At 44.6% G+C, this 121,896-nt stretch overlaps 13 protein-coding genes, 1 long non-coding RNA gene and 1 pseudogene across 17 annotated transcripts in view; 7 read left to right on the top strand and 8 right to left on the bottom strand.

Annotated features, from left to right (window-relative positions):
• Positions 1–1,352: 1,352 nt before the first annotated feature.
• erap1b (endoplasmic reticulum aminopeptidase 1b) lies at positions 1,353–12,156 on the top strand. The gene is made up of 18 exons (XM_027019877.2): positions 1,353–1,545; positions 2,071–2,594; positions 2,829–2,967; positions 3,702–3,836; positions 4,413–4,533; positions 4,693–4,847; positions 6,597–6,710; positions 7,101–7,232; positions 7,532–7,663; positions 8,112–8,269; positions 8,590–8,669; positions 8,862–9,045; positions 9,502–9,658; positions 10,060–10,244; positions 10,563–10,724; positions 10,919–11,059; positions 11,154–11,235; positions 11,450–12,156. The coding sequence occupies exons 2-18, from the start codon at positions 2,098–2,100 to the stop codon at positions 11,639–11,641; spliced, it is 2,766 nt and encodes a 921-aa protein (XP_026875678.2). The 5' UTR covers positions 1,353–1,545; positions 2,071–2,097; the 3' UTR covers positions 11,642–12,156.
• Positions 12,157–12,818: 662 nt separating this feature from the next.
• On the bottom strand, positions 12,819–17,491 carry gtf2h2 (general transcription factor IIH, polypeptide 2). Of its 2 annotated transcripts, XM_027019878.2 has the most exons (15): positions 17,091–17,491; positions 16,739–16,816; positions 16,601–16,637; positions 16,410–16,496; positions 16,273–16,323; positions 16,077–16,131; positions 15,611–15,716; positions 15,272–15,362; positions 15,059–15,146; positions 14,569–14,676; positions 14,303–14,366; positions 13,939–14,045; positions 13,625–13,727; positions 13,073–13,112; positions 12,819–12,981 (listed from the first exon to the last, which is right to left on the bottom strand). In XM_027019878.2, exons 1-15 carry the CDS (start codon positions 17,144–17,146, stop codon positions 12,871–12,873), a joined length of 1,182 nt encoding a protein of 393 aa, XP_026875679.2. In that variant the 5' UTR covers positions 17,147–17,491; the 3' UTR covers positions 12,819–12,870. The 2 variants fall into 2 exon arrangements, with proteins under 2 accessions (XP_026875679.2, XP_035382191.1); XM_035526298.1 differs by having other exon boundaries at positions 12,865–13,112.
• A 173-nt stretch (positions 17,492–17,664) lies between these two features.
• oclnb (occludin b) lies at positions 17,665–26,672 on the bottom strand. The gene is made up of 8 exons (XM_027019885.2): positions 26,584–26,672; positions 25,583–26,261; positions 25,136–25,300; positions 24,242–24,357; positions 23,282–23,386; positions 21,832–22,003; positions 21,660–21,701; positions 17,665–18,784 (listed from the first exon to the last, which is right to left on the bottom strand). Exons 1-8 carry the CDS (start codon positions 26,604–26,606, stop codon positions 18,686–18,688), a joined length of 1,401 nt encoding a protein of 466 aa, XP_026875686.2. The 5' UTR covers positions 26,607–26,672; the 3' UTR covers positions 17,665–18,685.
• A 2,101-nt stretch (positions 26,673–28,773) lies between these two features.
• Positions 28,774–33,654, bottom strand: marveld2b (MARVEL domain containing 2b). The gene is made up of 7 exons (XM_027019870.2): positions 33,581–33,654; positions 31,761–32,966; positions 31,148–31,180; positions 30,883–31,058; positions 30,470–30,641; positions 29,869–29,919; positions 28,774–29,489 (listed from the first exon to the last, which is right to left on the bottom strand). The coding sequence occupies exons 2-7, from the start codon at positions 32,928–32,930 to the stop codon at positions 29,370–29,372; spliced, it is 1,722 nt and encodes a 573-aa protein (XP_026875671.2). The 5' UTR covers positions 32,931–32,966; positions 33,581–33,654; the 3' UTR covers positions 28,774–29,369.
• A 52-nt stretch (positions 33,655–33,706) lies between these two features.
• On the bottom strand, positions 33,707–36,223 carry ak6 (adenylate kinase 6). The gene is made up of 5 exons (XM_027019872.2): positions 36,137–36,223; positions 35,870–35,962; positions 35,728–35,786; positions 35,334–35,479; positions 33,707–34,545 (listed from the first exon to the last, which is right to left on the bottom strand). The coding sequence occupies exons 1-5, from the start codon at positions 36,171–36,173 to the stop codon at positions 34,356–34,358; spliced, it is 525 nt and encodes a 174-aa protein (XP_026875673.2). The 5' UTR covers positions 36,174–36,223; the 3' UTR covers positions 33,707–34,355.
• A 185-nt stretch (positions 36,224–36,408) lies between these two features.
• rad17 (RAD17 checkpoint clamp loader component) lies at positions 36,409–42,458 on the top strand. 3 transcript variants are annotated; one of them, XR_003411295.2, is made up of 18 exons: positions 36,409–36,501; positions 36,866–37,003; positions 37,177–37,434; positions 37,653–37,736; positions 38,003–38,165; positions 38,491–38,627; positions 38,733–38,785; positions 38,914–39,039; positions 39,414–39,483; positions 39,602–39,713; positions 39,907–40,104; positions 40,345–40,430; positions 40,554–40,700; positions 40,891–41,037; positions 41,163–41,283; positions 41,657–41,714; positions 41,857–42,130; positions 42,233–42,458. XR_003411295.2 is itself a non-coding variant. In XM_027019867.2 (17 exons), exons 2-17 carry the CDS (start codon positions 36,962–36,964, stop codon positions 42,077–42,079), a joined length of 2,025 nt encoding a protein of 674 aa, XP_026875668.2. In that variant the 5' UTR covers positions 36,409–36,501; positions 36,866–36,961; the 3' UTR covers positions 42,080–42,458. The 3 variants fall into 3 exon arrangements, 2 of the variants coding, with proteins under 2 accessions (XP_026875668.2, XP_026875669.2); XM_027019867.2 differs by having other exon boundaries at positions 41,857–42,458; XM_027019868.2 differs by lacking the exons at positions 41,657–41,714; positions 42,233–42,458 and having other exon boundaries at positions 41,857–41,943.
• Position 42,459: 1 nt separating this feature from the next.
• ccdc125 (coiled-coil domain containing 125) lies at positions 42,460–52,058 on the top strand. Its single transcript, XM_027019873.2, has 17 exons — positions 42,460–43,113; positions 43,719–43,777; positions 44,134–44,220; positions 44,429–44,506; positions 44,700–44,785; positions 44,954–45,036; positions 45,288–45,400; positions 45,723–45,830; positions 45,935–46,088; positions 46,232–46,344; positions 46,596–46,867; positions 47,780–47,808; positions 48,007–48,132; positions 48,553–48,712; positions 49,820–50,037; positions 50,271–50,406; positions 51,471–52,058. Exons 1-17 carry the CDS (start codon positions 42,822–42,824, stop codon positions 51,619–51,621), a joined length of 2,265 nt encoding a protein of 754 aa, XP_026875674.2. The 5' UTR covers positions 42,460–42,821; the 3' UTR covers positions 51,622–52,058.
• A 105-nt stretch (positions 52,059–52,163) lies between these two features.
• Positions 52,164–57,410, bottom strand: ankrd34bb (ankyrin repeat domain 34Bb). Its single transcript, XM_027019869.2, has 3 exons — positions 57,247–57,410; positions 54,461–54,669; positions 52,164–53,842 (listed from the first exon to the last, which is right to left on the bottom strand). Exons 2-3 carry the CDS (start codon positions 54,661–54,663, stop codon positions 52,318–52,320), a joined length of 1,728 nt encoding a protein of 575 aa, XP_026875670.2. The 5' UTR covers positions 54,664–54,669; positions 57,247–57,410; the 3' UTR covers positions 52,164–52,317.
• A 3,591-nt stretch (positions 57,411–61,001) lies between these two features.
• dhfr (dihydrofolate reductase) lies at positions 61,002–70,816 on the bottom strand. The gene is made up of 6 exons (XM_027019889.2): positions 70,657–70,816; positions 70,074–70,123; positions 69,678–69,783; positions 69,266–69,392; positions 63,423–63,538; positions 61,002–61,218 (listed from the first exon to the last, which is right to left on the bottom strand). The coding sequence occupies exons 1-6, from the start codon at positions 70,746–70,748 to the stop codon at positions 61,137–61,139; spliced, it is 573 nt and encodes a 190-aa protein (XP_026875690.2). The 5' UTR covers positions 70,749–70,816; the 3' UTR covers positions 61,002–61,136.
• Positions 70,817–77,488: 6,672 nt separating this feature from the next.
• On the bottom strand, positions 77,489–81,513 carry si:ch211-214j8.12 (uncharacterized protein LOC100000539 homolog). Its single transcript, XM_035525959.1, has 5 exons — positions 81,285–81,513; positions 80,791–81,125; positions 80,330–80,496; positions 78,669–79,765; positions 77,489–78,481 (listed from the first exon to the last, which is right to left on the bottom strand). The coding sequence occupies exons 2-5, from the start codon at positions 81,017–81,019 to the stop codon at positions 78,103–78,105; spliced, it is 1,872 nt and encodes a 623-aa protein (XP_035381852.1). The 5' UTR covers positions 81,020–81,125; positions 81,285–81,513; the 3' UTR covers positions 77,489–78,102.
• Positions 81,514–91,809: 10,296 nt separating this feature from the next.
• LOC113583511 lies at positions 91,810–95,039 on the top strand (annotated as a pseudogene).
• Positions 95,040–97,040: 2,001 nt separating this feature from the next.
• Positions 97,041–100,132, top strand: ela3l (elastase 3 like). Its single transcript, XM_035526397.1, has 8 exons — positions 97,041–97,089; positions 97,355–97,443; positions 97,766–97,863; positions 98,230–98,358; positions 98,732–98,868; positions 99,087–99,232; positions 99,578–99,730; positions 100,071–100,132. The coding sequence occupies exons 1-8, from the start codon at positions 97,050–97,052 to the stop codon at positions 100,086–100,088; spliced, it is 810 nt and encodes a 269-aa protein (XP_035382290.1). The 5' UTR covers positions 97,041–97,049; the 3' UTR covers positions 100,089–100,132.
• Positions 100,133–105,492: 5,360 nt separating this feature from the next.
• On the top strand, positions 105,493–106,888 carry LOC113583512. Its single transcript, XR_003411296.2, has 2 exons — positions 105,493–105,986; positions 106,189–106,888. It is a non-coding gene; the product is annotated as an uncharacterized LOC113583512 (long non-coding RNA).
• A 5,881-nt stretch (positions 106,889–112,769) lies between these two features.
• Positions 112,770–117,542, top strand: fam219ab (family with sequence similarity 219 member Ab). The gene is given in 10 exon segments (XM_027019884.2): positions 112,770–113,063; positions 114,712–114,741; positions 114,743–114,812; positions 115,790–115,892; positions 116,078–116,158; positions 116,502–116,556; positions 117,299–117,310; positions 117,312–117,356; positions 117,358–117,393; positions 117,395–117,542. Coding segments are annotated over 10 exon segments (555 nt in total). The 5' UTR covers positions 112,770–113,006; the 3' UTR covers positions 117,461–117,542.
• A 2,571-nt stretch (positions 117,543–120,113) lies between these two features.
• klf9 (Kruppel-like factor 9) overlaps positions 120,114–121,896 on the bottom strand; it is a 3,277-nt gene continuing 1,494 nt past the window's right edge. Inside the window, exon 2 of the mRNA XM_027019887.2 lies at positions 120,114–121,798. Within this exon, the coding sequence (XP_026875688.1) occupies positions 121,527–121,798 (272 nt within the window). The 3' untranslated portion in view covers positions 120,114–121,526. The remainder of the gene's footprint in view (positions 121,799–121,896) is intronic.

Here is a 121,896-nt window from a genome sequence, read left to right as displayed (position 1 = left end):
GGAAGGTCAATAACCCTTTTTCTTTTCCTTTTTTCTGGTCAAAACTGCAGTCCTGTGGAATAAAAACAGAAAAAATAATAGATTTTACTAATCAAATTTTACCAGATTTCTTGCACCTTCACTTCACCCAGACAAGTCTTGGCATGAGGATCAGTGACTGTCGTCGTCACAGGATGTGACCCCACTATAACTCCAAGAAAGCAAACAGGGCAACACGACCTGGATATTTTTAGGTCACCTCTTCCTGTTTTTATCCAGAAAAGCATACATGGTTGTCCAAATCTTGGCACAAAAGTCTCTTCTCCTGACAGCTACTGTCATTATTTGTGACCCCACAAACTTATTTTAAAATATTTTTCTTCTTTTTAAATATTACTTTTAAGATATTTAAAAATAGAACCCAAGTTGTATCACAGTCTTTATCACAGTCTTCTCCTTAACTCACTGCAGGGTCAAATATTCTGACAAGGTCTAGCTTTTCCAAGACTTGTCTGTATATCAGAGTCCTGTATGCTCTTTTTACTGAGCATAAGGGGTGGTAAGACCTCTGAAAAGCTTTGGTAAGGCCATGGTAATTTGCTGGCAAAGGATTGACTGCCTCTCCTCTGTTGTCTCTTGTCTCAGTCTTCTTGGGGATCACATATTCTGAGTGTGGCTGTCTAAAGAAATAAGACTCCTGAAAACACAGTGAAGCAAGTAACACATTATTCAGCTGACGTCAATTTACATTTACAGCCAATATAACATTCTTGGCTTGGATAAGGCTTGACACGGGCAATTCTGTCTGCTAACGCAATTCTGTCAGCTAACATGATTCTGTCTGCTAACACAATTCTGTCCGCTAACAAAATTGTCAGCTAACAAAATTCTGTCTGCCACTTTACTGTGACAAAAACCCCCCCAAAAAACTAACTTGCCCAGATGACTTGCCATTATTTTACATTTTATCCAAAAATCTGCAGTGACTGAGGTCTACAAACAAGCTTTGGTACAGAAGATGGCCCCTCTGAGACTGCATGTGTTGTTTTTTCTTTAGACTGATACTTTTGTGATGTGGAGCTTAAATTCCACAACACCACCAACACAACGAATAAACAACAAAACAATAATCAAACACAATAAACTGTTAAAGTATGCAGTAAAAATGCACTTTGTCTAATGAAAGGACGAATACAGTTGCGGACGCACGATTCCACGGTCACAGATTTCGGGGCAACATTTACCGCGGATTCGCGCTGGTGTTTTTATGGCCATTTCACTTACTACGTTTTATGATTTGCCACATGAGTGTTCTGAGAAGGCTACTGCTCTGAGTACGTGACTTTTATTTTGAAAGCTGAGCTGCGTTTGCTTTTGTATGTCCACTTCTAATATACCGCGCTACCGTTTTTCATACATTGTCATATTTTGTTGACATGTCTTTAATTGCGTGTGTCAGTTCTGTGTGCCTTTGCGTTTTCCCATCATGCAAATGTTTCGTGTTACATTTTCACTTTCATTATCCTGGATTCACTGCGTGCACTGTCAGCGCACAGTCGAAAAACCGTGAGTAATTGAGATTGGATCACTAAGTTACAAATGATTATTTTTGTAACGTTTGACTGCAGCGACAGAGGCTTTTATCGTGAGGTAGTATTTGTGATATTAAAGGAGAGGAGGAACGCTCACTCTGAACGTGCTCACGTTACGCACTCGCTGCTAGTGCAAAATGGAGTTTAGTTTTGTAGGTCGAATCGAACGTCTGCTTTCATATTTTATATAAATTAACCAATGGAGCAGACGAGTCAGACACGTTCATTGGACTTCCCTCTCTTAAATATTTTTTAAAAAATGCTGAATCATTGTTGAGCCAGAGCATCCGTATTGCTTAAATGTGAAAGTAAAAATAAAAAATATATATATATATATATAACAAATGCCCAGTGATGGTTCAGGAAGCCACTGGTGTAAGCCAGTCGCAAACACAAAGCATTTAAGTTTGTATTACTCTAGTTGTTAAAGTCTGCAAGTATGTATGTATGGAGGAAGGTACATTCTCATTTGTTTTCATCCCTCTCTTCCTGGTCCCAGGAGTTCCTGATAGTCTCCCAGTAGGCCATGTCACTCTCTATCCTCCTGGTGGGTTTATGCGTGCCGCTCTCCTGGGCCGCGGTAACACACGTCAGCGGAGAGGATGAGCCTCCGTTCCCTGTAGCGACCAACGGACAGCCGTTCCCCTGGAACAAGATGCGGCTTCCTCAAGCTGCTTCCCCCCGCCACTACGACCTCCTCCTCCACCCCAACCTCACCACTCTGGACTTCACTGGAAGAGTAAAGATTCAAGTGGAGGTTCTCCAAGACACGCACACGCTCGTACTTCACAGCAAAGATCTCACCATCTCCAAGGCGGCTCTGCTGGGCCCCGCCCCAGGTCAAAGTCACGCCCTGAGGGTGCTGGAGTATCCCCCGTACCAGCAGGTCGCTGTCGTCAGCGAACGTGAGGAGCTGAAGAGGGGTGGTGTGTACGTCGTCGAGCTGGACTTCGCGGCCAACCTCTCGGAGAGTTTCCGTGGGTTTTATAAAAGCACGTACCGCACTACTGCTGGAGAACAGAGGTGAGAGGTCGTAACGCGTTTGTATGACGCGGCAAAGCAGAAAAAAATGTGCCCTGTGATGATCAGATTGATTATTATTGACAGATAATCGATTGATGACAGGGTCTGACATAGACGAGCAAAGTAAGGAGAGTAAACGCGTTTCCTAGGAAACGAGAGCACATCCTAAATGTGTCTGTCCCAACAAAGTCATGGTTTCCTAACTCCGCATGTACTGTACTGATCTGCTTGTAGGGTTCTGGCCTCCACTCATTTCGAGCCCACCAGCGCCCGTGCGGCCTTTCCCTGTTTCGACGAGCCCGCCTTCAAAGCCAACTTCTCTGTTCGCATTCGCCGGGAAGGCCGGCACATGGCCATCTCCAACATGCCCAAGGTGGTGGCCTCCTCAGGCACGCATGGAAGGGTTCAGGGCCTGACTGTCGGTAGCGGTTTAGCTCTGCACTCAGGACTTTAAATTAAAACTATGAACAGTAGCAAACAGAGAGATCACAGTAGTGGATGATGAGCCCTTGAAATGAAAAACCAGTTAAGTCCATTTACTGGTTTTCCACATTCTACAAAACAAAAACAATAATCTAAATCAGAATTCCAGTTTTTTCCCCCCCATATGAATTAAGGCAAGTCTAAATAAAGCATATTTAGCATTTTAATGTAATTTTAATATAGAGGCTGTATAAAATCAAAACCTAAAATAACTGATTACACAAACTGATGTACTAAAGGGTAAATGGGCTCATATATGGTTTTTCATTGTGAGGGTTCATAGCGATCTTCTCTAACAACCTCATCTGTGAAACTTGGTGGGGCGAGAGAAGTCACTTTTGCGCACTAGCCATGGTCAGTCCTGGCTGCTGCTTGGTCTCGTGAACTCTTGAAGGCCTTCAAGATTAAAGTTAAAACAGAGGAGGGAAATATGAATTAGCATATTTGGGAGATATTAATGTGGCGCAGTATTCTCCAGAATGGGTGCAAGGGATCAGAGTTATATGTCGGATAATTCGTAAATGTATGCTAACATAAATAATCTAGATAATATATTTATTCAATATGTCAGATGAAGGGTTTAAACCTGACTGTGCGTGAGGCATGTAATCTGTCATCCACCAGCTGAGGACAGTCGTGCTTCCTGGTGGCTTGTTTGAGGACCAGTTTGACGTGACAGTGAAGATGAGCACATACCTGGTGGCCTTCATCGTGTGCGACTTCCTGTCCATCAGCAAGAAGACTCAGCATGGTGTCCAGGTGGGACCTGCCTCAGCAAGTGTTTCGTCTCAGACACGCTGTAGCCTGGTTTCTCTAACACAGAATCGATGTTTAAACTACTGTTAAACTACCGATAAACCACCAGTAGAGAATCAAGACTGGTTTCTTTTTATCTTGATTTTTTTTTTTTTTAATTTAAGATTACGATTTCTTTGTGTCTGCAAAAACCAGACTAATCTCAAATTACCCTGTTGGTCAGTTTTATAAAGCCTAAGGCTGTTTTACAAAAACATTTTCACCATTACCAGAATTATTCAGTCTATAACTAGAATTAAACTACTAAGAGTGAGGTATAGATTAATTTAGGCCTTGAACAAATTCCAAGGCCATATAGAGTAATTTACTGAAAATCCTTTTTAGTTGAGAATGAATCCAGAAAATCTGGATAACATGCTATTGAAAGTAAACAAAATAACTGCCATGTTTCTTTCCTCTTTCACTCTGTCCCAGCATCCTTTGCTTTCAACGCTGTGTGCACAGATACGTGTATTAAATATGAAGTACTCCATCATTCTTTTCTACTTCTTCTCCTTCTGTCAATGCGACTGCGGCCAGATGTCCGTGTACGCTATACCTGAGAAGATAAGCCAGGCCGAGTTTGCGCTGGACGCCGCGGTGAGGCTGCTGGACTTCTACGACGATTACTTTGACATCCCCTACCCTCTGCCTAAACAAGGTGAGCATCTGTCACGCTCCTTCAAGCTGCTGGATGTCTGAAAGTGCTCCTCCCCCAGCCTCCTCCTCTTCCTCTCTCTCTTGAACGCGTATTCGGCCTGCTGCGTTTGGAGCCGCCTGCCCTGTGGCTGCTTCAGTGTGTGCCTTCTCTCCACTGCAGACCTGGCAGCCATCCCTGACTTCCAGTCTGGTGCCATGGAGAACTGGGGGCTGACCACGTACCGCGAGTCTGCCCTGCTTTTTGACCCCCACAAGTCCTCGGCCTCCGACAAGCTGGGCATCACCATGATCATAGCGCACGAGCTCGCCCACCAGGTTCAAGCCAATCAGAGCACCTTATTCCACAAAGATCTGCCTACATTCATTTCATATGAAGCTGTATACCTTTCACATTAGTTTCAATGTAGAGTTATGTGCAAAATAATAGCAGTCTAACATCACTAATGTATTTAATTACTGATTTTGGCAGAAAAGATAATACAACATGGGGGGGAAAAATTCATGACTAGGTGTAGCCGAGTCATGGGCAACCAACAGAATCAACAGTCATGACATGCATGCTGCTAATTGGGCGTAATTGACTCATTTAATGAAAGGGGCGTGTTCAAATTAATAGCAGTGTGGAGTTCAATTAGTGAGGTCATTCATTCTATGAAGAAACCGGAGTCAATTATGGCTCTTATTTAAAGAAGGAGAGCAGCAAATGTACCTGCTGGTTGTAGCCCTTGCTCAGTGAGTAAAATGGGTCGTCCCAGACATTGTATCGAGAGAAAAAAAAAAAAAGACTTTGATTGAGAAGTTGTTTGGAGAGGGGAAAACATATAAAGAAGTGCAGAAAATAATTGGCTGCTCAGCTAAAAGGATCTTGAATGTTTTAAAATGGCAAACAAAATACTACCATCCTCGTAGATCATAGAATAACAAGAAAAAAGCATCCAATGATCAGCTCCAGGGAAATCAAAGATGATCTTCACTTATCTGTGAGTACTGCAAGAATCAGAAGATGACTACATGAAGCCAAACTATTTGCAAGAAACCCTTGTAAAGTACCATTGCTGAAAAAAGACATGTTGAAAAGGTTACAGTCTGCTAAAGAACACATTGACTAGCCTAAAGAGAAGTGGTGCAACATTTTATAGACAAATGAGAGCAAGATTGTTCTTATTGGGTCTAAAGGCCACAGACAATTTGTGAGATGACCCATAAACACTGAATTCAAACCTCAGTACACTGTGAAGACTGTAAAACATGGAGGTGCAAGCATAATGGTTTGGGGACGTTTCTCATACTTTGGAGTCGGACCCATTTTTCGCATACCAGGCACCATGGACCAATTTGAACGTATCAAAATACTGGAAGAGGTCATGTTGCCTTATGCTGAAGAAGAAACATCTTGAAATGGGTGTTGAAACACCTGCTGAAGCAGGACAACGACCCCAAACACACCAGCAAGCGGGTAACATCCTGGTTCCAGACCAACAAAATTGTTGTTATGAAGTGGCCAGCCCAATCCCCAGATTAAGAATTCTCAATCCGATTGAGAATTTGTGGAGTGACATCAAAAATGCTGTTTTTGATGCAAAACCCAAGAATGCAGAAGAGCTGTGGGATGTAGTCCAGTCATCTTGGGCTGGAATATCTGTTTGCAGGTGTCAGATGTTAGTTGACTCCACACAAATGTAAAGCGGTTATCAGAAATAAAGGTTATGCAACTAAATATTAGTTCAGTGATCAACAGAAAAACAAAGTTGTTTACAGATTTAGCTTATACTGTAAATAATTGAGTTTGTAAATGAAAATGAAGACCCTGCTATTTTCTTTTAACAGCCCTTTTTTTCCCATTTTCAGTTTAAAAATTGATATCTCGTTCATGTTTTCATTTGGAATTGAATGTGCAGTGCTCCCAGTGCCTTATATGGAAATAAATGCTATTATGAGGATTGAGCTTTTTCTCAGTTGTTTTAAACACATGTCAAATATGAGTATATGCAATAATTAATTTGTGTCTCAGGACCAGACATTTTACGTCCAATATCAAGATTTCTTGTCTCATGTCTTCTGTAGTGGTTTGGTAACCTGGTGACAATGCAATGGTGGAATGACCTCTGGCTGAATGAGGGCTTTGCAAAGTTCATGGAGTTTGTGTCTGTGAACATCACCAACCCTGAACTGCAAGTGGTGAGGCCTTTTTTTAAACTATAACCCACGTGGGCTTATTGTTGTTTTTACTTTTTGTTTGTTTGTTGCTTTCTTAAAAGACATTAACGAGGTGTTCATCAGATAGCCACAGTCTATAGTGAAGGCTTCCCCTGGTCTTAAAATACCAGAATCAGATGATTTGTTGAGTATCAACCAATGGATGAGAAGCAGGAGATACTGGAAGTCTTCAGGGCTGGACGTGATTAAATGAGCTTAGAGTTGTACACGGTAGGATTCAAAAGCGTTCGAACCCTAATGACAAGAGGACAGTCGTCAGACAGTTGCTCCAGCCATGATCCAGCAGTGTGAGGGCTGTGGGTTCTGAATCAATGCCTATTTTGTCCATCTGTTTGTCTCTGTGTGATCCAGGAGGACTATTTCCTGGAGAAGTGCTTTGAGGCAATGGAGGTGGACTCTTTAAGCTCCTCCCACCCTGTGTCCACCCCTGTGGAGAACCCTGCGCAGATACAGGAAATGTTTGATGACGTGTCTTATGACAAGGTGTGGCAACAGACAAAAGCGATAGTGTTAAAGGCTATGGAAACATCTTCAGTATTCTTATTGTATTCTTTAATGCAGGTCAAATGACTCTGGTCACTTGAGTTTGATCACGTGGCATGCAGCACATAACTGACCTCTTTCCATTATAATTTCACATGCGCACAGTCCTTAGCTGAAGTCTCAGTGTCTCACCCGAGTCACTGTGGAGCTCAGGCAGTTCACCTAACCTCTGGAGATGGGTATCATTCCTGTAGGTAGTAGTGGTCTAACTGGGTTTAATTAATACTTGTTTGTTTCAGGGTGCCTGTATCCTTCACATGCTGAGGGAGTTCCTCAGCCCCGAGGTCTTCAAGATGGGCATTGTTCAATACCTAAAACGCTACAGCTACCAGAACACAATCAACACACACCTGTGGGAAAGTCTGACCACTGTGAGTACATGTTTGGGGAAATATGCAACACTGAATGTACTACACAGCAAGTAGCATGAGGTTTGTGTCAACTCTGAAAAATAAGGTCAGGAGAGATCAATGGAGGTCAGGAGAGATCAATGGAGGTCATGGGAGATCAATGGATATCAGGGTCATTTTAACAAAGTTAGATGTTGCAGGATCTCTTTGAAACTCATGCAAGTTAAATATTTAAGCTGCTCCCACCCCTTAAACACGTAAGCATAATGAAGTTTAGATTTGCTCATCCCTAAGGGCATAATAAACTTGCCCAGACCTAAAGGTGTAATCAATAGACTGCTATTATTAGACTGCCATTCAGAAATGTGACATTTATATGGTGTGTAAAGTCAATGGGATATCTGAAATATCTCTGCTAAAATATAATTGAAAGTGTGTGTGTGTGTGTGTGTTTGTGTGTTTCTCACAGAAGCGGCGCTCAGAGGATGAGCTGGACGTTAAGGTCATGATGGAGACATGGACGCTGCAGGAGGGCTTCCCGCTCATCACAGTGGAGGTAAAAGGTCGAGAGGTTCGCCTGAGTCAAGAGCGATACCTGAAGAGCGATGACCCCTCCCAAACCTCTGGGTAAATATACCAGAGCTACCATATAGTCCTCTGAACTCATTATTCATTTATTTCTTAGGATTAGATTCATAAAGAAGCACTTTTCAGTTAGCTGTGTAAGTCAAGATCAAGAACAGTCCAATAAGACTGCTACTGGACAATACAAGATTTATTGGGCAACTGAAAAAAAAAAAATTTTCACTCTGTTTTGTCATGCCTTTAACTCAGATGGATATCTGTTTAGTCCCTGATTCTGCTTAAAGGTTTCTGTGTGCTATATAGTGGGTATTTGGGAACGGTGGGGGGATGTTGTACAGTAATTGGTCCTCTTGTGGAAGCAGGTTTCTATGGCATGTTCCGCTGACATATGTCACCAGCATCTCGAGGACTGTGCATCGCTTCCTGCTGAAGAGCAAGACAGGTGTGCACACGAGTTCCTACCCTCTCAACAGACTAGCATCAGGCCTATACATGATCGACTGGTTGATGGGGGCAAACGAAAAAGAATTTATAATCACCTTCAAGTTTGCTGTTGTAATCTTTTAGCTTTAAAGTGTCTTATTATGAATGTTAAGGTTTTTTGTTTTTTTTTAATCTCATATGCTGGTTTCAGATGTGCTGTATCTGCTGAAAGAGGTGGACTGGATTAAGTTCAACGTGGACATGAGTGGATACTACATCGTCCACTACGAGGGGTCAGGCTGGGATGACCTCACTTCTCTGCTCAGACACAATCACACGGCCCTCAGCAGTAACGACCGGGCCAGCCTAATCAACAACGCCTTCCAGTTGGTCAGGTTAGCCGTCTGTCACACAAGTGGGGTCTGATTGGGCAGTTGCTTGTAAAAGTGAATTTAGTTCCTGTTGCTACAGAAAATAAAAAGAAGTAAAATATACTTTGTCAGATACACTTTTACTAAATGCACCTACAAAATGAGTCCTGACCTACGATCTACTCCTTTCTGATCAAATCTGCACAGTGAAAAGCAAAACTTGTTCCTAGATCAACACTTACTCTGAGAAATCTGACACACAAGGCCCATATTCTGGACACAATATAAGATTACTCTTGAATCAGATTGCACTTTGCACTTTGAACATTTTTTTTCCATGGAAAATCCTTTTTGTTTTTTGTCTCATCTGAACTTGTCAATGATTAAACATCCAAAGTTGTTTTAGGATAACCCCAGATTACGTGCTTTGGGCTAACCCCAGATTACGTGCTTTGGGCTGACGCTTGCTCTTTTGGCCAGTGTGGGGAAGCTGGCCCTGGATAAAGCCCTGGACCTGTCGCTCTACCTGAGCCGCGAGACTGAGATCATGCCCGTGACGCAGGGCCTCCGGGAACTTGTGCCACTCTACAAACTGATGGAGAAGAGGGACATGGAGGCTCTGGAGAACCAGATGAAGGTCAGTTATGAGAGTTGTGTGTTTTTGTCATTTTTGTAATTATTTTCATGTTGTAGGTTTATATGGAAACACCCATTAGGATATTGGTGAAGGCTTATGGCACATGATGATTACTTTCAAATACAGGACACGGGAGACAATTTAAAGATGCAATATAAGACAACAATCTATCATTCACCACACAACATTTTCTAGACACCTACTAAGTCTTGAATTGTCTGAAAAAGCATGTTCGTGTAAGTTCTCTAACAATGCGATTTTGTCCCAGGCTTTGACCACGGCTAGGAAAGTGAGCCAAAAGTGCGACAAATTGAAAGAAAGCGATCTGAGTCATGTATTTTTCATCGACTTTAGGAAAAAAAAAAAGCAGTATATCGTGACCTGGCTGTGACCCTGTGCAGAGCTACATCGTGCACCTGTTCCGGGAGCTGATCGAGCGTCAGGAATGGAGCGATGCCGGCTCCGTGTCTGAGAGGATGCTGCGTAGCTACCTGCTCCTCTTCGCGTGCGTGAGGGGTCACCCTCCTTGCGTCGCCACCGCCACAGAGCTCTTCAACAAGTGGAGGGAGTCCGATGGCAGCATGAGGTCAGAGGTCACCTCTCCCTGGTTTCTCACTGATCGTCATTTTCTGTTGATGATTTGCTGGTAATGAAGACTCTTTGGGAATTGGCTGTTACTGGCCATGGCAGTGAAATGAGGCAGTGGCTTCATCCTCATAACTACCTCATTACTGTTGCTTGAGAGCATTGGGAGGTAACGTAACCTGATGTTTACTTGTCGGTCAAAACACACTGTTCAGCTTGTATATTGTGAAATAAAAATGTATTTTCTCCCCAACAGAAATAGTAGTCGTTGTGTTGCTGTATCAATGCGTTGTTCTGTGCATTTTTTCCCTGACTCCAGTCTTCCTAACGATGTCAGCCTGGCAGTGTTTGCGGTTGGTGCTCGCACCCAGGAGGGGTGGGACTTCCTGTTTGAGAAGTACCGGGAGTCCATGTATACGTCGATAAAAAGCCGCATCAAGTCTGCGCTCTCAATCTCCCCCCTCGCTCACAAACTCAAATGGTAAGCCATTCCAATAAGGAGATAGAAACTCCTGAGTAAGAGAGAGAGAAATCTTTTCATTTTCCTGTTTTCTATATACAGTCACAAGATAACTATATCTGGAACAATTTTGAGAGATCATGGAATATGGATATAAGGCAAGGAATCCTCTCCTTTTTCATCACGTCTCATTTTGTCTCGTCTTTTCTCACTAGGATGATGGAGCAGAATTTGGAGGGTTCGGTGATGAAGACGCAGGACCTGCCCTATGTCGTGGTGTCTGTCAGTAACAACCCCAAAGGCCATAAGCATGCTTGGGACTTCCTGCAGACCTACTGGAACTTGCTGGTCAAGAAGTGAGTGAAGGCACCCACAGCTGAGTCTCAGTGTGGAAATTAGACAAGTTATGTTTTTATCGTGAGTTCTGACAACCTTGACCCTTGGCTTTAGGTTTGACCTCGGTTCCCACTCCATTGCACACATGGTCATTGGTGTGACCAGCCAGTATTCCACCAGAGAGATGCTGGAAGAGGTGGGTATAAAGTTATAAAAGATGCTTGCTCCTGGGAAAACTTTCCCAAGTAAGTCATGGAGTACTTGGGATTTCAGATTAGTACATTCTGTAATACTGCATATCTGCTAATATTCTAAACTGTGCAGTGCTGTGGAAGCTTGTGCTCTACAGTCAGGGGAACGTAAGGGGCAAGCAGGATGAACTCTGCATTTCTGTCCATTTCGTCTGCCAGATTCGGGAGTTTTTTGGATCCCTGAGTGCTGAGACAGGTGCTGATCAGAGATGCATCCAGCAGGCACTGGAGAACGTGGAGGAGAACATCCGCTGGACAGACAAGAACCTGCCGCTGCTCCAGGCCTGGTTGAACAAGAACCACGCAGAGCTGGTGACTCGCCATGACCTGTATGAGCACGCAGAGCTGTGAGGCGTACAGAGAGGCCAGGCTAAGACGAGGTCGCACGTGACTGGGGGGCTTCAGCGCTGGCTGAGAAGATGCACCCCAATCCCTGGTGTGCGTGCTACACGTTTCTGAAACGCTGCTCAGAAAAATGGTGACTTTACTGAAACGTGCGGTCGGTTTGAGGCACACCTCATTGGGCTTTAATTTATCTGAGGGGCAGCGTTTAAAATGGGTTTTCAGTAAACATACAGCATGAGTGGGACAGTCACCAGCGTAGAGATGTTTTTTTACCCCATTAACCCATCCTCTCCTTACCTTTCCTACATTAAATAGGGGGAAAGTGACAGTGGTTTATCTCTCGTGCTGTACCCGGTGTGTGTGTGTTAATGTCTAATTTTGGGATAATTTTTCTTGGTTCAAAGAGGAGACACTGATGTCAACTACCGATTTTGCTTGGGTGCGGTTTAGTCTTTTGTATACTGGTCTCCAGCACCTTCAGGAACTAGAAGGAAAAAATTGAAATAAAATTTACAATTAAATACTGAGTTCAGTTCTGATTTCCCAGTTCTAACTAGACTACAGGGAAGACCATCCAAGTTAAGAAACAACTTGGCTTGTATTAAGCCATTTTTCTTTAAATAAATGAGTGGTAGGATGAAGGCCCAGAGCTAGAACTTGCACCTTTTAAAAAACAAAAATCTTGGTACAGTATATTATGGATATGGCAGTAGGGGGTGGTGTTTGGCAGTCAGACATTGCTCTGCTGTTGAGGAAGCACACCTTAATCCGGCTGAGCGGCACACTGGTATGGGATTTGTATGACTTCTTATTCTTAGAAATAGGTGTGATTCATAGGTGTGCTCCGAGAACTCGGAGAAACTACTTGTACTGCTTCATGTCCTCAAGGAAAAGGGCTAGGTACCCTGAAATAAAACCATCCACTTGCTTTCTTTTCAAACATATTTATTGCATTCTAAAAACACAAGTATACAAAGTTAACATCTTTTGTCCTGTGGAGACGATTCCTTTTCCTGTGGTGGAAAACGGGGTGTGGGGCGACACTCGGACGCAACGCCCAAGCGACGCGGGACCCAGCCTCGAACACACGGGCCCGGGATTGTCCGACAGACGCTGTCACGTCGGCGGCTGGCTTTAGCACTTCGAAAGACGCAACTGTCGAGTCCGCGCGGGGCCGGAGGAGTGTCGGCGGGACTCCCCCCGCCCAAGTGCTTGGTCTTGCCGGGCTAGGGCGGTTAGGATGCTCCCTGAGCGTGGATGCACGACGGACAGCTGTGCAGCGTATCGTGAATGAATATGTCACACTCCACGCAGAACACACTGCTACACGTTGGACACACGTAGACCTGCGCGCGGACAGGAGTCCAAATCGGTATATAAAAAAACCCAAAAAAAAACAGCAGCAGCGATGCAAAAATAAGAGAACACGACACTCACGCTTTTGTCTTTCAGCTCTCCTTGGCAAGCTTGGCAAAACCTGAGAGAGGGAGGGAGGGGAGTGTCTTTATAACGCACACACTAGCACGCTGCATACCTGCCTATGTGCCTATTCTGGGGATAATTTGAAGGGTTCTGTAATATTAGCAAAATGGCAGGCAATCTGACCAATGAAATGAATGTTTTTCACTAAAGGGGCGGCCTACAGCAGCCTGGCCCTTCTCAGTCTTTGTTGGTCACCTTACGTGTGCACGGTACAATAGCCAGCCCATTTCAAACGGCAACCACACCGCAGAGACGGTGTGACGTAGCTAACAAATTTTTTTTTTCCCCTTCAAGTCTACCCTTCCCTGACAAGCTCACCCTGATTCAGCAGTACTGGCTACATAGTTTCTGTAAGGTGAACTATGAGAGGAATGTCTGGTTGAAACCTAGCCTGCACCACACAGGCAACTTTGGTTTCTTCAACTTTAGTCGCATTTTGAGGCCTGCCAAGCTGCGTTTTGGAATCCAAACAATAATTTTAGTGTCAGGTGAATTTTAGGCACATGCCTGTCTCCCGTGTGCTCCTCCAGGGGGCGCTCCTCAAAGGCACTCAGGGGAAAGAGGTGATGGAAGGAGCGAGCCAGGTGGGGAGCAGAGACCAGTGTCAGCCCTGGGGACCACACACACACCCACGTACATATAATACACACAATACACACACACACACCCACGTACATATAATACACACACCCCTACACACACACACCCACACCCACGTACATATAATACACACACCCCTACACACACACACCCACACCCACGTACATATAATACACACACACCTTCAGAACCAACACATCAGACCACACCCACAAACATACCGCAGACTTTACATTCGACAGGCAGCTCCGTGTACTTGGCCCTGCACTGGGGGCAGTAGTATCCACCCAGAGTGAGTCCCGCATCTTCGCTTGAGCTGTCCAGGTGCCTAAGGACACACCGGTCAGCATTAAATGCGGCAATCTGCCCGGCCGTGCCATTTCTGCTCCTCCGCTATGCGTTCCCCCGAGCTCAGCTCTAGAGGGCAGGTCAAGCCGAATCACTCAAATACTCAGACAGACAAACAAACGGGTCTTTCTTCCCAGAAGCAGAGTGTTGAAAACAGCTGCTTGGACACCTACGGCCACCCACTATCCGCTAGAAGCCACTAGTGGCTCTGACCCAGCGTGACCCTGTGGTACTTACGACATGCTGAAGGAGGGCTTAGCATCCCGGTCGGTCACCGAGGTGATGACGTGCTGAGGGAAGCCTAGGAAAGAGGACATGCCTTAGTCTCCTGCCCACAGCCGCTTCACCAACCAGAAACCGGTCCCCTGCCCTTGGACAAGAATGTGCCACCGCTGCCGTCTCCGGAGCTGCGGAGCGCCGGGCAGCTTTATGTGAGAACGGCGCTTCGGTGGCGCCCCCCTGGGATTTCAGCAGCCCCTCGCTGGACGTTAAACTGCCGTTACCCATGCGGATCAGGGAGCACTCGGAGGAGGAGCTGGCAGGAGGCGGCCGGACGTGCAACATCAACAGCTCCTTGTAGTGGCTCTCGTCCAGGATCACGCTGTAGCTCCCTGCGAGGGAGCACAATAGGTCACAATAGGTCAGCCTGCAGCTCATCTGCATAATGCCATCTGCCTCCTTCTGAACACTGAGTATTAACAAGGTCAGCATTTTGGGGTAGCGGGTTGCTTTAACGCGCGGCTACCCAACCCTGCTCCTGGAGATCCAGCAGCCTGCGGCACTTGGTTTCGATTTGAGCCAACACGCCTCCCTCCAGTGTTCACCTGTTCCTGTACAGACCCAAGTAGCTCGATCGGGCGTGTTCGAGTAGTAGCCAGCTAGACTTGAGTATGTGGCACAGTTCCAGTATCAAGGCTAGGCACCGTTCCTTTGGAACGCTGCACGACAGTAAGCCTTCCTCATTCATTAAGATGATGATGAGGGATCACCTACCTCCTGTTTCTCTGGTGAGAACGGTACACACCCGCACCTCTGCAGACAGCCCAATCACTGACACTCGGATTTTCAATGCTTTCAGTGTCTGTTGACAACACAGAGAATCAGCCTAAAAACCATCCCGCGTTACATTAGGCAAACATTGGCTGATACGACTTGTAGCCAAAATATATTCATGTGTCCTGTTGTGCAAGCAGTCCTGTGGTCTACCTTGATGAGGTCGTAGATGTTGGCTGGATCGCAGGTGGTTAAACTGCTGAAGATGACCAAGATCTCTCTGCTAGTGTGTCCTGGCATGTGTCTACACCCAGCCAGAGAGAGACAGAGGCACAGAGAGACAGAGAAGATGAAGAATCATTACTGTTATAGCACATATGCACCTGTTCTGCATACAAAGTCATCTCCAGGTGCTGATTATAGTAAACAAATTAAGTGCCCTCAGATCAGGGTCAGTAATACAGCGAGGCTAAACACTGAGCATCCAACTTAAGTGCACATTAGCCCAGAGGAACGCCATAACCCACCCCCCTCCTCCTGTGCAACACCCACTTAAGTGTCTGCATGGCGATGCTGAGAGCGTTGTAAAGGGACGGCTCGCCCATACACGCCGAGTCCACGGTTTTTTTCAAGGCTGCCGTGTGCTTCTTAGGGTTGCCTGGCATGACACACAGACGCACAAAACCAGCAGGTTTGAGACATGTTGCATGTGCTGACCAGTGATAAACTAGGTAGAGTGTGGGGGGACAAATCGTGCCTTGTGACAGAAGGGGTACAACCTGCCATGTGCACCTGTAACAAGCCCAGACAGGTGCACCTAATAAAGCTGTCGGTGAGTGAAGGAGAAACTTCGATGCTTCTTGTAAGGCGGGTAACGAATGCACATAACGAAACTAAAATGGGCTGTTAAGCAAATAAGACACCCTGTACACATTTTTAATGACCAGCTGGTTACCAGCATGTTATCTAAGGGAACTGGTGAATGTGAAGGACGTCTTAGCCATGTGCTGTCGTTTACCCGCCAGGTCAGTCAGTCTCTCGGCCCTCTTGTTCTTCGTAGTGATGATTCCAATCTGCAGAGAGAGAGAGAGAGAGAGAGAGAGAGAGAGAGAGAGAGAGAGAGAATGAAATGAACACACAGGCACCCAAACCGTTTGGTGGACCAAGGTCACATCAAACCAAAAAGGTTTGCACAAATTGATCCAATACACTACCTGACTAATGGGGTTCTGGTCGAAGTACTCATCCACGAAATACTCCATCAACTGGGGGACAAGGGAGAGAGGGCACAGCTCAGCAGAGGACCTCCACGCACTGAAAAGCATGCAAAAACCCAGCAGGCGAAACCCACCTTTAGGGTGGATGTGAGCCTGTTGGGCTTCAGGTCCTGATCCTCCATAGATCGGGACAAATCAATCACCACATACAGGTGACGCATCTACCCGAAACCACACACAGTGGGCCTTCACCAAAAGGTTGCAACAAAGCAAAGGAGAGTAGCTACAGGACCTCAAGGAAGACAAGGATGACGTCAGGACTCACCATTCCCAGCCGAACCTGTCCGTGACTTTCGAACACCCTGAGAGGCAGCGGACAGGGAGCAGGAACACAGGCATTAGCAGTAGTATTCGCATGCTGTCCTCCATTACACAGACTCTCCTCCATACAGCTTGGTCTCACCTTTTCCTTTTGGCCTGGAAAAGAATGTCTTCCACAGTGGCTCTGAGGGACCCAGACTCATCCTCCTTCAGTACTTCCCTGGAAACAAGAAGGGGGGAGTTATTTCTCATACTCGCATCATTCTACCATTGCATCCATAACTAATGAACAAATGAATTTGGTCACACACCACAACACTGCCTTAAGCACTAAGCTCTTCTGAGTCCTATTTGTCCCTATAAATAAAACCGACAGTTACACCTCTTAGGTGGTCTCTCCAGTCGACCCTTTATATGTGCAACTAACTAACTTATCTGTGTTGACTACACGTTTAACCTACCAGCCAGCTTAGTTACCCTTCTCTGTAACTCACCATGTCCTCTCGTAACCCCCTTCCCACCGTTTCGATCTCTCTGGTTCGTCGTCCATCACTGAGAGTCGACACTCCCGAGTCGTTACCAAGCAAACGGACGTGAACTGAGGGGAGGACAGACCTACAGCTCGACAGTTAGCTACAGAACTATCTATCTAGTTATCTCCAGACAGGAAACCTAAAAGCTACCCAAGTTAGCCTTGCAGCTAATGTTAGCCAACTAGCTATCTAACGTTAACCGAAAAGTTAATGTGCTCACGCTTACTCTCAATATAATTCGCAATAGTCACGTTTTAATCATGAATTAATTTTATCTTTTTACAGAAAAATGAAAGAACGGCTGCTAATAAAACACAAACAGTTTGATAGCTAGGTAGTCGCAACCCTAACCGCCAATGAAATCTGAGGAGAAAATAATTGTGTGCAACGTCGTAACCGTCCCCTCCTTAAACTACACATAAAACATCGTTCCGACCCCTGTCTGCCACCTGTCGTGTTCTACAAAGAATTCCGCTTATTGAAGTCACTTTCCACCCTTTATTAAAGAAATTATAAACACAAAACAATATCACTTCGTACTTTCAACACTCTCATAAAAATAAAAAAACAAAAAATATAATAAATTGTTCATTTCGATAATAACAGTTAAGACTTTTTAGAGTATCTGTGCATGTAAATATACAAATAAGCATTCAGAGCAGAGCAAGAAAAATTAATTTATGAACCAAAAAATGCAATGTCAAGTTTGCATTAAATAAAATAATAACAGGTGATATAAAAACTTGATCACTCAAAAACTAGTGAACTGTGTTGAAGGAAAACCTTTTACTACTCAAAAGAATCAGTAACACAGTTTTTTTAAAAAAGATGTTTAATTTTCTCTCATAAACTCAAAAGCCATACTCCCATTCCACAAGGAAAAGTTGATACTTTTGTGATCCAGCCTTATGATCACTAGTATTAAAGTGCTGCTTCTAGCTCCTTGGAGGGCAGTCAGGTTCTAAGTGAAGTGACCTCGGCAGGCTCAGTAATTGCAGTAAATGGGCATTTCCTACACTCTGCAAAAGCTACAGTCAGTGTTCCCGCTCTAGGCCTGAGAGACAATACATTTATCAAAAGTGTGTTGATATCGGAGTCGGATCAATGCAGATATTTGGATGAGGCAAGGAGTACTGTTCTCAGATCAGCACTTCCTTTTGGAAATATGCAAATAGGAGCCGGACATGAAGGAGTGCTTCTTTGCAGCTTTGTCAACACGGAATAAGCATACATGTCCAATAAGCACATGTTTCCAAAGATCATGAACAAAAACAAGCAAACCAAAACAAGAGTGTCCATAGACAGGAGGGTCTGCATCTTATTTTAGAATAACAAACATGTCAGAATAACACTGCGTAACTTTGATCCCACCCCAGCACTGGCTAGCTCAGCACGGCAAAACCAAAACACAAAACAAAAACAAACAAAAAAAAGCATTGTAAAACACAAACGAAAAGTGGCAAAGATAAAACCCTCATCATGTTTGTATTGGCTCAGAAGGAAACCAGCAGAGAACTAAAACAGTGTCCAAACAGGGATGGCGGGAGAGGAGGCGTTCATGGCCTCTGGTCGTACTCGTTAACCCTCTTCTTGATGTAGGAAAGTCTGGATTTGAGCTGCTTACACTTCTTCTTCTTCACTTGGTAATCTGCAGACTACAGAGAGAGAGAGAGAGAGAGAGAGAGAGAGAGAGAGAGAGAGAGAGAGAGAGAGAGAGAGATATTATGCCCCACCTTCCCATCCCCCAAGTTTCACGATTCAATGCCAAGACTTTGTTTGATACTGACGTCTTGATTGATTACAATGCCAAATAAAGTTGTACTGCGTAAGCAGCATTGTACATCGCATATGTAGTTAGTGGGCGATTTGCAAAGAAAACCTGTGTGAAATGACCACATGACAAATGTAAACGAGGCTTTTACATATACTAAATCTTCTCGATAGTCAGTTTGTAAAACCACCTGTAAGTAAACTGAAACTGACCTGAAATTTGAGAGTGCAGAATTAGAGGTATTAGTTGAACAGGTAAAAAAATAAAAGAACATTTATAAGCTTCAGGGCTAATGAATGAATGAATAAATAAATAGTGTAAGGTGTGTTAAGACACAATGATATAGATGATGAACTGCACAGAAAAAAGAAAGAAAAAATAATTCCAAAATAATGTCCTAGATAAGCACAAAGCGTATTATTTTGGCCTGCTGACAAAGTTTATAATACCCCAGCCTTGAGCTTTATACATTCTCCTTTCTTGTGGTCTTTTCATCCCCACGGCAACAGCCATGCCATGCAAAGATAGTGACTACCTGCCCTTCAGTACCTGACTGATTCACACACACTCCGACTCCATTCCCAAAAAGACGTTTAGGCTTAGTAAATTACCTTCGTGGGAGTCGCATTAACCTATTTACACGGAAACCGCCCTCTACTTCGCCTGTCATCTGTCGATCCCGTTAGCAGATCAGCTTGGACAGGAATGTACGAAACAACGTATTATACCACGTCTTGGACCGCTAGCTGATCGACTGCACACCGACATACCGAGCAGTGCTGCGGTCCCTGACAAAGCCGCATGCGTGTCACAGATCATTTTTAAACCCATGTTTGACTGAAAGGCTACAGATTAAAGGTCATATGACAAACCAATCTAGGGTTTTTGAAAAGCCTTATAAAACTGTCATTTGTGGAACCCTGTCACACAAAGCATTAGACAGTTGCAACAGCATTTCCTGTCTACGTTTTGAACCCAAAATGTGATTGAGCTTTTTAGGTGTTATAGCCCCACATTCGCTAAAATGCATCAAAATCGGCAGGCTACCTCAAAAGTAAAACTGAGTGAACAGACATACATTTTCATCTTAAAAGGAGCTGTTCTAGTGGCCCACTCGGTTCGGACTGTGAGGTGCGATAAATCTTAGCAACGGCGAATGCCCAATTTAATCATTTGAAAATGATTTATAAAACTGTTTGGATGAATCAAACCATCACCCACAGGTGGGAAGTAAAAGTTTAAAAATATAATACATTTGCTTTGTTAAATGTAAACTACTTCCTTATAAACCAATTCTCCTGGCTAAACATTAACTAGCCTACATTAAATTAACATGTAACATTTGTTTACTACAGGCTAGCGTGGTTTTTTAGGTGTTTGTGTGACCGTGTAAACTATAAATTTATCTTAAATCTATGCACTAAAGTAGCCCTACATGTTATGTCCTACTTTATACACTAATGTGTTAACATTACCTATCTACATTGTACAGTGTGTTCCCATTTTATTAGGCATCCATATAGGAACACTGGGAAACATTAGGTGTATAGTTACAGAATCCACCCTGTGTGTTCCTCACAATCTTATCAGCTGTCCTCTACCTTATCAATCAGTGGAACAGGACCACCGCTGTCTAAGTGAACACTGGGTACAAATCAATACTGTTGTGCCCCATACACTTGTATCAGCATTTGCCACTGCTGTGTTGACAGAGGTCCACCACAAATATGGTGGTCTGTACGGATTAATGGGTAATCCGGACACACCGCATTGATAAATCGTGAGCAACATATTGGCTGTAATTTTTATCTGCAAAAAGCACCCATGGTAAGGGTTTCTGATAAAATGGCCAATGCATGTATCTATAAAATAGGCGGATGTAATAAACTAGACACTCACTGAATGTTGAATGTTTTTCCTATATGATAGGTATTTGACAAACACCTAAAATAAATAAATAAATACGGTAGCTAATATAAAGTTCATTAGCTCCATACTAACTATAATTAAATGCCAAATAACCAGTAGAATTAATTAAAGAATCTAGTTAATATTTTGATAAAGAAGACATAAGTATTTAAACTTTTAATAAGCATGTTGGTAAAGTTTTGATTTATCCATATTCTCTCCATATTTTCAAAACTGCCGTTAACTCTTCCGACCTTCACTGTCCTTTTGTAACTGCCACAGCGTGCAGTGGTCATGACTGAGCTGACAAAAATCGGCGGACCAACAGAGATTTGACGTGAATGTCTCGTTCTGAGACCCACTCCCTAAACTATACTAAAAGACAGAAGAAAAAGAAAGATGGCAGATGGAGAAGAGATTCCAGAAGCTTCAGCAAAATACTCCAGCAGAAAATCACGAATGTGGCAAAATGTGTGGGAATTATTAGAAATCTTTTTGAAAAAGTTTAAGTCTCATCATTTGTATTTACTGTATACTTCTAACATTTTGATACAATTTGGCATGTGAATTTTATAATTTTATCTGAAGCATTTGGCACAAAATTAATTCTGTAATTCTCCCTGACAAACAATCTACGTCTCAACTGCTCAAAAGCCACTTTAACCGATCTCTGAAAAAGCCCGACGTTAACTGATCCCCTGTTTATCTCTGCTGTTTAAAACGGATTAAACGAGTCAATGAAATAGGGATCACAACCTCAATTTCAATTCACCTGAAGTCATCCATGTATCTCAAGAAAGGATTCTATACACCGTGTCTACATATTTCCGAAAGTGTAACGTTGACATTACCTGCTTCAACTCCTTCAGTCGGGTGTACACCTGCATGGCATCCTGTTAAGAACGAAGAGCACAAAAACACAATTAACAGACAAATCAAACCGATTCCAGCTTGACTTGGACTCGTGTCAAAACACCACGACTATCTGGCCACGGCTCTTCTGGTGCGGAAAGGCCCCCCCACCTGGAAGTGGGGGCTCCCCTCCTCAAAGCAGTCCAGCTCTCGGTCCACCTCGGCCAGGCCCAGGTTGATGTCGTCCAGCTCGGCCTGCAGTCGCTTGTACTCCATGTGGTCCCTGTCGAACTGCCGCTTGTACCTGAGCCTCTCGTCATCGTTAGTGATGCGCGGGAAATCGCTAAGAGTGAGCGAGTGAGGGGGATAGAGAGAGAGTGGGATAGAGAGGTTACCTAATGCCATTAAATAATCTTTTTTATTTTATTACTTATGGCCTTTGATGGGGGCAGTAAAAGGGAATATAAACTAGACAACATCCTTGTACATTTATGTACCATGAGCACTACACAGTAACTATATGCAGTACACAATATGTCCGATACATAAGACACAGATTAAAGTGCAAGTGTTGGGTAGGTGTTGGGTTAAGTTATGAGAATACTGCTGGTGTTACTTATACTCATTTTTCTTCATCCGCACGTGCGCTTAAAAATGCATATCTAAAGTGGTGTTTAAAGAACAGGATCAATTTTTCCTTCTTTAGCCAAGTAGCTTTAACAAGGAATCACTGTATATATGACTGCATGTGTGTTAATAAAGTATAAATGACTGCATGTGTGCTGATACTGTATAAATGACTGCATGTGTGCTAATATTGTATAAATGACTGCATGTGTGCTGATGCTGTATATATGACTGCATGTGTGCTGATACTGTATAAATGACTGCATGTGTGCTGATACTGTATAGATGATTGCATGTGTGTTAATACTGTATATATGACTGCATGTGTGCTGATACTGTATAAATGACTGCATGTGTGCTGATACTGTATATATGACTGCATGTGTGTTAATACTGTATAAATGACTGCATTTGCATATGAAGGGTGCACAGATCAGCATAGGATAAGCGATCACAAAGTGAGAATTCATTTAGGAAAAACTGTCCAGGAGGGAAGACTATTGGAAAGTTTGGCTGAAGAATATTAAGGAATATTTAGATACGATTATATTTTCTTAGAAAACAGTCAGAATAGCCAGAATATCTCTGGATTGATGACAAACCCTTAATGGCCATGTGGGTCCCTGCATTGTTTTGATTTTAATTCTAGATGTACATGCAACCACTAGCATCACAAAACCACAGCAACACCCAAGTGGCCACAAGTTGCTTGAGCTGAGCCAGAAGACCAGGAAAGCTCCTCCACTGCGCTACTGTACAGAAATGACAAGACTGGAATGACGTTCGGCTCCCCGAACACTCCCTGCGTTAGACATGTGGGCAGAGAGAGAGCACAGCACACACGGGACATAGGGGCATGGAGGCACGGTGGCTTTTACCCTCCAAGATTCACTCTCAGCCCAGTTTCAACTGAAAAAAAAAGCCCACAACACCCAACAAGCTACAGCCGAGTCCCCAGCTGGGGACTGTTGTTAATGTTGTGAAAGCATCTTACGTGTCATAGTCAGTTTCCTCGAGGTCGTCGGCCGATTCCGTCCCTGTGTCTAAGTCTCTTAGTTTACTCTTCGTATCACTCAGTGTGCTGTTCAAGTCAGAGCTACTATGAAAGGGATAGACAAGTTACAATCACTACACATGTCCAAAACGCACACATCCAAAACAGTGACACCCTAAACAAACAGGCGCGTTAGGAACAAGACACCTGAAACGAAAGGAGAGGTGAACGCAACAACAGAGACACTGTAAACATAGGGCAAAAATACACAAGCCCAAAGCTTTAAAGCTTCAACAAGCAACATATTTATGCTTTGTGAGTGATATTACTGGATGGCTGCTAGACAGGAAGAAGTAAAGTGTCATTGGTTACTGCAGAAACCTTTCAGTCACTGCACAACATTCCATCATTACTACCTAATGGCAGTATGAGAATGTGCATAATTTCACATAATGTGATGCAAAATTATATATATATATATATATATATATATATATATATATATATATATAGTCTTAATCGTGGTTTTATATGGTTTTACAAGTAAATTCTATGTAACAGACTAATTTTAAACTGAATTTGCAATGTATAAATTAATTCAATCTGTAATCATGTTGTGGCTACATGAAGATACGCAAGACACCCAACACCTGACAGCCTGCGGCTCATTTGTTCATTAAATGTTTAATTTATTAAACATCAGTTTCACCTCTTTCACTGAGTGGGCCTGATTTGAATTCTCGTGGAACAGGCTAGTCAAGCTCGACCAATAAACAAAAGAAAGTCTTCCAAAGATCCTGTACAGCAAACATTCTCAAAATGCTTCTTTCACTTCTTTGATCTTCTACCCACTAGCTTTAAGCTTTAAGTTAATATTTGACAATGAACAAGAAAAGTATTTCTGTTTTATTTTCAAGCTGTTCTAAGGCATTTTCCTTTTTTTCTCTCAGAGAAACTCACCCAGGGAGATAGAGTGGTTTCTCCACATCCGGGGTTTGACTGAGATTCCATGATGTGCCAATCTGGTCGTTGTGGTCTTTCACCAAAGACTCGGGCTCACCAGACACATCAGTCACCTGTCAGGTCAGAAGTTAGATAGGTCACAGTTCACACCAGCCTTAGAGTACAAAGTGACCTAACTTTGTGTTCAGGTATTTAATGAACAAGCTCTGTTTCCCAACGTTGTCATAACAGCAAGAAAATGGAACGAAAAAATGGTGTACTGTAGCTTTAAGGCAAAGACTAACATTGGTGCTGTTGGGAAAGTGGGCTGTGGTCGCGTTACCAAAATATTTTTAAAAACCTCAGTGATTTCAAACTGGAGAAAGCATATTAATTATGGTCATTTGAAGTGTTGGGACAATTCTGAAGTTTTTTTGACATCATCAGCAAACAGAGGACATGTAGCCTGTTCCATCTTCATATGGTAAACAGCATGTGGACACATTAAGCGCAAGCAGAACCGGTTCCCCTAGTTCCTAAGCAGATAGTATCAACAGATATCAGCACACAAACACAACAAAAACTACCACAGCTTACACCATTCACCTGTCTGACCCACAGGCGGTATATTCCTCCTGACCAGCTAAAACTGGATCAAAAAGATGTTGAGATAACGTGAGAAATTCAAAAATTTCTGAGAGCATTTAGACAAGAGTCATACTTATAATTCCCCGTGTGCCATGTTATTTACATAACCGTATTTTATGACTTTTGACCTCATGTGATTTCACCGCAAACCAGTGAAAGTGCCTTTCAAGGCCTCTGGATGTGCACAGAAATAATTAGAAGCTGGACATGGTTCACTTGATAGCCCATACTATAAATAACTGGCCTCCATGAAGGCATACGCACCCATTTCTCGACACCATGAGAAAAGCCGTCGTTGAAAGTTTTGGGTTCCTCCCAGAGCACACGGTGCCTGCTGTACCGGTTGATCTGCTGGCGGGTCTTTGCAGCGAACACCAGCAGAATGATCAGTGCCACCACCACCAGGAAACCTAAAACGATGGCAACAGCCTGGGAGGGAAGAGGGAAAGATTAGACTGTTACACCACAAAAACATTAGTGGTCCTGCCCCATGTTGAAAAAATAAAAAAAAAATAAAAAAGAGCATAGTTCCACAGTGGAATCATGATGTGGAAAGCGGCAAATCCAGATGTTAATCCAGAGGAACGGTGGGCGTATTTCCTACATCCCATGGCAAGGAAGCATGAAGGAAAGATGGAAGACAATTTTACAAAATGATTTCCAAATCCGGGGTTGGACCTAGATGTACGGGGTTCTGCAGGACTCACTCACCTCTTGAGGTTCCACCACACAGTAGTGATACATGTACTGGTTGATGAAGATGCCCGACGCTTGCGGCTGGTTCTGATACTGGGCACACAGCTGCCAGATCATATTGTACATCATGGAGCCCGAGGACTGGGCTGTGGGGTTGATGGCCACCAGGTACACGATGGTGGCGACGAGCATGAGGAAGGCCAAGATGACGGTGATGATGATGGACGCCAAGTAGAACTTGGGGGACTTGGAGGCGCTCTGCCTCGACACCGCCAGGATGAAGATGACCAGCATGGCTATGAAGATGATGGCCGAGATGCCGATGATGAAGCCCTTGCCGGTCACGGGGTCGACGTATCCACCGTATCCGTATCCGCCGTATCCGCCGTATCCGCCGACCCCGCTGCCGTACATGCTGCCCCCGTATCCGTACCCTCCTCCGTAGGAGCCGCTCCCGTAGCTGCCGTAGCCCATGTTCCCAATCCCGCCCATTCCCAGGCCTCCCATGCCCATGGCCTCCATGTCGTAGTCCCACGCCAGCGTGGACGCCACGCAGACGAACACGCCCACGCACATGATGATGATGATGATGGACATGATCTTCATCACGCCCGGAGGCGACTTCCAGCGGTAGTAGTGCAACAGCTGCTCATCGGGGTAGTGGGAAAAGGTGTGTTGAGAAGATCGATGGGGACTAAAGGAAGACAGAAGTAAACAAACAAACAAATAAACACACACGTCCTAATGTTGCTATAGTGATGTCCTAAGACGGGGGTTGCCAAGTTCTGTCTACCGTTCTGCACAGTGTTGTTCCATCCCTAATTTAGCACATCTGGCTCTAATATTAAGATGTTGCTGAAGGACCTCATTAACTGAGTTTGGTGTGTTAGATTAGCATAGGAAGTGCACTCCAGAAGTGGAGTAGGAGTTGGGCAGCTATATCCTAAAATATATTTTCATAGTTTTATTTATTTGCACCTATAGTGTAATAGGTTATGAAGTATATGAATACTTACGATCTATACTTGTTTGATGCCATTCCGTTTTCTGGTGGACCTCTAAGAATTCTTTACTGAACCGGTTTTACTTTTTGCGATGAAAAAACTTCCTGGGGGAGAAAATAAGCACGAAAATCACATTTTACTCCATGTTACACAATATTTTACACTATTACTACGTTGCTGTCCATAGGCGTACAAGTCTTCCCAGATAGCGGGGGACAATATGAAGGGGCTCGCCGTGTGTGCTAAATTCCACAAGTGTAAATTAAAATGTAAATGTGTGGGGCTGTTCCCAAGTACAAGAATTCCCGGCGTCACACTTTACGCAGAAAGCGCGTCAGTAACCACCTTGCGACCGCGGCATATTCTCCAGGTCAGATACACACATTACAGCATAATGGCGTGATTTAACGAACCTGATTAAAATTCCAGATTTATTTAAAGACAGATAGCTAATAATAAAGAAACAACTTTGGCGCGGCCATCTGTGAAGTATAAATATTCTATAGGTTACTATACTGTCATTTAAATATCAGCACTCAGAATGTTTTCAAAGAGAATATGTAGCATACAACGTATGTACTAAGATTAAAAAAAGGTTATTTTTAATACAAATTGGAAATGGAAGGATCGAGTATAAAATAGCAGATATAGAAACGCGCCAAATTACCCAAATTAAGCAAAAGTAACCGCTAACGAAAAAATACGAAATTTTTGTCTTATCTCTAATTTATCGTCATAATGTATTTGTTAAAGATAAATAAATATTCAGCGTATTTTCTATTAACGGCAGCCAAACAGGCGAAAGAGCGCAACACGTTCAGGACTCACCTGTATGTCTCCACTACGAGCGCCGTCTGGTACTTTACGCTTTCCCTCCACCAAGGTGTTTTGGATTACGAGCAATGGTGAACGCCCCGAGGGCTCTACAACTGGTAGATCGCTGGAAAGTGCCCCGCCTCAGCCCTGACAGTCCTCTACTGCATGCAGTCTATATGAGCAAGGAAGGAGATTGTGGGAGTTGGTGGCTGGAAATGCAGTTTGCGCGAAACTCCCACTGTGAAGAAGCAGCACGATCGGAGTGTGACCTAAAAGGAGCTTTGATTTATGTTTGCGCACGGAATCAAGCGACGGGGGAAGTGGAAAATGCGTTTTTGTCTGTTTCGCCTAATCGGTGTTCCAGGCCAGAACTTTTTTTTGTAATCTGTCCAAAACTCTGGACTCCTGCCGAGTTTTTTGGGCCTGTTTAACCCCCAAATCGTAATTGTGGAGGCTATTGAGAAGTGGAATGCCAACGAAAGTTACATGGACTTCTTTATTTTAAGGCCCAGATTACAAGTACACAAATCAGAATTTAGCAGTGGTTTAGGGTTCAAATCTGCGTGTACATCGCTCACCCAACCCAGCCTAACACTTTATATGGGTAATGTGAGCAGGAATTATTGGGGGCACATCCCCACCCCAAAAACTATGGAATTTAGTAACATGATTTAACGCAACCGTCTCCAACACAAACGTACAGAGCCTATCTAATTACATACATAAAGCGGATGAAACCAGTTACATCCCGTAAGGCGAAACTCGCATCGAAAACCTGGCAAACCAGTTGCCGTGTGTTGAATTACGCATGCGCCACTGCGGCATCACCTCACTAAACCTCTACTAGATCCTCAAATAGCAGAGCCCCGGTGGGTGACACAGTGGGGTAAGTAGAAGGAGGACGTACCAGAGAAGATACAAAAAAGAACAAAACTCGAAACCCATCCCAAAGAATGCATGGATGTTTCTGCTCCAATTTTCACATCCTTAAGTCAGTGCTTTGGTGCTGATGTGACAGTCGGCAACTCTTGGCACCCGGAGCTGGACAAGTGTTTCTGGTGTACTTGATATAGCTGTAAACAGTGTGATGCTTTTTGTTCAGAGCAAATGGTTTAAAACATTGGAAGCTTGAAGGAAGAAAAATTAATGGAAGATCTTTGTAACCCCTGATAAAAGTCAGAATGGCCCATCTATCTATCTATCTATCTATCTATCTATCTATCTATCTATATACACACACACACACACACACACACACACACACACACACACACACACACACACACACACACACAAAAAAAAAATTAAGATGCCATAGCAACACATTTCTGTTTTTACTAGAATGATGGCAATATAAAAGTGCAGGGAGGAAAAAAAAATTTAACGATTAGGTATAAAATTAACAAAATTACAAATCTCAGTTAAAATACACTTGTAAAAAAAAGGTTACACATTTTTAAGTCACACATAAAGGGCTTAGCAAAAAACCAAACAAAAAACAAAACATGAATTGTCTAAATTATCTAGGCCCAAGATACACCAAATTCAGAAACCACTCATCATGTCATCTTCCTTTCATGCATACAATTTGTCAGATACATCGAAGTAAAATTACACCCTTCAGAAAATTCACATTAAAAGATTTCATATTATAGAATGACAATTAACCACTGTTTAGTAGTTTTTCCTTAAAAAGAAAGTGTTCTTTCGGCTTCATTACCCTTCATAAAGGAGGACCCGGGGGGGGGGGTCACAAAACCTTCAGTCGCAACATCTCATCTTGTAATAAGCAGTCTAAAAGTTCTGTGGCTCAGAATGTTGATGTAGGAAAACTGAAAATGCCAGCATTAGAGCCAAAGCTGGACAGACATACTAAAATTACAGCAGGGCGCCAACATCTGCAGGCGGTTCCAGTGATGGCCCAGAGCCAAGGCCGTGGTCACTGTCGGAGAACAGACTGACGCGGAGCTGCACCACCCATCTTAACTGTAGCCATCATTCCAATCCATCACTTTGTCGTACTCTTGTATCTTCTGCTTGATGTGAGAGAGCTTGTTTTTCAGATATTCACACCGTTCCACCTTCTCCAAGTAAGTGGGGTCCTGCACACACAATTAGTGAGGAAATGTAGGTTAAAATTACACCTGAACATCCTTCTTTCTTACTTTACAGAGCCAATTTTCCAGCACAAATTAAAATCAAACCTCTTAGGATTACACCAGTCTTTCACCAAGTGTGAAATTTAACGTATAAATAGCTGTCGTGCGCACACGGAAACCAAAACAATAACACTTAGTCATGAAACTCACATGAATGCAATGAAACACGAACACTGACCCTGACAGGATACAGAGTGGTGAGTATAAGGGCAATAAATACTGCATTAACGTGTCAATGACTGCAGTTGAAAGACTTCCGCCTGGTGAACAGTCTTTACGGCAAAGGAAGTGACTGCGGTGTTTAAGACCCCCAACTACTTACAGCTTTTTTTCTGTGGTATTCCTGCATGATGGTATTGATCCGCTCTTGCTCCTGGAACGAAATAAACGAAACGTGAACATCGCCATAAATTCATGCCCAACACAGCTAGCCGACCACATCAAAATTAAGTCTGACCCGACTAACCTGAATGTTCCCAAGGCAAAAATCTCTCACACGGATTTAAGAATGCACGCAGTTTATGAAAACAGTAGCCCATATTTATCAGACTCGTCACAGTAACAGTGATCATCTGGGATTTTTTTTTCCTGCCATTTTCCCAATTAATGGAATACAGTTATAAGAACATTGCTCACACCAGGTCCTAGATCAGTGGTCTTACTTTGAGATGACTGATAAATATGGGCCAGAAGGATAAAGAACATCCATGTCCATGAGAGCGAGAGTGAAAGGATGAAAGGGAAAGAGAACTATAGTACAACAATAACAGAGAACACCGAGATACCGAGATACTCTCATATACGCAGGTACTTTGAACAGAGCATCTACGGCATTAACTCAGCAGCGCTACCTGTAATAGAAGAAGATTTCAGAGCATAAAGCTTTAAAGGACCCTAAGCTACTGCGTCGGCGGCGACCCTACCATCTGACTGGCCGGTTGGGACGGCAGCTTCTTCACGATGACGTCCAGATCGTCGAACTTCTTGGCCAGCACCTGCACCTCTGCGTGGAGCTCTTTGTACTCCGCGTACTGGTCGTTAAACACAGCTCTGTACTGGTCCCTCTCCTCATCAGTGTGGATGCTGGGGTACTTCCTGCAGGGGCCAAGCAGTAAACATGCAAACCCGGAACATTTATCAGGTACACGTTTAAATAATTAACCTGCATTGGGTTTGTTTTTTTTGTTTTTTTGGTGACACCTATATTACAATTTAGCATGAAATAAACTTCATCTGTCAGGTAGCTTTTATGGAATATTGTTTAAAGTGTTTTCCTTTGGAATTAAAAATATAACTCCAAAATAAAGCGTTTGCAAATGCAAATGCCTGAACTCACGCCACATAATCCGCGATGACGACAGGCTTGGGTATGTGTCCGGCTGGTATGTGACCCCTCAGGAACTCTGGCTCCATCGTAAGGGGCGGCGCGATCATTCCACTGTCCGTGGACTCGGGGGGCGCACCCAACAGGGGTTTGTAGATCAGGCCCGAGGCAGTAGACTCTCCGCCAATCTGGGGATGGAGGCAGAGCATCATTCAGACTGGGCAGGGCAAAAGGGTACTGGGATTCCAAGGGACTTTGAGGTCAAGCAAATATTTACCATGGTCAGCGGAACCGAAGCAACTGTCTTCATCTAAACAGAACAATTAGGGAAGCAATTACCGAAAGGTTATTGAATATCACTGAACAGGCAGCAATACATACAATTTCCCCCACCCCAGACAAATTTGTCAGTTATGATTGTAGTGGCTGTGGTCAATGTTACATGATGCTACAGTCCTCCTATAGTAGATGTTGTTTTAAGGGTCCCCTCAGCCTTGCTGATCCGCTGCCCTGTAGTCTCATGGTTACACCACTTAACCCCCCTGATTAATCTAACCAAGGCCCACAACTAAAACCGACCTATGCATTTCCTTAAATGCATATTTCCTTTAAAAAAAACAAAAGATCACAGAGAGACAAACATCTTAAACGGTGTTTTTTTCTTAAAATTGGCCTGGGATGACAAACTAAACCTTGAATCTTTGCCCAAATTACACCTTGTTTAGAAGGAGACCACTGATTAGTTATGGGCAGATATGTAAATTGCTGGCCAAAACCAATTTGATCACATAGACAAAAGCTGTGATTTTTTTTTCTTTCAATTTCATCACCTGATACCAGTTGTTGGCCGATATATCATCACGTCCCTCACCTCGTTCCTAAAGTCTTACCTCCTGCTCCAGTGCCTCCCTGCGCAGACGTGCTGCCTCATGCCTCCACAGCACGAGGCACACGGCGGCACTGACCAGGTACAGCAGCGTGTTGAGGAAGAGGAAGATGATGGCCGCCGTCTGGCCGGCCTCCGTGCGGCAGAAGGCGGCGTTGGGCCCCTGGTTGAACTGCGGGTAGTAGCACAGGCCGCCTCGCAGAGTGTCCCGCACATACACGACGGCCGCCGCCAGGTAGAGGAAGGCCAGCACGGCGTTGAACACGCACTCTGTGATGGGCCACCAGCCTGAATCCAGGAGGATGGTGCGATAGTACATGGTCATGCCCAGCACGAGCAAGATGACCGTGGCGATCCACGCCAGGCCGGCCACCACCAGGATGAAGGGCGTGCGCGGGCCGTTGTAGTCAACCCCATAGCCGCCATACATGCTGCCCATCGCTCCGAACGAGCCGCCGTAGACGGAATGCTGTGTGTAGCCGAACATGTTGTACCACTCGTTGTCCTTGTGCACATAGGCGCACACGCAGGCGAACACGGCGGCACCCAGGAGCAGCTCGGCACACCCAAGGATGCGCAGGAGCCCAGCCCATGACTTCATGTAGGCGTAGCGCTGGTGGTACTCCTCCACCCGCTCGCTGTAGGTCATGGCCGTGCGCGCCGACTGGCCCGACGCCGACTCTGCCGGCTCGCCAAGCAGGGCAGCGTGCTCCCGCCGCGAGGCATAGCTGCCCCCTGAGCCGCCGTACGGGTCCAAGTAGGAGCTGGGAGCGCCGGAAGAGGGCGCGCGGGAGTGCGGAGGAGAGCAGCGCACGCCTGCCGTGGAGGAGTTGACGGGGTCGGGCGCAGGCAGCACAGAGCTGGGCTTGCTGCTCCGAAAGCTGGCGCCCCGGAAGAAGTTCTTCACCGAGTCGGGAATGAAACGCCGCACCGGTTTGATGTCCATGGCATCGTCGGGCTGGTCCTCAACATCGCTGGGGTAGAATTCCGTGCCCACAGGTGGGAAGTCTGGGAGAGGAGGCGGCGGGAAGGGCTCATCGCTGAAGGGTGAGTCTGCCCTGCTGGGATACGGGATGTCCTGGTCCCGAGCCAGGGACCCGATTGGTACCTCATCATAGTGTGGAGGCGCTTTGATCTGATCGAAATAGGCTGCGGACCCGTTTCCTGCTGACATGGGTTTGGATCTTAGTGCTTGAACCCTGAATGAAAACTGAAGGGAAAACACGTGATTTAACTGGATAATGCAGCAGACAGAACAGTTTTTCTATGCCTCGCTGTAATTAGCATCTATCTGTCTTTATCTTTTGGGGGAAAAAAAACATTCAAAATTAAAGAAACGAGGGTCCGCGTTTTTTGTAAGACTACGAAAGCGTTTAATCCGAAAACGCCTCTGGGAATAAAAGCAAACCACAGCGTTGCAACCACTGACTGCTGTAAGTAATATTGGCATAATTCAAATGTAAAAAAGTGATCCGGTACAACCCAAACGTGTTCAAGACGTGTAGCACTTTAGGGATCGAGTTTCAGCAACCAGACGCGAGCGGTCGAGATCGCCAAAAAGGACGTTAAACCACATTTCATATCAACATACCGCCAACGATCGGTTCTAGAGAGATGAACTATTGCCTGCGTTTCCTGGCAAATGAAAAACGGCAAGTAGACCAGCGAAACAACAGCGTGGCTAACGTCCAAAATCTTCTGAGAACTATTTGGCATTTACGCACTAATCAGGCCATTTTTTTTGTAACGATATCAGGAGTAACCTCAATATTATTGAACCAAGCGCTTACGCCTGCTGCTGTTTATTCCAGAAATATTACTTACCTGTTATCGGCAAATACACCTGTCTTCGGCAGCTGGACCACGTGACTTGCCTCGCCCTAATGCAGGTGGCGTCATTGTTTCGGTCATTCAGACGGAAATAAACTAAAGTCCCGAAACCCGACAAACTCGTCTGCCATGTTTTATTGCTTCTTTAGCTGAAACGTAATATTTCCATCAAAACAGCCCAGGAGTTCTACTACACACAGAGTTCCCACCTGCCAGCAAATTATATGAGAACTTTACTCTTTAAGACACTTACATGGAACTCGTTTTACGACATTAAAAATTATTCCTGCCAAATATATATATATGTATATGTGAAACTGGCTCAAGCAATTCTCATCCCATCATTTATCAGTCACTCAAAACACCCACTGCCTCTTCTTATTTATCCAATTTTTAAAAAAAGCAACTTTCAAAATGCAAATCTTAGTGATTAATGTTCCAAAAAAAGCCAAGGAGATAAAACTAACATAGTTGCCCTTCGAAGGATGAAACTAGAAATGTGCGACTTACATAAGAAAAAGGTTACTGACCACAGTACAAAACAGCTTATATTCTCCACACGTTATTATAATGATACTCATCTATTTGACCTCACATTTGTCCACCTGCTTCAACTTGTATTAATTAGTAGTTGAATGAGCTTTTCTTGCGCTGCACAGACCTTATGAAGAAAGTTGGAGTGGTAATTCAGCATCTCATTGTCAAGGTGCATGTATGTGAGGTGCGATATTTCTACAGTGTCTTTCAGAGTCTGCCACACAGAGCACTTTCAGTTGTTCTCATTGCTCCACTGCTCAATCCACTGCATGATCTGCTCCAGGTTCCTCTCCAGGTCCTCGGGGTCGTTACTGGGGAGCTGGTGCACGATCTCGCCTTTGTATGCCTCCATGGCTTCTTCGTAGATGGTCTGGAAGATCTCACACTGGACGTTGTCCTGCAGCTTCTTGCCCGTGTAACCCCTACACAAGACAGACCAGGGGCTGGGTCTATGTATACCGCCTCGGCAGAATGGCGGTCATCTAGAATTAGGCTCACCTGACTCAGTTATGTTTATCAAAATATAAATGACAAACTAAAAAAAAAAAAAAAAAAAAAAAGTGTTTTTTTTTATTCTAGTCCAGCATGTGTTACAATAGGAATTCGGATCAATATAGTAACGGTTCACAGTTATGATTGGTGTTCTGCATCAGTTTTTCCAGCTAAAAAGTACATGCCCCAGTACCAGAGCATGCCAGATGCTGTTTTGACTACTCTGGTATTCCCACGTGTGTATGCAAATTCCTAACTGACCTATAAACAGATTTGTCAATGCATTTATAGTTCACCATGGCAACAGTGTGCAACCCATGATTCACAGGTTTGATGAGAAATTAGCAGAAGTACAAAAAGTAACAGTAGTAACTACAGAATCATATGGGAATTAGTCACAGATCACTTACTCAGAGAACCTTTTAACTGAAAACCAGAGAATTTACATTTACGGCATTTAGCTGATGCTTTTATCTAAAGCAACTTAATTATGACCAGGTACAACTTGAGCAATTGAGGGTTAAGGGTCTTGGTCAGGGACCAAGTGGCAAGTTGGCAGTGTTGAGGCTTGAACCAGCAACCTTTTGTTTACAAGTTAAGTACCTTAACCAGTGAACTGCCACTGCCCCCTGAGGATTATGTCAGTTATGTGAGAGAAACCAACACTCTTGCAAGTGTTTGTTGACACAATTCATTTTTATGCCATCGTACCACTAACCTGTTTTCAAGTCGGTTATAAAGGTTAGTGTTGTCCGTGCGAAGGACAAACACAATGTGAAACCAGCGCTCGGGGAAGAAGTCACACCCATGGTAGTCCACGATAACGCCTCCATCAGCCATTTTGTCCTCTAGCTCATCAACAACCTGAGGGGGGAAAATTAGAGTAAGCAAAATCAATCAATCAATCAATCAATCATTCACCTGATAATCAACTTCCTCTTCCTCTTAAATTACTGTTGTTAAAACAAACAATTCTTCATATTAAAACAAACTGGTAATAAAAACTAAAATACCCAAACAACCTGAAACTATATTTCACTATTAATAATAATAATAATAATAATAATAATAATAATAAGTTTTGATTTATTCTGCCCTGGATCCACGCTCACCCTGTCTTCATCCAGAATTGGACACTGGTACTCGTCATCATAGCCATCGAACAGCTGACCTGAGTTTACAAAGACACAAAACCAAAAGATTACCTGGCCTGGCCTCAATTTAGCATGAATGTTCAAACGAGGAGCTACTTACCTTCCTGTGCCAGTTCTCCGACATTGACATAAACTAGCCCGGTCCTCTCAGCAAGCTCTTTGCCAAGGGTGGTCTTCCCGACCCCTGGGGTTCCTTGAAACACAAGCTGTGGTTACGTTTGAGTGGCAACACCGTAGATAAACAGAAAACTCCGCTATACTGGTTAACAGAACATTTACATGTCATTTAAGACATGTTAAATGCTCTCTACATTTAAGACAGCCAACGCAACTTCATCGACAGCTAACTCCTCGACCGACTGCCCACCTGTGAGGAGGATGTTTGGCCTCCTCATAATCCTCATCGCCAGAAGCTGGGCTGCCAGAACTGAACGCGAATAAACAGAAACGCTTGTGCAAGCTCAGGTCTCTGTTCGCCAATACTACCCGAGTTCAGTTAGTTTTTCAGACTTTAAGGTCTTATTTGAGGAGTGGGTCGGTGCGAAACAGAAACGTGCCCAACAGCGTGTGCTGCTCGCTGACGTCATCAACAGGCGCCAAGCCGAGAGGCGGACCGTTTTAACTTTAAAGGGATATCTAGCAGAAAAACATCGCTTTGCCACATATAACAGAAAAAGACTTACATCTGTTCACTTTTACTTTCTGTCAAATTCGCCGTCATAAATTACTAAGGTAAGCTGTTGAAATTGCTGCAAGTACAATTAAAAGCTAGCTAGTTAGCGCACCGTGTCAGTTAACGTTCCCTTCACCAAGCTAGCAAACCGCTACTAGAAATGTTTACCTTTAGCTATAAACAGATAAACGCATCCAATAATTACACAACTCCGGTAATCAAAAACTATTTTTTGAGCAATGAAACTGTAGTGGAACCGATGTGGCGTCCAAATTCCTAGTGTTTTTCCCTGCTCCCGAGCAACCAGCTAGCCAGTTAGCCAGTACCATAACAAAGCCGTGGTGATATGGTTAGATGTGTCAGTCTCCGCGATGTGCTGTCACTAAGAGCTGTGCCTCTGTCTTTGTGCGTGAACGTCTTCAGTGGAAAATCTGGATCTGTGGTCCATCAGGAAACGCTGTAATCCTCTTCGCAGCGCTGCACTGAGTAGTCTCGCCGTGTGAATGGGAAGAGCTGATAATGTCCCAACTTTTTCTGGGAGGAAAAGCGTCCTCCGGTAAAGTAAGTTTCACAGGTTCACGCTTGTGGGTGAAGTGGCTTTGGATAAATGCGGTTCACCCATCATTTTTGAATGGGTTTCCAGGCCGCACAGACAGATCATGGTTATTGCCAGTCTTACTCCATCAACTGAGTCTGACTTTATGCTGGCGTTGTTTCTCTCTTGTTTGGTTTAGTTAAACAGCTGGGTAGAACCATCCTTCGGTGATCTCTTTGGAAGCTCGGGACTGAACAGCCTCCCCTTGGCAAAGGCACCGCTTTCGGGAGGAAACAAGTCCAGAGCACAGCCCTCTGGTGTGGACGTCGGCGGGAAGAAACCCAGGAAGAGAAAGGGAGCGCTCCAGGCCGCCAAGCCTGTGTTCCCTCCCAGGAGGCAAGATTCTCAGGAGCCCCAAGATGAACCCTGGGTGCAGGTGTATGCCCCTCAGTTACAAGTATGTATGATATTGATAATAATAATAATAATAATAATAATGGGCTAGATTTATATAGTGCCTTTCACAAAAACCCAAGGTCACTTAAGATATGTAATGATATGAAATTCCAGAAAATAATACACAACATATGTAATATAGATATTGCGCATATGGCTCATCATCATTGCCACTAATCCTGTCCACAGCCAACAGTATGCCTGTCCTCTCTAATTTAGGCTGAGCTGGCGGTCCACAAAAAGAAAGTTGAGGAAGTTGAGAAATGGTTGAGGGTTCATTTGGACTTGAATCATGCAAACAAGGTGTGTATGATGATGGTTTAACAAATAGAAACAGATGTTTTTCTTTCTGAGAAGAAATACATTTTAATGCAGGGATCTCTATCCACCTCCTGGAGTGTTACGTTTTTGTGAAGATTAACTCTGACCCTGATTTGACCAGTTTTGAATAAGCGCTACGAAGACTCTGAACAGTGCGTTAGGTCTGGCTTGTAATTGCACTCTGCCAGATGGTAGCACACCAGGAGGTGGGTGGGTCTGTTAAAGGAGTTGCCGAAATGTCACCACAGGGTGGTGCTGTCCTACTGCTGACGGGTCCGTCTGGCTGTGGAAAGACTGCCACAGTTCACGTCCTGGCCAGGGATTTGGGTTGCCAGATCCAGGAGTGGTCCAACCCTGTCACCACTTCCGAATACAGGACGGATGATTCCTTCAGACAGACCTTCGATCCAGGTGCTCTGACTCTAGTTCCAGTGAAATGGACCCAGAAGTGTCCATGGGCTTTGCTGAGTACCTTATTTTTCCTCATTTCATTTTGTTTGTGTGTTTATTACATGTTCAGCATGCTTAACCAACTGTTAATTAAATGTCCCAGTCACATTTATGTCTTAGTTTTAAACAAATTCTAATAATTTGGGTCACAAATTACAACTGTCTGTTATCCTCTGTGATCCCCAGGAGCAAAAAACACAAAAAGACAAAAAGAAAAGATTGCTTGTTAAGTTTTGTGTAAACCACTAGAGTATGTAGTTACAGGTTGTTGTTTTCCTTTTTCCAGACTCCAGGTTTAACAGTTTCCACTGGACCTCACAGACAGGAGCCTTCCAGGAGTTCCTGCTCAGAGCGAACAAATACGACCGACTCCCGATGAGAGGAGACGGCCAGGCTCAAGACAGAAAGCTCATCCTTGTAGAGGTGCAGCGCGTGACGTATTTCCAGTGAAATCTTGCACAGCAGCATGGCTTTCATCACGCATAATAGCTTGATAGAGCAACGTCTAATCCATTTGTGTCCCCACAGGATTTTCCAAACCAGTTCTACAGACAGCCGGGATGCTTGCATGACACGCTGAGGTAATGACATTCCGGCATGTGGAATGACGGCGTTGTCCGCACGAGCTGCGTGGACAGGAGTGACAGACGCTGGATTCCCGAGCGTTGCGGAATGAGGCCCAGCGCTTCAGCTTCTCTTCTCTGTGCAGGCGCTTCGCGAGAACGGGCAGGCGGCCACTGGTCTTCGTGGTGTCGGACAGCCTGAGCGGTGACAGCAGTTCCAGACTCCTCTTCCCGAAGGAGGTGCAGGAGGAGCTGGGCATCCGTACCATCAGGTGAATGTGCCACAACTTTGGCAGAAAGACGAAGCTGAGGAAACCCCCTTTAGGGTTTCGGGTGTCGTGTCGCTCGTTGTGAAGCAGCTCTCGCAATTTCAAATGTCCCTGCAATTCAAATCAATCAACAGACATCTCATGTAATTCACAAGGAGTGTGTCTGATGCTATGTGGGATGACAGTGTGGTTAATACAGCTCATCAATGTCTACTTTAAAGGAGTGCTAAAATATTATTATTGGTAATAAGGCAGTAGGAGGATCTAGTATGCATATTCAAATATGCATATTCAGTTATACTAATTAGTTTCTACTGGTTGGTTTTCAATGGGTTTCCTTTATGCTCAGCCTCCTCATCCTTTTGCTTCTTGTCCAGTTTTAACCCCATAGCTCCCACCAGTATGATGAAGGTGCTGAGTCGCATTGCTGCTATCGAAGCTAACAAGGTAAATGCTAACGAGTTCTCCATCGCACGGTGCTTCATGGTATGCCACCTTGTCTGCTTCCTGTGAAATGACACGTTGTTGTCGTGCGGTGGTGGTTGTTTGCTTGCTTGCTTCGTAGAGTGCCGGTCGAGTCTCCGATCCGGAGAAGGCGGTATTGGAGCAGCTGTGTGCCGGAAGCTCGGGAGACATCCGCAGTGCCATCAACAGCCTGCAGTTCTCCTCATTTGCTGGTGTGTGCACGCTCTCGCCTTGGAAATCACACAGGCCCCCACGGCCAGCCCACGGATATAAGCCCCGGGCAATAAAGTCCAAGTGTCGGGTTGCTGATTTAGTGCTCACTGACTAGATATGCAACAATTACTGAGTCGCTTCCTTATGTGGTAATGTCGCTTGTGTGTTGTTGTTGTTGTTGTTTTTCTTCAGAACACTCTCTGGAAAAGGGTGCGTGGGCTTCTAAAAAGGGCAAATCAGCTGCGTCTGCGGCAAGAGTCCCCGCTAGGCCCAAGGGGGGCAATCGTTCTACCAGATCCGCAGAGGTGCTAGACGACAGCCCTGCCATCGGAGGAAAAGACACCTCCCTCTTCCTCTTCAGGGCCCTGGGGAAGATCCTTTATTGCAAACGTCAGTCGTAGCTGTCTCTCTTTTTATTGTCAGTCTTTTTGATGAAGAGGAACGATGATGGTAACATTGTTTTAAGATATAAAAGCTGCTGTAATCTGATTACCTCCTGCCATACATAGTCCCTGCTCCTCCTCAGAACAACTGTTTTTAGGACGTAAAGACGGATTTTAAAGTTGTTGTTGTTGTTTTGTTTTTTTTAAATGCTCAGAACAACTTTGGTGATGATGATTGCAATTTTAGGTGAAGCCTATGAGGGTTGTGAAGTTCCTAAGTTACCATCACATCTTTCAGTTCATCAGAGAGACAGAATGATTGTTGACCCAGAGGTAATAACACACAAACAAACATGTGCGTGCCCTGACTTTTCTTGCCCTGCTAGCTGTAATGCCCCTAATCTTCTCTCTCTCTCTCTCTCTCTCCTCTCTCTCCTCTCTCTCTCTCTCTCTCAGCTTGTTGTAGAGCGGTCTCACATGTCAGGTGAGTTCTTCAGCCTCTACCTGCACCAGAACTACCCGGACTTCTTCTCAGATATGGACGATGTCGCACGCGCCAGCGAGTACCTCTCAGACGCTGACTTCCTGACGGCTGAGTGGAGCGTGAGTTTATATAAGTTCATGCAAGTTTATACGAGTTAATACAACAATGATCCACTCTGGGTTACATGTTGGATCTGATGCCAACAGCCACACCAGGACTGAATATGATGTAAAAACTGTCCCAGTACACTTAATTCTACTATTTATTTGGTCATTAAGAGCTGTTGTAGTGGTGCTATTCTCCTTGTAGTCTAGGCCCACCATGTCAGAGTATGGATCATCCGTGGCCACTAGGGGGCTCATCTACTCAAATTCAGCCCGAGCACAGGCTACCAGCCAATCACACGTAGGCTTCAAGCCCCTTCACAAACCCCACTGGCTGCATATTAACAAGACGGTAAAAAAAAAAAAAAGTTTTTCAGGCTTTAGGCCCATTAAACCATTCATTAATTAAAGGAATAAGTGAGATTCAGTGATTTATGGTCTCTGACTAATGTTTTTGTTTGTTTGTTTTGGCTGCAGTACCGGGAGAACTACCTGGCAGCTCAGTCCCTGTTCATTAGTTTCTGCCTGACACCAGTGAGCCTCATGACGGAGCTCGTGCCCTACCTTGCCCAGCTGAGCAACCCAATGAGGAATCAAGGTCTCACACACACACGCTCACACACACACACACTCACACAGTCAGTTTCTATAAAGCAGATTTTACTGCTATAGCCTCAGATTTGCTACCCAATGTTTCAGTGAGCAAAATGTTTGTTTGTAATCGTGTATGAAACAATATTCAAACTTTTCATTGCAGTAATTGTTTTGGATACTGTGTGGTACAATGCAGAAATGTTCTTCTGACCTATGACTTAAGAAAGAGAAAAACTGCTCTCTCGTTTGAGTTGGTTTTCATGAACATGGACAACACATTCAGACTGAGGATTTGGTGAAACCCTCCTCACAGGATTACTGTAATCCACACGAATTCATAAATGTATCGTGTGAAAATTGTCACCTCCGCCTTACAGCTCAGATAGCCTTCATTCAAGACGTTGGCCACCTCTCTCTTAGACGATTCCCAGGCAGGTAAGTCCAAGTTTAAAGAGTAAGGAGAGAAACATTCACCAAAGCAAGTCCGCCATTTTGCTTTTTCAGCGCTGAATGCTTTAAGCGTGCGCTCGCACGGCCTGAACCGAGCCGAACCTGAAAGTTGTTCGAACTCTTTCAGGTTAAAACTCGAAGCACTTGGCGACAAAGAACCTGGCGGCCTGGACCTGGATGGCGAAAGTGACGACGCGGGAACCCAAACCACCGGGCAGGGAACCCGCACTTTGCCCTCCAGCAGCCAGGAGCCGGGGGCAGATTTCCCCAGCAGCCAACCACAGCCGACCACCGCAGATGCCTTATTGGACGAGGAGGACATTTTAATCGAGGAGTATGACAGTGACTGACCAATCACATGCTGTGGTTTTCCAGACATAATTCACCATCACTGCCTTGAGGTGTTGATGCTCCCTCCATGTTTCTAAAGCACTGGGGTTTATGTTAAGTCTTTTTAGAATGTGAATTAGTAGGAAGTTTCTAATATTTATTTTTTTTTCCAGGCTAAACAGAAGCCTGTTGCGTCACGTTTGTCCCGCTCCTGTGTAACAGTGTACGTATTGTACTTATGTCATAAGGACATAAGTGATTGTTACACTGAAATGGGTGTTTGCATACAACCATTTCCTGTTCACTGTAGTACAGTTCTGACATTGATCTGTTTATTATTTGCCACACCTTGGCCGCAGCACAACTTTACAACAATAAACAATTTTTTTTTGCAATGTACTTGCCCGTTGTTTGTGACTCTAAACATTATTCACTTCACGTATGCTGAGTACTAAAGATCACACCTGTATAGACTGAGCTATACTGCTCGAAGCAGCCATTAGATCCAGCCTGCAGATATTTAAACTTCGCCTGGAAGTGACACACCCGTTGTTAGTGTGTACTCTTGACAGGTCAGTTCCGCGCTTTCGTCCAACCTTTTTGCTCTGCGTTTTTAAAGCGAAGACACACGTCCTGCGTCGACTTCAACCTTAACGCTAATTTACGAACCGACTCGATACTTCGGATCTCAGCAGCGCTTTGCTTCTGGACGTCGTTGTCGTCGTCGTCTTCTTCTTATTATTATTTGCGCTTTTGGAGTCGATGCAAGGAGCCAGAGAACCGGCGACAAAACTCCCCGCTCCCCCGTCGGAAGATGACATGACGGAGGGGGACCTAGGGGACGGCATGAGTTCCCGGCCCATACCGCACCCGGACGGTTGCCACCAGACCAGGACCGGGAAGAAACGCGACCTCCCGGATGTGTTGCCCCAGACGAGGCTCTCAAAAAGGTGCAGTGAGGGGAGCAGTGAGCCTTTCTCCTGGACGTCCTGCAGTGCAGCGTACACGGCTTCCAAACAGGAGTTGGAAACAGGAGCTGGAAACAGAGACGCAGGTAAATCATCTGGGAAATCGGAGCGTTTGCCGTCGTGTTTAGTTTTGGACTTCATGTCAGTTTGGCCAGCTTTTCGTTAGTGTCAAAGGTTTCTTAGGATTAATTGATATTTTTCTCCTGGTACAGTCAGACAAGTTCAAGTGTATTACTACAGATCTACAAAGTGAAATTCCTAGCGGTCAAAGTGAAAGAGAGAAAAGGAAATAATCACTTCTTGGTCCGGTCCTGTTCTAAGCACACCTGTTTGCTTGCCCTGTTGACTTTGGTGTGTTCTGTCAGCACTGACACCTGCGTCATATTTCTGCTCACATGAAGCTTTTCGGATTATTCGAGCCAGCACTGAAACACATTTGGGGTTACAGTCTTAAACATGAGTTAATTTTAAAACTTTTTTCACCTGTGTAGAACCTTCTGCAGTGTCCATTACTTTGGCACACCACTGACCTGGGGTCAGGTCACACCTGTCTGCGATACTACATCAGGGTCAAACACTTGTCCTATAAATAAATGGGAAATGTCTGCAGTGGGAATCAGTTTTATTTGTGTACAGCAGAACAGCTGTTACCATGAGGCAGCTTTACACACGGCAGTTTTTTCTCTCCTAGAAAGCGATGCTGGGGACTCCAGTGAGGTGTTACAGAGGAGACTGCATGAGGTCATGGAGGTAGGACAGCCGAGTCACACTTCACAACCACAGATGTACAGAAAGTGCTTGTACCATGATAAGCGCTTAGATTTGATTTGCTAGGATTCGCTATGCTTAGTCAGCTGATATGTTCAATTGATATTTTAAAATAGAATTTTGTGTGTGCAATAAAAGCCTATTTGAATATAGACAGACAAATGTTACAGGCATATTCAAGAGGCAAATGAACTGCTTAAAAACGCTGGGGCTGGGACCAGTGATGAAATGAAAAGTTCATCAGCGCGGTGGGTTTTCATACGGGGGGAGTCTGATGAGATAGTGAGGATACCGCTTAAATTATGGAATGTTGTATACTGAGCTGTGCTGCCTTGCAGGAAGTTGAACTGTTGCGGACAGAACTGGAGGTCACCCATCGACATCTGGAAGGCAAGCACGAAGCTCTGAGGATCTTGCAAGGCCAAGTAATGCCCATAAATTTCCTCCCTTCAAGCTGATGCTCGTGACCCCACGCAGTTCAGTGTATTGCAGTTACATCACAATGCATTTCCATTCACTACACTTCTGATATAGTAGTGTTTGTAAAATTCTCATTGGATGGCTCATTGGCCATTTGAACGATTTGATTTGATTCAAGTTGACAGGCGTAACGTTATTCTGTCCACCCTGAAGGCTATATTAGACAAAGCGACCAGTCACACCAAGATCTTGCTTCAGAAGAGTGAGGAGCGGACCAAAGCTCTGGAAAAGGTGACGTCTTTATGCCAGGACCTGCTCTGATGAACCAGGAGTGCTGATCTAGGATCAGCACTCGCCTTTTACGCTCTTATAAAATGGATGAATCGCATACTGACGGGCCTGATCGGTGCTATTGATGTGAGATGCTCCACAGACCAGGCAGTCTGCTGATGTGTTTTCAGACTTTGAACCCTCTGCCCTGCAGGAAGTGAATGCTTTGCAGTGGGAGATCACCTTCAACCAGGTGCAGTTTAAGAACATAGAGCATGCCTGGACCCTAAAGTGTGAGAGGTGCGTTAACATTTCCTCCGCGGTGGCTAGCTGCGGCCACTTGCAGAAGCCACTTGCACCCGTGCGTCGTCGTCACTCTCTGCGAAGTCTTGAGGAGTTGTCGCAGTTTTGCAGACTTTACATTTCTTTCTAAATCTATCGACATTGGGCATTATCTGTCTGAATCAGGATGTGCGCAGAGAGTAAGGCCTTGGGTCAAGCCCTCGAAAAGAGACTCCAACAGCTGCATGAGCTACAGATGGAGAACACCTGTAAGTCTAACCGATGTCTATTCCCAAACAATGTGGCTTCGTGTTTTGCACACAGTTTAAAGGAATACACATAAAAGCTAATGTCTCCGTTAATGAGTACAATCTGGTTGGCGGTGGCGAGCATTATGCAAGTGAGATGGTGCAGCTGTCACTCATTAGCAGCTAGTCACTGCTTAGTGGAACCTTCTGGGCAAAGTGTGCATCAACTCCATGGTGTGGTGGACATTTTCTTCCCATGTGTCTGTGTGCAGCACTGAGTCAGCAGTGTCTGGAGCTGCTGGGGTTATTGAGTCCTCAGGAGAGAAGAGACTTCCAGAAGACCCAGCCTCCATGCAGCAAAGGGAGAGAGGGATCTTCACTGGAGGTGCCTTGGAAGAATGGATGGATGGATAGATGGATGGATGGAAACATGAATGAGTTAATAAATGGATAGACAGTGTAATGGATGGATGAATGGAAAATAAATGGATGGATGGGAAGGATGTCAAGATGGAAAGAAGAATAGATAGAAACTTGGACTAATAGATAGAAATAGATAGTTTGATGGATGGAGGTACAGATAGAAAGCTTGAAGGACAGAAGAGTTTCAAGATGAACAAATGGCTGGCCAGGTTGTTTGATAGACAGCCAGACTGACAGGCAGAGAAACATTAAAAAAAAGGAATGGTGCATGTTTTGTGTCCCAGCTGGCTGTGTATGGGGCATGCCAGTGTGTCCCCGGCGCGGGCAATCCGTGTCCCTGTGCCAAGAGCGCTGCAGCAAGCCGCAGACAGGTGCACCAGCTCCAACAAGAGGTACCTTCCACCCACGCCACCGTTGTACCTGTTGCTTTGCCGGGCTTTTCGGTGTGTTTGAGTGTTTGTGTGCGTGTGTACGCACCCCTGGGTTTCCCCTTCAGCTGGAGGAGCAGACGAGAAGGAAGGAGGAGGCGTATGTGATGGTCGACGCGTTCCGCGTCGCCTTTGAGCAGCAGCTGCGGAGGGGCAGCGAGGAGGTGCTACGGATGGCTGCGCGTGACGGACGCTTGCCACGCCAGCGGCTGCCACAGGGAGGTGCAGTGCTCGCCCGCCCGATGCCGAACCTTTCCATTAGTCCAGCCGCTCGGCTTCGCGGTCTTGCCCTGCTAAGACGGCCACAGATGGGGGGAGGCTCATGACGGGCCATTACTGACCGCACGCTGCTCCCTTCGTTGCAGGGAAGCTGGGAGCGGTCAGCGTGGCTCAGAGGCTGAGAAGATTTCTGCCGTCAGCCAGGGAGGGGAAGGTCCAGAGTAACCCCATGGAAACCCTCCACCTGCTGCTCGATCTGGTCTGTCCACATTTCCTGCTTCTGCACTCCATCATGGTTCACCCATCGTAGTTCAGAAACTGGATGATGTTATAAGTATAACTTTTTTAACGATTCAGCAGCTCACCATTAGCTCAGTACTATGACTATCGTTCACCAAAACGACGCAGCCACCCGTAAGGCGTCTGTCGTTCAGCACAGCTCTTTTTCGTGGGTCAATTTCATGACCCGCGCGAAGCAGAAGTGTTTACCCGGCTGTGCGTCTGTTTCAGCTGCATGACAAGGAGGAGGCCCTGGCGCACCAAAGGAAGGTGAGCTACATGCTGGCACGCAGCTCCGAGGACCGGGAGAAGCGCACGCGGGAGCCGAGCCAGAGAGAAGCCCGCGTGCGCCAGCAGCCCAAAGAGGACGGAGCGGACGCCTGCGTCTGCTCGGAGGACGGCACCGCTGGCTGTCTAGCTCTCCCGGCCTCCGACGGGCATGGCTCCGTCACCACGGATATACACCTCAAGGAAGAGAAGCTGTTCGGCCGCGGGGAAGCCAGGTGATGCACGCATGAGGACGAAGGTTGAAGGAGGGGATTGTAGGCACCTGCTTTTTTGGGATAAACCATTGTTAGAACTCTATAGGTGCATAAATTAAGAAGCCATTTTAAAGACGCAGAAAATGTACATCAGAAATCAAAGTTTATTTCTTTGTAACCAGGCTTAAACCAGAAGTGGAATTGTCCTACATGTGGCATGTCTATCCTTTTAGTTAGTGTAAGCTGGCCTGTTGCAGTATATTTCAGACACTGCATATTCAAAGCAAGTTTGCTTTGTACATTTAAATTTCGTTGGTCTGTTTATATTTTAATATTGACTTAATGATATTTAGGCCTAAAATCGTTTGAATAAAGGTACATTTTTGCACCACATATCACCCATTGATCGTTATGTATACATTTACATTTGTATTTATAGCACTTGGCAGACGCTGTTATCCAGAGCGACTTACTAAAGTGCTTTGTCATTTACATTGAATGTATCTTAACCGGCATCTTGGGTTACAGATCAAGATACCATTGAACTAGAATATAAGGATCAATGCTGATGCCTTTGTATTCTGTTTTATGTAATGCACACACAGAATATATATATATATATATATATATATATATATATATATATATATATATATATATATATATATATATATATATATATATATAGCTTTTAAAAGAGTTTAGTAAAAAAAAGTTAGAATGAACTTCACATCCCAACGTGCAACCTAACGGAAGTCCTTCCTTAAATGTTGTCCGTGCGGAAAAGAAATGTGTAAAGAACGCGAAACTCCGCTGGAAGCAGAGCTGGTCCTTATCAAAGCACATGGGCGTAAATAAGCGCAGTTTGCGCCTTTATTTGATCTGTGCCGTGATTCTGATTGCAACCTTTATATCTGTCGCCTCTTATCTTAGATACGAGTCGTCGTCGTCAAGCGCCACAGGTTGGTTTGTTTTTTTAAGCTGAGCTGCCTATGCTAACTGTGTATATAACTAGGTCAGCTAATTCACAGGGACAGACACACTTTTTTTTTGTTTTATAAGTTTAGCTAGCTTGGTTATTTTTGGCATGTTGAGAGACTGACAGACTCCAATGAATTATGTTTCTCCAATGTTTTATCGCTGCGATGCTACATCTGTAGGCTCTATGAGGGACCAAACGTTGGACTACTTCCTCAGGAAAGGTGCAATTCACGACAGGGATGCTGCAGATATTAACTGGTATCATGCGGCGAACAGCAGGGACAAAATCAACGAAGCGATTAAAGGTGAGGAACAACCGTTCAGATTGAGAATGACTTTATATTTACCCGATTTATTCCTTTGTCGAGAGGTGGGTTGTAGAACTATGAGCTCTAGTACGATTTTCCTTGCATATAACAGACATGCAGAGACTTAAGATGTTGGTAAATTCACTGTTGATTGTGAAAAGGAATTTTGGTCCAGGCAGGCAGGTTAGGTTCAGAGTTATTTACTGATGGTCATGCTCAGAACTTCACTAATTCAATTTTAACCAGCTTGGAACTGCTACAGTCCTCTCCAAACACTTTTGACTTTTGACAGCACCCCAATATCATTTAGTGTGGACCATAATGCTTTGGCAGCGAATGTGCTGCACTTTGCGGTCTTCTGGAGCTGCTATTCATTCGGTCTCAGTTTTGATGGTTCTTGCCTCATTTGTACACAAGGTCCTGCTCAGATGATAGAAGCCGATGTTCTTCTCAGGGGTCGTGACCCGGAGGAACCCATTATGGCACACCCTCCTCACACAGACAGTGACATCATGCTGAAGGAGTGGTTAAGAGTAGTGGAGGACTCACACAAGGGAATCAAACTGGACTTCAAAAGGTTGGTCAGTGCGACTGCATCAGTGATGTGCACGTTTCATTGTTTCAGATTGGGTATTTGGCACAGTATTCTGTGTTGAAAGGACTGGAGACTTATTAAGTCCCGCAGACTGGCCCATACAGAGTAGTGTTTTCCCTGTACTAATACACCTGACCATAAGGAGGGAACTGAATCAGATTTGCCACAGTGGCAGAAACACTTGAGTGAACAGTGAAGGGCACGTCCAGGTTCACTAAGCAGTGGACTAAATAATTGCTTTATGTTAACTGAGTGCATAATCCGATTGAGTCCCCTTAGACTGCTTACAATTTGGGATGCAGTCCAGAAACAGTTCATCCCTCTGTCATTTTCCTCACGTACTTGAGAAAGTCCAGAAACGGAATCAGAACCTTATAAATGTACGAGGAGCTTCTCTTGGTTACAGTGTCATACAATTGAAGCAAATTCATGAGCTAGCTTCCTTCTAGGACTGTGACATGGATAACGTTATAGCCTCTGTAAACATTTATACAGCAAACATTAAAGCCTCTGTAAACATTTAAGTCTATGAGAAAATGACAGGAAATCTGACCGATGAAATGAATTTTTTTCACTGCAGAGTTGGGCCAATAGCAGCCTGGTCCTTCTCGGCATTCTGAAGAATGGTCTACAGCTTTATTAGTAAAACATCACTGTGCGTGTGCATGCTGTACAGTGGCCAACTCATTTCAAATGCCGACAACATGTGCGACAGACATTGTGGCATACCTAATTTAAAAAACCTTTTTCAAGGCTACCCTTCAGTGCAGATCTCACAATAGTTCATCAAGGTTGGCCAACTCCATCTTTAATTCTTAGCCAGAAAGGGAAAAAGCTGTGTCATTTCTGTAGGATGAACTGAGAGAGGTTGTGCGTAAATGTGAGGGGGAAGGGCATTGGTTGGTTAATGCAGAATGGGTACTTTGTGCACTGTACACCACCTCATTTACGAGAGTTAATGGATGCGGCAGCATTTCAATGCTCTGCACTGCTGCGGTGTAGACGTCCTTGAGCTCAAGTGGTTGGGACACATTGTGGGACGGCTGAACGTGGGACCGGGTTTCACCAGTGACCCTTTGTTCTGCACAGTCTGGCGGCAGTGGCCCCATCCATGGTTCTACTGGAGGAGGCTCGTGCTCAGCTTAAAGGGCCCGTGTGGATCAACGCGGATGTTCTTCCGGGGCCTGGGGGTAGGGCCACACCTTTGGATGCCCAGACCTTCCTACAGGCAGTGGCTCAGGTAGCACAGGAGGATGTGCTGTCCTTGGGCTGGACCACTGGTTGGTCCCAGGATACAGACAACCCAGGTAACGTGTCTTTGAACTGTGTAACTTTGCGGATGCACAAGATTAATTTATTTAATGTCTGATGAGCCAGAACATTGCAAGGTTGGACCTTTCCACCACCTTGACACATATGATCTGATCTTGATTAAGTTTTCTTTATTAAGATTACTGTAAGATTACTTACAGTGCTCTGGAAGTGCTCTGGGAGTTGGCTTTGACTGCCCTTGGATCTCAGTTATACTGTGGGTTTCTAGGTTACAACTGGGAGATGGTTCAGCAGATGGAGACGGTGTGCAGGCCTCTGGAGCGGCCGGTGACGTTCCCAGTGCGAGCAGCTCTCCTGCCCCAGTCCTTCCCCCAATTCCAGTGGCTCTTGCAACAGTCCGACAGGTGGGACTCTGTTTTGGGCTGGCCGGTCCCGTTCGTGTATTACTGTTGGGTGCCCTGGACGGTGATGAGGCTTGGGTGTGTGCGCTGAGGCCCGTTTGTATCTTGAGTGGCTGTAAGCGGCAGACCCCCGACGGGCAGGTTGATTGGTTTTGTGTTGCGCAACAAAAGCAGCTCATTAAAATGCCTTTGAAGTGCTAGCGGTATAATTCAGGGCCTGGCCCTTCTTGTTTGAGGAGGGAACAGACGCGCTCCATTAAGCCGAAAGATGCGCTGAGTGCAGAGGAGGCGTCAGGCTGCTATCAACCCACCCCCCTTCTCCCGCCTCCCCCGAGACCCAGGGCACTCCAGCAGCCCGCCCTCCCTGAGTCGTGCTGTAGCAGTGAGCGCATAATTTAACACTCGCAGCATGGCCAATCGGAGAGCAGCATGTCGCACCCGTCCTGTGAATCGCCGTGGAGGAGTGCAGCGTTTGACGCATTTGACACGCTCGTGTTTTTGTTGTGAAATGATGATGCGCTCATCACACACACGCGCACTCTACAGCACATGCAGTCAAACATGCAAGCATGAATCCTCTGGATGTGGAAAACGGTGCAGTCTCTCTCCAGGGCAGGTATGCAGTTTAGAAACTGCAGTAAGCCGCTGTCACAACCTCCTGGACAGAAGAGTTAGAATGTTGGAATTATGGAATGTTAGTAGCGTTTTATTTGTAATGCCCAAAACCATTAAATGCTTAGAGCTATTAAAGGATCAAATAACCAAATTTTTAAAAATGTAATCAATGTAAAAATACTATAGAGAATTGATAATGGTTCCGGTAATACAGAAATCAAAACAAATAAATGAAAATGCCTAGAAATTGAGACATCTGAACATGTATTTGAATCAGTAATAACATTTTAGGGACATTTATTATTGCAAAGTGCTGTCATGCATGCAAAGCGTAGTGTCCGGTAATGTGGCGTGTTTGTGTTGCTGATTCTATTGTGCACTTCCTCTCTCCTTGTGGAATACTGATCTTCAGTGTGCTTATATTCGGTCCACTCTCTCCGCCTGTCTCTCAGGTACACTCTGACCATATGGACAGGCCAGGATGACGTGCTAAATGTGGAGGATCTCTTACCCTACAGGCAGCACTTCCACAAGTCCAGGATTTACTATGATCTACTGGATTCCCAGCTTTCCAAGTTTAAAACACTACCAGGGTACATGTGATTGAGGCTTAAGAAGAACGGGAGTTCTGAACGGACGGCCCGCTGTTCTTTTGGGTACAGAGAGTGACGTGTTGGAGGCAGTGCTGAAACAACACACAAAACTGGTTTAATGACCAGACACATGACTGCAGTTCAGTGGCTAATTGTAAAGCACATTTGAGAGTCACAGTGAAATTCAGTTTTTATACAATTAGAGTGTGCATAACAATTAGAAACCACAAAATATGTGGTTTGCACTACTGGAAGGTTTGTAATGATTATGCATCTTGCCTAAGCTCACTATTTTGTACTATGCATTGACAGTAGATTGACATGAGGGTTGTTGTTTTTTTTTTAACCATGACAATTTTGTTGTAGAATTTTTTTATTTCAATGCAGGCACAAATCTACAACATGTAACTGAGCTGTAAGGTGCAATAAAACGTTTGTTACAGAATATCAGTGCTTTTGATTTTGAAATTGTTTCAAATGTAATTAAGTGTCAAGAAACTTGGTTTCTTGTTTTCTGTTCTCAAGACACTTAAAAATGAACGTTTATCTTGAATCGTGCATTTTAAACAGCCAGTGCATTTTCACACCCAAATAAGCAGAATGAACACAATGTTTGACTACTATGAATCACAATCATGCATTCATCACTTCGGGATGGTTTGCGCCCACCTGTAGCTGTCATACTGCCCAAAACGTGCACAAGCATTTACTGTCCAAAGATCTCCTCAAAGTTAACCAGGTGCTTGATCTGCTCCGTCTGCATGGAATGCCTTCTCAGTAGAGTCTTCTTGGCCTTCGGGTCTCTGGGAAAGCTTGGGGCACAGGGGACAAAATGTCTCGGGCCAGATGCAATGGATACGTTCCCAGGCACAGCGCAAGGGGCGGGCCCAGGCTTGGTTCCACCGGTGGGTCTATTGGAGGTGCTGGCTTTGATATCAGGGATGGGCGGGTGGGGGTTTAGCGGCGGCAGATAGCCTGGCCGCGTCTGAGCTATATGGTCCAGCAGGAGAGCTGTGGAACCCCGACGCTCTGCCAACGCTGGACTCCTCCGCTGGACGATGCTCTCCAGGGACTCCCTTGAACCAGACAGGGTGGAGGATCGGCTGGAGATCAACTTGCGCTTCTCCGTCACCCCTGCGCCACCCTCCGCCCCTGCCCTGGCCTTGCCGGAGTCGTCCGAGTGCTGGCTCCCAAACTGGGGAAGCTGGGAGTCTGAGCTGTAATGGTCCATGCCAATGTTGCGGCGATGGACCACGTTGCGCAGACTGGACACGACTAGGTTGGGCGGGCAGTATGGGTCTTCGCCCACAGGGACGGGCTCTGTGACCGAGGCAGCTTTGAGGAGGTTCTGGTGTGAGGTGGAGTGTGGCAGCAAAATGCCATCGTAGGACATTTTGCGGTTCAGCCATTTCGCTTCCTTCGCTTGCTCGTTCTCAGCTGCAGCCGCTTGGTCCAAGGCACGGAGCAGACCAGTGGCATCTTTGGCATCAATGCTTTGATGCCGAGTGACCAAAGGCACTTTTTGAGGCAAGGGCTGGTGGCAGTTGAAGCCAAAGGAGAGCTCCTCTTCTGGGGTGATATCCAGGAGCTCCTCGGTCAGTGAGGAGGCCTTGCTCTGCTGGAGCAACAGGGACGGAGGGATCTTTAGCCACGGCTCCGAGTGGAGCCTCTGTAAGTGCAGAAGCTTGGCCACACCCACTGCTCGCATTGTGCTTGGATCCTGCATGGGCGACGCCTGCTTCGGACAAACGCTTGTCACCATGTCTGAGGTGTGACCCTTTCCCTGGTTTTCCCTCAGGTTTACAAGAGCAGTCTCTGACTGGCTTGACTGTGGAGAGACATGAGGAGCGCAGAGCTGAATTTCGGAGGGTGACATGCAGGCAGTGGGAGCACAGTGCAAATGGTCCTCCGAGTCTGGCGAAGGAGGGATATTTAGGTACCGTTTGGTCATTTGCCTCCCAGAAAGGAGTTTGTCTGTGGTGATGATGATGACCTCCTTGCCTTTGGCCTTGCAGGCATCCAGTAACACTCGCAAAGCTTTCTTGTCCCCAGCATTGACGGCGTACACCAGTGCAGAGGAACCGGAGTGGTCCTCTAAACTTGGATCTGCTCCGCTGGACAGCAGCTGGGACAGAACCTCCTCCCCAGCCCGTTCCACACAGGCATGCATCAGTGCTGTCTTGCCAGATTTATCCTGGATATTCGGGTCTGCGCCATTCTCCAGGAGATACCTGCGGAATGCATGGAGCAATTACCCCTTGCTCAAGCGAGACACCAAACCTTAGAGCAGAGATCTTCAGTTGTGGACCTTTTATCCAAACTGCAGTCCTAGATTTTGTATTCACTGGTAGTTACTTTATGCCTTTATTAATTGAAATCATAGCTCTTAAGGACCAGGTATCCCTTTTTCACCCCCACCCCCCTTTACCCAGGAGCGAGGTGTAATGACAAAGTGACCAATCGATTACATCAACTGTTCAAATAAATACCAGGGATTTCAAAGTTTCAAGGTCCTGAGTTGAGAACATTTGTTTCAGTGACTACTGAAACTTTCAGTGTGTAGTCCTGAAAGACCCTTTATGAACTAAACCAGCAGGAAAGCTATGAAAGGCTTGCTCTGGGACTTAAGTTGGTATGGTGGAGCATTAAAATCTGAGTCACTGCAAAAGGCAGTTAAGGACTGCATCACATCTTAAGTTAGCAATGCTGCAATGCTGCACAACAAAATTGACACGTACCGAAACTATCATCCCTGTTAGACAATAAACAGTGGCTGAGGCAGGCAGGCTGACAGTCTCTGAGAATAACAATGCAACAGTTGTCCATTCAAAGATTTGAGCATGATGTACCTGACCATCTTGGGTTTTGGCACACTCTGAGTGTCATTGTGGTGAGTCTTGCAGGCTACCATCAGTGGCGTCTCTCCACGCTCGTTACTTTCATTAATGTAAGCCCCGCCCTCCAGCAGCAATCGGGTCAGTCGCAAGCGGCAGAGGTAAACGGCCTTTAGGAGGGAGTTGCCATCGGTCCGCACCTCCGTAGAGTCCTCCATGAGTGCCTTTTTAGAAAGGCAGAATTATATGTGGCTTAAGGGATTGTGGGTAATTGAAGGGCATCTAAGCTTAGGTCAGCTGTCTGTGGGGCATAAAGAGTTGAGTTCAGGAATTTACACAGTTGAGTTCACCAATGCAAAAAAATGTAATAACATGATGGTTAGTAGGGTTCAGATGCCATTATGGTAATGAGTCATGCAAATTTGCTTCTTTCTTGTTGGCTCCATTAGCATTCTGGGTGGGTGTATTCCTTAAATCAGTATGCTAACAGTTTGTTCACATCTTGCCCCTCATGGACAGACACGGAATAATGGGAAGACACTGGTTGTAATGACTGTTGGGGGAAGATCAGAATGGTACTTGACAGGAAAGACCCGAGAGACCTGCCTCGGTTATCCAAACCCATGACATAACCCTCTTGATTAGATTCTGTCACTGTACGGTGTTTTTTTCCCCTCTTTTTCTTCTAAGCTGGAATTGTCCTCTCATTTGTGTGCAGTTTTTTGACTGTGCCAGAGGTAAAAAAAAAAAAAAGTCATGCTGAGTTTCTGAAAATCTTACTTTTACATGTATGCCATTTGGCAGGCACTCTTCTCCAGGGCTACTTTATCAGTCTGAAAGTACATCCCTAGTAATTGAACACATGACCTTGGTGTTTCTAGCATCATGCTCTATCTATCTTAATGTGTGAGCTACAGAAGCCTGAAAAACTCTTTTAGCCTGCTGAATGATGGCATTCCTCTGTAGATTCAACTGGGTGTGTAGCCTTGTCTCCTCATTTGTACAGAAGTCCAGAATCTGTTTTGCACATTCTAGCTGCAAAAAATGAGTATGTGACTTTGAGGGAGGAGGGGGCACAAAGAACTATAGCCTAACGTGCAGATAGCCAGATAAATTGGTGCCCCTTTAACAGGCACTAAACTGTTCAGTGAATTGCTGGAGTTCTTTAAAATAACTTTTTTTTTTCTTATTTATTTCATTATTTATATGCAATAGCAAAGATTTCTAAACGGGAACAGTGTGAGCTGATGTTATTTTGGCCAGTCCTTGAGGAGAGATGTTTAAATATGCAGTGATTTCTGGATTTCACTATATATATATATATATATATATATATATATATATATATATATATATATATATATATATATATATATATTTATTTTAAAAGGCTTTTAAAATAATTTTCATCGTGTATTCTTGCATGCCCAGCTAAATATAGCACATAGCTAATATAATTGGTAAATGTATAATATTGTTTCCTTAATATATTCATGCTATTAGTGTGAATAGAAGGAATAACACACACACACACACACACACACACAAAAGAAAAAGCACATTGAATGTAAGGCTTTGTGAGGAACATTAATTAGCGACTGTTTGCAACTCCATTGTTTTATTCAATTTGATCTTCCTATTCCAGCAGGTTTTTCAGATAAAAATGTGTAGGTAGGTAATGGGGCCCGCACGCGGCCTCTTGATTGATGGAGTACACGCGCTCTACCGGCAGGACGTCTAGGATCAGGCTAATAATGCCCCCCCACCCCACCCCAACCCGCACCGCACCCCCCCCCCACCCCCGGGCTGGCATTTATAGCCACGGCGCGCTTTTCTCCGAGCCTTCAATCGGCCCCCGAACAGAGAGAATGCTTAATGGGCTTTCGCTCGCGCTCAGTCTCGCGCCCTCGCTCTCCCTGGCTCGCGCCGGAGCGGGTGGAACAGCTCGCATTAACACGCAGATCTTGCAGGGCTTGCGATTGTTTGCGAGAACGCGCTCAATTGGAACACCAAACAGGCCACTCGACTCACCTGCGCGGAGTGGTGATTCATGCCACATATCGCAATACGCTTAATTATATTCGCTGTTTTCCCCTGCTCGGTCTCATCACCTGCTAGGGCGAGTGCCCTCTCGCACATTATCCGATGTGCCTAATTATTTTAGATTTATTTATCAGGATGATTAAAGCTTCATAAATTAAAAGCATCCATTTTGATCTTTAAGTTTGAAATGACATAAGCTATAATGAAGCACGGTTTTTTTTTTAAATTTATAAATAACAGAAGGAGACACTGAAATTAGTTTAGACGAAGGGAAGATATAGCCTAAATATTTCCTTGCATACGTATAAAATAAGTTTCCACCACTTGAAAGTTTTTGTGGTTACCGCAGCAACCGTGACAACAGAAAATACTGCATCTGTGTTGTATGGTGCAGTCTATAGTTTGCAGATCACGTAACAGGCGTTTAAGGGTGATCTGAAGGCAAGGTCAACAACTTGAATCAACACTTCAGCCGCTAGACACACACATGCCCGAATCAAAGGCGACAAGAAAACGCTCTGCATTCAAAGCTCAGAACGGTATATCTGATTATTATTAAACTGCATACATCTAAACTTCAATTTTCACAACTGGAAATGCAAACTTCAACACTATCTTTTTAAAGCAATAATAATAAAAAATGTTCGACGCTCCTAAATGCAGTTTTAAACATCCAAAAGCCAAGACATAAAAGACATAAAGGAAGTGTGCAAGAAAACAGACGTTAAACGCAGCTCGTTTGGAGCACTGATGCTCACCTCTCGCGCTCTGCAGACCTCGGTCCCTCTCGGTTTTGGTTCAAGTTTCTCACTCCAAAAAAAAAAAAAAAAGGCCGCGTGTTACCCGACGCGCCAGATCAGAAGATCTGAAGAGTCAACAAGTGCACACTATAAATGAGAGCGAGCGTGAGTGTGTGTGTGTGTGTGTGCGCGCATGAACGAGGGACGAGCACGAGACGGAACAGGTGCGCGAGCTCTCAGGTCTCGATACAGTCGGCCCCTTAAAGTCGAGTGGGTGCGAGACACGCGGGGAGGAGGGAGAGGCTGGCTTAACACGGCCGTGCTGCCTTCGCACATCGCGCGCGTATGCGCAATCGGGCCATTATTCGACCCTTTGTGAACGAGGTTACTGAGCTCGTGGATGGAGTGTGCAAGCATTCTGCCCCCGCAGCTCCGTGACTGTGACGTCATGGCGTCCCTGAACCGTGACGTAGGTCCGCCCGCGCGCCTCCTTCCTTTCTCCTACAATGACGCGGGGCGGCAGAGGTGTAGGGGTCGTCTTGAGTGAAGCAGGTGGTCAGGACCAAGAAACAAGGGCAGATTTAATGTGCTCAAAAGAATGAATGCTTTTTTTTTATTTTTTAAAAAGAAAACAAAAAAAAGTGAAAAGTATTTATTTTTTTCATCATTTAAAGCCCCAGTACAGAACTAGTGGAACAGAGTAGCAAACTCCCAGCAGACCAGTTTTGGTTTTTTGCCACCCAGAGGGGGATTGCAACCTCGATTGGTTCTCAGCTCCTCTCAAAGCTTCTGGGGATGTTTTCACGGTCACTTTTACCTTTCACTTGTTCACTGCTGGTCTGTAATCTGTTTTGTGATGACATGCACTTTCAAGAGGCACCACGCAAGCAAAATCCAATGTTTGTTCGTTGGTTTTGAAACACAATGCATCCATTTCTCCACCCTGTAGGTTTACAATGCCCTGCAATTATGCATATCAAGATTAAACAGCAAGATCTCAATGCTATAAGGCTACAATGGGTAATACTGTCTAAAACAGGTAATAGCCCCAGGAAAATTGCACATCCAGTTCTCAACGAGCACATTCATGGCTACCTAGACATTCCTACAGTTTTCCTAGACTTTCCACTCTCTACTGCTTTCCTTATACTTCATAAGAAAATTGGATGCTGAAGAAAGTCACTGAAAGAATACTGAGTGGATGTCACTACACACAAGCCTGTTGGTGAACTAGAAGTGTTCAATTTGACCCAAGGCGGTGCTCCATGTAGCCACGTTAACTCCCAGCAGCAAAATGGCAAGTTAAAAAAGAGGAAGACGGCTATTTAGGATCGAACGGTTGCATATGCAATTAGGTGCAAGAGTCACTTCAGGAACACCGAAGAGGCAGGCTGCTGGCCTGTCAATCAAACTAATGTCCCACTTAGTACAAGGCAATGTAGCCTCCTGGCAGGCCTGAAACCAATCAGCCTCAAAAGGGCAGACCTGACTACAGGGATGTTTAAAAAAAAAAAAAAAGAGGGCTGTGTTAGTGCAGGCAAGTTGGGAAAGGTGGCAGGGTGTGGAGGGAGCAGGCGTGATGCTCGGCAATATTGTCATCCAACCTGAAAACCACACAAGAACCTTTTTGGCAGTAATTAGTTCTCCAAGACACAAGATAAAAATGCAAATTCATGAGCGGAGTAAAGTGGGAGAGTCAAATTTGAGCTGGGCTACACAGCCACTTCTGTCTCTCAATCACTCACACACACACACACACACACACACACACACACACACACACACACACACACACTCCGTTATGTGCAAAATAATAGCAGTGTGTTTAAAACAACTGAGAAAAAGCTCAATCCTCATAATAGCATTTATTTCCATATACACAAAGGCACTGGGAGCACTGCACATTCAATTCTAAATGAAAACATGAACGAAATAATTTTTAAACTGAAAATAAAGAAAAAGAATAATGGGCTGTTAAAAGAAAATAGCAGCATCTTCATTTTCATTTACAAACTTAAATATTTACAGTATAAACAAAGTTACAGATTTAGTTTTTCTTTTGATCACTGAACTAATATTTAGTATATCTTTTATTTCTGATAACTGCTTTACATCTCTGTGGCAAGGAGTCAACTAACATCTGACACCTGCAAACAGATATTCCAGCCCAAGCTGACTGGACGACATTCCACAGCTCTTCTGCATTCTTGGGTTTTGCATCAAAAACAGCATTTTTGATGTCACTCCACAAATTCTCAATCGGATTGAGGTCTGGGGATTGGGCTGGCCACTTCATAACTTCAATCTTGTTGGTCTGGAACAAGGATGTTGCCCGCCTGCTGTGGTGTTTGGGGTCGTTGTCCTGCTGAAACACCTATTTCAAGATGTTTCTTCTTCAGCATAAGGCAACATGACCTCTTCCGTTATTCTGATATATTCAAACTGGTCCATGGTGCCTGGTATGCGATAAATGGGTCTGACTTCAAAGTATGAGAAACATCCCCAAACTATTATGCTTGCACCTCCATGATTTACAGTCTTCACAGTGTACTGTGGCTTGAATTCAGTGTTTATGGGTCATCTCACAAACTGTTCTTATTGGGTCTAAAGGACAATCTTGCTCTCATCTGTCTATAGAATGTTGCGCCATTCTCTTTAGGCCAGTCAGTGTGTTCTTTGGCAAACTGTAACCTTTTCAACACGTCTTTTTTTCAGCAATGGTACTTTACGAGGGTTTCTTGCAGATAGTTTGGCTTCACGTAGTCATCTTCTGATTGTTGAAGTACTCACAGGTAACTGAAGATTTACTTTGACTTCCCTGGAGCTGATCATTGGAGGCTTCTTTGCCATTCTTGTTATTCTATGATCTATGCGGATGGTAGTATTCATTTTCCTACCATGTATTTTGGGTTTTGTTTGCAATTTTAAAGCATTTGAGATGATTTTAGCAGAATTATTTAATGAATTAATATATTATTAGCAGCCAATTATTTTATGCACTCCTTTATGTTTTCCTCTCTTCAATCAACTTCTTGATTAAAGTTCTTTCTCCTTCGGTACAATGTCTGGAACGGCCCATTTTACTCACTGAGCAAGGGCTATAACCAGCAGGTACATTTGCTGCTCTCCTTTAAATAAGGGCCATAATTCACACCTGTTTCCTCAGAGAATGAATGACCTCAGATCATCTTTGATTTCCCTGGAGCTGATCATTGGATGCTTTTTTGCCATTCTTGTTATTCTATGATCTACGAGGATGGTAGTTTTTTTTTTTTGCCATTTTAAAACATTCAAGATCCTTTTAGCTGAGCAGCCAATTATTTTCTGCACTTCTTTATGTTTTCCCCTCTCCAAACAACTTCTCGATCAAAGTTTTTTTCTCTCAATACAATGTCTGGAACGACCCATTTTACTCACTGAGCAAGGGCTACAACCAGCAGGTACAACATTTGTTGCTCTCCTTCTTTAAATAAGGGCCATAATTGACTCCTGTTTACTCATAGAATGAATGACCTCACTAATTGAACTCCAGAATGCTATTAATTTGAACACGCCCCTTTCATTAAATGAATCAATTACACCCAATTAGCAGCATGCATGTCATGACTGTTGATTCTGTTGGTTGCCCATGACTCGGTTACACCTAGCCCTGAATTTTTTTCCCCCATGTTGTATTATTTTTTCTGCCAAAATCAGTAATTAAATACATTAGTGATGTTAGACTGCTATTATTTTCAACATAACTGTACATACAAACAGACACACAGAAGATATGGAGATGAACACTTTTAATAGCAGAGGCACAAACTCGCCTATATATATTGTCCTTTTCACACCAATGACATGAGCCATGAGATGTGGAGGATGGATAGCAGCGATGTGTGCCTGCATGCTTGCGAAGTTCCTCATCAGTGGTCCGTGCTCTCGTACACTTCGAAGACGTACTGCAGGCCGTTTTCTTCCTGTATCCCGCCCGGGACACCGGAGAACCTGGATCCAAAACCAGAGACGTAGGGGAATCCGTGGTATTTAGCCAAAATTCCACACTTGTGATGGATGTATTATATGCAGCGATTCATTTAGTTTTTTATGTGGGTGGTGGTGGTGTGTGGAAGTTATAAGTGACAACATACAGCAGTGATTTTATAATGGAGCGCTACCTTTAGACAGTTCTCCAACCACAATTTAACCCACGTGATCCAACTTACAAAGCGTCTCCTTCGGAAGACCTCAAGTCGGAACTGAACTGTTCGGTTCAGGAAGAGAACAGATTTGCCACACAGCAAATTTGAAATTCATGTACATGCTTTTGTAAAAACAGCACTGTACTGTAATGAAGTCTCCATGTTACGCAAGCACCCTAAAGCTTTCCTGACAGTCAAGTGTCCTTTCAGCACGAACTGTTCAAATGGGGGCCCATTCCACAAACACGGACAAGCTATTTGGCACTAAGTCGGGAGTGGTGCAACCGCTGACTGAGCTGGGTGTGATGCCTCCATTTACCCTATATGGGCTGTCCAGAGGACTAATCAAAGTCAAATTTATTTATATGACGCTTTTTACGACAGATGTTGTCACAAAGCAGCTTTACACATGTCCAAGTCCAAGCCCCCAGTGAGCAGCCAAGGGTGACAGTGGCAAGGAAAAACTCCCTAGGGAAGAAACCTTGAGCGAAACCAAGACTCAAAGCCCACCCTCCACTGGCCAACAATGGACACTACAATAGCAACAATAAAGAGCAGCCTGAAGGGAACAGCCTGATATCTGCAGACATGCCAACACTGAAACTGCTATGAGCACAACTTGAGCAGGTGGGGCTGTTGTTGTCTAGGGTTAGGGAAATAGTTTCACCGGTATCCGTGTGTATGGGGCCAAAACGTTCCCACTTCAGCAGCAGAAATGGGGACAAGTTCCTGGTTTTCTTGAAGGGATGGTAATGAAATGCATGTTAGCACTGCAGTAACATTATCACAAAAGCACAGTATGAAATAACTATGTTCAAAGGCAAAGCACAGTCTGAAATGACTTCAAAGGGCAAAAATGCCGCATGGACCCTTAAAATATCTGTGCAGAGATGCGTTTTTTTATATCTCAAAAGCTTTTGAGTAGAAAAGGTGCTACTTTTTGTGATGATATGAAAAGAAAGCGGGTTATGTGATGTGCTCATTGAAACCTTAACAGGCCACTCAGCTAACTAGCTGGATGGTACGACTGAATACAGATCAGAACCGAGCTGTTACCAGGCACTGCGCAAGCTGTTATTTCTGTTTGTCTTTCAATCTCAACCTGACTGCGCTGATGCACTCATCCGTGTGCGTGTGCACGCACGCACGCACATGCACACGCACACATACACGCAATTATTAATGGATGATTTGATGAGCCACGATGTTTGGGCAGAATTGGGGTGAGACTTCTGTGAGAACAGGATCTGGACAATGACATCAGCAAGTTTAGTCCCTAGGTGTAAAAAAAAAAAAAAAAGTATTTTTGTCGGTGATGGATGTCTCTGGAAGAGGGTGTCTGCTTAAATCTAACCCCGTTAGTAAGCGTGAGGTTATCCAGTCAGGTGGCTATGATCAGCAATGAAACTGGAAACAAAACCTTTGATGTTTTTTTTCCTCCTCCATGTAGCAGTGCTTTAACTGTTATGAAGTAGTGTTATCCATGGTTAAGCTTTGGTCTATTTTTAAAGCCAAGCTGAATACTAAACTGTCAGTTTTTGCTTTGTTGGTTCATGTTGCTGGTTGCACATGCAGGATTCCTGGTCATACGTCTGCTCCAGCCATGGCTTTAGTCTGAGGATGAGGATATGTAGTTTATAGAAACTACAAAGCAGTTCTGTAAGCTACTCTAGTCAAGGGCATCTACCAAATGCTGTGAATGTAATCGATTCCTCAGCATCATCATTTGAAGACAAAATTCTTCAAATATCTTTCATCAAAATGCAGCAACCTCAAAATGTCTTCTGGTTTTTGGCTATGTCACCGAGGGCAAGCAGGCAGGGAAAAAAAATCGGATTAACCAATTAAATGTTGTATATTCATGAGCCAATCAAATCGTGATGAGTAAATTCTCACCACTCCACAAATATCTCGCTTCGGTGGGAAAGATGTCAGAGAAAGGAAAATTATTTTTATGATTTCCATTTGACATGATCTCAACTGTGATAGGAGCGGTTGCAGGACACTTACTTGGGCAGCAGCTTGTACTTATCCAGGTCGATGTTAGGAATGAAAGTGTCACAGTCAAACTGCTTCTGAATCCTTGTTACAAACAGACGCTTGTGTCCAGCGCTCTCCATCGCCTCCTGTGGGCATCAGAGAGAAATTCACCCATTAGAACTACAACACTACAGAAGCTGATTTTAAGTTATTCACCAGCTATACTTCCTCTGTTCTCTCTCTCTCTCTCTCTCTAAATATATTAAGAGCAAGCATTGCCTCCACATTTAAATTTCATATTATTGTTATTATTATCTTTGCTGTTGTACATATTACCACTGACCAAGCCATTCTTTATTCTCGTTCTTGAAGGGCAGGTGATAAAAACACAAATATAGCATACTCAGAAAACCAAGCAACCAAGAAAAGTGAAAGTACGAGCTTAACAGGTCACCCAGAACACACATTTCATAACTAAACTGTGACTTCCGAGACAGTTGTCCACTAAATCGAACCGCTCCAAGTACCATGATGGAAATCAAAAACTAAATTCACCGAAACGAACCTCATAAAAAAAAGACGTTCAACGACAGAGCAAGAAGAAGATGAAAAGAAAAGGAAGGTGAGAGAGTGAGAGAGAAAGGGACTGGTGAGGAGTGTGATGGAGAAGCGGCCTTTATGAAAGCGTCCTTGAGCAGCACCGTTCCCATGACTACTGACTACAAGGAAGAGGAGGGGCTACGTGGAGGGACTGCGGGAAGACAGCCTGGTGTGTGTGTGTGTGTGTGTGTGTGTGTGTGTGTGTGTGTGTGTGTGTGCGCGCGCGTTTGAACACTGCGTTTACGGTCCTGACAGTAAAAACTTCAGAAATTAAACAGTATTGTTCAGACCACTACAACCACAAAGACACTGGAAATAACAGTAGTAGGACTCACAGTTACTAGAGCTAAAACAGGAATGAAAAAAACAAAGCAATGCTTTGTTTTTCCCTTTTCAAAGTGGAATAAGGAGAATTCAGCACATGGAACTGACATACCATGAACCTCAAACTCTTCTACATTCTCTTTCAAATGCAAATCTCGCATAAGCAAATCAGGAAGCTAAAACAGGCCTACACCCAAATGCCTAGGACTTGTAGCAATAGTCTCGACTGATTAAAATCATTCTGCCCCAGGCACTACATCAGGCACTACATCAGGCACTACATCAGGCACTATATCAGGCACTATATCAGGTTCTGCAAGTATAGTGACGAACAAAATGACGACAATTGAGAAATGGGCAGGACACCAGACAAGTTGTTCATTTGCTTCACTGTGGACAATTTCTCGAAAATGACAATATCTAGGAGGAGTTGCTCAGCGTTTGATGTCGAAAAGATCACATCACAACCGGACCACAACTTGTAAGTAGATAGCTAGCTATGAGATTTTATCTACTTTTTGTTGGTTGAATCCAGACCATCTTACATTACATCTAACAACTATTGCCAGTTTATTTTGTGGTGATGGTGAGATCGAAAACAGGTAGCTAGGTAAAATTAAGTAACTAGGCAATGTTACATACATAACATTAGCTAGCTACTAGGAAGTTCCAAGTAACTAAGTAGCTAGCTATTGAAATAGTTTGGTGAACTAGATATCTTATTTACACGGAGGGTGATTTAGTTTCGCTACCTGTGTCCCATTCAGAGAAATAGTGCGTCATATAAATCTACGAACTGTATTTATCCTTCCCTTTGGTAGCTATTTTTTAATTTATAGTCAACAAGAAATAATTCAGAAGTTAACTAGTTCAGTTGCTTAGAGATACCCGCTCTATAGCTAGCTTTTTAGTTAACGTTAGCTTTTCCACCACTTAAGTGGTACATTTACATTTACGGCATTTCGCTGACACTTTTATCCAAAGTGTCTCACAATTATGACTGAATACTTGAGTGAATACTTGCTCAACTTGAGCAACTGAGGATTAAGTGTTTGGTGCAGGGGCTCAACAGTGGTAACTTCGGAGTGGTGGGGAATGAACTGGCAACCTTGTGATTACTAGTGGAGTACCACTGAGCTACCACTGCCCTGGATATATAACTCAAGTCAGTCTATTGACTGAGTTAATCAGTCAAGACATCTAGTAAATCTGTTAAAATCAGTTTTGTATGAGAACTGAAATATCCGCCGATGTAAGCTCAAACATATACGGTTGTTTTCCTAAATGCTCCGTGGTTTTTACTTACTTTGGGTATGTCCCAATTGTGTACCAATTACTAACAATAACTAGTTTTTAATTATGTAATTTGTAGTATTGTTAAAAGTGTCAAAGTTGAGTGTACTCAAAACTTCACAATGCATACTTAGAAAGGGTCAGTTTTTGAGTATGGGGTGGATGGACACTACTGTCCCACAATGCAAAGCACAAAAGTAGGAAAATTCTGGGGGAATAAAGGTGGACAATGGCAAGTTTAGCAGCAACAGTGGCAGCAAAACTGGTGTATAAATGTGAGTACACCTTGTATATATATTTTTTTAAGTAAAATTAATAGTTACTATTTTACAAAAAAAGTGTAAGTAAGCTAGCTGCAGTAGTCACCGAGCTTAGTGTTTGGCCTTTGTAAATTAGCAGGGAAAATATATACATTTTAATGAATATATTAACAGTTCAGTCTCATCTCATAGAAGTCATCAATTCGATACACAATTAATTCTTGTCTACTAAACATTTGAATATCACTCTCGACTCAGATATAATAAACAAGCTACATAATATATAACAAGGTTTATTGAATAAGCGTAGCTAGGAAAAACATGCCCAGTAATCATCGACTAGAATTTTATTAATGTTCACTAGAACATTAATATTACGTTCACTAGAATAACAGGCAACTACGCGACATTTAAGGCACATTGTGAAAGGTGGCTGAAAATACCTGGATAATAAAGGTATAAAGGAATAAAGGGGAAACGGCACAAAACAAAAAGGAAAGGGAGACTGCTTAAGCCACCTCTAGGAATTACTGTTGCTCTTCCTCTGATGGAGAGAGGAATTTCTCTAGGACACGGGAATGCATAGGAATGCTGAGTGAACCTGTACACAGTTGGCTATTTGTAGTGATAAATCTTATATGGCTCATATTTTTTTTGTTTGTGATCTGTCAATTTTAGACTGCAAAACTGGATAAATACATTTTGATGTTATACGGTCACAAACTGTGCTATTCCTTTAATGGCTAAGTGCTTGTGTAGAGACAGACAGGGTTCCCTCATTCTCTGTAGAAAGAAGTGAGGGTGATGTAGTTTGCGTTTTTTTCTGGTTGGTGATTACCCAGAGGACCCGAGTCTTCGGTGCCGGATTCCACATTTAGCGTAGTTAGCAAGGTTGCCTCCCAGGTGGTGACAAAGATTGGAATTTGTGTTTTTAAGGTCGTGGAGGGGAATCAGTGTCCTAGTAAGAAGCCCCAAGTCCTGGACCCTAACCCTAATATTCCTTTGTTTATTTTTGATTGCTTGTATAGGGTTAATAATATCAACAGAACATGTGGAAGAGCAGATCAGGACCTTAACTGAGCAACTGAATCAGCTACAGGTAGATAACCCACAGTTACATCAGCGTTCATCTGCACAGGTAGGAACTGCAAAGTTAGGAGCTGCACAGTCAACAGAACCTGCTACCCAATGAATTTCCAGTAGGTAGGGCCTTCCTGGTACATCAGTGAGTAAATTGACTCCCATCAGACTTGTTTATATTCCTCAAAAAATTAAAATGCCCAGAGTTTTCAGGAATCCCGCCCATTAATGGTTGAAGAATAGATAGAAGAGGCTTTTCACCGTTTAAATTCCCATATGCATTTTCCCATGCTCTAATGTCACTGATGGAAGTGGTAGATCCTAGGGGTATGCTAAATTCAGATATGGGATCAGTTTATTAAGCAAGTTAGGGAATCGTATGTTTAGGAGGGAACTGAAACAATTAGTAAGATCAAAGTCAGGTAACACTTTCCTGTCCATACGTAGTGAAGCTTTGCAACAGGTGGCAGAGGGGGTACACCCGTCTCAGTTTCGGGTTGGGTCCTATTCTTGCCACTCTCAGGTACAAGCTGATAGCGGGAGGTAAGCAGACACAAATAATATTCTAACTAGACCAGATGATGTGGCTAACCTAAGGGAGTGTCTGCGTAAACAGCAGGCCCAGTTACATGCCATATTGAAGCAGTTGAACATGGCAGCAACACCAGTAGCTTTAAGGGAGCGTCATTTTTGCTCTGGGCAATATCGTTTTGGCAAGCCTATTTGCTTGTGTTGTAATGGCATATGTCATATTGCTAGGTCATGTTCTTTAGGTGCAGAGTCCGGGTTGCAGGGACTGGCGGAGCAGAATTTGAACCAAGGACCAACTACTGCATCAGGTAATGAGTCAACTTTAACTAGCACCTCCTGGTGTAAGGAGCCAACAATCAGGAGGAAAACAAGGCTCTAGTCAATATAAGGCCTCCTCAAACCTTATAGGGCAGTGCTTTGTGGTTGAAGTAGTAATGGCAGGAGCGAAAGGTTTGTTCATTGTTCGACACTGGCTCTATGGTAACAACAATTACCGAGTTTTTCTAGACAATATTTTCAGCCCTAGGTCCAGGACAAGTTACAGCTTAAGGCAGCCAATGGACTTGAGAGACCCTACCAGGGCAACTTGCAGCTTGATGTATAAGTACTTGGGAAAGTTTTACCTGCCACGGGTGTTCTTGTAATAAAAGATTATTTGGATGTAGCTACTCAGTCAAAGAGGGCTTCACTGCCAGGGCTGTTGGGTATGAATGTTTTAACTTATTACCAAGAGTTATTTAGCCAGTAATGTGCTATGTTGTCTAAGTCACCTAGATTGCAGGCTGTAGAGAGAGTGCCAGACTTTTGATTGCTTGGTAAAGTCTGGTAGCTTGGGTAAAGTAACTGTTCCTAGAGGCGCAGAAACATGTATTCCCTATGAGTCTATGGTGATGGCGACTGCTGTCTGCTGTCAGAAATTCACTCCACAGCTGACCTCTGTGCTGTCAGAGTCAGTAGCTTTGTTGAGTATAGCTTTACCTCCATGGGTCCTGGTGGCTAGTACTTTACTGCCAATAACAAGAGGTGCTGTTGATGTGCCTGTTGATAACCCTTGGTGGTTGATGAATGTGCTGGCGTGTTTTTTTTTGTTTTGGGTTTTTTTTGGGAGGGGGGAGGGGGGGATGTTTCACTATGTTTTCATTAATATGTTTGCAATAACATAGAAATATGGTTCAAATATTTCCAGAATCTGTGCAACTTACCTTTTAAAGTTTGTGGACAGTAAGAATAAAGAGCCTATGAGAGGTTAGATATAGAGGTTAAGTTATAGGTTAAGATACAAGTCACCTGCCTCTCACCGTGTGATTCATCGGTTAGTGTGTCACTCAGGTCTTATCCATCTCGCCACGTGTCATTGATGAATGTCTGTGTCAATCTTTTGAGAAACTAACCAATAAACCATCAAGATCTTTACACAAGCCAATCCCACTACAGACCAGACAGCAAGCACTGCAGCCTCAGTTTTTTTTTATATATCCTTTTGTCAGATGTTTATATGGTATAGTGAAATAGTTATAAGCATTTCATTTCAGTCTTTTAACTTTTTATTGACAAATACATACAGTTTAACCCTCAACTGGTCAAACTGTGCTCAGTCATAATTGTAAGTCCCTTTGGATAAAAGTGTCAGCTAAATTTAAATGAATGAACAGAACTGACTATGGCTTTCTGTCAAACAAACCTGATAAAGTTTCTAAATAAATGTTTATTATATATGGCCTTCTACTCCACCCCCTTTTCCCTGCCTAGTTACTGAGCACTTACTTTGGTTTTAATTACACTTGCCTTATACACCGAGCTCCCACCGATGATCCACACCTGGTCAGCCACTTCTGCCAACTCTGGGGTATCCAGCAAGCGGAGCGCTGAGCTGAAGTCTGAGGCCAGGTAATGCACCCCCTCAGGGGGCTCCCTAAAGAAAGAGACAGCCACCGTTACCCAAACCCATCAACTTCCTTAACCACTCAGGTCAATGCAGGAATCTAGCAGATTCCTAAGCAAACTAACACTCTGTCACTAGGTTACCAAAAAGTGGGTTGAAGTTGACAACAGAACCTGTGAGTGTCTGACTTGAACGAATGTTTACCTATAAACAATTACTGAGGGCCATTGGAACTCCTTTCAGTCCACCACTAAAAGATTTGTGAACAAAGCCATAAGAGCAGTACCTGAGTGATCTACAGAAGAGTTTTCTTACTTGAGCTCTTTGCTAAGGACAATGTTAATCCTGTTCTTCAGAGGCCTGCTCTGAGCCGGGATGGAGAACCATGTTTTTCTGCCCATAATCACCACATTTCTTCTACCTGTCATAACAGGTATGCAAGCAGTGTCAGGTAAGAACAATACAAATATCTTCTACAATTAAACACAATTGGTATTTACGGCAATTAGCCGACACTTTTATCCAAAGCAACTTTTTTTTGACTGAGTACAACTTGAGCTCAGGGGCCCAGCCATGGCAACTCAGCAGTGGTGGGACTGGAATCAGTAACCCTGATTACAGCGCAAGGACCTTAACCACTGAGCTACCACTGCCCATATGTGATGTAGATGTGATATATTTGAGAAAGCAGTTAGATTTTGTGGCTGTTACCTTCTACAGTAGGAGTCATTGTCATCCTCTGAAAATGTTTGAACTCTTTACTGCAAAAAACCAACAACAAATGAATAAATACTAGATCTGAGCATTTAATACAGGAGTTAAATGTGTGGAAGCTATGCGGTGTATGTGGATATATACAAAGTGCTTCTGAAGTAGTAGCAGGAGGAACCAGTTTATATATTGAAGATTAGACGTTTAAATCATAACATTCATTCCATGGGGTTCAAGGAGAGGACGTGGTCTCTGTATCTTCCTGGTGGATTCTGAAGTGGTTCAGTACAATATCAGCTAAAATATCGCCTAATGTTATATTACACGACACTCGTTAGTAGCCTTAAGCCTCGTCTTAGTCGGGAAGCGGCATCTAAAAATTTGAATTGTTTATTTAGAGTCACGAAACACAACTTGATTGGTGCTTTTATATAAGGATTTTAAAATGGGCTAAATTAATTACTTGAGAACAAAGGCCAACCGTAATTAACTACCCTAGTAACATGCTACTGCTATTAGCATGAAACAATGTATTTGGCTTAATTTCGGGGCTAAATAGCCTTGGGGTTACACGAGGGGTTACCTGAGTCTTAGCGGATGCCAGGGAAGATTTCCCTTTTGGCCAATGCCAGCATTGGGGCAAACAGCCATGATACAGTTTAATATCCGAGACATGTCTACTGACCAAAACAAACGCTACCAAACGCGGGGGGATACAAACCAGACCCGCCATATCGGAAATCCGGGTACTGCCTCTCGCGATAGGACACGTCAACGTGATGATGAGGGAGCGTTGAACCAAATTACGTCCTGCTTTTGCAGACAAAGCTCCCCAAGTTAAGGATTTGCACGATCACCGACTACAAAGGAAGTTGGAACTGTAACAGCAGGGTTGACCTCCTCACTTGCAGAGGAGCTAAATGCTCTTTATGCTCGTTTTGAGCCAAACACCTCTTTTTCACGGACATCTTCTCCCCAAGACTGTCAGTGATCCTCACTGTCAGTGATCCTGCTGCAACAGTAACAGCTGCTTCGACACCATTGAAACAAACAGATTTGCAAAGAATCACTTTTTTATTGTTGTTGCGTTGCATTTGAATTTGGCAAGTTATTTCACAATTTACTGGACTCACATGCTGCTTGTGGGAGTTTAACATGTCATGTTCCCATAAGCCTACTCTGAGCAGTCTGGGTCCATATGAACTCTGGGATTTAACACTACAGGACTAACGTGTGACAGACACCGAGGATGCTAGAGCTCTTTAACTTACATATAAATTGTAGATCAAAGTGCCTTTTTTGTCCATGGCGCATGCGACATCAGTAAAAGTGCCCTTTGAAACTATTTTTTTGCAGGTGCCCAAGGTGTCATCATCCTTCACATCTTCATCATACACAATCATCTTCAGAGTGTGTCCGGGTTTGCAGTTGATGAAGCCGAACTCGTCATCCCAGCTTGGGTAGGACGTACCCGGTTTCGTAGAAGTCCGGCCTCCGCTGACGCCGTTGCACCAAGCCCTGACGTAGGGCTCGGGTTTGTTCCCGAGCGCGTCGCCCGCCAGGTCCCTGGCTCTGAGCTTCTTCACGGTGACGGCTGCGTCGGCGAGCATCACGTGAGCCGCCAGCACCAGGACGGTGAGGCACATCAGGCGAAGACAGAACGCCATGCTTCCTTCTGCAAAAAGTACGGCGAGAAAATGAATACATACAGCATTTAAAAACCCACACAGTTTGTTTTCTCTTTTGAATTTGAATAGAAATTTGCGTATTATAAAATATTACAACAGAAACTTTCTGGTTGTGGGTAAAGCCTTAATGAACTACCTTAAAGACAAATAAATAAATAAATAAATAAATAAAAATAAAAAAACTAAACACTGTTTCAGAGTTTTAAATGAATGGACACCTCTTACTTCAAGATGCAAAAGCCAGAATTGCTCTCTGCTTAGATTAGTCCTAATTTATAGAAGTACTAGCATGTACTCTAACCTTGAATTTATCAACAGGTGACCAATTCTCATGTTGGTGATCCAATAAAAACAGGTTTGTTGTATGATAAACAAGACATTTCTTGAATTGTGGATTTATTCTGCATTTATATAAGAACAATTTAACACACTCAACATAAACAATTTAATAGACACTCACTACACCGCATTCTGAATTATTATGCAACTGCTATTTTTATCTGATTTTCCTAAATGGTCAATGCAAATGACAGTCAGTATAATTTAAGTCATCAACCGTTATAGTATAAATGTAATTTTATTGAACAAACCTCCCAATGATAACAGTATTTTTTCAAAAATAAAGAAACTCAAAATGCACTGTTCCAAATTATTATGTACAACAGAGTTTCAAAACATTTTATAGGTTGTAAAGAACTGAAAATGGTCCTTTGTTGAATTTGCAGCATTAAGAGGTTACATTTATGCTTGAATTTCTTTGCAGGATGTCATAATAGCCTTCCAGAGCTGATGTGAACTGCCTCCCACCCTCATAGATCTTTTGCTTGAGGATACTCCAAAGGTTCTCAATAGGCCACACCATGAGTTTCTCTACCTTTTATGCCCATAACAGCCAATGACACAGAGGTGTTCTTACAGCATGAGATGGTGCATTATCATGCATGAAGATGATTTTGCTACGGAAGGCACGGTTCTTCTTTTTGTACCATGGAAGAAAGTGGTCAGTCAAAAACTCTATATACTTTACTGAGGTCATTTTCACACCTTCAGGGACCCTAAAGGGGCCTACCAGCTCTCTACCCATGATTCCAGTCCAAAACATGACTCTGCCACCTCCTTGCTGACATCACAGCCTTGTTGGGACATGGTGGCTATCCACCAACCATCCACTACTCCATCCATGTAGACCATCCAGGGTTGCACGGCACTCATCGGTAAACAAGACTGTTTGAAGATCAGTCTTCATGCATGTCTGGGCCCACTGCAACCGTTTCTACTTGTGAGCACTGGTTAGGGGTGGCCGAATAGTAGGTTTACGCACAACTGCAAGCCTCTGGAGGATCCTACACCTTGAGGTTTGCAGGACTCCAGAGGCACCAGCAGCTTCAAATACCTGTTTGCTGCTTTGTAATAGCATTTTAGCAGCTGCTCACTTAATCTGATGAATTTGTCTGGCAGAAACCTCATCATGCCTTTATCTGCACGAACCCGCCTGTGCTCTGAATCAGCCACCAATCTCTTCACAGTACGAGATCACGCTTAGGTTTTTCGTGAAATATCTAATGTTTTCGTACCTTGGCCAAGGCACTGCACTATTTGACACTTTTCGGCAGCAGAGAGATTCTTTTTCTTTCACCTATTGCTTGAAACCTGCGGCCCGTTTAATAACGCGGAACGGCCTTCTTAAGTAGTTTTCCTTTAATTGGCCTCACCTGGCAAACTAATTACGTAGGTGTCTGAGAATGATTTCAGTGATCCAAAGAGCCCCGAGCCACAATGCCATCCATGAGTTTAATTGAAAAACAAGAAGTTAAATCTTTATGACACTTAAATCCAATTTGCATAATAATGTGGAATGTAGTGTAGCAACTCCTTTATTTCCATGGTTACTACTTTAGTAGGTGCACCAATTTACTAGGTGTGTTATACGCATGTGTATAGGTAGACAGTATTGTCATGCTCACCATGTCAGCCACTCTTTTATTAATGGTCAGTCTCTGAGCACAGGACCTCTGCTGACTGGATGCCCGCATGGTAGACCACCCGCTCAACACACCAGTCAGACTGGAACACCAGCGTGAGTGTCAGATTGCACACATCAGTGTGGCCACTAAGAGTAGTCCGTGAGATTCCTGATTTTGTTTTCATGTACATGCGCTGCCTGTGTAACCGTGAACAGACACTGTTCTCAGGTCAGCCCTACTTGGGCGTGCTGCTTGATGACAGTGAGACATATCTAGGACCCGGGTTCCAACACATTATTATATTATTAGGCACATTTGGAGAAGAAGGCCTACTGTAGTTTTACTGGGAAGGCCAAGCACTGCAGTGTCAACAGTAATCCCAAGAACACTTTCCACTCATCTGCTTGGTGGTTGCTAGTTATCTATCAGCAGGTGGTCCAGTCACTGTAGATATATAGTAATTATCCCTGTTGGTATGTGGCACACATATGTGGCTTGTACTTAGAATGTGTTTTCATGATACAGTGCCTTGCACAAATATTCACCCCCTTGAACTTTTTCACAATTTGTTGTTATAACCTGGAGTTGTTTCGCAATTTGTTGTTATAACCTGAATCTACATGGTAGCCCGTGATATTGAAGTGTGAGGAAATTCAACATCGTTTGCAATATTATTCACACATAAAACACATAAAATTGGGATTGTATAAGAATTTAACCCAGTTTCAGTGAAAACACTTAAATTGCTTCTGGTGCAACCAAACGCTATCAAAATTGGCCTGATCATTTTAAGAGTCTACCCGTGTGCCCTACCAGCCATCACATATGCAGCGGGCACAATAAGCCGACTCGGAGAACATATGGAAGCCGCTGGCATCAAGACCAAGAAAGTCCTCACAATGCAAGGAACGCCACCCAACATCCAACATCTAGACACCAGCTGAAAGGAAGGGGAGGGGGTCTCTAAATCTTCAACCCACTGTCTTGGAGGAGACACAAAACATCCATGAGTACAACCAAACTAGGTCCCTCAAGGATGGCCTGAGGTTTGAGTGCTTCCAACAGATTTCCAGTGATAATATGGAAATAGCGGAGGTGTTTCGGCCTCTCAGTGGAATGTACCACTGACAGGTGGCTATCATAAGACAGTCCTACAAATGGCTGAAAAAGGACAGCACAAGGCGGACCACTACGCACAAGGTCAAAAGGTCAGTCGAAGGGGGTGCTGCCCATCAGACGAGACCCAAGGTTCAGATTGAGCAAAAAAGCCTCTGAAGTAGCAGGGTGTGACATGTTGGCTGTGACAGATATACCCCGAGAGACACAGGGATCGTATAAGGATACACACGCAAGGTATATGAACTAGACATCACCAAGTTTAAATGAGTGGAGCCACAGAGAGTGGTGGTGCCTATCCCTGGACTATGTGTTTATTGGATATTTTGTATTTTACACACTAAAATGCTGTAACATTTTTGCAGGTGCATGTACATGTAGATACATCAAGGCTTTTAGTCAGAGTTTAGCACTCATTATGGCACTGAGACAGCACTGGTTAAGGTAGTCGTGACTTGGCACTGGATTCTGATCAGGGTTGGGTCTCTTTGCTTGTATTGCTCGAGCTCAGTGCAGCACTCGATACTATAGATCACATTTTACTAGATAAGCATGAAAATGTTGGCATTAAGGTAATAGCCCTTTCCTGGTTTAGATCTTGCTTAACGGACTGTTAACTGACAAACATAAATAGTGACTTTCCTCTCAGTCGTCAGGAATCAAAGTCTCAATATATAAGGCAAGGTTGAAAACCTATTTCTGTAATGAACCATTTAGTTAAACACCTCTCATCTTATGTAAAGGTGTATATCTAGGGCTCTCTAGGCATTGCGTGTTATGGTAAATTGGCATATTGTAAAACTCTCACTTCACCTCTTTTTTTCCCAAACAGTTTTTGGCAGAGTGCTAGATCTCCTGGAATCCATCTTTCCACATTATATACCTCTTTTTTTTTTAACACACTGTAGGGCTTTCTCATGCCTAACCTATCCTCTCTTTCTTCTGAGGCACATCTGCTCCTGCGTGTCCACCCATCAGTACTGTTATGGCTTCTCTCACCCCCTCGACACCTTCCTCTGCTGTGGCTCCACCCACCCAGACACATTTCCATTCCATTGGCTCCCTCTTATTTCCTGTTGTGATGTCCAGGATGATTGATGACCCCTTTGAGTCTTGGTTCCCCCCAGTGTTTCCTTTCCTCCCATTGTGGCCATTGGCTGACTGGAGACTCTGACACGCGCATCTGTAAAGTTGCTATTGGTTGTTGTAAAAAATGCTATAAGTACAATTGACATGACAAATTACGGCCAAAAAACATCACTTCCATTTTGACAACTATTGATTCATGAGTAAAGCTAACCAATTTTTTTCAGTGAAGTAAAGCAAATTAGACAAACTTCTCCTACTTTTGATATTGATTTGCCCACTTTCAACCTGTTCTTTTGAATTAATTCTGTATTTATGTCCTTATGCTTTATTTATTTTTTACACTCACTCTGTCTCTCAGTTATTTCTTTTTCTTGGTTTTGTTATTCACACTTGGTTCCTCAGTCATTTTTTGTAAAAAAAAACCAAAACAAAAAAACCCCCCAAACAAACAAAAAACACTTTCAACTTATGCAAATAACTTCCGTTTTCCCCCCAGTTAAGATGAATTTTAAGAAAGTCACACTAACAGAACAAACTCTGCACATCACCAGGACACACATTTGGTCATTTGGCAAACTTTTCAGAACCACAGCTAAAGCCCTGAACATCCTCTGTGTGCTCCTTTGTCTTCCATTAAAGAGAAACATTTACTAGATTGAGAAGAAAATTTTTTTTTCCCCTGGTTCTGAAGGTTATTTAACAGCACACCCAATATTAAAATACCTTTTGGAGTTAAAAATGTAAAACACTGTTACTAGATCATTTTTAATTGCTTTTGAAGTCATTGGCACATGCTACAGCCAGTTTAATCACAAAATGACCCGTGGCTGTATTACGATGCCCACGTGAATAGAGCTAACTAGAGCTCATAGCTGTAAAACAGAGTTCCGTATTGCAAAGAGCAGGCGAAATTCTGGTGAAGGCCAGGCTGCACGGAACTGACGCAGGTGCCCAGCAGGTCATCAAAGTTCAGGTCCTTGTCCCATACTTCGAACGTTAGGTGGTCGTTGGCCCCGCAGTCACGGAAGTAGAAGGAGGCGCTCCAGGATGGGTTGCTGTTGTCCTTGTGGAACTCGGTCATGCCGCCGAAACTGGAGCCGCACCACACCTTGACGAACGGGTCGGGGGGGTTCCCGGCGGGGTCGCCCTTCAGGCCGTTGGCCCGCAGGCTGAACACACGCACGGCAGCGTCAGAGGGCGCCAGAGTCAGCGCCAACGCGACGGCACACAGCAAGAGCGCATGCATGGCTTTGTCTGGGATTTATGCTGATCTGCTCTGCGCTTACACCTGAATATAAAGCCGGCATGATGCTGATGAGATCAGCAAATATTTTAAATCTCCAAAATACTTTCAAAAGTACCACCTTAAAAACCTTGACACTCGTTTATCAGACTATGCAACAGGTGGAGTAGTCACATGGTCAGGGTCACTGTGAAAAGCCTATCGTTGTGCAAATAAGACAACAGAACTGTATATTGTAAAAACAAACAAACAAAAAGTTAGAAAAGTTTAAAAATTACCTTCCTATATAGGAACACCAAGCACGAACACTGGTCATAAATGTAGTATTGTTTAATTAGGTCATCTAACTGGATCATATTTTCTAATGCCATTGAGAAGACTGCAAAATAACCATGTTTCTGTGTCAATTTAGACTCATTATGTCAATTTTATTTAATCATATTGTGTGTATATATACACACTTTAGTTTTGATGTTTAAAGAATGTAAATTACTGTTGATTCTTAGGATAAACCCAGTATGTCTACATCAATGTTGCTTAATGTGAAGCAGCTCACACTGGTTTGAGGAGTTGCAGTGAGAGAGCAACCAACCACATCAACAGTTTCTTTTTTTAAAGCCTTTATCTTTTGCTTTAAAGCTACTTCAGGGAAATGTAAACAACATGCATGCTGCTGCCTGTCCAAAAACTGTAAAACGATTTACACATAAACTGACGAACAGACAGACGAATATTCATCAAAGGTGACCGTGTGCTTTGCTTTGAGACTAAAAATATCCTAGAAAAGTAGCAGTGTCTTTAAAAAGGTGTTTTTGAAAAGGCTTTAGGTTAATAACAAAACCTTCATACACAGTGCCAGATAAATGACTGTGGCTATATAGAGTATCCTAGTTTATCAGTATAAGTGCTGTAAGAATTTTCTGTTTGGTTCATGTCCAAATGATCTGTAGCTTATGGCGCCTCCTGCTGGCTCTGCTCTGTAATTTCTTGATGTCGCTCAGGGTCATAGACCAGCAGCTGCTCACATCCAGAGAGGACAAGCGGCAACAGGTGTCCACGAGCCGCGCTGCTGTCGCCACGGTGACATCTGAGCGCCTCAGACTGACGCGCCCGAGGTGTTGCAGCGGCGGTTCGTCCGAGCTGCTGCGGCGATCGAGGACCAGCTGGAATACGGGGTCCAGCGGACAGGGAGCGGCGGTCAGAGACAGTGTGTGCAGATGCGGAGAACCTCTCAGCAAGGCCCACAGCACCCCCTTCAGGGACTTCCAGCACAGCACTGGCCTCAGCTGCCTCTCATCCAAGGTGAAACTGTTAAAAAGTTCACGAATTTCAAACATTATTATTGCCATTACCATCAATATATCATACATATGCAAATCAAAGTGATCAAAGAAAACTAGTTAAAGGTCACAGTGATATGGTAATACAGAGGTTCTGTTATAAGAGGAATGCATCGCCAGTCACCTCAAACATGAAATGAAATAAAGTTTCGTACTTTAGCGTTAACGAGCAAAGGTGTGGCAGACGTGGCAGACCGGGGTCGACTTCGCCTTCATTGTCGGTCTCCGCGTCGCGGTTTGATCTGGGGGGGTCTACGTGAAGGGTGAGGGATGTGAGTTTGGGGCAGGCGTGGAGGAGCTCCAGGAAGGCCAGGTGTCCGTCTGCTCGGACCCCCTCCAGGGTGAGGGAGCCCAGGCCGGAGCCGGCAGCCCGGAGAGCTGGGACCAGCTCCGAGAGAGCGCCGGGGAACTGCAGGGCGAGGTGGCGCAGCCGCCCCGCCCACGTCGCCAGCCCTCGGGCTAAAAGCGCCGCCCTCCCTGAGCCTTCCTCGCCATCGTCATCCTCCCCGCAGCGGTGCAGCGAGAGAGAGCGAAGGTCCGGGCACAACTGTGCGACGGCGTCCAGGCTGTTGAGGGAAACCCCCTGGACCTCTTGAAGATGCAATTTCATCCCCTCCCCCTCGTTCCCAGCTCCCCTCCCCGTCGTTCCCACCTCCGCTCCCCTCCCCGCACGCCCACCTCCGCTCCCCTCCCCGTCCTTACTCTCCGCCACCCTCTTCGGGTCGCCCTCGTCTAAACGCAGCCAGCCGTCAACAATTTCCTCCAAAGCGAAGCTCCCCTCTCCGTCTGACCTGTCCACCAGCTCTGCCCCACTCTCTCGGGCGCCGAGCCCCTCCCTCGCCCCGAACTCCCCGTTCCGGATCATCTCGCACGCCCGCCCGGCGCCCTCCAGCGCCAGCCGCCGCAGGCCGGGCTGGCCAAGCAGGAGGAGGGCGCCCGAGACCGCCCCCTCCCCTGCCCCCTCGCCCAGGCCGATGTCCAGGGCCAGCAGGCTGGCGAGGCGTCTCAGCCCCGCGCCGTCCTGCCCTCTGTGGATCAGGGCCAGCAGGGCGGCCGGGGAGAGGTGAAGGCAGCGGGACAGGTCCAGGTGCTCCAACGCGGGGCACCTCCGGGCCACCGTCAGCACGACGGCGCGGTCCGACAGGGTTCCGGCCAGGCAGAGGGCGCGCAGGTCGGGGAGGCGGCCCAGGAGACCGCACAGGGCGGCCGAGGAGACGTTCAGCGCACCGGTCAGGTTCAGAGACGTCAGGGACTGGGGAGGGGTTAGAGGAGGAAAGGAGGGAGACAGACAGAGAAGGAGACCGAAAGAAAGGGATCCCTTCACTACAGTGATAAATTAGCACGGGCGATGTGAACGATGCCATGCTGAATTTGACACTGTATTAGGTTTTAATTGTGCTGTTTAAACAGTAGTTCTACGTGTGTACTATTGCTACTCAGAGGCCATAAGCTTCCATTACTTGTCCAAGGGCAAAAGCTGGTCACCAAATTGTGGCTACCACGCTACAGGTAAGTGTGTGTGTGTGTGTGTGTGTGTGTATAAGAGTGCTGAATGCTTTCCAGGTCTGTTCCTTTCACTGCATGGTTGAACACACGCAAATTTGATCGAGTGTTTTGACAGACAAGCTGCCAAAAGTTTCAGCTAAGTGACAGGCGTGTGCTGAAATCACAGAGGGCGTGCGTGATTCATTCTCTGTCTCTAAATCAGGTGAGGTAGCGAGACCATTAGACGTTCTACAACAAAACCACTGGTACGTTTGTGAATGAGAGCGCTCTGGCAGCATGCTCTAACACGGTACTGTTGTGTGTGAGCGACCTGGCAGCGAGCTCCGACCAGGCTGCAGAGGTTGGCAGTGACGAGGTTGCAGGAGCGCGAGAGCGCGAGGCGGCGCAGCTGCGGGAGCAGCAGGAGGTGCAGGGCGGCACGAGACAGGAGGTTCTGCCGTGATAACACACACAGCAGCTCCTCCAGGAGGTCGCTTGCTAGAGAGAGAGAGAGATATAAGAAACGCAGGTAGACAGAGGCAGCCATCAACGACAGTGTATGTTAATGGAGTGAATGGAAAACGGTTGTGGAGGGAAGACAGATGGAAAAAAAAACAGTAAGACGGGCCTGTTCGAGCCCTAGAAAGCAACATATATGGACATCTGTAAAGGTGCGGAGAAACAGGAATTGTATTAATTCTATAAAGATACATGGGCTCAACATTGCATTGTAAACACACACACACACGCACGCACGCGCGCACGCACGCACGCACGCAGCGAGAGACCTACGCAGCAGGCTGAAGGGACCCATGACGTATCTGAAGAAGTAGTGGTCCATGTAATTCTGGACATAGTCCTGCACCCACAGGCCCTTCATGTTCTCAGCGACGTTGAGGAGGCACAGTCGGACCAGCGAGGAAGGCGCGTCGCCCTCTTCCTCGCTGCAGTCCCGCGTACGATCCCTACCCTTCTGACCGCGCCGCTCTGCTCGGGCTTCGGGCTGACGAAACAGGGGCATTCCTTGCCTTCCGCGCTGTGGTCACTGCACCAGGATGCGGGGGGTGGTTTTTTTAGAACTGCACAACACTGACTGCGAGGAAAGAAAACCTTTCAGGTGGCCACACCTGAGAAAGCAGACCAGTGAACACAACAGCAACAGTTTAAACATTACTTAGCAGTTTATAAGCAGGATTAACAAACCACTGCAGGGAAAGGCACGCAGCACATAAACTAACTTAAATGAAGACTGAAGGAAAGCATCTGTTCAAAGAAAATTGTCTTACCAAATCTTCACTGGTGCTTTTAGTAGACGGGAAACAATATGATACATAACCCTGATTGCTTAATAAAGTCAGAAATTTGCTCACTTTTTCGTTGGGGTCTTCTTTCTAATGTTTTAGTGCTCTATACGTATGTGTCTTTTTTATATAGTACTAGAATCAGGTAATAGAGTTCCGGAAGTCCCTCTGACACCAGACACTCCGGATCATATATAAACCACCTTCCCCTTTTCTCCCTGTTCTCTCGTTTTCTTTTTGTTACTCTGCTTAACCCCCCTCAACATCGCCCTCTAGTGAAGTGTTTAGTGAAGTCCAGGTTTACCAGAGAAACGGGAAACCCGTCTAATCTTCCGTTAGAATTAGGCTTCCTAACCCCCATAATAAAATCAATTATTTAGCAAGACCGGTTTATTTATGTCATGCGTTTGTTAGCTTTTGTTAAAAGTATATTTTTGTAACATTAAAAACATCCTCAAAGCCAAGATCAGCGCCCTCATTCGGGAAACTATTCCAGTGTGAAAGTGCACATGTGAACAAATGAACAGGAAATGATGTAAGCCCCCCCCCCCCCCCCCCGAAAAAAAAAAAATTCAGATAAAACCTTGAGTATGTACACCTGCACGGCGTTTTCTCTTTAGAAATCACAATCTTCTTGAAAACGCTCGCAAATGAATAAGCCTCACGTTACCGCCCACAAATACCCATAATTGGCAAATTTCCTCATGAATGCTTAAACAGGGGATGTCCCAGTCAATATTATGTGATACAGTAGTGACAATGGTGGCATGAATGGTGAATGGTGGATGTTCTGGTGATGGTGACGAAGGGAAGGGAAAATATTTTGTTTGGGGACCTCAGCAGTGGCGTCACCAATAAACCAAGTCTCCGTGGCAGGTAGTTTGAGGTGGCGGCATGTAGTCAAGAGCGCTAGCTCCGCAAGTGCGCCATTGCAAAGATGGAAAAAAGGGGCCTGTTTTAAAATTTGACACAAAGAAGCGACTCACTTTGCAAAGGCAGACCGTAACCGTGAGCAGCGCGGGAAAGCCTGCCCTCTGGCAGACATCTTCTGGCTGGTGCGTGCAGATACACGCAGACAACACCACCTGTTCTTTAGAAGCCCTGCAGCGTGTGCATCACTGTAGCGTCTCTCCTCTGCGCTTTAATAATGTGGGTTATTAAATGGGGTAAGGAGACAGCGCTTAAGGGGGCAGCCACTCACGTCAGCAGGAGTTGTAGCTATATGAGTGCAGTCGATTGCTCTCATAACATTTTGGCCAAAACCCAATTTAAATTTAATGGTCGTAACAAATGTAATGGTCCTAAATTTAATGATCCTGACAAATCATCGGTCAGAAAATGAACAGGAGCTAAAGTAATGCACTCCTGAGGCATGTGCCAGCGTTTGCTCGTGGCTGTGGTGAACCATGGGTGGGGCTTCACTTCACAATCTTCTGGAAAAGGATCAGAAAGAGGCAGAGTTGTAATTAGGAAATGTTGAACTGGAGTCTCAACTGGAGTCTGAACTTGGAGCACCAACGCTGCGGAGAGAAGCTTGTAGATGGATAATAATAAAGATCTCAGAACAGTTGATCACCTCATGGACACAAGAACACAGATGTTTGTTCCCCAATCTGAAAACTCTAGAGCCTGGCAGTCTGCCATTAACAATGCAGTCAAAGTTTTGTATCATAAAGCCAGTGAGGAACTGGATTGGGTGGCAAAATAGCTTGGCAGTGAATCTACCGAGCATAGGATGTGCTTCGGAAACCCTGAGACAGTCCTCGTAAAGGCTCCAGCTCCAGGACTGTTGGAGAATACTCCCTTTACGAGAACTGCAGCCAAAGACTCTATCAAGGTAAGAGAGATAGGGAACCTCCAGCTCCACCTTCAGGGTGCCAGAAAGGAAGTGCACTTAACCAGAACTTGACATATTTGAATACAGCCCATTATTAAAGTTCATTATGCCCCCCATTATGGACTGCCCTTGGCTGGCATCTTAACAAGGCTAATTTCAAGCGTTTTCTTCCTTAATCTGCAACAAGGCCTGAACCAGGAATGACCCCAGCTGTCACGTACCAATGCGATCTCCAAAGAGATCCACCTTTGGGAATTCTGGTAAAAGGAAGCTGATGTCTGTGTAAAAAATTAATGGATCTTCATCTGGATGGTCTCCGAGAGGACATTCCCAGGAAGGACGCTCCCACAGAGAGTCACGGTCCAGGGAAAAATTGTTCCAAAATAAGGCACACCCACTCAGGAGGTGCAGGGCTTTTAAAGCAAAGATGACTGATGAAGGAAAGGTCTTCCTTAAGAAGAATGGGACATGATTTTAGGTCAAATTTATGTATATAGCGCTTTTTTACAACAGCTGTTGTCATGAAGAAGCTCTAAGACATCTATGTCCTAGCCCTTTGCGAGCAAGCAAAATGTGACAGTGTAGCCAGTGAACAGACTTCATCACGATACCTCAGTACTGACATTGGCGGATTACAATTTAAAACCCATTATAAAACGTATCAGCCTGTTGGGTACAGCTGTAAAGTGGTCGCTTGGCGTGTGATGACATTATTCTCTCTGATACTCTTCTGAAATATTTCTTATTTAGCACTTATACTTCACATGTTTACATGTAGCTACAGGTTTCACATGTACATGGTGACTTCATGCTGAATTCGTGGTCCACTCGTGTCGGGGCTTACATACAATGGCAAGAAGAACCCATGGAGGCATGAGAAGGACTGAGCGAAGATGTTCGTGCAGAAGTCGGGCGCAGCCATGGTCCTGACCTCTGACGCCATAATGCGGTTCGGCCCTGCCTTCTTCACGCAAGAGTCACCGTGCAGGAAATAGCCGCTGGAGGTCAAATGACTGGCACAGATGAGAAAGCAGCGACACCACAGCGCTGATTGAATCTGCAGAGAGGTGATGCAGGAACAAATACATATCGTTAATGGATCAGCTTCACTAAGCATGCTACTGTGCCTGCCAGTGGATGAAAATGGCTAGCCATCACGTCCCTCATTTGCATAAGTTAATTTGCATAATGCTAACTGATGGTTAAAAGCTACACTTTTAACAGCTGCCAGAACATGAGAAGTTCAGTGTAATTACACAAACGTTTGTAGACATGCAGGAAATCACTTTTACCGTAGGGCCAATCTGCAACAACGGTCTTATAATTTTATGATTTCCACATGATTCATGTCTTCATACCTGCTTACACCAAGTTCAGACTTGCCAGGTGTGTTGTGTTGTGTACGGCTACCTTGTTCCAGAGTATCCTGTTTCCTTTAATCACCATGGCAACAGGCTCCGGGGGTCTCCTCCAGCGTTGTCCCCAGCAGAGTGAAGCACTGCAGGTCACTGGCTAGGGGGCACTTCTGCTTGATTGGTTGATGGGTTGAGGAGGAAAGTGAGTCTACTCTACTGGCTGGTTGGAGAACCTGACTGTGCATTAGGGGCTCTTTGGTTCAATCACTACTGATTACAGCCTGGTAGTATTGCACGCCTGTGGTCCCAGCTTTGAGTTTCCACCGAGGAGCTTCCCTTACCATCAATGTCACAGTCCGTGCTTTTTTAAAATGCCAAATGCCTGATGCGTTTCGCCTCGGTTTTGATCCAGCAACCTGGAAAGCTTTCTGGAGGAAGCACCAAGAACTGCGGTTGCTTTGTGAAATAGCATGCGCTGAAAATGGAGTGGTGATTGGTTTAGTGACACCGTGCGACTTTGGGTTGACGCAGCTCGGAGATTCAGCCAAAGCCCAGCACAGATGATTAAGCGAAGCCGCAGTCTCATGACTCACGGGAAAGCTGAGAAGAGGCACAGATCAGAGCCTCAGCCTCTGGGGCTTCGCCTCTGGGCTCTGATATCGCTGGCTATCAGTTGTCTGCTGAACAAATAACAATTTCTATTAATTTGTTGTGTAATAGAAGTACTAAAACGTGATTGGATGATTAGTGATGACCTCTCACGGGCATTCATCAGATGTCACACTAATGCTGTCTTTGAAAATATATCTTATGGATAATGTTTCACCTGAATCCATCCTGGGTTTATTTTATGGAAGTGAATGTATATTTTTGCAGTTTAAATGAGTTGAATTATTCATTTTTGAACTATTAATGACTGAAATGTAAGAAGGTCAGTTTAGTATACTGCACAAACAGGCTAGATTTTTATAAGTGTTCTTTGTATTGTTTTATGTTTTTAAATATATATATATTTTATACTATAATATATGTTTTGATCGCTATGCTAACTAGACTTATCATTTGCGAAATTACACCTTATGCAAACCCTACATAGTAATACCAAACTTTGGCAGAATGCTATGCAGATCCCTGAACCCTAAACTCTGGACACATTTTCAGCCCCAGAGTTTATTCCCAGAGTGCCATATAGTCTCCGAGTTTCCATGCTTGCAATTTTATCTCCAAATTGGGGCTAGCTGGCCGTCGAGGGTGCAAATGAATGTTGTTGGGTAACGCTCTCCCTATGCATGTACACTAATGCACCAGAAGAGGTCTCTAAAACCCCACAAGCTAAAATCCTCGCGTCACACTGTGCATTTTATAGTGACCTTGTCCTGACGATGTGACCTGTCTTGACCTCCCCAGCGCACAGAGCAGCTGTGCATCGAAGCCCCACGGGCGTACGTAGCAACATGGAAGGTTCACCAAAAAGGAACCGCTTTTGGTGACACTGATATCTAGGCACAATTTGATTATGCTTTTATGAAATTATGATTCATCAAAACATGAAATAATGCTGAATGCAACTAACAAAACGAACCCATTCAAAGAAACACTGACCTGACTTAAGTAATCACCATATACTGACCAATGGTGGAACATTTATGTTCAAAATATTAATAACGACAAAATCTGTTGGCATGTATATGTGAAAGTCATTGCCTAAAAAGTAATGTATCTAAAACTATATCAAATATGACTTTTCCAAAACCCCTTTTATGTCACACCTCTTACCAAATTCATAAGAAGGACTTTGAATGTAAAATTTGCAAACAAACAGAAAAGTGACTGTAATCAATCTATGTGCCATTTAGATATATTTTCACCTCCACATCAGACTCAGAAGGGGTCTGTTTACTCGTAGGGGAATTTGGATTTGAGCTGCTCTGTGTGAGACACTGACATCTTAAGAGCCACATCATTCCTGACCGGATTGCCATGGAAATGCATCATCAGGAGTCATTCTTTACAGTAACAGAGCAGTTGCGTCATGGTACGTTATATGCTGACGTTGTGTGTCATTCACCCCCCCCCCCCCCCCCCGAGTTTCTTAAGATGGACCCTCTATGCATGTTTTTAATTGTCTAAGAACTTGTCAATAGGTTAGTTGAAGTTGAAAAGTTGCACAGTAGCATAGACTGGTGTTCTCTAAATGTAAATATTACTCTAAATGTATACACTGTACAGTGTGAAGTATAAGGTTACGCAATCACAGCCCTTGAATCACAGTGACAGAACTGGAATAGGGCTTTACTGACCAGCTGTGCTGGCGCATGTGAGAAATCTGCCTTTGGTTACACATTAGTTTGCAAAACACAGTGGAATACATAAATATCCATTCCTAAATCTTTCATACACACACCCAGTCACACAGACTCACAGACATCTTTATGTAGACATTCATAAATACGCATTCTAATCATTAGAAAATAACAAAATTCATAAATATATAAACTATCTGTGAAAAAAATATTTACACAATATTATTTGCACACTCATACTTTAAATATTTAGGAATTGTGTTATTTTCAAATTATTAAAATGTGCAGAATACAGCAGCCAGGTAAGTAACAAAGAAATAAAACAATAATTCAGAGATGAAACAACAATGCAAGGTGAGATTACACTGTGTGCATTAATTGTTCATGAGTGGTTTTCTGTAATCTGATAAGACTGAAGCGTCTCCCCGAGGGGAAGAGTTGGGATGGCTGATCTCCAAGAGGGATCTGTAATGATATTTTCCCACCTACCAGTTCAGCTGGTAAATAGGTTAGGAAGACTGAGCAGGTGTGCATCCATAGTCTTTTCTGCAGTCTTGATGATGCACGGGAGATGGTGAAGGTAATGTTTGTTCACAGAGCTTCACCAGACTGTTGTGGAGGTGGTGGTGAATGACTCTGTGATCGTTGTGTAGAACTGGATCAGACTGTGGTGGAGGTGAGGAGCTCCTCCTAAAGTGAACTCCACTATTTTGAGGCCATTCGGTACCATATGATTCCATCAGCTCCACAGGACATGCTGATGAAGTCATTACTGGTATGCAGGCTCAACACCATCTTGGGTATGACTGTAGTGTCATCTGCAAACTTCAGCACTTTACCGCAGGAATCAGTGGACGTTCAGTGAACAGTGTATACTGACAAGATACAGAGAGGACGTGACCTACAGGGGAACCAGAACAGATCGTTTGTTAGCTTTAGCATTAGCAGATATGAAATACTTTAAACATCTGGTTCAGATGTTACTCCACACGTTACTCCACTGCTGCGCTCCTTTCATTGGCTCCCTGTAGCTGCACGCATCAAATTTAAAACCTTGATGCTTGCCTACAAAGCCAAAAATGGACCAGCCCCTTCATACATGAGGTCAATGGTCAAAGCCCAATCTGTACCTCGTGTTCTTCGAAGCTCAAGTACGGCTCGGCTTGAAATACCTTGCTTCAGGTCTCATGGACGACAAGCATTGAGACTATTTTCTGTCCTGGCTCCAAGATGGTGGAATGAACTCCCGCTTGCTATCCGGACAGCAGAGTCCCTTGCAGTCTTCAAACGCAGACTGAAGACCCATCTATTTGCAGAATAGTTAAAGGACAACTGACCCTGCTCACTTATTGACTGACTAATTTAGTACTTATTGTAGGGCATTGTTTATGTTGCTTAACAAACTCTAGCACTTATTGTTTATAGCACTTATCATTGTTTAAGATAGACCTTATATATTTTGCACTTCTAGGTATCAGCATTCATCCCTGTATTCTACAGTATTCTAGTTCATTGGTACGTTTGATTCTAACCTACTGTACTTGGATATATTCTATGAGTAAACGACAAAGCACTTTTGTAAGTCGCTCTGGATAAAAGCGTCTGCTAAATGCCGTAAATGTAGATGTAAATGTTCAGTCCAAGCTCATGTTCACCACCAACCTCTTTCTTGAGCCACTACAGCTGGCCTGTATCAAACTGCTTAGCAGGTGATGTAGTCAGCCTGTCTATATTACGTCCTTAATCATCTGGACACTTCTAACCCACGGTCATTCCTCCACCTGTCAGTGGATTGGAAGATCCTGTCAGCTAGGAGGCAGCATGTGTACCTGGGCTCTTGCTTGTCAAAGCTCAACACGTCACCGCGGACAAACTCCCATTGCTCCTGGGGCACCAATAGAGATCAGCTAAGACAGCCATAATTGCTAAACTGGTCGCTGAGTAAAGTTAATCCTATGCGAAACGTGTAACATCAACAGTTGCTAAATAACTTGCGCTAGCAAGCAAAATCACTACTCCTACTTACTGTCGACAAGCTAATCTGCTACTTTCCAATAACCTGTCAACTATGGAGCAAAACGTCTTAGACAGTGAAATATGTAAAATAATTGCATTATATAATTTACATAAAGCCACACTGACCTCTATACACAGCAGCATAATAACAACAACAAAACAAACAAACAAACCAAAAAACGGTTATCTTGAAGAGGTAAATCTCTGTTTGCTTTGCATCATTGTAGATATTGCTATGATGTTTGCATCGTGACAATCATGATATTGCGATGTTTAAAGCAGTTAGCATGGAAACCTCATGAAATCTGACTTTATGCCTGCGCCAGGCTAGGATGTTTTATGCCCGGTCTTAGGGAAAATTCAGCTTGCAACTCATTGGTGCAACAGTTACCCCACCCTAAAAAGTATGAGCGATTTAGCTCACAACCAGATGTAAGCCCTGCTGGTGCCGCTGGCTGCTGGAGCTGTACACCATATGCTGTCTGAGGAAATCCATGGGCGTCAGAGGTGACCCCACCCAAGCCTCAATGTTTCCTTACTGCCGCTATACTGCCAAGGGTTCAGAAGTACACAGCAGGCTCAGGGACAATCCCACCCACACACATACCCACACACATCTACACACACATACGCTCACATACCCACACACATCTACACACACATACGCTCCCATACCCACTCACTCACATCTACACACACATACCCACACACACACATACCCACCCACTCACATCTACACACACACACATACATACATACCCACGCTCACATACCCACACACACATACTCACCCACTCACATCTACACACACACACACACGCACATACCCACACTCACATACACATTTTCTTTTATTTGCATGCATACAATATTTGCATGCATACAATATAATATAATATATATTTTGTAACAATACTGCTAGACTGTAAGTAATAAGCACTCAAGCTTTTCATTCACCTTATCACCTTACTCCCGCGTAAGTGCGAAATGACAATAAAAATGATTTGATGTTTCGACGAACATCACGGGACATGAAGTCATGCCACTCATTATGAAATAATGCGGTTATTCAGACCACATTACTTGGCCTTGTGAGTTTGGATAAATGACTGTCACTATAGCATATGTGCCTAGGTCAGACTGCTTATTCGCAGCTGTGCATATTACCGCCCGTTAGAGCAGTTTTATGTCATTCTGCTGAAAATCCAACATTTTTATTTGGCGAATTGAACAGATGCACTGTCTCACCGCTTTTGCCAGGCCTTGAGCAATACATAACGTGCGCAATGGGATGAAATACAATTATGTATCTGTGCTTTGGAGATGGGAGCTAATGTGTCCCGGTCTTACCTGATCATGTTATCCATCTCCTGCCAAGGTACCGTCACCTTGCGAATAGAACGAAACCTGTGGGAAATTGGATTCAGTTCTAGACAAAAGACACAGTGGAAGAGATGAGGTCGTCGTTTGAGATTAGAGAGTGGGATTTATTTTTAAATGACTAAGATTGCAACAATATCTGGTACTCTGTTTACCTGTAATTTTTGTGTGGAGACAGTAATTAAAAGAATGCACACCAGACCCAAATAATACACCATGGATTAACCAAAAAAAAACCAAAAAAAAAAAAAACCCCAGAAGTGTGAAGCCTTATGTTGACTGCTTTGCCCATAGCCCCACTGACCCAAAATGCAAACTGCAGAGGACCCAGCAGAGTGCAACGTCCTTTAGATGTGTGAAAACCATTCTCTCAAATGATTTCATGACTGCAGACGTCAAGGTAATGGGATTGCAGTCATTTAGTGCTGCGATGGCTGTTTTTTAGTAGCAGGTGTTATTATGGAGTGTCTGAAGCAGGAACTCCATTTACTTGCTAAAGATCTGCATAAAGACAGGTGCCAGTTAGTCAGTGCAAACTTCAAGAGAGGACATTGAAGCATCATCTAGCCTGGCGCTTGTCTGGCCCTCTGTGCCCGGAGATGAGGTCGAGAAGCAAGGGAAGTGTATAGTTTATAGCTGGTAGTGTCCTGCAGTTACACAGCTATTGGGATCGTTGGTTGAAAGCATCAGTCTGGCTACTTTCAGCTCTGTTGAGAAAATATTTCTTGCTTGGTTGCACACTGCTCGATAACCTTCTGAGTGTACTGGGGGTTGGTTATGTGCTCGTAGGCACTCTGAGCAGGGGTTTCCATGCAGACCGGTAGTTTGTCTTTGGCGCTGTTTAGCTTCCACGTTTTTCCAATGTTGAGCACAGGTTTGGCAGATGTTAAGTGGGGCTTACAGGTTGGCAGAAGATTAGGCAGTGATAACAGAGTGCCAAGACTGCAGGTGTTACTTTCCCTTTGTCGTATGTTGTCTGTATTTAGTTCTTTACTAAGAATAATGACCCCCAAAACAGCAAAAACAGTTGGAGTGTTGGTGGTCCGCTTTGGTAATTTGTTCATCGAAATTGTCTCGGCTACATGGGCTTGGGTGGGAACATACGATCGAGGTCAATTCACATGGAGAACAGAGAGATTTTCAATTTCCAGTTACAAAATATCTGACTAAGGGATAGTGATTTTAAAACGAGTGACGTAAAGCAGCAAAGAAGAAAGGATGACACCACAGTGAATGACAACGCGTGCACCAAGGCTGCTGACTAGCATGACGAATCGCTAAGAAACATGAGAAAATTTTGTTGTGCCATATCGATGTGAGTATGCAGAGTCACAGCAGCTCTGTGTGTGTGTGTGTGTGTGTGTGTGTGTGTGTGTGTGTGTGTGTGTGTGTGTCTGAGTGAGAGAATGTGTGTGTCAGAATTCTGTGAATACGTTCCTGGAAACCAGCCGCCCAGGAGCTGATAAGGCATTGGCCTCATAAGGGTCAGAGCCTACTTTGATTTCTTTCATCCAATGGGTGATCAGTGATGTCATTGTTCTGAAACCCTGGGTGTAGCCATAATCACGAGGGGTTTATAGTGCGGCTTTTCGTCCAGGTTCCCACACAACCAAGCGGACATGCTGTCGTTCATGTTATTGTCAGTGCTCGTCGCTAGCGGTAAGTCCTTCCTGTGCAGGTGTCCGCGGACCTTCTTCACACAGTCAGCCTGCAGCAACAGTTCAGAAGTGCACCCCGACATGTCGCTCACTTACACCTTAAAGTACAGTAGAAATGAGGACTTTTATTATGAAATGAGGACTTTTATTATGGTTTTACAGCACAGTATAAAGTCTTCTCAGATTTACTTCAGGTTTTATGTGAAAGCTGTATATTTGTCGCCAGTGTGGTGATGTAAGTCGTTTTCCTGCGGTCTGCCCTTCAGCGCTGGGGTGCGGGGTTCCCCCCCATCGAGCCGCTCCCCACCCGCGTGGTCAACGGAGTGGACGCCCGCCCCCACAGCTGGCCCTGGCAGGTCGGTGGCCCTCGCTCCATCCTGCCTCTTCTCCTGACTTTCCTCATCTGACCTTATTGCCGCTTCTCTCTGTCTGACCCTTGCACTTCTGCGCTCGGTCATCCCTCTGACCTGGCGCGCCCCCACGGCCCAGCCGGCCTTTTTAATTGGACTGCCATGTTTCTGCTGCCCCCGCAGATCTCTCTGCAATACCTGCGTGACACGGAATGGAGACACACTTGTGGAGGATCCCTGATCGCCACCAACTGGGTGATGACAGCGGCTCACTGCATCAAGTACGTCAGCCTTGGCTCCTGTTTTTTCCAAGGAATAAATTACCTGCTGACAACAAACCAGATTATGCTCTGACATTCTGGTCTTTCTGGTACTTTTATTTTGGTACATCAATATATTGATTTTTTTTTATACTTTCATAGACTTTTATTGCATGATGTACATTGTTCAATATTTTACACTGTAAATTCTTGATCTAATCTGACAAAAACAGCATGTAATAAAGTGCTGTGACATAATAATAATACAATTTTTTTTAGAGAATGCCCTTCAGTGTCTCAAGGATGCTTAAATACTGCATTGGTCAGCAAACTGGGTCTCGTGTTTCCACATGGGAAGATGTTACATGTGTTAAGCCTACTTCCTGTATGCAGTAACAAGCAGACCTACCGCGTGTACGTGGGGAAGTACAACTTGGTGGAGGAAGAAGCCGGCTCCCTGGCCGTCGCCCCCGAGAAGCTCATCGTGCACGAAAAGTTTAACCCTATCTTCGCGGCCTTTGGGTGAGAAAGACACCTACTGCACATCGTGGTAAACCTTCTGAAATGAACATCAAAAGTTTTGCATGATAGATACCCACTGTAAAATTGTCTTAGACATACAGCATACACGATTCTTATAATTACCCAGAAACCCCTGGTGCAGGCGCCTTTGTTCTTCCTTTGGTCCAGATCCTGATTTTTTCCCATTCTGTTTACCTGGGAGTCAGGTGGAATTCCAAATAACAGAGTGGTCTATCAGTTCAACTTTTTTTTTTTTCTGTGATAACAAAAACAGTTTTCAGCATGTAACCTACCATGATGTAATTATTCTGTTACTGTAAAAACAAAACCATCTGATGCTCATCTCCGTGGCGATGCGGTTAGGAATGACGTGGCTCTGATTAAGCTGTCGGAGCATGTGACTCTGAGTGACACCGTGCAACTTGGCTGTCTGCCCCCGGCTGGCACCATTCTGCCCAACAACTACCCCTGTTACATCACTGGCTGGGGCAGGATCTCCAGTAGGTCTCTGTGTGTGTGTGTGTGAGTGCATGCGAGAATGTATGCTTTTCTCTAAGAAAATGTGAGTGCCTGTGGATGTGTTCTCACGTGCATATGTAAGCGTGTGTGTGCGTGTGTGCGCGTGTGTGTGCGTGTGTGCGCGCGTGTGTGCGCGCGTGTGTGTGCGTGGCGAAGAGCACGAAATGGAAATTGCAGTGTGTTGAGTGTAAATACTTCCCTGTCTTCAGGTCTATGCAAATTCCCACAAACCCATGCAGTAAAATACCCAGTGTGATACCACAGCTTACTGTGCTCCTTTGAGTTCACACTAATGCTGCAGTGTTCCATCTGTAGCCCCCTCACGTAGAGGTAGCGTCCATGACAGCTTAGACTGAGCTCTGGTGTCTTCCAGCCGGGGGCCCCATTGCTGACAAGCTCCAGCAGGCTCTCATGCCTGTGGTGGACCACGACACCTGCACGCAGCCCGACTGGTGGGGTCCCATTCTGAGGCCCACCCTGCTGTGTGCTGGCGGAGATGGCGTCGTTGGCGGTTGTAATGTGAGTGAGGCTTTTCCGTACTTTTCGGTGCTATGGGTGTAGGCGCTGTGGCCCCACATGCAGCTCCTGGCAGTGTACTATGTGTGGACAAAGTATGAATTAACAATCAATTGTGCTTTTATTGTGGATTAAAAAAAACCCCACCTTTCCTATAGCGTGACAGGGGTGTCTGCAGTGTTTGTGTATACATTTGTTCTGGTAACTCTGCATTATGCCGTCACTGTTACGATGTAACTCTGGTATTAATCAAAGTGTAAAATGGTGTAACTATTTGTAACAAGGCAATGATATTCTATTTAATTTGTATGCAATGAGACACTGTTTCCCATTGTGTAACTGCAATGTATCAATGCCTTGTAACATATTAGATATGTTACTCGGTATATCTTTCTAATCAATGGCACGGCTACACTGTAACAACGGCGTTGTACCATGTTACCCACGGTGCTCCTCTGTCCTGCAGGGTGATTCTGGAGGCCCTCTGAACTGTAAGAACGCCGAGGGCGTGTGGGAGGTGCACGGCATCACCAGCTTCGTCTCAGGCCTGGGCTGTAACTACGTGAAGAAACCCACCGTCTTCACCCGTGTGTCTGCCTTCAACGACTGGATCGACGGGGTAACGCGGCCGCTCCACATTCCTGCTGACCCAGCACACTATGGAATGGCATACAATAATGGAATACAGTCACATTCGGAGTAGGGAAATGCAAGCCTATCGCTGCAAGGCAGAGAAAAAGGGAAAAATGGGATGAACGGCGTTAACTTTGTGTCGTTCCCAAAATAGTGAGGCAGACTTGTCCTTATGTCACATGATTTTAGCAGGACAGAAGCTTTAGCAAATATTTAAATATTTTCTCATATTCTGGTGTCATGAATGAAGATAGTACAGTGGTGAAATATTGGGTCCTGTGATGTTGCTATTTAACAAACATGGCTAGTAATGAAATGTTGTCTTTTTCCTGTCATTTTCAGGTTATGATGGCTAACTAAGGAAGGTTTAAATCATTTTAATAAATGTTTCAACCAAATTCTGTGTTTATCTCCATCTTAATATACTATACACACTCGTGAATACACACACACACACGGAAGGGTAATCAGTTTTTAAATATTTGTCTATCCCCAGCTAACAAGCTATTGCAGAGTACGTAGCGCATCTGACTAAAAAATAAAACAATGTTTGTCCACATGTTTAAAAATCAGAAGATAACATCACTAGACCATGCACGGTATATGTGTTGTTATGACTGGTTGGGTGAAACACATTAACCAGCAGAGATCACTGACACTAAACCTATTGTGAGTTATATTTTGACAGCACATGTTAACTGTATTAATATGGGTTTATACTCACCAGAATTACCTACCCATCAATAACTCTTGAATACACCATAACCCTGATATTAATCCTAGCTATAGTGACACATAGACACATTTGGCTGACACCTTTGTCCAAAGCAACTTACAATTATGACTGAGTACCACTTGAGCAATTGAGGGTTAAGGGTCTTGCTCAGGGGCCCAACAGTGGTAAGCTGGCAGCAAAGGATCTTGAACTGGCAACCTTCTGATTATTAGTCAAGTACCTTAACCACTGAGCAGTTTTTGAGTATAAGTTCTGAGATAAAATACTACCTGTATCTGCCCTGTCATTTCCCTGTAAGGACAGAAGCTTAAAGAAAATTAAACTAAATTAAAATCACATAATCACAATTACATTTTGTAACATTAAAAAAAAATCCAATCAGACATTAATGAGTTCTTAAAGTAACCAGCTCTGATGACTCATCTAGCTGTGTACACGTTGGGTTGTTCAGGTTTCACATGGGGTTACGGAAATTGTGTGACTAGTTTTTGGAGAAAGGAAGCAGTGTGTAAATCAACAACAACAACAAAAGACAAAACCAAAAAGACTTCCCTCATGAAAATTATGGAAAATTCCAAATCAAATGTTGCCAGTAGAAATCAGAACATTCCTTTCATAATGGGGATATTTCATCCTGGTAAAAAGAGTCAAATGCATGCGTGTGCACGCACACACAGACAAGCGCACACACACACACACACACACACACACACGCACACACACACACACACACACACACACACACACACTCGGACACACACATGCACACTACCCACTGGACCATCCCATCATATTTATAGCTCTGTCAATCTGAATTTGTTGATTACTGTAAATATAAATTATGCAAGCAGTCAGTCAGAGGTCTAGTCAGATGTGCTCTTAAAATAAAAAAAAGCTCTGTTATACACTCTCTCTCTCTCTCTCTCTCTCTCTCTCTCTCACACACACACACACACACACACACACACACACACACACACACACACACACACACACACACACACACACATATATATATATTTTCATTTTGGTGGCTTTTATTCATCTAGAAGCACTTTTAATGAGCAGACTGAATTAATTCCATATATATATATATATATGGAATTAATTCAGTCTGCTCATTAAAAGTGCTTCTAGATGAATAAAAGCCACCAAAATGAAAATAGCCCTTTAAGTATGTTCACAACCTTATCATTACCCATAACCAGAGCCTAAGATACAGAATTAAGGCATATCTCATTTTAATTGTCTAAAAAAAGAACAAGAAAAAAAGATTAAACTGCAGTAACACCTTCAGAAACAGCTGACCGGAATGACACATCGATTAGAAAGATGAGCAGCTTTTTTAGTGCTATGTGTGCAATAACACACGTGCACACACAGCCAGCGATGGGCAGAAATACACTAAAATGTATCATACACCTTTTTTATGTGTTTTGTGTGTGTGTGAGTGAAGGCCATGAGAATAAGTTTCCGTGAGCCAGCTGCCCAGGAGCTGATAAGGCATTCGGTTCATAAGGGGTGGAAGCCACTTTGATTTCTTTCATCCAATGGGTGATCGTTTCATTTTTTGGATATCCTGGGTGTAGCCATGTTCAGTGACGTTTCAGGGAGGAGAGATTTATACTTCGGCTTTGCTCCCGGTGTCATTTCAACCAAGCGGACATGCTGTCGTTCATGTTATTGTCAGTGCTCGTCGCTAGCGGTAAGTCCTTCCTGTGCAGGTGTCCGCGGACCTTCTTCACACAGTCAGCCTGCAGCAACAGTTCAGAAGTGCACCCCGACATGTCGCTCACTTACACCTTAAAGTACAGTAGAAATGAGGACTTTTATTATGAAATGAGGACTTTTATTATGGTTTTACAGCACAGTATAAAGTCTTCTCAGATTTACTTCAGGTTTTATGTGAAAGCTGTATATTTGTCGCCAGTGTGGTGATGTAAGTCGTTTTCCTGCGGTCTGCCCTTCAGCGCTGGGGTGCGGGGTTCCCCCCATCGAGCCGCTCCCCACCCGCGTGGTCAACGGAGTGGACGCTCGCCCCCACAGCTGGCCCTGGCAGGTTGGTGGCCCTCGCTCCATCCTGCCTCTTCTCCTGACTCTGTTTCTTTTCCATCTCTGCCTCTCTGCTATTCCTTACTCCCCCCTCTGGTCTTTGGTAGTTGGTATACTGGAGTGGGTAATAATGGTCTCCTGTGGAGGGCTGGGGGTCAATCGCCTGTGTGGGCAAACACACCAATAATAGTCCTCGGGCAAGACTCCTACCACTGCATTCGTGTACCTCTGTAACATGACTAATTTGAAGTCTCTTGGTATAAGCACATTTGCTAAATGTAAATGTTTCCGGTCGGTCGCTTACAAATGTCTTTGATCCCACCTGATAGATCTCACTGCAATACCTGCGTGACTCGGAGTGGAGACACACTTGTGGAGGATCCCTGATCGCCACCAACTGGGTGATGACAGCTGCTCACTGCATCGAGTACGTTACCTTACTGTTTGTCCTAAAAAAATAAGTTACTCGCTGACGCCAAGCCACGTTTGTTGCACTGACTGTGTTACTTTTATACTCGTACATTGATATATCAGAAAATCGATACTTCTTATGTTCATTGCTTATTGTTAAGTATTTCTGTTTTAACGTATGAGGTTTTTCCTTTTATATATATATATATATATATATATATATATATATATATATATATATATATAAAACAAACTTACATAAACAGTACCAGAACATCATGACTTAGTAAATGAGAAACATAAGCCGTGCAGTTTTCAGGTATGAACGTGGGACATGCGTGGTCAACACGTATGAACTGCCCTTCCATCTGTGCTTTCCCAGTCAAACGCGGACCTACCGCGTGTACGTGGGGAAGTACAACCTGGTGGAGGAGGAGGCCGGTTCCCTGGCCGTCGCCCCCGAGAAGCTCATCGTGCACGAGAAGTGGAACCCCATCTTCGTTGCTTTTGGGTGAGAATCAAACAACACCTGCTGCAAAAATGTATGTCACAGTAGTCATTATACAGTTTACATGTTCATATATTGCTACAAGCCTCAGGGAAATTTGCATGCAACACATACAATTCATATGGTTACTTAGACACCATATACTGGGCACCTATACTTATAACAGCCTATTTACTTATGTCCTAGTTCTTAATAATTACAGAAATGAGAAACACAGTGACCAGTTCATCATAGGAAAATAGGACATGGTGTCAGCATGTAACAGCATGTGTCAGAACGTAACAGCATGTGTCAGCATGTAACACACCTGATGTAACTATTCTGCTACTGTAAAAACAAAACCATCTGATGCTCATCTCCGTGGCGATGCGGTTAGGAATGACGTGGCTCTGATTAAGCTGTCAGAGCATGTGACTCTGAGTGACACCGTGCAGCTGGGCTGTCTGCCCCCGGCTGGCACCATCCTGCCCAACAACTACCCCTGTTACATCACCGGCTGGGGCAGGATCTCCAGTAAGTCTGTGTGTGCTTTCTGATTCGCTAACCACAGAAGGGCCTGCAATATGATAAACAGCCATATGTGTGTGTGCGCCTTTGTGTGTGCATGCGTGCGTGTGTGTATTTAGGTGTGTATGTTTGCATGTGGCTAATATTGTTAAGTCTGCCAAAGTTGAAGATTTTACAGTGCGTATTTGTTATATATTCTTGAGTGCAAATGTAATGTTTTCCAGCCGGGGGCCCCATTGCTGACAGGCTCCAGCAGGCTCTCATGCCTGTGGTGGACCACGACACCTGCACCAAGTTCGACTGGTGGGGTCCCACTCTGAGGCCCACCATGGTGTGCGCGGGCGGAGATGGTGTTGTTGGCGGATGTAACGTGAGTTGACGCTCACTTGACGCTTTGGGTCGCTGTGCTTTATGGCACCATCCATGCTGATGAACGTCCATGTCAAAACGCGTGCGTGTCAGAATTGCTACAGCCCATCAGAGACGTTGGCTTGTGTGGACTTAATATCTTGTATATATTTCTTTTTAAGCAGCACTAACACACTTTGTATTTACATACTGATATTCTGGTTTCATTGTGTGAGTACAGAGTATTAGCCTTATAAGTTTTTGAGGATATATATCTTATAATCGTTAGAGACTATAATCAATGGCACGGCTACACTGTAACAACGCCGTTGTACCATGTTACCCACGGTGCTCCTCTGTCCTGCAGGGTGACTCTGGAGGCCCTCTGAACTGTAAGAACGCCGAGGGCGTGTGGGAGGTGCACGGCATCGCCAGCTTCGTCTCAGGCCTGGGCTGTAACTACGTGAAGAAACCCACCGTCTTCACCCGTGTGTCTGCCTTCAACGACTGGATCGACGGGGTAACGCGGCCGCACCGCAGAATTATACAACATCACTGTTCTAAAAACATTGGTGCATTAATGATCTATATCTAGTCTCATTCGTGAGTGCACGCTATAAGATTCTTAAGAGATTTTACCATATTTATATTAACTAGAGTGCTGCGTGGAGTGATTGTTGTATCGTAATTCAAAATAGGAAAATGTAACACTCTCACTGCAAGGCACCTGAAGTACAGCAGCTTTGGCTAGTTTCTCATGTTTGACGACAGCAAACAGTGCACTTTGCTACTATTGGTATCTAGAGAAAACCCAGATTTAATTTTCTTGCATTTTAAATATTTTGCTTTCTCTTTCTTAGGTTATGATGGCCAACTGAAGTGGATCAAAGATGAAATCATTTCAATAAATGTTTTAACAAAATTGTTGCGCCAGGTTTCTCTCCCTTGTTCTCTTCTCTCTCTCTCTCTCTTCTCTCCTCTCTCTCTCTCTCTCTCACACACACAAACACACACACACACACACACACACACTGCAAATCCTTGAGTATGACGAAAGGTCTGACCCTAATCCCACCCATAATCTTTAACCTGCTGAACACGCACCATGTAACAGAGGTCAGGCTGATTCTAAGGGTCACCCCCCCCCCCCCCGTCTCCTTTAATTCTTTTATATGAAGTATTGAAAAAGCACTTTGGAAATGGTAAAACGTTCTCACCAAGATCTGTTTTACTATCCGTGTGTCCACATAACCAACTCAACTAGTTAAACACATCAGGGAGCTCACGGGGTCATGATTGGGTTCGTCTTAACTAAATGAAAAGTCTCAAATGAATTAAGATTATAAATCTCATCCAACACAAGTGATAGGGAGGTTGTGAGGTCTGATGCCCTATACAAGTGCTGCACTCATTCTGGGATGTTATGGAGCATAATTCCTCCTGTGCATATCCAAACAAATACAGCCCCCTCATACACACGCGCGCGCACACGCACACACACACCACACACACACACACACACACACACACACACACACACACACACACACACACACACACGCCGAACTATCATATTTACAGCTGTGTTAATCTGAATCCGCTGATGATTGTAAATATTGATTGCACAAACTGTCAGTCAAGTCTTTACTGAGAGCAACTGACATTATATTACCTCATCGCTGTTGAGAGAAGCCATTTTACCTCATCGCTGTCTAGAGAAAACCCGTTACTGTCTAAAACAACTTTTCTGGAATTTATTGTTCCATTTGACCTCAGCAAAGTTAAACAGGGACAATATCCCACATTCTCCCACTCCACAGGAGGACTTCCATCTTCCTCGTTTCATATTCTGTTGGCTGAAATAACTCTACAGGCAGTTTAATATCAGTTCCAGTATGCCTTGCAGGGCCCGGTCGCTAGCACGACGTTGGGTGTGGAATCTGCAGGTTTTGAACAGTTTTGAACAACTAGGGGTAATTCGCGATGAAAACCTCACTGCAAATGGGGAGCAACGCGATGGAAACATTGTCACTTTCCAAGCTGAATTTGGATGTTAGCAAATGAATATTTGTTAAGGCTATAGTTTAACAAAACGACGCGTACTACGGGGACTATCACGACCCTGTTGTTACCGGCGACGGCAATTGACACATCGTGAAAATCGCAGTATTACCAGTCGGCTCTCGTTTTCTGCTGCATTTGTAACGTGGGGCTCCTGGCGTCATTGCTTTGCGTGCAGCAGTGGCACGCAGAGGCACCGCTGCATTGCCCGGGCGCTCTCGCGGACGCTTGGCCGGGCAGTTTGAAAAGAGCGCCGCCCGATCCCGGAGATTTGGAAACAGGGGATGTCTTTGAACCACAGCAACGCCGGTATTTTTTTTTACGCAAACCTTTGACCCGTCCATCGATGAGCAAGCACGACGCAAGAGCAACGTCGCGAGCCGCCGGCATTCGCAGCCTTAACGCACCGCACTCGCTACGCTGAACCGGCGGCGTGACACGGGAGAGAAGGCGGACTACCGTCGGCTCATTTACATACCGGGGGCTTAACGGATTGTTATCCACCTCTGAGCAAAACTGCCCCTTTTTCCGACCAAAAAAACTGGCGTTTGGGAATTCTGCTTCTGTTTCGATAAGGACCGCGAGAAGTTCATGAGAAGTGGGTCAGTTGCACTACTTTTGACTTTTTATGGAAATTTCCGAGCACTATCATAAATCTGATTGCATGCTGCTGCTATAATCAATGTCTTAGAAAATTCGGTTGAGAAATGACCTTTGTGAATACTTTTCTGTAATCTTTGTGTGTGTGTGTGTGTGTGAGAGAGAGAGAGAGAGAGAGAGAGAGAGAGAGAGAGAGAGAGAGAGAGAGAGAGAGAGAGAGAGAAGAAAAACTTCGTTCTGTCTGCGCAGGGTCCCTATAATGACTCCGTTGTTGCCTGCGCAAGACTTTTTCTAAACGAATTGTCCTCGAGATTCCTGTTCCGTAGCTGAGATAGGGCGCCCTCCGGTTAGCTGCACATGAAACAGTAGGCTCTTGTTTTCACAGACAGTGTGTGTGTGTGTGTGTGTGTGTGTGTGTGTGTGTTTAGTATTCAGCACCAAGGGCCTCGCAGTGGCACCCGGTATACGCGTACCACAATATGGGACAGAAACAAACGACAGCCGAAAAACCCTTCTCTCTCTCTCTCCCTCTCTCTCTCTCTCTCTATCTCTCTCTCTCTCTCTCTCTCTCTCTCTCACGTTTGTTTCTGTTAAATTACCTTAAATTTTCAAACTTTCCAAATTTGAAACCACCCGTGGCGCATATGCACAACTTTACAGCATTAAACCCTTAACAAAAGGCCACATTATAACTTCATGTTTCCAAGCTCGCAGCAGGTATGGTCGCACAAACTGTCCCACCTGGCGTTTCACACGCGCGACTCTAATTTGATCCCTACTGAACGAGAAGCGTTTGATGTGGACGTGACGAGAGAAACGTGAACTCGTGCGCCGTTTTTTGGTGGTTTGCTGGTTGTTGTTGCAAGTCTGGGTGACGCGCGTGCCTGCGTAGGCTACTTCACCGCACAATGTGCGGACTGACGACGGCGCCCATTCGATGACGTCACCGCCTTGCTGAAGTGCAGACGCTCATAAATAAAACAAGCTCCCACAGAGGCAGATTTGGTAGCGTGCATAAACAAAAACAAACAAATAAATAAATAAACAAACATTCCACGGGCAAACAGTTTATGCAACAGTGTGATGTGAAGTTTCTGCAGGTACTGAACAGTTGCTGTAGGCACTGAAAAGACACCCGGCGTGCACCTTGCATTGCCGATCTGTCGCGAACATGCTGCTTGCTACTGATATGAAAAACCTGCTTCTCTGCCTCAGAAAGGCCTGTGAGTCTTTGTTCGCGGAAGGAGATGCCGGGTAAACTGAGTCGTCTTGTTTGACGGCTTACTTCACTTAGTGCCAATTTTCTTGTCCTAGGTCCTTCAGGGTTTTCCTCCCCCCGGCTGCTCTAAGCTCAGAGGCGGTGTGTATTCTTTCATCTCTTTGAGGTATTCTTGTAGCTGCAGGACGTTTTCTCTCTCAGACTCTGGGGAGTTTCCCTCATTCCCACTCAAACTTCTCACTGTCACAAGCAGTGACACCTTCTGCATACTCTAACAGAAGATAATCTTAAACTGACTGTGCCGAAATTTCACTCTGCGTAATATCGAACTTTGACTCACCCCAAAAACGCTGTAGCAACCTTTAACCCACACCTAAGTATTGATACATTTTTTTCCTCTCACTTTAATGTATTCTATTTTGATAAATAAACTGGTTTGTTTTTGTGCAGTTTGGTTCTTGGTTTCAGTACTGTCGTCGCTGGGCTAAGATGAAACAATTGTAACTTAGATTGTTTTTAATAGGTCTGAGTTCACACTATTTTGAGGCAGAACTGCAAATGGTGTGTGCTTGTGTGAGCGTGGAAGACGGAGAGAACACAAGGAGAAACGGACAGAGGCGGACAGAAAGCTACTGCTACTTGGGCGACCGTCCTCGCGTTTACCATGTTGGCTCAGTGGCTCAGAACCAAACATGACAGCGGACGGTGCGGAAACATCCGGAGGGGACTCGCCTCACGACCGAGTAAAGCATCTGTGATCAAATCTTATTTGGGCTTGTAAGCGAAAAAGAGAAAAAAAAAGGCGAGAAACAAAGACAGAAGGAAAACTAAAGAATGAATGCAGACGTCTCCTTCTGCCAAGCATTGTTTCACTGTTCTTGGAGCCGTTATCATGGGCCCATTCGTCTTTATTTATCTGGATTGCTGAGCTGACAAACTAGCTGGTGTTTTTTTCCGAAGACAAAGTTGGGCGTTCATCTGCGCAATGAGTGTTTAATGGTTTTTAGGTTCGCCCGCAATCCCAGTGGGCCGCGGCACAGCAGAGCTAATTTTCACTCATCAGTGGAGTGTCTCTTTTATCATTAGGAGAGAAGGCTTCATAGGAGGAGGTGATTTGATAGGTTGTTATGAACAACACACTCACTTTCACGTCTAAGCACTTGAAGCAACGGGGCACCGTAGGTTTTTCAGATATTAATATAACATTCCTATGTTCATGCAAGGATGTAAAGACACACACACACACACACACACACACACACACACACACACACACACACACACCTTAGAATACACTTGTGGGTATGCACACACACACACACACACACACACACACACACACACATGATAGTTGTAAATAAGGTAAACAATAGCACAATTCTACATACCAAAAATTCTACATACCAATATAACAACTGGGCAATGAAAAACCAGACATATCCATGTACTGTTTTCACACATTCTACAAAATAAAAACAATAATATAAAGCATAATTGCAAGTTTTTTTCCCCCCATATGAATTAAGGTAAGTCTAAATATTTAGCATTTTAATGGATTTTTAATGGAAAGGTTGTACAAAATCTAAAACTAAATTAACTGATTACAGTTAAATGTGAAAATGCTGATATATGTTTTTTTCATTGCAATGGCTCAATAATCATTCACTTTCCTTCATTCACGCACAACGACACACATTATAATTCACTCCCAGTAGCAGTGGGCCTGGTTATAACAGGCCTGGTTAGTAAGAGACTGTCCATTCCTTGATGAGTTTTTTTGTAACACACTTTTTTTTGTAACACAATACATGACTTCTATTAGAAACGTTTCTGCCTGAAAGGATGCAGCAATCAGCATAGTGGATCAGAATTCAATTAAAAGCCTCAGGAAAAAATGATTTCTGTTCTGTCTTTTGACACAAACTTGAATGTTTTCATTTGTGTTGCAGGGCTCAATCCAACTGGCTGTTCCAGAAATGACCTTCGGGGGGCGTGCAGAAAATGCAACAAGTAAATAAGTGGAGCTTTTATGATAAATTGCACCCTATCGACGGACCACGGTGTTGTGTCTCTTTGACAAAAGTCAGGTCTGCGAGATCAGAGGCCATTTGTCCGTGGTGAGAGGCCGATCTCTGTTGGGGAACGGAGAGAGTCTGCCTTCTTGCTCCGGATCAGGTGAGGTCAGGTGAGCATGGATACGGAACCCAGGACTGGCCTGTCGCCGGCAGCCGTGGTGGCCATTGTGTGCAACTCGGTGACTGCTGTTCTCATCTTCATCCTCTTCCTCATCCTCTGCAAAGCCTGCAAGGTGCCCTCCTGTCCAGAGAAGGCACCAGTGTTGATCGAGTCTCAAGAGAAGCAGAAGGTGGAACAAAAATACTTATCCAATGCAGCATGATATTAAACCAAGGGCTCTTTAAACCAAGGGCTGAAGCGCACAATGGTTGGACCCTTTCCTGGTATATAGATCTCCCCCCAGAACACTATTACTAACCCTCTAAACCATATGCAGTGAACTGTGTCAATGTATGTAACATCTTGGCTTGAAGCACTGTTATATAACTGGGCTGGGGCAAAAATAACAGACTGTAATCAGGCCCAGGTGGCATCGCTCCACAACGTTTTACTGCTGAAGAGGCGTCTTTTGCTTATTGCATTTCACCCTTTAACAACCTCCTCTGTTTTGCGCATGGGACTACATGGAGCAAGTGGGTGTGGCTCCCCAGGGTTCTCGTCTTCTGCAGCAAATCAGGCAGTAGCCCCCCCCCCCGCCATCCTGCCGAGGGCGGCAGCTTTCGCCCCGATGTTTTTTCGCCCCAAAACATCTGAGAAACTTTGCGAAACATCGAAGAAGTACTGGAGAAACATCAAAGCACTGGAGAAGCATCGGCGAATGGTACCGTAGACATTTGCGCATTGCTGACTACATTTGTCCCCCGAATTGATGCAATAAATAACTTTGGATTATAATTAGAAATGCACATCGCTTGATAAAGTTTTAGGTTTGTCCTCAAGGCATGTTCAATAAGAGCGGTTTTTATAGGCCTGTTTGTCCTAATAACCATTTTTTTTGTTGTTTTTTTTAAATTGCATGACAGCTATGGAGCAGTTGTGTAAAAGTGTGTACAGCTGTGGCGAACACGCCGTTAAAGGAGTGTCTCCACCCTTGGCACTCCAGTAACGGTGATGAAAGTGATACTTTTTGAGGTTCTTTTGAATGCCAGAACTACTGGCACTACAGCAGAAAAAAAATTCTTTTTAATGCACGCTCCAAGAAAAGAGTGAAAGAGGACATCCCGTGATGCGTCCTGAACTTGGCCTGTCTCCGCGTGTCCCTCAAGGCTGCGGAAAGGGATGAATTTTATGTAAAGTGGGCAAAGCTTCTTATGTCCCTTCCCAGAACCTGGACACTATCCATCCGCCTGCTCGCTGGGTCGGGTTCATTCCAAGATTTACTCCCTCGCACTCTAATCCTACCCGCAAGCTGTCAAACAGTGGATGAAGGGAGACTGATCTCAGGTCAGACGCGCAAGGGCAAATGAGTGCGCACTCAGACAAAGGTAATCCTGCCAGGAGAACGCGGAGGAGCTTCTCAGCCACGTCACCCGGAGATCACGAGCACCTTCAGCTTCAGCTGGTATGCAGGAATAGGACGAGAGGGAATAGGGAACAGAGAGTGGATATGGAATGACAAACACTAAAACATGATACTAAAACTGCGACGGCCATGGTTGTCTAGCTGGCTGTGTATTCAAATAGCCTGTTGTTAATGTTAATAAACAGCTTTGTAAACAATGATAACATGACCATTATTGCAACTCATCACGGTAACTGATTCTAAAGCTAATGACATTTATTGCGCCGCTAACAGTCAGTTAATTTATTTTCTTTACGCAGTTACATCAGCAGTATTTACCTGAACACTGACTGCTAAGGTGGTTAGGCTTTTGAGCACAAGGACTGAACACAGATTTACTCAAACCAGCGCAACACACAGGAGAGATGAGAACTGTGGACTTACTGAACTGCTATGAAGCGACTTTGAGATAGACTCGGTGAGATTCCACATGGTCTTTGCGCAAATGATACCGTCTTAGAACTCCTAGACTTTATATAAAGAAATAGTCCAACCTAAAGATGGAGTAGCTTTGGATTTTCGTGGGTCTGTATTTATATGTCTGTGTGTGTGTGTGTGTGTGTGTGTGTGTGTGTGTGTGTGTGTGTGTGTGCTGTCATGATTTGTGATTCAGAACATATGCAGAACTAAACACCACTCTGTCAACATTCTGCATACTGGAACCTCATAAATCATATCGTCCTGTCACAGATGGAGCGTGACTGTGTTTTCCAGTGACATTCCCAGTGGGCACCATGGCACACTAAAAAACGGGTTTAGCTCACTCTGTTACATAAAAGACCTTCCAGTGGGTCATTTTATGTTCCCTGGCAATACACCATTGTCATGTAACAGTACAAGCATGCCAGCTGCTTTAGAAATAAGAAATGTAGCTCAGCTGGGACATCTGAAGACCCCGAGGATTTGAGGGTCAAGCTGATGTCAGAGCTGACAGTGTAACAGTGCACTGTATATACAGCCATTGGAATGACACCTTCACAGCCAAGTGTGATCTGGTCCTGCAGACTGATCTGTTGCGACGGAACCCGCCTCGTTCGCTCCCGCGCTGTAGCCCCACCCCTCCATCTGGCTTGTCTTCTCTCCTGCTTGCTTTTGCGAGCCTCCTTTGTGGGGTGCAATTTCCGTGCCAGTGTCACCACGGCGCTTAGCTTAGCTCCTCCCCCATCACTGCTCCCTCCCCGAGCTGTCCGTCTCAGCTTGCACGCGTCTGCGCGCCCCGCCCCCGTCGAATTAGACAGCGCACCGTGGCAGTGTTGTGGTGGATGTGTCAATCCTGCCAGTAGCACCGATCCAGCAGACAGGAGAGTGAAGCCTACAGGGCCTGTCACTGAGGCATAGCACAGGCCTTTGAAGTGACTTCCTCTGGTGATAGCAATCTGCCCATATGCTGCTCGATCCCTATGCGATTGATGAAACAATACAAATAAATGTCGAATACCATCTTCACACCCCTCCACCAGGACTGACAGGTCTAACTGGTCCAACTACTGGTCCAATGTGTAGCAGTTTCCCTCAGCTCTAATGTAGCAGGGAACAGGACAGGAGCTTCGGTCCGTGTACCAATGGCGTCCAGCCTGTATAACAACTCATCATTGTGTGTCACTGCGACAGGGCATTGCTGCGCACTCTGCGTATTGGATGTCCGCTGCACTTCTTGGACATCGCCTTTCCTGCACTGTTCGCTGTTGGTGAGCGTTGAATCGGGGGCAACGTACTGCAGCTGCTCTAACGATCCTGAATGTTGTCGCGCATCTGCGGCTTTCGTTCCAGCCGCTCGCTGCCATGTGTGCCGTTTATGATGCTCATATCGTTCGTCTTCTCTTGTGGTTAAAGCCACCCACTGTCACCTTACATTACTGAGACGCTTTTTGGCTCTACAACCATATTTACTCTGTGGTCCACAAAGTGTTCTACAATTTTTGTACTGAAATATGTTTGTTCTTTTTTAACTTCTTTTTTAAAAATCTTCTGCTGTTAACCAGTGAATCCCCCTCTGCTATAAAGTGACTATTTATTTATACACTTACTTATCTGGGCGAAGGAGCCTGATGTATGCGGGTGGAACCTAAACGGTGCTAACAGCCCATATCTCACCTTACACCGGGCTGAAGGGTAATTCACCAGATATGGCCCAAGTTATTTTAATGCCCTGAATCTGCACACTCATACGCACATGCATGTATGTGCGTCTGAGTGTATACACAAATACACATACTAAAAGACACATACACCTACAGACAGTTCGGAATCAGGTAATAACACTACTGTGCGCTGAAGAAAAGATCGCATTTATTAATAAACACAAACACGGTGTCCAATCCAAAGGCTGCAGGGTTTACATGACCTGAATTTCAGAATGAGACCAGGCCAGCGCTGTCTCACTTCCTCTCTGTCTGTCTTTCTCTGTATGTCTTAGTCTGTCCCATTGTTTCTTAGTGTGAGCCCATCTCTCTCTCTGTCGCTCTCTCTCTCACACACACACAAACACACACACACACTCACTCACACACACACACACACACACACATACTCGTCCGCTCACGGTGTTATTTATAGTGACTGTTGCCGTGTTTTTGCCTCTTGTTCTCGACGTGTGTTTATAAACACTACACTGAGATGCTCTGCTCTCCCAGAGTGACTCATCAGACACAAATGGACGTTGCGACACTCATCTCCCCCGTGCGAGGCACCCACATGACCTCACAAAGACTCTGCGGCAGATACGTGCCCATGCCAACTGAATGCTGTCAAACAAGTCTGGAACTTCACTTGTGTGTTTGTGTGTGAGTGTGTGTGAAGACATAATAGTGTAACCCCCTCCCCCCAAACCAATATATCAATGTCAAGTACATAATAAACTCTGGCCACAGTTCCCTTCAGAAGGACTTGAGCCTGCTACTCCTCACAGCGCTCTCCTCCGAAGCTTGAACTGTGAGAGCTGGGACACGCTGGGTACCATGGGATGAAGTATTTTCCACACGCCACGATCCAGAACGTTCCATAAATGGTCAGTGCTGTTTAGAGGTTGGCAAAAGCAGAGGACATGCAAGCTGTCTGACTGCTTGTGTTCCTGAGACCATTCTGAGACCATTCTGAGACCATTCTCGAGGTGTCTCTGCAGCCTGAGTACTATTAGCTGGGAACATGGAGTTATCCAGAAGGAACAGCGCTTGCACCACAACGCCACCAGCAGACCTAATAACCCCACCCTTCAGCCACCCACACCAAGGCTTCCATCCTTGCACCAGATTTTGAGTGCGTTAGCAATGCCCTTGGATATAAAACACTCTGGATAGCTCGGTTGTTTCTCTGCGTATCTAGTGCAAGCTTCATGTGTGTCTGTTTGGAATACTCTATGGCGGACAAACCTGTCTGCCTGTTGATGAACTCAGAGGATATTTGTGTCCACCTCACCCGTGTCTCTGAGTCCTCTTAGGTACAACCTCACCTGGTTTCTCCGGAGTCCTCTTGAGTACAACGTCACCGTGTTTCTGGAGTCCTCTTGGGTACAATGTCACCTGTGTCTCTGGAGTCCTCTTAGGCACAACGTCAACTGTTTCTCCGGAGTCCTCTTGGGTACAATGTCACCTGTGTCTCTGGAGTCCTCTTGGGTACAACGTCACCTGTTTCTCCGGAGTCCTCTTGGGTACCACGTCACCTGTGTCTCTGGAGTCCTGTGTGTGTGACTCCCCATTCTGTGTCAAGTGCACAGATGTGCCCATTAAATTCAATGGCCATTTTTTATGATTAGCTTTGTTGGTGTTTAGCATCTATCCTTCAAAGTGCAGTTTATTCATTTTTGGTATATTTAAAATGTTCCCCCAACACGAAACCATTCTGCAGTACTCGTAATGGATTCTCGCAGAATTTGGACACCCACTATTTGGTCTCTGTGGATCTGGTAAATGCCCCATGATGCATTGTGAAGTAAATTATCACAGCGTGCTGAATGCCAGACCTCTTTTATAGCTGACACCTACTACTAATGGCATTCAGGCCTAATATGACTCACTGGAATGTCCATTTTGTGGGTTGGTGTGTACTATAACAAATTTCCCGCCCAACAACCACTCGTAGTTGTTCATCTATCTAAGAGAGCGAGGTGACCTTGGATGCAACATTTATGGTTCAGGGTAAAACTAATTCTGATTTTCATTTTTGTCAGTAAGCCTCAGCAGACCACTGAAAAGTGTGCATTCTGTAGGTTTGTGCCAAATAAACAACGAATCAAGAGATTTGCGTTTCGGAAATTAATGAAAGCTACAGTTTCTCAATGAAAGGGTTTCAGCTGTGTTCCTGAAAGCTGTTTCAGGGCCAGAACGCTGTGGTTTGAACCTGCTACCAGCACTGACGTCAAGAGAACGCCTGGGGTTTATACTTGTGTAATTCGGTAGGTTAGCACGGATCCTAATATTTCTAACCGCCGCTCTCTCGGTGGCAGGTAAAAAGTGCAATATCTAATTCAACCGATGCGTACAAGGGGAGCAGATATCAGAAGACGGCAGTAGCACGGATGTTTTAGGTTTCCAGCTACAAACGCCATGATCATCGGAAAGAACATGATGTGAAGTTCAGTTTTTAAACCACATACAAAACACGTAACCCGAACTCAACATGAGGCAGATTTTTTAAAAACTCCGCACTACAGTATCAAGGGAGCACATGTAGCGCATATACGTTTAATTTGGGATTCCAAGGAAAATTATTCGTAGTATCAAACTAATAAGCTACTGTAATTGACATTTTGCTTGTGTAAACCAATATTGCCACTGGCACTATAGAAAAGGATAATGGAAGAACAGAAATGACTTCATTAACGATTAGAGGAGCCGAATATTTATATGATAGTCTCACTTTACTGTGGGATCTCCTTTCTTGCATGCTGTGTTTACGTGTATTCCTTGTAGCAAGCATGCTACTTTATAGATGCACAGCTTACATTAACAGTTCCACCGACACGCGGACGGCCTGTCATTAGTACGTTATTTGAAGCTGAAGTTAATTTGCCTTAGAGCAAATTAATACATAGAGGAGTACAAAGTTGAGCAAACTTTCACTGCCCCCGGCAAAATTTTGAAAAGTGGCGTTTTGTTCACATTCCTGCGATTTAGTGTTTCAAACTCAGGTTCCTTTTGTGAGCTAGCGCTAATGTCTTTTAGCCAATTTGTGTTTCAGGTCCTAATTTATGAGTACGACAAAACTACGTTTTATTTGTAGGGGGAGGGCGCTACCTCCCCTCTTCGGAGGACTATTTACACTTTGTTATTTATAATAGAAAGTTAACAAAGCAGTGAGATTGTCTTATAAAAGCGTTTAATTGCTTTAGAAACGTTACAGTCGATGTGACTGCCTTGGTGCTTAGCGCCATCTGTCGGCTACTGGCGTGAGTCGCTCGCATAGATTTTTTCTTATCAGATAACGCACCTGAAGACTGCTAACAAAGACGCACTATTCATATGCGTCCTCGCATATGCTAACTCTACTACAGCCTCCCAACATTTCTAATGTCTTAAACTTCATTCATCAATTTTTCTATTTAAGAAACACTTGGCTGTTTGTGGTTGCAGAAGAGTACTGACGCTCTATTAAAAGTAGCTCGTTGACTACAATCTGACTACAAAACGATCTATTCCAGACTGCACGCAGCATTCCCGTGAGCGAACAGCTAACGGTGACCTTGTGCGTTTCGGAGTGAGGACCAAAGCAGATTTAAAGTTGCCTGTAAATGTAATCAGGCAAGAAGGTGTCGGCACGGACGGCTTTGACCAGCCAGTGTGCGAGGCGCTGTCCGTGGTCCTGAAACCTCGCCCACTTTATCATCCTGATCTGCAGGTGTGCACAATTAAAAAGGCCGTGTATAGTTTTCACTATAACGTACTGAAAATTGGTCTGTTGGACATACGATAGACCGCATCACAAAAAAACTAAACAAAAAACAAAAACAAAGGTGATGAGTTGTAATATGTGATGCTGTAAGAAACTGGGTGGAGCCGACGTCGCCCCTGTAAAGCGGAATAGGGCGGCCTCCGCGGGGCGAGCGACGACTCGGCGAGACTGATCCGTGCCGGAAGTGGGAGGTTGACGCGCCGCTCGGTCACCCGCCGCCTATCCACCCGACCGCTGGGATGAAGGAGAGACGGGCGCATTCTTGGGGCTAACAAATATCCGACGGAAAACGATAACGCCATTTACATTTTTCCCGAGCAGAGAAGCGGCGACTCCGCAGACCGACCCCCTCCCCCGAAGCTCGTTACAGGGTTAGACGCGAACGCCGCCAAAATGATGGAAGAAATTGACCGATTCCAAGTACCCACCGAGGCAGAAATGCAGGCCTTGGTAAGTAAAATCCTATCTCTAAATATCACAGTTTGGGATTGCTTAAATGCCGTCTCTGGGGTATGGTGTGCCTGACAAAACATGCTGTGTTTCGGTCAGTTATAAGGATTCGTTTTTGTCCGGCGCAGCGCTTTCGGTCTGCACGGACGTATCGAATCGCTGTCGCGGCTCACTGGGATTAACTAAGCAGGGCGTCGAGGGTTGCAGCCCGTGTGCTTTTTAAAGGCTAAGCGCTAGATGTATGCTTGGAAATGTGCTAATGCGGCGAGGCTGTTGTGATGCTGCACACAGATGCGACAACGTACGGACTGCCGTTGCCCCCTTAGAAAACAACAACAACATCAACAAAAACAAGCAGGGACTGTCCGTTTCAGTGGGAGAAATACGATGATTTCGTCTCATTTAGGGCAGAGGGGCATCGTTATCGCTGTATGAATATACGTATACGTATATGGATGACTGTTGGATTTCTAATCCGTTCGAGCCGTCCCTCAGGCTAGAAGAGGCCTGTTGGTTCGCTATATACTGCTTCATCATGCAGACACGAGTATGTGCCTGAATGCATCCGAGGGCTCCTTACTCCTCCCATTCATTCTATCAATAATCTTATGAAATGATGCGCGCTCTCGTCCGACCAGAGTGTTTCCGTGGGCCATTTTACAAATCCCTCGTCCGTGCCGTCGAAATGAAAAACAGGCCTACGTGATGTCTGTTCTGTGGGTGTCTGGTTAGACAGGGGGTTTGCAAACAGGCATTGTTTATTAGCATGCATGGTATGAACATTTCGCGCGACTTGTCCTGCGTGGTGGTGCAGCAACGCACCTGTCACTGGAGCTGAAGGAGCTTCACAGAAGTTCAGCTCCTGCAACGGGAAACACAGAATAATAACAAAACTATAACATGTGAAAGCGGGAACCTACCGGGTTGATGATGACTGCAGCAAGATGTTTTTGTACCATTTTGGTTGTATTTCTCCCATGCGTGCGTTTTAAATGTGTTTTTTACACTTACGCCTTGCACCAACACTGTAGAGAATTCTGTAGATAGGCTGCCAATTTGAAACCGGTATGTTAATGTCCACGGCAGGACCAGCTGGCTTAGCCAGAATTAAGGCCAGCTTTCCTGTAGAAAAGAATGATGTTGCCCACCATTCCTGATCACTTTCTGGAACATACGGAACATCTGCAGAGCTTACGCAGGGCCGAGTGTTCCTGGAATGTTTGGAGAGCCTACATGGGTCTGGTCTTTCCTGGAATGTGGGGAATTGTTAGGGAGATTACACAGGTATGGTCTTTCCTGGAATAGAGGGAATATTTAGGGAGATTACACAGGTCTGGTCTTTCCTGAATTGATTTTGGCCTGCAAGAGGAAACATGGAAAAGTGAGGTGCCCATCTGTCATGAAGTGAGAGAACCTCACCATTTGAGATTCAATGGCTTTCTGTTTTTGTTTTGTTTTTTGTTTTGTTTTGTTTTTTGTTCTGGGTTTCACCAGATTTACACTCTTGTAATAAAGTTTGCCTTTCTTTATCAGTCTTACTGTCGTGAAAAAATTGACAAAAAAAAATGCTCAGTCAAGCAGTTTCGACCGGATGACTGTCAGGCCGATTGACTGATTGATCTCTTGCCTGTCTGACCACATCTCTCAGGACCCGGCGTCCTCGACAACCTCCGAGGGCCGATTCGGACACGAGAGAGAGTGAGCCAGCCACCCTCAACTACAAACCGTCGCCCCTGCAGAGGAAAATGGGTACGTCCCTGCCGTGCCTGGCTAAGACCCACTTAAAACCTGCCCTATGTGCACGGTTTGTGTACGTTGGAGAGTTAGCGGACAAAGTTGCCGGCGTCGTCGCGGTTCCATTATGTGAACCAGAGATGTTCTGCGGGTTAGGAACACTGTCCAGTGGAATGTGGGACTTGGGTGGGAATTCTCTTTTTCTTCCTGATCTATCAGATCACATTGTGTCACTCCGTAACTGTAGCCGCCGTCACTTCGTATGGACTGTGCTCAGTCCGGCGGTTTGCTGACATGCCTTGGCCAGGGGAGATCTAGATGTTCTCTAGGTTGTTTGGAGAAGGAAACGGCAGCTTCGAGTTGGCGTTTCAAAAATCGGTTAATGCAGGTCTTCTCTTGGTGGGCTGAGGAGAGAACGTGCGACGAAAATTGAACTGGTCACTCTCTCTGGAGACGTTGGATTGGATTTGTGTGTGTGAAGTGTATTGGTGGCCTCAGATGGATTAAAACTCTAAGCAGAAATAGCTGGATCAGCACCCCAGCCATGCCAGGATTATATCTGAGTTTACAAACTTGCATACTGTACATTTTAGTTGGGGCATTGCCATTATTCAAAAGCCTTTTTCTGGTATTTAAAGGGATGGTTTAGGGAAATAAAATTTGTACACATTTCCGCTTAACACAAATGTGGCGTACAAACTCACTTCTTTAGTTAGTTTTGCACTGGTGCTACAAGACTAGCATGACTTGGCTAGCATGGTACCTACTGGCGTCATGCAGACTCTGTGTCATATTTGGACACCAAATGAATGTTAGCTGGTCGACCGCATTTGAAAAAAAAAGTGACTTTGCCTCTGAATGGATCCTTAAAAGGGGCCAGAGAAGCTGCAGCATTATGTGGACAGAGCTTTAAGTGGCGTCGAGGGCGGGTTTGTGGGTGGGTTTGGGGCGGGGCTTGCCACAGGCTGACCATGCCATGTGTCGTCGTGCAGAGAAACAGCGGGAGCTGGCTAGGAAAGGCTCGCTGAAGAACGGCACAGCCGGGAGTCCCGTCAATCAGCAGCCTAAGAAGAACAACGTTATGGCCAGGACGAGGTAAGTGTGGGTGTTTTCCTAGACTGATGTTGGTAATGGAGGTATACACACACTAATACGTTGATGTTATCTTCTTTCAGGGCAATGCCTTGGCAAATTATTCATCATTAAAAATTTATTTTTGATTGCTAACCTGTTCATTTCGATAACTCTTTCCCTTTCTGTTTCTTTCATGGTATCTTCAGACTTGTGGTTCCCAACAAAGGTTACTCCTCTTTGGACCAAAGCCCGGATGAGAAACCATTAGTAGCTCTAGACACAGACAGGTACGCCCCAGTCATTTGCTCTCACGGTCAGCCCCACGTACGGTGCCCGGTACCCGTGTGTCCGATGCCCGGTGCCCTGAGCCAGATGTCTAGTGTCCAGTGCCCTGTGCCCTAGTGCACCGAGGCATTCTGCCTGGTGCCCGATGCCCTGTGCCTGGTGCGTAGTGACTGGTACCTGGTGCTTACTGCCTGCTGCCTGGTGCCCAGTGACCTGTGCCTGATGTCTAGTGTTCGGTGTCCAATGCCTGGTGCTGTGTGCCTAATGCCCAGTGCTCTGTCCCCTGTTCCTGGTGCCCGGTGCCCTACGGCATTTGCCTTGACCCTTGCTCCGTTTGCTTCCTAGCGATGATGACTTCGACGTATCCAGGTACTCCTCGTCCGGATACTCCTCGGCCGAGGTGAGGTCTCTAAGGGAACAGGTACCTATGACACGCTGGGTAACCCAACCAACTCCATCTGGCCCCATATCATGAACATCACACAAAGAAAAGCGCCCTGTGTCTCCTCTCATAGCGCAGCTTGTTTCCACGTCCAGACACCTTTTCTCTTCCCTTACAGACGACTTCCCCCCCTTTTTTTCGTTTAAACGTCACACTTCTCTCACTAATCAAACCACTTTTGGCGAGCATTTCTCCCTTCAAAGCACATCCTGGTTTTGTCTCGTCTGTAAGCTCACGCCTCCAGTCCGGATACTGGGAGGTCCTCTCTAACGTGAGATCCAGCACTTCACCTCATCTCTCATCTCTTTTATTTCTATTGCTTGGCACATTGTGGCATTTGCACTGAATGTAGCACTACAAACTGAAAACCAGTTTACTGCTCTCATTATATACTGGCAGTGTTAGGTAGATGCCATCCGAACGCAGGCGCAACTGTCTAGATCTGATTAGCAAAAAAGATAGCCTGACGCGTGTATAATTTAGGTTTTTACTGATAACTATTATTAGAAATCAGCTTTTAGTTTAGTTAGAGTTAGTTTTTTTTTTTTTTTACTAAAAGAAATGAAATAAATAAACTTACTAAGCAAGTCTGACCTTGACCTGGCTAGGTGTGTGATTTAAGTACTGAGGTAGAAACAAAAGCCTTTTGAAGTTCGGAGGCAGTAAGACCAGTTAGCAACGTGGCCACTCCCCCTCCCAGCAAATAAACCAGGGACCTGAACATCCAGCTGCTGAAGGACGGCTACAGACTGGACGAAAATCCCCGACGACGAGGACCTGGACCTCATCCCGCCAAAAGTCCGTCAACCCCACCTGCATGTGCTGCCAAGCGACGTCGTCAACCGCCTGTCAGATCCAGTAAAACGGCGCTCTCTCTCTCTCTCTCTCTCTCTCTCCCTCCCTCTCTTCCCTCTTTCTCTCTCCCTTGCGATCTCTCCGTTCCTCTCTCCTGCTGCCCCGCCCCAACTTTTCCTCCTCTTCCAAAACCCCCCCCCCCAAAAAAAAACCCATTTAATCAATATTACAGCACGAAGTGTACAGTTAATGTTATGATAAACATGGTGTACAGGAGAACATTAATACACACACACACACACACCATACAGCACACAGACACACAATATTGATGACTAACATTTATGACAACTGGTAGTGCCCTCCTATGGTAGGGCGCTCTGTATGCTAGGAATTTAGGAGGTCTTATGTACTACTGCCTCCTAGTGGATATTGTGTCATACTGTACAAGTGGAGGTAGATCAAGTTTTAAAAAAAAGAAGTGACTTTACAAATAATTTAACTGTGCATAACACACTTGCTATCGCAGACTGGAGTAGACTTATCCACTGTAGTGACTGCTTCCATGTTGTATTTCCTGCGTTTACTTTGTAGTTCTGTTTTTGTTTAATGTATTTTTTAATTTTTTTTTTTTTTTTAATCTGTCTTTGAAACGGGCAGCTCTGTTGTATGTGCTTAAGGGATGTTCTGGGGCGTCTTTGTGCCAGCTGCTCAATCTCATAAATGCAGAGGTGTGTAGCATGTATGACAACACTGCACTTTTCCCTTTCGGTTGTTGCTTTGTTTATTCTCCGGCGCTGCCCGAGCTCGGCTGGTTCTCTGTTCACATCCGGAGCAATGATTCACAAGAAGAATGTGTCTCTAAAAAAGAACCAACCCCACCCCCCTATCAATCTAGCCTATATAACACGGTAGATTATATATCACTAAAGAAGTCGTGTTTATAATCGTATTCATTTGGTGTACCTGAATGAACTTAATGCATTCTTCTTCCTTCTGGATGAATCATTACAGATTTGACGCTATTTCGTTTACAGACGTAAATCGAATCGAAGGTGTGTTCGAAGTAAAAATGTGCATATGAAGACTTTGGTGTGAGTGAGTGTTTATCGTTGCGAATTTGAACGTGTTTTGTGTCCCGTAATTGGCTTTTTGTAACGCCAACAGCAGGACGGAGCCTCCCCGTACTGTACGGTGACGACGAACACAAACATGACATCACCCATTCCCTTGTGTCGTAATAACACTGTCCACTCTTTTTGCGCTCTGGCCGCGGTCGCTTGTGTTGTCATTAATAAAACCTTCCTGCATGTATATCCGTACCAAATGCACCCTGCTCACTGTATCGTCACAGCCGTTATGACGTTATCTGATTTACTTCTGTAAATTATTTGCCCATAATAACCCGTGTTATATTTTTTATAACGTGACATAACATTCAGACAAGTGTCACAAGCCTTAAAACGACCCGTTTCACTGGTAATGCTTTCTACGTGACGCTCGTAAACCCTGCACTGTAACCATACTCGTCATTTTGCACCTCAAATGCCACAGTGTTTACAACTTGGTAAGTATAGGGCAATGTAGTACAACTAATTCAAACACAAGTATATGGAATCAATTTAAGCAACAAATAACTTTTTGTCTTGGGGCTGAAGCAGCATCTTGCAGTGATTCATATTTTGATCAACAAATTCTCTTTTTATGCGCAATTTATTAAGTAGGTTATAAAACGTCAGTAAGATAAGGGTTATAAATGAACTGTTATGGAGATCTGGAACTCTCATGGTTTTCCTTGCTGTTAAATGTGTATGGGGAGCATAAAAAGACCAACAGGCCACGCTACTGCTAACACAAATGATAGCGTTGCTGTGTTAGTTCTCATTACGATTTCCAGTCTCTTTAATATCAGCAGTGTCATTTTTTTGTGCATATGCTTTATAAGACATAGCTCACATGTGTAGGTAGCACATCTCAGAAGATCAGGCTACAGTGAAAAACACCAATGGTGGACAACCCCCAGCAGTGTTAAACTAAATAACTAGTCTAAATTAGAACTTCCCTGAGGGCTATTATTATTAATTATTAGTCATTTTTTGTGTCACAATTTCTCATGATAAGCTAGCTGTACTAGAATGTCTTTGTTTCTGTTTCACTTTTTCCACACCTTGGCTGAATGCACCGTTAGAGTATGCCTTAAAGAACCAGTTATACAGCTCATGTTCACCTGTCAGGTCTGCTGCTATGTTTGTTTCAGTGAGAGGTTTCAATGGACAGCGTATTATGATTTTTTTTTAAGTTATTTTACTGACTGTGGAAATAAATATTCATTTATGTATTGACTATGTTCATCTCTGTTGTGTATGAAATCAATAAACCTAAGGCAGAATTAACTTGTTCACATGTACTGACTTTGGGAAAACGCTTATCCTGTATTAAGATGGTGAAAGATTTCACACAGCTAGGTCGTTTATAGCAAATGAAACAAATGTCGGCACTGTCCAGTTGGAATGCCCAACACCAGCTCTACTGTTGGGCAGTTTTCCTGTTTGGCAGTTCTCCTATTGGGCAGTTCGCCTTTTTGGCACCCTTGATTTGTGCCTTATATGGCTAAAAAAAAGTGACTTTGCTGCATGAAATACTCCAAAGGTATAAAATGCACATCAAATCCTAGTTACTCTTGAGACAAAAGTTAGATGTACAGAAGCCACATACAACAGTTGATGGTTTCACCATGTTTTAATTTGTTTTGAAATGAATGACCATGGAAAACATATAGGGTGAATGTTGCCACCCTGTTTAAAATAACCCAGTGTGAAAGAAACTTTTAAATTGCCCTCGTATGTACAGATATGTTTGCTCTGAAGTATTGTGGTGATTAATGATGAAAGTTCATTTTTTGTGTGCAAAGCATTGATGGTGAGTGGTATCATCCTCTCATTGTACATTCATAACCTGAAAAAAGTTTGTGTAACTTTGGAGAAGAGTCACAGGTTGGGCCCAGTACAACGTACAGCGGAAGTGGTTGTCATGTCAACTGGCTCCTACCATTTCATGAGCGCAGTTTGAAATCATTGCAAAAACCAAACCTTAAAAGCACTTAAACCTAAAAGCTCCTAATGCAGATGTAATTTGTGTGTGTGTGTGTGTGGATGGATTGTGGATTGTTTGACTAGCAGCTTCTCTGCCTCACATTAATTGTGTGCTATGGTATGTGCTTAGATTACCCTGGCTATCTTATGTTGTGATCTGCTTGGTTGGCTGCTCACAACCTGCTGACAAATCACAGCATCGATATTTCAAGTAAATGAACATTTCGCCTCGACCGGCCGTGCAGCAGCACGCAATTCACTGCCGAAACCGCAGCGGGAAAATCAGGCTATGGATGGAGCATTCCACACACAGGAAACGGCTGGGGGGAAAAAATACATCTCGCCAACACAACCATAATAATAAACCAGACATATAACAGGACTGTGCGCCACTCGGGGGCGCTCGAGTGACGAGGCGCAGTTGCAGCGCACGGTGTACTTTGCTGATTTCGTGGCCCACAGCTGCAGATTTCCGATTGCGAACATGGAACTAACGGAGAAATAAACGTATTTAGCCTTTTACATTGTTTTTTGCGGAGTTAAAATGAGACGCGTAGACATGCTCGTGTGATCCCAACGCGTGTTGCATGTCATTAGGCTATAAAAAATTGTGTTTGCTGTACTTTAACCTCGCGTGAAGCCCGTGTCTAACCTGTGGCGAGAGGTTTGTGGCGTTTTGACATAATAATAGCTCGTGCTATTAGCTATCTATTCACAAAAAATCCCAATGGCAGACTACGTTGTGATGCACGTTAACAGCATTACGTACTACTGTCACTGTCCACACGACTGAATCGCTCAAAAATAGCATTCGAGTAGGCCTCTCCAACACGTGCATGTCAACCGACCCTTTAACAGTAAGCTGCATCTCCACGTACACAATTTGTGGTCGATTAAACTAGTTGTCGGTGCAAGAGAGACGGGTAAAAGACGGGTAGCACGACAGCGCAAAGGTCCTGTTACATGAACATTAGCGCATGCAGCCTTGCTAAAGACGACAGGACCAGAGAGGCTCGCGCATCTCCGAGCCATCGGCGCTACTCAAGCGCAGCCCGTTTGCGCGGAGCCGGGAGACGCCGCGGGGGCCGTCGCGCGCCGCGTCCTCCTGCACGGGCTGCGCAGCATGGCGGGGTGGAAGCCGTCGTGCCGGCGCGCGTGCTTGGTCAGGTGGTCGCTCCTCGTGAAGCACTTGTCGCACAGGGGGCACGCGAAGCGCTTCTCCCCCGTGTGCGTGCGGAAGTGTCGCGTCAGCTCGTCCGAGCGAGAGAATTTCTTTGCACAGTCGGGCCAGGTGCAGTGGAACGGCCTCTCACCTGCGCCCGCGCCCAAGGGAGAAAGAGGAGCGTTGCATTAGAACAGTCCTTTCAGAAATGGTTTTGCTCACACAATTTGTGCAGTGTTGTCGCCTGGG

This window comes from Electrophorus electricus, chromosome 5, assembly GCF_013358815.1.
Source record: "Electrophorus electricus isolate fEleEle1 chromosome 5, fEleEle1.pri, whole genome shotgun sequence".
Taxonomy (NCBI): Eukaryota; Metazoa; Chordata; class Actinopteri; order Gymnotiformes; family Gymnotidae; genus Electrophorus; species Electrophorus electricus.
The sequence above is the reverse complement of the archived record's forward strand: the minus strand, read 5'-3'. Positions and strand labels throughout refer to the sequence as shown.

Coding starts and splice junctions, on each gene's coding strand:
- erap1b (XM_027019877.2), top strand. CDS start 2,098: ATGTCACTCTCTATCCTCCTGGTGGGTTTATGCGTGCCGCTCTCCTGG. Junction 2,595..2,828: donor ACTACTGCTGGAGAACAGAG/GTGAGAGGTCGT, acceptor ATCTGCTTGTAG/GGTTCTGGCCTCCACTCATT. Junction 3,837..4,412: donor AGACTCAGCATGGTGTCCAG/GTGGGACCTGCC, acceptor GACTGCGGCCAG/ATGTCCGTGTACGCTATACC.
- gtf2h2 (XM_035526298.1), bottom strand. CDS start 17,146: ATGGACGACGAACCAGAGAGATCGAAACGGTGGGAAGGGGGTTACGAG. Junction 15,717..16,076: donor GAGACTGACTGACCTGGCGG/GTAAACGACAGC, acceptor GTGTCATGCCAG/GCAACCCTAAGAAGCACACG. Junction 15,363..15,610: donor ATCGCCATGCAGACACTTAA/GTGGGTGTTGCA, acceptor GGCTGGGTGTAG/ACACATGCCAGGACACACTA.
- oclnb (XM_027019885.2), bottom strand. CDS start 26,606: ATGGCATCAAACAAGTATAGATC. Junction 25,301..25,582: donor GTGTGGTGGAACCTCAAGAG/GTGAGTGAGTCC, acceptor CTTCCCTCCCAG/GCTGTTGCCATCGTTTTAGG. Junction 21,702..21,831: donor AGGGGAGCCCCCACTTCCAG/GTGGGGGGGCCT, acceptor CGTTCTTAACAG/GATGCCATGCAGGTGTACAC.
- marveld2b (XM_027019870.2), bottom strand. CDS start 32,930: ATGTCAGCAGGAAACGGGTCCGCAGCCTATTTCGATCAGATCAAAGCG. Junction 31,181..31,760: donor GGGAGGCACTGGAGCAGGAG/GTAAGACTTTAG, acceptor TGTTCTGTTTAG/ATGAAGACAGTTGCTTCGGT. Junction 31,059..31,147: donor CTTCGGTTCCGCTGACCATG/GTAAATATTTGC, acceptor CTCCATCCCCAG/ATTGGCGGAGAGTCTACTGC.
- ak6 (XM_027019872.2), bottom strand. CDS start 36,173: ATGAGGATTATGAGGAGGCCAAACATCCTCCTCACAG. Junction 35,480..35,727: donor CAATTCTGGATGAAGACAGG/GTGAGCGTGGAT, acceptor TTCCCCCCTCAG/GTTGTTGATGAGCTAGAGGA. Junction 34,546..35,333: donor TATAACCGACTTGAAAACAG/GTTAGTGGTACG, acceptor TGTCTTGTGTAG/GGGTTACACGGGCAAGAAGC.
- rad17 (XM_027019867.2), top strand. CDS start 36,962: ATGTCCCAACTTTTTCTGGGAGGAAAAGCGTCCTCCGGTAAA. Junction 37,737..38,002: donor ACTTGAATCATGCAAACAAG/GTGTGTATGATG, acceptor ATGTCACCACAG/GGTGGTGCTGTCCTACTGCT. Junction 38,166..38,490: donor CAGACAGACCTTCGATCCAG/GTGCTCTGACTC, acceptor TCCTTTTTCCAG/ACTCCAGGTTTAACAGTTTC.
- ccdc125 (XM_027019873.2), top strand. CDS start 42,822: ATGCAAGGAGCCAGAGAACCGGCGACAAAACTCCCCGCTCCCCCGTCG. Junction 46,089..46,231: donor CCAGCGGCTGCCACAGGGAG/GTGCAGTGCTCG, acceptor CCTTCGTTGCAG/GGAAGCTGGGAGCGGTCAGC. Junction 47,809..48,006: donor GTCGTCGTCAAGCGCCACAG/GTTGGTTTGTTT, acceptor CTACATCTGTAG/GCTCTATGAGGGACCAAACG.
- ankrd34bb (XM_027019869.2), bottom strand. CDS start 54,663: ATGGAGGACTCTACGGAGGTGCGGACCGATGGCAACTCCCTCCTAAAG. Junction 53,843..54,460: donor CCAAAACCCAAGATGGTCAG/GTACATCATGCT, acceptor TGCATTCCGCAG/GTATCTCCTGGAGAATGGCG.
- dhfr (XM_027019889.2), bottom strand. CDS start 70,748: ATGTCTCGGATATTAAACTGTATCATGGCTGTTTGCCCCAATGCTGGC. Junction 63,539..69,265: donor GTGGGAGCTCGGTGTATAAG/GCAAGTGTAATT, acceptor TGATGCCCACAG/GAGGCGATGGAGAGCGCTGG. Junction 61,219..63,422: donor AAGTACAAGCTGCTGCCCAA/GTAAGTGTCCTG, acceptor TTTTGGATCCAG/GTTCTCCGGTGTCCCGGGCG.
- si:ch211-214j8.12 (XM_035525959.1), bottom strand. CDS start 81,019: ATGCCCCTGTTTCGTCAGCCCGAAGCCCGAGCAGAGCGGCGCGGTCAG. Junction 79,766..80,329: donor TGGTCGGAGCTCGCTGCCAG/GTCGCTCACACA, acceptor ACCCCTCCCCAG/TCCCTGACGTCTCTGAACCT. Junction 78,482..78,668: donor CTTTGCTCGTTAACGCTAAA/GTACGAAACTTT, acceptor ACTTTTTAACAG/TTTCACCTTGGATGAGAGGC.
- ela3l (XM_035526397.1), top strand. CDS start 97,050: ATGCTGTCGTTCATGTTATTGTCAGTGCTCGTCGCTAGCG. Junction 97,864..98,229: donor ACAGCTGCTCACTGCATCGA/GTACGTTACCTT, acceptor GTGCTTTCCCAG/TCAAACGCGGACCTACCGCG. Junction 98,359..98,731: donor CCCATCTTCGTTGCTTTTGG/GTGAGAATCAAA, acceptor CGATGCGGTTAG/GAATGACGTGGCTCTGATTA.